Source organism: Sminthopsis crassicaudata, chromosome 5, assembly GCF_048593235.1.
Source record: "Sminthopsis crassicaudata isolate SCR6 chromosome 5, ASM4859323v1, whole genome shotgun sequence".
Classification (NCBI taxonomy): domain Eukaryota; kingdom Metazoa; phylum Chordata; class Mammalia; order Dasyuromorphia; family Dasyuridae; genus Sminthopsis; species Sminthopsis crassicaudata.
This window is the reverse complement of record NC_133621.1, coordinates 159659336-159802815: the sequence shown is the minus strand read 5'-3', so window position 1 is coordinate 159802815 and position 143480 is coordinate 159659336. Positions and strand designations below refer to the sequence as shown.

Below are 143480 nucleotides of genomic sequence, written 5' to 3'. Positions count from 1 at the left end.
AGTTGTTGTCAAAAAGATTAACAAAAGTCAGACAAAAGTCAGTCTGTCACTTAGCTGCACTTTCTGTGTATGCCCGAAGTGCATTGCTAAGGTAAAATGCAAAGAATTTAAAAATGTAAAACCAAAATAATTTAAAAGTGTAAAACCGAAATAGATTAAAAATATAAAACCAAAATAACTTTAAAATGTAAAATCAAAATACTTTGAAGATGTAAAATCAAAAGTGTTTAAAAATGTAAAATCAAAATTTAAAAATTGTAAGCAATCACATATCCCAAAATTCCCTTCTCTTGTTTAGAAGAGAAGATCTTGGGGATAGTCGGTGCAGTAATGACTTTACTAATAGGATTATAAGAAATGCCAATGGAATAGGCAAAGTCAAACTCAATGCAAAAATATTTGTAAGCCAATCCATAAACTGTCTTAAATGCATGTGAAATTTCTACAATAGAAAAATGGTTGATCACATGTCTAGCTGCTTCTCCAGATTGGAATGAAGCCATAATGTCCATTGGTCTTAAAACATCCACTCATACAGTTAATGAAAAAAGAACACTCGGCTATATCCCTGAATTCTTTTGCCTAAAAATCAAAGTTTGAGTTTCTGATACCGAATTGTACTCCAGGAGTGTGAATCAATAAATCTGATATTTTCCTCCTGGGTCAAAGATCACACACTGTCTATTTATTCTAGTGATTAAAACAGCAATTTTCCAACCCATTCTAGACATAAACACTGTTTTATAAGTACCCGTAGGGGGTTGGGAAATCAAGCTCACCTGTGGAAGTGGAAAATCCACGAGGTAAGAAAAGAGGAGTTTCAACTCTCCAAAGACGATCCTAGCAGTTTTACAAGTATAAAACTCTACTTTCTCTAACTGCAAGGTCTTGTCCCTGTAAGGTTTCTTAGAAATTAACTGAACTGTATTTTCAAAACTTTTCTGATTATACTCAATACCCCACAATTCCTTTTTGCCTTGGGGCATAAAGCCTACTCCTGTCCTTTGAAATGAAGACACAGGAGTTTTAAATGGATTAATGGGCAGTGCTGATGATATTATCGCCCTTCCTTTTCCTCCTCCCCCTTCTCCCTTGGCCCAAGAAGGTGAGGCAGAGGGAAGAAGAATTGGAAAATTCCCCAAAGGCTGATTTAAAATCAAACCTGAGCTTTGCACATAAAAAGAACTAAACTTCTTCTCAATGAAAGAGTAATCAATAAATTCCTTAAAACAACAATGCACAAGGTAAACCAACAAAACGCTAAGAATTTCTACAACTGAAGTCCATGTGATTCGTTTATTTCCTTCCTTAGTTTCAGCCACTGGTTTGAACTCTTCCTGTTCTATCTGTATTAACCTAGCTTTTTCTTCTTTCTCTATCTCCATCTGTAGTTTAACCTGCAATTCCATCAACTCTAGCTGTTGCATTTTGTACTCTATACTGTCATACATACGCACTAGCTCTAGGTTGCTCCCTCTCCGAGCTATATTTACTGGGTGTGGGGATAGCCTTCTGGGAGCTTGACTACAAGCTTCCTGCTGTTCTTCAGTGGTGATCTCTGTTAAAAGATCTTCCATCTGGCTCTTTAACCTCTTTATATAATAAGCATTATGTTCAGCTGTGTCCTTGAGTCTGATCCCAGATTTACCTGGGTCCATATTGCTTCTCTGTCTTCCCTCTTAAGTGGCGTTTCTACCGGATCTTTCAGAATCTTAATTCTGAATATTAAATATTTTCAAAACCTGATAATTCCTGATGCGTCCACGTTGAGCGCCATTTGTAACGTGCTCTCCTGGCAGTTACAATTACTAGTCTGTCCTGGACCCACCAGAGTACCTTTGACCACTGTCCTTTGCAGTGTGAGCTCTACCCGGCTCGCCTCCTCTGAGGCCTTCTAAGGTCTCTGGCCACAATCTCTTGAATCTATAGCTTAGTAACCGGTAGCGCACTCAAGAACAACCACGTGTAATCTTAAAAGCCTTTATTATACCTACTCACATAATGCCCTAACTGATGCCCTGACTTGTTGGTTCCCTGGTGAACACCTGGTCAGAAGACCCATGTGTTCACTACCAAAACCCTTACCTCTTTTGGCTACCCATCTTGGCTTGGCCACCCAGCTGGGGAGCCAGGGTGAACAGCAGGAGGTTAAAGAGGGCGGTTGCTGCCTGCAGTGGGCTTATATAGGGCCTGTGAGGTCACACACACAGCCAATCAGCGAGAGAGTCACCCATTACAAAACTATCTCAATATGGCCAGGATCCCGCCCAAGGGCAGTCCTAATATCCACAGAAATTACTTCTGGGCCTCAATCCCGATGCACTGTGTCCGCCCATTTAAAGGGCCCTTACACCTATACAAAGCCTTTTTTACTGAGAATATGTTTTGACTTATGCATTCCATGAGAGGGAGGTCTGAGAAAATAGTTAACTTCTTTTGCTATTCACTTCTTCAAATATAAGAACCATTCCATCTACTATTTCATAGATTCAAAACATTTCAGAGTTAGAAGGGATTTTGGAGGCCATTTGACTAATTCATCATACCTGATATATAACCAACCTTTGATTTAAAGAACTCTGGTGAGAAGAAACTTGAGACAATGCATTTCATTTTTAAATAGATCCATTAGGAAAGTTTTCCTGACATCAAGTCTAAATTCTCTCCTTTATCATTTCCCTATGCTTTATAATCCTGTCTTCTGTTGTTCATGCTGATGTTGTTCAATTGTTTCCAATTCTTCATAACACCATTTGAGGTTTTCTTGGCAAAAATACTGTAGTGCTTTGCCATTTCCTTCTCCAAATCATTTTACAGATGAGGAAGCTGAGGTCCACAGGGTTAAGTGCCTTGTCCAGGGTCACACAGGTAATAAGCATCTAAGTTCGATTTTAAACTCAGGTCTTCCTGACTCTAGGGCTGTCTCTCTATCTACTTTGCCACCTCTAGATACTCCATGTCTTCTGAAGATAAATAGAATAAATCTAAACTCTCTTCCACAATGAATATTTAAAGAACACTGTCATTATTGTTTATCCCTCCTCTATTTTCCCTTCCTCCTAAATCCTATCTTCAGTGTAAATATCCCCAGTTATTTCTGTTAGTCTTCATATAGCATAGATTCAAGGACATATACCATCCTGTCTTCCACTGGATGCTCTCTGGCTTATTAAACTAAATTGAAATGCCCAGAACTAAATATAATGTTCCCCAATATTTGTGGTCATATAAAGGCAGAGTATACCACAAGACTATCTTTTACTTATCTTTGGATTTTCACTAATGGTCATGGTCAGGGAATTAGAATACTTATTCTCCATTGTTGACAAAATTTCAGACTCTCTCACTATCACTATCACTCTATAATCTTTTTTCCTTTAAAGTTTTTTTCAATCCAAATTTACCATCAAAGCATCTTTTGCAAAGTGCTGCTAAGACCAAGATAACATTGTATACACTAACAACAAGATTATGTGATGATCAACTATGATGGACTTGGCATTTTTTCAACAATGAAGTGATACAAGGCATTACTAATAGACTTTGGATAGAAAGTGCCATCCATACCCAAAGAGAGAACGATGGAGAGTAAATGTGGAAACACCTTTGTTGTTGTTGTTTTAAAAATTCTTGTAGCCTTTTCCCCCTTTTGATCTGATTTTTCTTGTGCAGCATAACAAATATAGAAATATGTTTAGAAGATTTGTACAGGATTGCTTATCTTGAGGAGAATGGAGAGGAGAAGGAAAGAAAAAAAAAAAAAACTAGAGCACAAGGTTTTGCAAAGGTGTATGTTGAAAACTATTTTTGCATGTATTTGGAAAAAATAAATACTACTGAAAAAATTCTGCTATATTTTGGTGTAGGTGGAGCATTCTTTTTGTCAGTAATCTCTTTGAGGTATATCCCTTACAGTAGAAACTGTAGGTTGAAAGTCATTTCAGTCACTTTTATATGCATCATTCCAAATCATTTTCCAGAACAGCTGTACTAATACCCATATCTCCACCAATAATGCATTAGTGTGCCTATTTTAATGCAGTCCCACCAACATGCAGTATTCCCATATTCATCTTTTTTTTTTCCTTAGGTATTAATTTGCATATTGTTTTAATTTGAATATATTTTGTTACTAGTGATTTGGGTCATTCTTATGATTGTCAATAGTCTAAAAGTCTTTTGAGAACTTTACATGGACTTTGTCCACTTGTCTTCTGGGGATTGATTTTTGATCTTATCAGGTTATCTTATATACCTTGGATACCAAATTCTTATTAGATGTATTTGATATAAAGATCACTAACCTTTCCCCGCTTTGTTTTTATACTAAGGTACATCAATTTTGCTTGTGCAAAAAAAAAATTTTTTTAATTCACATAATCAGGATTATTTTTTCTTTTATGCTTCTATCCCTAATTTTAGGATTTTATATTCTACCCATAACTTTGAAATATATGATCTCCAGGCATTTCAGCTTTGCAGTCAAAGGAAATAATTTGTTCTTTGTAATTGTCACGGATCTTATTATACACTTGCAAAAAACCTAGCTAATTTCTATTAAAACACAGTCAAACCCTTAAAAAAATGCTGGAACCTTACTCTCATTGGGAATGGGTTAAAGAAGGAACAACAGACATATCTAGAAGGGTATAAAAGTTTTCTAAATTTAGAAAGAAATAAGAGCACAAAGGGATAAGGTGTGGCAAGGGGGAAAAGATAAGGGGGGGTCTCTTAGAGGTGCAGGTATGTTAATAAATAGGAAGACAAAGTAGTAGGTAGAAGTAAAAGAGAGGAGTGAGAAGGGATAGAAATAGGGTAAGAAGGATAGTGAGGAAAAAATAGGAAGGAGAAAAAAGGGAAAAAGCAGAGTATGAGAGGATTCAGTTAAAACAAGAAATTCCATGTCAAGAAAACCTATATAGTAAATACTATACATTGTTTTCAAAGCTGCCCAGTTTTCTTTGCTTCCCTCTAGATTTTTATTTTTGTTTTCTGCTGTGAATTTTTTACTTTATTTTTTCCCTTTCCCTCTGCCCCTTCTCTCTCAAGAAGGCTCCAATTAAATTTGGATAAAAATATATACATATATATGTGCATATATATATATATTCACACAGAGAGACATACATACATATATGCCCATATATGTAAAGCTGCACAGTGTTTATTTCTACTTGTCATCTATTTCCCTGATGCCTTTTTTCTTTATATGCCAAAGTCATGTTTTTCAACTCAATATTTCAACTCAATCACATCCTATCTGAGAGTAAGTTTCTCTCCAATTTTCTCCATTTCCTCTATTCTTGGTTGCATAGGTTTTGTATGTACAAGAAAATTTCAATTTAAACTAATTTAAAACATCCATTTTACACCAACAATGCTCTCACATTATGATATAGTTTAAGCTCTAATACTGCTTCCTATACATTTTCCACTCCTCCAGTTTCTTTGAAGTTCCTGATCTTTTGTTCTTCCAAATGAACTTTAGCATTTTCTCTAACTCAGTAAGACAATTAATTTTTGGCATTGAATAAACATATTGATTAGTCAACATTGTCACTTTTTTATGTTGGCCTTATCTAAACAATAACTGAATAAACATTTTTCCAGTTATTTAGATCTGACTTTATTTGTATAAAAAGTATTTTATGTTTCTGTTCATATAGTTCCTGTATCTGTTTTGTCAGTTATACTATATTGTCCAATTGTTTTAAATGGTCTAAAAATTTTGAGTAATATTGCTGACACATAGTGTAATTTCCCTATTCTTCTATTTTGATTAAATACATTTAGCTCCAACTTTGTCTGAAACCATGATTATCATCCCTGCTTTTTTTTTTTTTACACAATAAATTCTACTACAACCCTTTATTTCATTTTTATGTAAATCTCTAATTTCTATTTCATTTCCTAAAAGCAACATATTGTTGAATTCAAAATTTTAATCTGGTATCAGTTTTTGTTTAATGGATAAGTTCATCCTATTCACATTCTATGATATAATTACCTGTGTATTTTTCTCCTTCCTATTTTTCCTCACTATCCTTCTTACCATATTTCTATCCCTTCTCACTCCTCTCTTTTACTTCTACCTACTACTTTGTCTTCCTATTTGTGTGTAAAATATGTCATTGGAAAAACAATTGATAGAGGAGAGATAACCTAAGACTTATTGGACTTCCTGAAAATCTTGATGAAAAAAAAAGGAACTTAAAACATCATCTTTCAGGAAATCATCAAGGAAAACTGCTCTGATGTCCTAGAATCAGAGAGTAAAATAGCCATTGAAAGAATTCACAGAGGTCTAAGTGTACCTGATCTAAAGCTATATTATATAGCAGCAGTCACCAAAACCATTTGGCTAAGAAATAGACCAGTCGATCTGTGGAACAGATTAGGTACAAAGGACAAAAAAGGGTACATTTATAGCAATCTAGTGTTTGGCAAACCCAAAGATACCAACACATTTGGGATAAAAATTCATTATTTGAAAAAAACTGTTGGGAAAACTGGAAATTAGTATGGCAGAAATTAGATATGGATCCACACTTAACACCATATACCAAGATAAGATCAAAATGGGTCCAGGATTTAGGCATAAAGAATGAGATCATAAATACATTAGAGGAACAGAGAATAGTCTACCTCTCAGACCTGTGGAGGAGGAAGGAATTTATGACCAGAGGAGAACTAGAGATCATTATCAATCACAAAATAGAAAATTTTGATTACATCAAACTAAAAAGTTTCTGTACAAACAATACTAATGCAAACAAGATTAGAAGGGAAGTAACAAATTGGGAAAATATTTTTACAATTAAAGGTTCTGATATAGGTCTCATTTCCAAAATATATAGAGAACTGACCCTAATTTATAAGAAATCAAGCCATTCTCCAATTGATAAATGGTCAAAGGATATGAACAGACAATTCTCAGATGATGAAATTGAAATTATATCCACTCATATTAAAGTGTTCCAAATCACTACTGATCAGAGAAATGCAAATTAAGACAACTCTGAGATACCAGTACACACCTGTCAGATTGGCTAAGATGACAGGAACAAATAATGATCAATGTTGGAGGGGATGTGGGAAAACTGGGACACTAATATATTGTTGGTGGAGCTGTGAAAGAATCTGGCCATTCTGGAGAACAATTTGAAACTATGCCAAAAAAGTTATCAAACTGTGAATACCCTTTGACCCAGCATTGCTGTTATTGGGCTTATATCTCAAAGAAATATTGAAGAGGGGAAAGGGATCTGTATGTGCCAAAATGTTTGTGGCAGCCCTTTTCGTATTGGCTAGAAACTGGAAGATGAATGGAGGTCCATCAATTGGAGAATGGTTGAGTAAATTATGGTATATGCAGGTTATGGAATATTATTGCTCTGTAAGAAATGACCAGTAGGAGAAATACAGAGAGGTTTGGAGAGACTTACATCAACTGATGCTGAGTGAAATGAATAGAACCAGAAGATCTCTGTATACTTCAATGTTGTATGAAGATGTATTCTGATGGAAGTGGATATCTTCAACATAAAGATCCAACTCACTTCCAGTTGATCAATGATGGACAGAAATAACTACACCCAGAGAAAGAATACTGGGAAGTGAATGTAAATTGTTAGCACTACTGTCTATCTACCCAGGTTACTTATACATTCGGAATCTAATACTTAATGTGCAATAAGAAAATGGTATTTACACACATATATTGTATCTAGGTTATATTGTAACATATGTAAAATGTATGGGATTGCCTGTCATGGGGGGGGGGAGGGAGTAGAGGGAGGAGGGGGATAATTTGGAAAAATGAATACAAGGGATAATATTATAAAAAAAAATTACTCATGCATATATACTGGGGGGAAAAAAATTCTAAATAAATAAAAAAAAAAAAGAAAGAAAGAATTCACAGATCACCTAAAAGAGATTCCAAAATGAAAACTCCAAGGAATATCATAGCTAAATTTCAGAATTTCAAATCAAGGAGAAAATATTGCAGTCAGCCAGGAGAAACCAATTCAAATATTGAGGAGACATAATCAGGATTACCCAGGACCTAGCAGCTTCCACTTTAAAGGATCAAAGCACATGGAATCTGACAGAATCATCCAATTATACACAGCTCAGTGCAAAACTTTCTTTCAAACTACCCAAATAATGATGACAGTCATAACTGTACTCTTATTTTCACATAAGAAGTAAACAATTTGATTTGAGTCCCTTAGAATGATCTTTAATGTCTACCTTATATTTTTCCTGGATAGTATGCGTTGAGTTTTCCTTTAAGTTATGTTTTTTTGTCACAAATATCTGAAAGTTCATTAAATATCCAATTTTTTCATTCAGGATTATACTTTGCTGAGTAAATTACCCTTGATTGTAACCCCAGTTCTTTTACTCTACAAAACAGTATTCTAAGACCTATGATCCTTTAGTGTAATAGCTACTAGGTCTTGCCAAATCTTTATTTTTTTCCTTAAGTTTTTAGTGCTCTATTTCAAGTTGCTTAACTTTCTTTTCATAATTTTCTTGGATTGCCCCTAATGTTATAGGGTTGGGTGGATTCAATATTTTTCCTTCACTGAGGGGCAGAAATGGGGTCAGATTGGGTTTATTGGCTAAAATTCTGATTCCTCAACTAAAAGTCTCCAAGGCAATTAATTATAAGCCCTTCTCCAAGGTCATTAATCATTTCCTTATGACTACATTGGGGCAGGTAGGTGGCTCAGTAGACGAGAGCACTGCACCTGTAGTCAGGAAGACAGCCTTAAACAGTACTAGCTGTGTGACTCTGGACAATCAATGTAACCTTTGCCTGCCACTGTTTCCTCATCTGTTAAACAGGGATAAAAATAGCACCTATCCTCCAGGACTGTTGGAGGGATAAAATGGGATCATATTTGTAAAGTAATTAGCACATACTAAGCATTATGTTAATATTTATTACTATTATTACCAATTAATATCATGTGAATGTTTTCTGACCTTCATATTCTTAACCTCTGTGCTGCATTTGGCAATGTGACCTCCTTCCCTCTTCTTAGAATTATAAATTTATATCTAGAAGAGATTCTGGAGATCATGTAACCCAAATCCCTAGTTTCAATAAATATCTGGATATCAATAAATAAAGAAAATGAAATTGAGAAAAGTTAAGGGATTCATCCAAGATAACACAGTAACAGAGCTAGGATTCAAAACCAAAGCTGACTATAAATCTAATGGTTTTTTTTTCATTTCATCTGCTTTTCTACTTAATATTTTCTCCTTCCTTATTGTCTGTGATACTACTCTCTCATGCTACTCCTCCCTCTTCAAATACTGCTGTTTCTTTTGATATCTTTTCATTCCTCTCCCAGCTTCTCCTCTGTGAGTATTCCCTTAAGTTCTGTTATAGGCCTTTACTCTTCTCTATATACTCTATCCTTTTGTGATATCATATACTCTCATGGCTTTCATTATCATCTGAATGCAGATAAGTTGCAGATTATTATTCTTTCTTCCAATTTCTTCTCAGAGATCTAGGCATATATTTCCAATTATGTACTATCTATCTTTATCTGGAACAGGAAGGAAAGAGAAAATAGTATTATAAAGAGTGAGTGATTCATCTGAAATATCACCTTATTCATTTATTATCTTCTGTTCTTTGAAATATCTTAAAGTCAATCTCATTTCTTTCAGTAGTCTGTGTTTAGTCACTATTTCTGACTTTATCTTCTGGTACCATGGTACCATATCCTAGCTAGTGCAGTCTGGACAAATTAGGGTTTTCCTTAGAGTGAAAGGGAGAAGATAGAAAAACTATAACAGAGTTCATAAGTGCAGCCTTTGATACTAAAAGGAATTCTATCAGCACTTGTGAACATCCTATTAACTGTACTTAAGATACTTAGCATAGAATAAGGCTTTGCCACTAGAGAACTTGCTATCACAGCAAAGGATTTTGGAGGGTTATTGCATTATAACCTATGGAGGATCCTGGGAAAATTTCTTTCCCATGGGATACCTTGATGTAGAATAATGTCAAGTGCATGCTCAATACAATAAACTATACTAAATTATCTATTTAAATTTTAACCTTCTTAGAATATTTCTAAAAACTTAATAGGTTGCCAAGCCTGTAGCATTGTATTTCCTAACCAAATATACCTCCTTTTCCCACCTAATAGCACCATTTTCATTTGATTTTTCTCTATTCTCAAAAGAGTATAAATTATTTATCTTAAGAATCAAGACTTTGTGGTTCTGAACTACTTCAACAATTCTATCTGCTTAATCTAAACTAGTATGTTTTTTTAAAGGGGGGTGGAGCTCTTTGACCTTCTGACTACAAAACAGCACCTGTTTTAACTTCTAGGGCCCCTCAGAACCACCCTTCAACTTTCTTTGGTTTTTATTTCCTAGAACTACTGCTTATGCTGTTTTTGCATAGGAAAGAAGAACAGAAAAGACCTCTGAGGTTTTGGGTGTATGGCAAAGTAGATTAGTTGATGTTTCTTTTTATTCTTTATCTATGTGTATAACATCATGGTCTCTAAGTAATCAGTTTTCTTTGGGATTGTACCATTGCTTCATATGTTATCAACAAACTTAGTAATTAGCAATAGAGTTTGCAACAAAGTTTCAGTTCCTTGAGATTTAGAACCAGAATAACTTCCTCAATGATCATATCTAGTGGTAGAGAAAAGACTTTGAAGAAATGATAAAAACAAGAGGAATGACATTTTTGTAATGGCCTGTCACAGCAATGGATTCATATATAAATGCCTATGAAACACTCTTTAAAAAAAAATAAGTAAACCTTGTGCACATAACTTATTGTCAACCTCTTTAAATTCCACACCTAAGGATTCTGTTCTAGTTGAATTTATGTGACCGTCAGCATTTTGTCTTGCCTCTTGATGACATTTCCAGTCTCATTTCTTAACTCAGTACACTGATCCTGATCAGGCTTTGATCTTGTTATTACAATTTTATTTAGACTTATACTTGAAGTTCTTCCTTTACTTCTACATTGAAAACTCTCCCAGCTCCATGTTTTTGCTGTCAAACATTTGGGAATGCATAATTTTCAATCCTAGTCCTCCAAGGAATCATGGTTGTAATTCAGTCTATGTCTTATTTTTGTAACTTCCTAAAATAGGTTACTTTTAGACAGGGATTCTTAACCTGGGGTCTGTGAACATATTTTTTAAAATATCATTTGAAAACCATATCTAACAATTGGTTTTTATTGTATTCCTTTTTTATTTTATGCATTTAGAAACATTATTTTAAGAAAGAGTTCATAGGCTTTACTAGACAGCTCTGTTATGGTCCTTTGTCACATGAGCACAAACACACACACACACACACACACACACACACACACACACACGAGTTAAAAGCCATCAGCTGAAAAAACAACAATCTTCTCCAGAAAAGAGTAATCTTTGGGAGAATCTGAGGGATGATATATTTTGGAAAGTTATACTAGAGAATAGTGAAGTGAGCCAGCCATTCTGAAGAGAGAGAACTATGAAGATTGAATGTAAATCAAAGCACAGCATCGTCACCCTTAAAAAAAAAAAAAAAAGGATTACTCCATTTTTCCTCTTCTATGAGATGATATTCCTTATGTTTTCTGTCATTTTCCTCTTTAATGTCTTGCTAATGAGTTTATATTCTAATCCAGTGATACTTATCTTAGTGGTCATAACTCTCTGTATCAATAGTATGAAATTCAAAGAAAAACAAGGGTCAGGAATTTTTATAGAAGAATGTAATGTCTGGGCTAGCTTTCTGGAGGTCCTTTGGACAGGCCTTGGTCTCAGCAGGATAGACACCATGAGAATGGTCAGGAATAGAGTCTAGTCTTTATTCTGGCCCAGTCTTGATCTTAGTGCAGGAGGCATGAGAGCCATCAAGAACATGGTCAAAAATAGAATGTCTTTCTTCCAGTCCTTGTTAGCCCTTATATACCTTATTGTAATTATATCATTACAGCATACTGATTATGTGTGAACTTAGAAAACCATTATATCACCATGCTAAGTACTAAGTATATATGTAAACTGTAGAACTATCATTTCATCAATTCCACTGAGTTAACACCTTGTTTTTATAATACTTGTTTCAAGTATACTTCTTCAAAGTTCCACTCTCTACAGAGAATCCCAGTGGATACATATTGACTTAGAAAACTATATATTGAAGTTACCTATGTTTTATTGTATTTTTATTTATTTTATTAGACATTTCCCAATTAGTTTTGCAACCACAATCTGAGATATGTTTGACACCTTTATTTTGCATGACAAAAACAAAAGTTTTGCATATGGAAAGAGTTCACATTTCTGCTGGCTAAGATGGTTTCTAGATCTTTTGGCTTCCAAATGCTATCCTATTCCTTCAGGGAATGAAGATAAAAACTAACTTCCTGGTACATAAGATCTTATTTGACAAATCTGTTGATAATGCAGAGAAAGAATTCTACAAACAGATGAATGTTTCTCTGTCTGACTTCTCTTGACAGAATCGTGCTATTGTGCTTCTCTGTGATATTGCCAGAAGCAGAGAGATTATGCAAAAATTTCTGTCCAGAAGTAAACACCAGTACCTACAGAGGCCCTAAAGAAGAGCTTCCAGCTCAGGGAGGTAGTCACCAGAATTGCCAACCTAGAAGTAGAGGATCAGAGCCTTTGAAGTAAGATTTGACTTTCTATTCACCATCTCCAAGATGAAAATACAGCTATATATGCAGAAGTTCTTCCTCTGGCTCCTAAGTCCCAGCCTGTTTCCTCTATGCAAAAATCAAAACTGCTCACCTCATTCATTACCTGCTGTGAAGATGGCCACATCACAAGAAGATCATGATATTTATCATTTAGCAATGATAATAAGGCAAAAGAGAAGGAAATGGAAGGGTTTGGGGAAAAGTAGTTCTGGTGTTAGGTAGAGAAGTCCAAGAAGCCAAGGCTTATTGCTAAGTCTTTCATTCTCAAGGATGCCAAGTCTTGGAATCATGAAACAGACATAGCAAAATTGGAGAAGTGTTTCCACTCCATCTAGCTGGACATACTTCTCTGGGGAAACTGGTGTTTATCAGATATGGCATTCAGTTATATGGTAGAGGATGATAATAAGATGGGCACAGTTATCCTAGAGTCTAGCATTTTTTAAGATTCTGAATAGAGCTTTGATATCACTGATTTCAACAAGATCTAAGAGAAAACTGAATATATAGAAAAAAATTAATCTATAACAAAAATAAAGGCTGAGTTCTGGGGAAAACATCTGCTCTAAACTGTATTCACCTCCATATTTTAGACTTTTCCCCTTCAGAACTCTGCTTACCTTCTATTTGAAACCTTTGTTAATCCCTCTCCTCCCACAATTTCTAATGCTTTCTTCCCCAAATTTTACCCTTATATTTACTTTGAATAGCTTTTGTACTAATTTATGAATATGTTGTCTCTGTCAATAGAAAGTAAAATTTTAGAGCAGAGTCAATTTCATTTTTATTTTAAGAGACAACATCCTTCTATTATGTCTAGTAGGTTACTTAATAAATGCTTGCATGACTTATTATAGTCACTTTCTAGAGTCTCTAGATTTCTGAATGTATATTTTTATGACATATATAGATAGTCTACTCCTGGTTTCATCTTTAGGCTATAAACTTATTTGTAAATTATAACTAATGAATTATATATATTGTAAAACACACAAGAATAATTTGTATTTTATTTATTAAAGTTACAAAATATTATTTTGCTCTCACTGAAAAATGTTATCAATAACACTTTAGTGAAAGCAATGTGATTGAAAAGGATTCATTTTGAAATTTTTAATTCTCACAGTTTTTGATTATATTGAAAGTCACAAACATTGGTTCTCATAAACATTTCCATATATGAAAACACAAATCTCTATTACATACTTACTTCCTTTTTTTAACCTTGATTTAACATTTTGTAACAGAGATTTGAAGGCCTAAGTTGTTTTTTATATAGATTCTGGATTTTAATAGCTATTATTCAGTCAGTCAATAAGCATTTATTAAATTCTTAGTATGTGCTAGATAGTGTGCTAAGTGCTGGTCACACACACACACAGACACACACACACAAACACATGGGCTAAAACACAATTCCTGGCTTCAAGGAGCTGGGGAAAAGGGAATAATATTTAATATAATTGAAAATTCAAGAAATACAAAATATTAACCATGCTACGGTCAAGCCTAGGCATTTTGTATATACATTATTTATGTGTTTATGTATATACATTAGAATGCAGATAGAATACTAAGGTACCTGCAAAATGGATAAAGTTGGTTCCAAAGTTTCTTTGAGGAGAAAACACATGTGATTCCAGAGATTTTATAGATATCTATATCCATATCTATCTATCTATACTTACATCAGCTACATTTGAGGGCTATATTCTGAAATTTCTAAAGGCAACTATGAGTGGAAGCAATACAAAGACATAGGATGTTTGGGGTCGACCCCATTATTGGGCCAAATCTTTATAAGCACAGACTGGGGCTTCTGGACCACAGATTTTACATTCAATTTAGTTTCATTCACAATTAATCAAACTCCTCATTATGTGAAGAGCATTAGACTATGTATTTGAGATGCAAAGACAAAAAGAAAGAATTCCTTGCCTTCAAGAGAGTTTACAGTCTTCCCTCTACGGAGGGAAGAGAGAGCAGAGAATACAGAATATTAAAGATTAATATAGCATAAGGGAATTTGAGAGGGAAATAGCGCTAACAACAATGGAGATTTCATAGAGAAAATGCTATTTGAGGTGAACCTTGAAGGAAGATAAGCTTTCTGAAAGCAGAGTATCAATAAGTTGTAATAGAAGAAAGCATATTGTAGATATGCATATCTATTTGTACAAATAAAGAGAAGCAGGAGATGAACTATCAACTTTGTCAGCAATCCAGTTTGCTTAGAATGAAGTTAATGAAAGAGAATTGTATGAAACCAGGCTGAAAAGGTAGGTGGGACCCAAATTATGGACTGACTTAAATGTCGGGTTGAAGAGTTTATATTTTACAGAAGCCACTGTGAGAGCTCTAGGAGATAGTCACTAATAGAAACTGGGAGACAAAACAATCTGGCCAAGAAAACTGAAGAGTGGTCAAGCAGGAAGTCAAAAGAAGAGAGTATACAGTTAATAATGGTTAATAATGTCCAAATTTTATATATAAACCAAAGAAGACAAAGATATAAAAAAAAAAAGGCCATTGGATTTAGCAGTTAAGTGATTTTTTAAAGAAAGGGGTTGCAATTCAAGATTGGAAGACAGATTTTAAGAGATTGAGATATTAGTGAATACTGAGAAAGTGAAAATATTGAGGGTAGACAATTCAGTATAGCTGTATGAGAGTAAAAGGAAGGAGAGATATATAATAGGGGATTTTGTTTGTTTGTTGTTAAGGAAGAGTAAAGACCTGAATATGTTTGTAGGAGAAGAGAAAAAATCAATAGAGAGAGATTGGAGATGACAGCAAGAAGATGTTGGAAAGAATCAGGTTTAAAGTAAAGGTAGAAGAGCTAATGGTGCTGAGAAGACCACTAGAGACAGTTGGAAAGGAGGAAAAGAGAAGTGAAAATATAAAAGGGGTTTTTAGGTATGAAATCAGTAAGAAGAAATTAATGTAAATATACTTTGTTTCTTCAGTGGAGTAGGAGGTGAGAACATCTGCTAAGAAACAGCAGAGTGGAGGAATTGTTGGGGGTTTGAAGAGAGAAAATAACTTTGAGACAACTCTGAGTGGGAGTGAGAGTCAATTAAGGAAAAATAAATTTTATCGTGCAACAGTGAAGGCCCTATTGCCTTCATTTAAATTTTTCAGTTGATGCCCTTTGTCTTTATAATACATTCTTTGTAAAAAAAAATTAATAATAAAAAAGAAAAACAAGAACAACAATTCAGCAAAAACAACTAACATATCACACATCTAACAGTACCTGTAGTATTCTATATCTCTTCTCCTCTACTTCTTTAATGAAGAGAGATGCCTTTTCTCAATTCTTCCTTGGTAACTATTAAATTATTATAATAGGAAGCAGCTCATGATTATAAGTGGAGATAGCTAATGGTCAGGCTGATCCAAAGTTTGAGGACTGGAAGTTTATGAATGGTATTATGACAAGATGGAAAGGAAATCAGGGTTGAAAAATTATGTATCATCAATCATGGGTCAACACTGTGAAGAGAAAAGATAAAAAATCAGAGTAAGGGGTGACTGACTAGATGAATAGGAAGAAATATGTTAACTAGATGTTGTAGTGATGATTAAAAAATACTGATTTAGGAAAAGGAGAAATAAAACAGGAGATTTAATAAGATCTGCTTTCAAAACCAATGAAAGTGAAACAGTTTTGGGTGACTGTGAGATCTAAGTTATCCACTGGATACTTAAATACTAGACTAAATTCGAAAAAGAACAGGACTTCAGACACTAGGACTGAGGTGATCTAGAAATAATGAACCTAAGTAGAGTGAAGTTGAAGTGAGAGCAATGAAATTTGAGGGAGTATCAATAATATACTGAAGTCTCCAACAATAAGGGTAAAAGTTAGATTAGAACAACGGTTGGATTAGAAGCAGGGTTCTTAACCTAATATTTGTGATTTGTTTTTTTTTGTTTTTGTTTTTTTTTTCCTGAGCCTGGGGTTGAGTGACTTGCCCAGGTTCACACAGCTAGGAAGTGTTAAGTGTCTGAGACCTGATTTGAACTCGGGTCCTCCTGCATTCAGGGCTGGTGCTCTATCCACTGCGCCACCTAGCTGCCCCCTGTGATTTGGTTTTTAAAATAAATTTGTTTATAATTTAATATATTTTGGAGTACCCCATCTCAAAGCTTTTGGTATGGGACTTTTCCTCATTAGTGGCGATGAATGCCACATGCTGGATTAAAGAGGGTAGAAAGTTGTCCAGATAGGGAAAACTCCGGTCTTTTTCAGTCTTCTATCATCAAATAAGTTGAGGTGGGCTTCAAATGGGGTGTCTAACCCCACTTCAAGATACGGAAGGAAAAAATTCTGGGAAAAAATATTAGTAGCTGGCAGTTTTCATCATCTCCAGCTTGCTATCCTAGAAATGTTAAGGAATATCTCCTTGGTTAAATTTAGAAATTTAGGACTCTGACTCTTTCTCTCTCTCTCTCTCTCTCTCTCTCTCTCTCTCTCTCTCTCTCTCTCTCTCTCTCTCTCTCTCTCTCTCTTCTCTCTCTCTCTCTCTGTTACTTTGTTTTAAATGTGAGAGTTCTTTCATTCTGTATTATCTTATATATTCTCCTATGTATACTTCCTTTGATTCTGTCTAGTTATGTTTCAAATAAATTAATTTCTTTGCTATTCATTAGGTGGGTTTATGATGGAACTGATATTTGGATGGGAAGGGTTTAAGCCTTAGATATAAAACCTGAGGTCTATCTTCTCTCCAATAATGAGAAGTAGCAATCAGAAGTTAGATTGAACCTGAACTCGTAACCATAATGGAAGGGGGACCTTTCTCACAGTTTCAGGCCAGAAGAATGATTGTGATCATGCAAAGGCTAAGAGAGTAGTAAAATACCTATCTTTAGATCATATCACCTTGTAAAAATTGAAAAGTTATAGGTACCTAGAAATAAATCTGAAAATATCTGCATAAAACAGGGTACCCCCCATCCTGGAAATAGAACCCTACTTTAACAAAAAAAGATGAAGTGAAACAATTTTCCAGTCCAGAAAAACTTAAAAGGTCCATAGGAAAGGTCTATCATACCCAGGGTGAGGGGAAGCACAATCCAGTACAAACCTCACTAGCACAGCCCAAGCCCCAGAAAACTAAGAGCAGGCCTTGGGAGCCACTGAATTGAAAATAGCAATGGCAGCTTCCAGGGCTTAGCCTGATGGTAAGGGGTGTGTGTCCAAAAACTGGTCAGAAGGAGATTATCGGGGTCTCTTCTCTAGCACTGAGGCATGATTTTGTTTCTGTGTCCATATTCAAATCCAGATTACAATCTTAGGTAGCACCCCCAGGGCAAGGAAGATCACTAATACACCAGAGCTCTTAACCACAATGGAAGGGGGACCTTTCTCACAGTTTCAGGCAGAAGAGTGCTTGTGATCATGGAAAGGCTATGAGAGTAGTAAAATACCTATCTTTAGATCATATCACCTTGTAAAAATTGAAAAGTGACAGGTACCTAGAAGTATATCTGAAAATAGCTGCATAAAACAGGGTACCCCCATCCTGGAAATAGAACCCTACTTTAACAAAAAGTTAAATGACAAATAATAGGCTAGAAAATTGAGCAAACAATAGAAAAAGATTCTGACCATAGAAAGTCAAAATGGGGACAAGAAAGATCAAAATATATACTCAGAATATTAAAAAGTCAAAATTACTACATCCAAAGCCTCCCAAGAAAAATATGAATTAGTTTCAGGACATGAACAATTCCAAAAGGATTTTGAAATTTAAGTAAGAGAGGTAAAGGAAAAACTGAGAATAGAAATAAGATTGTTGCAAGAAAATCGTGAAAAAGGTCAGCAAGTTGGTAAGGGACATACGAAAAATACTGACCTGTTTAAAAAAAAAAAAAAAAAAAAAAAAAACCAGATCAGGCCAAATGGTAAAGGAAGCCAATGAAGAGAAGAATGCCTTAAAGAGCAGAATTGATCAAATGGAGAAGCACAAAAATTCATTGAAGAAAAAAACAATTCTTTAAGGAGTAGAATTGACTAAATGGAAGAAAAAATCCAATGAAGAAAACTTTAAAAATAGAATTATACAAATAGAAAAGAAGATACAAAAACTCACTGAAGAAAATAATTCCTTAAAAATTGGAATCAAGCAAATGGAAGCAAAATGACTACATATCTTTATGTCAAAAGAATGCAAAAAATAGAAGACAAAGTGAAATATCTCAGTGGAAAAAGAACTGACCTGGAGAGATAATTTTAAAATTATTGGACTACTTGAAAGCCAAGATGAAAAAAAAAAAAAAAAAAAAAAAAAGAGAGAGAGAGAGAGAGAGCCTAGACATCATCTGTCAAGGAAAACTTCCCTGCTACTCTAGGACTAGGAGATAAAAAATGAATGGAAAGAATCCACAAACCACCTCCTGAGAGAGATTTTAAAATGAAAATTCCCAGCCAAATATAGCCAAATTCCAGAGCTCCCACGTCAAGGAGAAAATATTGCAAGCAGCCAGAAACAATTCAAGTATAATGGAATCTTAGACAGGATAACATGAGATTTAATGGTTCTCACATTAAAGGATCAGAGGATTTGGAATATGATATTCCAGAGGGCAAAAGAGGGAGGGTTACAACCAAGAATAACCTATCCAGCAAAACCAATCATAGTCCTTCAGGGGAAAAATGGATATTCAATGAAATAAAGGACTTTCAACCATTTTTGATGAAAATACCAGAGCTGAATAAATAAAAAAAATCTGACTTTCAAAAATATGAATCTAGAGAAGCATAAAAAGGTAAATAGAAAAGGGAACTCATAAGGGACTTAATAAGGCTAAAATGTTTACATTCTTACATGGAAAGATGATACTAACTCATGAGAACTTTATCTATATTTATCTGAGGGCAGTTAAAAGGTGTTATCTATCTATATCTATCTATCTATCTATGTATCTATATAGACAGAGGACATAAAGGGTTAGTTGAATGTAAAGGGATAATATCTAAAAAATAATTAAGAAGTAAGAGAGGAATATACTGGGAGAAAGAGAAAGGGAGGGGTAGGATAGGGTAAATTTTCACATATAAAAGAGGAAAGAAAAAATTTTCACAGTAGAGAGGAAAAGAGGGGAAATAAAGGATAGTGAGTGAACTTTACTCTTATCAGAACTGACTCAAAAGGGAATAACATACACACTTAAAATCTATCTTACTAACAAGAAAGTAGGAGGGGAAGGGGTTAAGAGATAGGGTAGTGGTGGTGATAGAAGGGAAGATAAATTGGGGGAGATGGTAGTCAGAAGCAAAACATTTTTTTTTATTTAGAATTTTTTTTCCACAGTATATATGCATGAGTATTTTTTTTTATACCATTATCCCTTGTATTCATTTTTCCAAATTATCCCCCCCTCCCTCGACTCCCTCCCCCTGATGACAGGCAATCCCATACATTTTACATGTGTTACAATATAACCTAGATACAATGTGTGTAAATACCATTTTCTTGTTGCACATTAAGTATTAGATTCCGAATGTATAAGTAACCTGGGTAGATAGACAGTAGTGCTAACAATTTACATTCACTTCCCAGTATTCCTTCTCTGGGTGTAGTTGTTTCTGTCCATCATTGATCAACTGGAAGTGAGTTGGATCTTCTTTATGTTGAAGATTTCCACTTCCATCAGAATATATCTTCATACAACATTGAAGTATACAGCGATCTTCTGATTCTGTTCATTTCACGCAGCATCAGTTGATGTAAGTCTCTCTAAGCCTCTCTGTATTCCTCCTGCTGGTCATTTCTTACAGAGCAATAATATTCCATAACCTGCATATACCATAATTTATCCAACTATTCTCCAATTGATGGACATCCATTCATCTTCCGATTTCTAGCTACAACAAAAAGAGCTGCCACAAACATTTTGGCACATACAAGTCCCTTTCCACTCTTTAGTATTTCTTTGGGATATAATCCCAATAACAGCAATGCTGGGTCAAAGGGTATGCACAGTTTGATAACTTTTTGGGCATAGTTCCAAATAGAAGCAAAACATTTTTAAGGAGGGGCAAGGTAAAAGGAGAGAGAAAATAAAATAAACAAGAGAAAAATAAGTTAACAAGAAAAACTGAAAAAAAAAAAATTGGAGCATGTTGCTCTGATAAAGGCCTCATTTCTCAAACAAATAGGGAACTAAGTCAAATTTATAAAATTTATAAATGTATTATTTATACCTATATAACAAATTTATAAAAATAAGAAGAATTTACTGTTGATTAAAGAAATGCAATTAAAACAATTCTAAGACACTGCCTGTTAGATTGGCCAAAAGGACAGAAAAGGAAAATGATGGAGATGTGGAAAAAATAAGTTATTAATGTATTGTTGATGAGTAGTAAACTGATTCAACCATTCTTTTAAAAATTATTATTAAATTGGGGCAGCTAGGTGGTGCAGTGGATAGAGCACCAGCCTTGAATTCAGGAGGCCCCAAGTTCAAATTTGCTCTCAGACACTTAACACTTCCTAGCTGTGTGACCCTGGGCAAGCCACTTAACTCCAGCCTCAGGGGGGGAAATTATTATTAAATTTATTTTATTTGAAAAAATAGAGTAAGAAAAAAAAAGAAAAACAGAAAAGAAATACAAAACAAGATAAAGCAAAACAAAAGAGAACACTGTTATGTGCCCAGCAGAACATGAGGGAGGATGCAAAATATATCACAACAAATTGCCAGATCAAGAAAGTATATATATATTAGTAGAAAAAATTATATTCATGAATGTCCACTTTTTCTTTACTTCTGCTGTGCCACAGTTCCCTTTTATAGTCCTGATTCAATTTCCCTAATTGTCCTGCCTCAGTGTCCTAATTATTTAATCCTGCAACATCACCCCTCCCTCCTAATTATGATGATTCAGATAAGGAGAAAGACCTTCTATCTTAGACATCATCAGAATGTTGAGTGCCTTTCCCCATTCCAATTTATCAGAATGTCCCCTGCCTCCCTACACCTTGTCAGAACCAGATTGATAGTCCTGTTCTTGCTCTGAGTGCTCAGACTCCCTCTGTCTTTCCCTGTAGCTGAGCTGCGTGCGCGTACGTGCATGTGCGTGTGTGTGCGTGTGTGTGTGTGTGTGTGTGTGTGTGTGTGTGTATGTCATTGAGAACTCATACTGTTTTCTGGATTCTTGGAGACAATAGTCTCATTCAGCCCTGGGACCAAACCATGGATCCATTTGGTCCCAGTAAATCTCTCCCTTTCAAATAAAACATTAAAAACTTTCTAATCTCTATTTTGCTTCAGTTTCTCTGGCATTATACTTCCTAGTAAATTGTTCTTTAGAGAGCTAAAGACACACCTTATTTACTTTATTCTTTTTTCTCTGTTTCACCCCCCCCACTACATCCAAAGAAGCTACAGTTAAGAAAAGATATATTTATGTATACATATGTAGATATATACATCTATACACATACTCACCCCCACACATATACATACACACACATGTCTTTCCTATCTCTGCTGACTCTTTAATTAAATTCTGCTCCCTAACTTGCCTTACTATTACTTAACCTTCCCCCACCTAAGGATCCTATGTCATGTTGTGAAAGACAACATAGATTTAAAACCCTCAAGAAAAATTAAAAAGAAGGAAAAAAAGAAAGGTTTTTCTGAGAACACCTTTTTTTTTAATGGCTTCTTATTTTTCCAAATACATGCAAAGACAGTTTTCAACATTCACATTTCAACATTCAACATTTATCTCCCTCTTTGCCTCTACTCTTTCCCATAGGCAGCAAGCAATCCAATGTAGGTTAAACATGCAATTCTTCTAAATATATTTCCAAATTTGTCATGTTTCACAAGAAAAAATCAGATCAAAATCTTTTTTTTTTCAATCAAGATTTTTTTCTTTCATCTTTTTGATCTGATCTAAACATGATGGCATGAGTTAGCGGAAAAACATCAGGAGGCAGAGTAACAAGTATATGATTCCTCAGCTACAAGGAGGAGAATGCACATTTCCTTGTCTCTGAAATTCTATGTCTCCCTAGTTAGCGCATGAGTTAAAGTCCCATAGCACATAAGTTAAAGTCCCAGTTCTTCCATCTTCTTTCTTTTCTTTTTTTTCTTTTCTCAGATTTAGCATTTTATTTTTTCTACAGTTATTTATAAAAACAATTTTTAATATTTGTTTTTAAAACTTTGAATTCCAGGTTCTCTCCTTCCTCTGCTCCCTACTTTCCACCCCCCCCCCATTGAGAATATGGACAATTCAATATAGGTTATACATCTTTAGTCATGCAAAACATTTCCATATTGCCTAAAGTTGTCTTAATTTGCATTTTCCCATCAATAGTGATTTAGAGCATTTTTTCATATGACTAAAAATGGTTTTAATTCTTCATCTAAAAATTGTCTAGTCCCATCCTTTGACCATTTATCAATTGGAGAGTGGCTTGTATTTTTATAAATTTGAGGCTTCTATCAGAACCCATGGATGCAAAAATTTTTCCCCAGTTTCCTTCTAATCTTCTCTGCATTGGTTTTGTTTGTGCAAAACTTTTTAAACTTAATATAACCAAAATTATCCATTTTGAATTTCATAATGTACTCTAATTCTTTTTTGGCCACAACTTCCTTCTCCACAGATCTGAGAGGTGGACTACCCTTTATTTTTCTAATTTGTCTATAGTATCATTCTTTATGTCTAACTCATGAACCTATTTAAACCTTATCCTAGTATATGGTGTTATGTTTCTGGCGTACTGTTTTCCAATTTTCCCAGCAATTTTTGTCAAATAGTGAGTTCTTATCTCAGGGATACTTTAGGTTTATCAAACACTAGATTACTATAGTCATTGACTGTTGTATATGGTGAACTTAACCTATTCCACTGATCAACTACTCTATTTCCTAGTCAGTATCAAATGGTTTTGATGATTGCTGCTTTATAATATACTTTTTAAAACTGCCTCTTTAGAAACAAAGAAAAAATTTATCAAAAAAATTTCAATCCATTAGCTGGCTTCAGCCAGACAGTGTAAAAGGCAAAAAGTTGCATAATTTGTCTTGGTTTTTATTTAGATTTTCCTTCCCCGATTGTAGTGCTTTACTTAAAAAAAAAAAAAAAAAAAGTTCCCAAAAATGAATTCAAAGAACATTTGACCATAAGGATAAATGACTATTGGAAGTTCTAGATTTGATCAGCATCATTATTTAATTTGGGGCAGGAGTTGGGGAGGCAGTATTTTTCTTAGGAACCTAGATTTTTCAATTGTATTACCATGCAATCTTCCTTTTTTTTTTTTTTTTTTTTTTTTTTTTTTTTTTTTAAATTATTAAAGTGTTTTTAGGCAAAGAAAGGAAGCATGATTATCTTGTAGTTATATTTATTTGGAACACAATTGAATGAAATAGCTAACAAGGCTGTAGGTTTTTTTCTTTTTCAAATTGTGAGAAGAGTGGAGAATATGCTTGGAATACTGTGAAAATAAAATTTAAAATGTACAAGTTCATTTGGTAAATGAACTCATACCAAGTCCCATAAATGTATGTATATCCAATATATGTATACATAAATATATATATAAATATAAATATATATATATTTACACAGATACACAAATTATATCTAATATACTTTGGAGGAGAAGACACTGGCAACCTGGAAGGGAAAAATCAGAAAAACTTTATGTAGAAAGCTTCAGCTTAAGCTGAGACTGGAGCAAGCTAAAGATTCTAAGTGGTGAAAGTGTATATGTGAAGAAGTGAGATAGGAAATTGAATGTCAAGTGTGAGAAAAAACCAAGGAAGTCAGCTTGGCTAATTAAATGTTCTAGCTCATTGGTTTCTAATTAATTGAGGACCTTGAGACTGATCACAAACATTACTTATAAGAAAAGTAATTAGTATTATACCCATTTTATAGATTGGAAGACCTTGATGATTAGTAGTATAGCATACAAGAATACTTTATAACAAAGACTTACATGAACTGATGCTGAGTGAAGTAAGCAGAACTAGGAGAACATTGTAAATAGTAATAACAAAATTGTGTGATGATCAACTATGATAAACTTAGCTCTTCTCAACAATCCAAGACAATTACAATAGCTTTGGGATGGAAAATGTCATCATCTGCATCCAGAGGAAGAACTATGGAGATTGAATGAAAATTGAAACATACTATTTTTATCTTTTTCTCTCATATTTTTTCTCCCTTGATCTGATTTTTCTTTTACAACATGACAAATATGGAAATATGCTTACAATGCTTATATATGTATAACCTATATCAGATTGCTTGCTGTCTTGGGGAGGGAAAAGATATGGGAGGAGGAAGAAAAAATGTGGAACTCAAAATCTTACAAAAATGAATGTTGAAAACTATCTTTAGATGTAAAAATAAAATACTATTGAGGAGAGAAGAAGAATATTTCACAGCTGAGGTGTCAGATACAACCCACAACATTCTAGAGTGTGGCTGAATCAGATTAAAATATAGTTGGGAAATATTTAATAAAATAAATAAAATACGAACAAAATTTAACAAAATAAAAACAATGAAATACAGATAATATTACATTGTAAAACTAATATCCTTGTGGCTCCATTGGGTGTCTTTGTCCATATTTGAGTTTTACATCATTGTTTTGTGGCACATTTAATACTAGTTCATTCTTTGATCTTTAAGTCTCTCTGAAGGAAATTCTTCTTTTATTGTGATATTTGTGTGATGAGATTGATATAGACACCAAATAATGGGGTTCAAAAGCAAAGGTACATTTATTTATGAGAAGAGATTACAGATAAAATAAAGACTTAAAAAGAACATCAGGAGTGGTATATATGAAATAGATTTGGGAGAGCATATAGATAGCTAGGAAAGTGGTTTTAATAATTAGCAATGGAAAATAATTAGCAAGTTCCCCAGTGGAATTCACAATTAACCAGGAGAAAGGGAATATACTATAAGATGGCTATGTGCCATTGACTGGCAGGCTAAATCCAGAGTTTAGCACGCGAAGAGAAAATTAGTTAGAAAAATACCATCAGGTATGGGAAAGGATGGGATAAGGGGAAAGACACCATGAGGCTTGGGGGAGGAGGAGGGGAAGAATGCCATGGCCGACTAGACCAAAGGGGATTCGGCAAAGATGGGATAGACTATGGACAGATTTATAAGGGAAATTTAACCTTGGGGGTTTTATATCTTAACTTGGCTTTCTGATTGGATATAGCAAGATGTAGTAAAAACCTCTACAGGATGAGCTGATCCTTATCAGTGCCCTTCCCTGTTTGCCTCAAGAAGCAATCTCATTAGTACTTTAAGTTTTCAAAAATATGTAAAGAACATATGTACAATTTGTCTTAGAAACTAGAGGTGGAAAGGAAATTATATCATAAAAAAGTGTAAAGCGGTGGTACTACATCTGAGAGAAAGAAAGGAGGGAGATGAACATAGTGTGTATCAATAGACATATTCGATTTATGGTGAAACTTCTTCCACTTCATTGAAAAGTGAAAGGGAAGGAGTAAGCTAAGTGGAAGGGAATACAGAAATTGTGAAGAAAAGGGGTAAAATAAGGGGAGGAACTTTAAGGTGGGGGAGGGATCCTAAAAAGGGAGGGCTGTGAAAAGCAAGTGGTGTTCACAAGTTTAATACTGTGTAGGGGAGTAAGAGGGAAGGAAAGGGGAAAAGCATAAGCAGGGGTTAATAGGATGGCAAGCAATATAGAATTAGTCATTCTAACCATAAATGTGAATGGGGCAAACTGCCTCATAAAGAGGAAGCAGTTAGCAGACTGAATTAAAAGTCAGAATCCTACTATATGTTGTTTACAGGAAACACACCTGAAACTGGGTGATACATTCAAACTAAAAGTAAAAGGGTGGAGCAGAATCTATTATGCTTCAGGCAAAACCAAAAAAGCAGGAGTAGCCATCCTCATCTCAGATCAAACAAAAACAAAAATTGACCTAATTAAAAGAGATAAGGAAGGGCATTATATCCTGCTAAAGGGTAGCATCAATAATGAAGCAGTATCAATATTAAACATATATGTACCAAGTGGTGCAGCATCTAAATTCTTAAAAGAGAAATTAAGAGAGTACTTTAGGTTTTCTCTGCCAATATCCCACTAGTTGTCCAGGACCTCATGTATTGGGAATGTTGCAGGAATATATTGTTTGTAAAACATTTTACTATAAAAAAGAAATAAACTCTGAATGTGCTACTTTTTCCAATGTTAAAAAAAAAAATTAGAAATTAAGATTTAAGGATAGCATAGATATTAAAAACATAGACAATCCAAAAATCCCCAACAATCAATCAACATTTGTGTTCTTTCAGAACCTTAATATTTTTCTATCAAACCATTGGTTCAATATGATAATTAGAAACAAACAAAAAAACCCAATAAATTAAGTTTAAGAATATCTCACCACCTTCTTCAGGAAGCTTTTAATCATTTAAAGGAATTTCTTAGAAAACTGATATAAAAAATAAAGTTATATTTCATTAACTATCTCAGTAAAACTGTTTTTCTTTGTAATCTTATATATTTTGCTGTATTCAATAATATTGAATATTAATATAATAAATGTAATAAAAATATTATACTAAAAAGTGGTCCATAGATTTTCCCAGATTGTCAAGGGAGTCCATGATTTAAAAAAAAAAAAAAAAAGTCTACCCATCTTATCTTAGAAGAAGAGAGTGAGCATTTTATCTTAAGTATGTCAAAGTTGACTTTTTTAAGAAGAAATATGCTCCAATAGCAAATATTTGTCATTAAAATTTGAATTTTAGTATTAAAAGCAAATATGTAGTTTCAAACTGACCGGAAAGCTTTCAAACCCTTAAAAAGTTAAAAATAATTATACCACATAGAGAAACAAACCATTAATTTCATTTCCTCTTAGCTATTTAGCAATGGTGTGATATTATGGCTGAGGGGGCAGGACTCTGCTTTGCCCCTATTTTTTTTTTTTTTTTTGTAGGTCTGGCTACTCCCCCAGGAATACTTCACTTTTGGAGACATGTTTTACTGTAAAAAGAATTCTGAATCTTTCACTTATTCAAATATAAAACACTCTAGAAATAATAACCAAGAATAAAATACTAGGATACTAGTTGAGCACATGCTCCTTGAAGTGGCTCTCTACTTTCTCTTTATACCTCTGCTTAATTTCAACTCCAGGAGATATCCCTCCTCAGGGGACACTCTGGTGTCCTCCTCCCTTTCCAGCCCTACCCTTTTTACTAGCTTTGGTTTGCATATAGTCTTTCCCTACCAGATTGTAAACATGAAGGCAGGAACCATTTTTCTTTTTTACATCTCAAGAGCTTGGCTTGGTGCTAGCTGGAGGTAAAAACTTTGGAGACCATTAGTACAAAAGATACATGTTCTTCATCCCCTTCGGTTTTTCTTATGTGGATTAATAGGCAGAACTATTCAAAGTAGTTATGGATCTCTTAAGAATCTCTGTTATCTTGCAATCTGGGTACCTAGAGGACCCCACCCTTTATCTTTCTAGAAGAGATTCTGGGTTGCTGATCCTTGTTAATGGCAAAAATCCTTGGATTAGCATACCTCTCCATTTCCTTGATTGGTAATGATAATCAAGGATCACATCACAAAGTAATTTTTTATTGCTCCATGAAGCAATCTGACATGTTATAAACATAACCTGAGAGAGAGGCTTTTTTCATTTAGAGGTGAGCTTACTTACTAAAATATTTTTGTCAGATAGTGAGTTTATATCCCAAAAGCTGGGGTTTTTGGGTTTGTCAAACACTAGATTACTAGAGTCATGGACTAGTTTGTCCTGAGACCTTAATCTATTCCACTGATGGACTATTCTGTTTCTTAGCCAGTACAAATGGTTTTGATGACTGCTCCTTTATAATATAGTTTACTAAAAATATATATATTATATATTATTATATAATACATATATACACACACACACACACACACACACACACACACACACACACACACATATATATATATATATATATATATATATATATATATATATATATTATATATATTAAGTGTCTGAGGTCTAATTTGAACCAGGTCCTCCTAAATTCAGGGCTGCTGCTCTATCCACTGCACCAACTAGCTGCCCCTAAAATATTTGTTTAAAGAATTCAATAATCAATAAGTAGATAGCATGACATAAAGGACAGAGGTAGCCTCTAAATCAGAAAAAGTCCTGTGACAAAAACTGGCAAATTATTTAACTTCTCAGCCCCAGTTGAAATTTCATTTGAAGAACAAAGGTTGAACTGCATTGGTATTGAGAGAGTTTGCTCACTTGAAGAAATGAATCCAATGGAATGGGCTCCAAGAAATCAAAGGTGTGGCCCAATTAATAAACAACAAACTACAAAAATTGGGTTCTTTCCAAATCCTTCAGCTAATTTGTGATTTAGAATATATGTTCTGACAGATTATAATTTGCAAAAGCTCTCCTGTTCTCCTTATTATCATCGAATAACCTTGGCATATATGTAGATTATTCTTTTTTTTTTTTTAATTTTATTTAGAATTTTTTTCCACAGTATATATGCATGAGTAATTTTTTTTTATAATATTATCCCTTGTATTCATTTTTCCAAATTATCCCCCCCCTCCCTCCCTCCACTCCCTTCCCCCAATGACAGGCAATCCCATACATCTTATATGTAGATTATTCTTATAAATATTTTAAAAGAGATGAGAAAAAAAGGCTTATGGATTACATTAATTGTTAGTAAATGTGAATGTCTTTTTCCTTCTACGCAGCTAGGTGGCTTCCATATAATGGATAGAGTGATGTACCTGGAGTCATGAAGACTCATTTTCATGAGTTCAAATCAGATGTAGCAGTGTGAGAAGATAAAAACCAAGATGAAAACTGAAACAATTCTGTCTGCATTTCTGTAGTAATTTCTTAAGAGATCCCTAACTACTTTGAACAGTCCTGCTTATTAATCCACATAAGATTTCTTAGTAACAATGGAACCATTACATTTGTAGACCAAGTTAGCCCTCTAAGTGGTATATGAGGAAGTGAAAAAGGCACTAAAAAGAACAAAAACAGGAAAAGGATCTGGACCAGACTAAGTATATATAAAGGAAATGGGTACTTGAGGGCACATAATTTTAAGATCACTGAGGGACTGATTTTCATGATAACCAAAAGAAGGAACAATTTTTGGTCGTTGTTTAGTTGTATTCAACTTTTCATGACTTCTTTTGGAGTTTTCTTACAAAGAGACTACAGTGATTTGCCATTTTCTTTTTCAGCTCATTTGACAGATGAGGAAACTGAGGCAAACAGAGTTAAATGACTAGCTCAGGGTCACACAACTAGTGTCTGAGGCCATATTTGAACTCAGGAAGTTGAGTCTTCCTGACTCTGTCTACTCATTCTTCCACCCAAGTGCTCAGGGAGCCAGCAAAGATCCTGCTAAATGAAACTTCCCTCTTGTCCTTTTAGTATTATAAATAAATGAATAAATATTAGCTTTGTTAAAAAGTATTGAATGTATTATAGTACCTTACATTTTTATTTGCCTTTCCTCATACCTCTTGTTTGGGCCTTTATTTTCTCTCTCAATAATTTTCTTAAAAAAAAAAAAATTATCAGGGAATGTAAATAAATATAAAAGCAAGAACAAAAATTGCTTATACAACAAAAAGCAATTATAAATTATTATATATAAAACTGTAATGTGTTCATTTCTTGTCTATAACTTTAAATTGTGAATGTTAATTTTGATAAAGTAATAAGACTACTCTGAGAGATATTGTGCAGATAAAATTGACAATATTTGGTAAATGATTAGATGTAGGAATGAGAAAATGAGTTAAGGATGACACTGTGGTTGTGAATCAAGAACCATAACTATTTTAGAAACTGAAATAAGTAAATTTAGAATATTTTTTACAAAAATAATAAATTAATATTGGAAATCCCTTCCTTCAGATAAAACTCAAAGGTAAGTTCCTTTCCTTTCAATTCTCCTCTGTCTGTAAACTGGTCTTACTTATTATATTTCTTCTGGGTAAGCTCTTCTCTTTCTGTCAACTAAATGTACTTTAAAAATTTCATTTGAGTTTTTCATGCTATTTGCCTTGGGTTTCTGTGAAGTGGAAAAAACAAAACAAAACTAAACACTTCACATTTTAGTATGACTTTGAAGCTGTGTTCTCTACCCAAGTATAGTCCAACCTCATTTAAGAAAATGTTCTTTATTTCTCTTAATACACTTGTAAATTGGACTGGGACTCTTAAGAGTTTAATAGTTAAATTTTAAGCCAACGTAATTAAAGTTCAAAGGGTTTGTTCATTTCTTTAAAAAAATAATGTTTTGCTTTTTCCAATTACATGTAAAGACAAATACATTCACTTTTTTAAAAATTTGAGTTTTAAATTGTCTCCATCCCTCTCTTACCTCTCTATTCCTTATGATGGTAAGCAACTTGATATATTATAAATTTCAGTCATGTAAAACACATTTCCCTATTCAGTCATGTTGTGAAAGAAGTAAAAGATAAAAAGAAAAAAAAAGAAAAAAATTGAAAAAGACATTTTTTGATCTGCATTCAGACTTAATTCTTTTTCTGAATGTGAATAGAATTTTCTGTTATGAGTCCTTTGAAATTGTCTTGGATTATTGCATCTTTGAGATCTAAGTCTATCATAGTTGATCATCACATAATCTTGTGTTTTCTGTGTATGTTGTTCTCCTGGTTTTCACTCACTTTGCATCAGTTCATGTAAGTCTTTCCAGGTTTTTCTGAAACATATTGCTCATCATTTATTTTAACACAATGGTATTTTGTAACATTTATATACCACAACTTGTTCAGTGATTCCCCAATTGATGGGCATCCCCTTAGCTTCTAACTCTTAGCCACCACAAAAAGAGATGCTCTAAATATTTTTATACAAGTAGGTCCTTCCCAACCCCACTCCCACCATTTCTTTGGGATAAAAACCTACTAATGGTGGTTTTGCTGAGACAAAAGGGCTGCATAGTTCCAAATTGCTCTCTAAAATGGTTGGATCAGTTTGGTTTATCTATTTCATAAAAAGACATAATAATAATAACAAGCCATCTCACAAGCCTATAACTCTTTACTAGAAACAAAGCATTTTCTCACAACACTGAGATTTTTTTATGTGATCCATTTTGTAGGTGAAGAAATCAAAGTGTATGTAATGACTAGCCCAATTGTTACAGAACTAATTGGAAGAAATATACCCCAGATCTCCTAATTCCCAGTCTAGGGTACTTTTTTTTAGCCTTTCCTCTATACTGTTCCCATACTATTTCTTATTTTCCTTAAAGAACACGAGACATTATTTTGTGCACATGGAACTGTGCAATGGAGACAGCTCTGGCTAAAACAGAGTTGTATTTGTCTTACATTTGTGGTTTCTGAATCTGGAGAGCTGTTGCTATGATAATTCCTTATATTTGTATGGCTTAAAAACTTTTAAAAAATGATAAATGGCAAGTGCTTAGGGGTGCTTTATACATATAAATAGAGTAAATATATTGTGTTTCCTTTGCAGTGAATATTATTTTACCTTAAAAACACAGTAAGATTTACCCTAGGGAATTTTATAATAGAAAAACTTCCTTCTTTGTCTGTCTAAATATTGCTTTTGCTATTTACTTACTGTAAGCAGAACCTAGAACCTTTTTAGGCCTCAGGGTATAAAAACAAATTAGAGAAAAAGCAACCCTTACTACCTGCTGCAATACCTTAATAATAGAAATTGTTTTTGTAAAAGAGATTACAAATCATGTTTCCCCAGAGTAACATTGTTATAATAGGGTTTAGCATCTCTAATCAAGGATTCAGCATTAAATAAATCACAGATATATGTAACTACAATTTACCATAAGGCAAAGATATAACAATATACCTCTATAATTTTAAATAATAAAACTATGCCCCACGTAATTTAAAATGTGAATAAAGGCACTAACTTATCTCTTATACAAGTGCTCAGTATACTTTTAAATTACTTGAGTCTCAGAGATACTTTAAAGGTATTTAAGCACAAGGTATTTAAGTACCATGGACTTGTGATATTAATAATAGAAATAATAATGATAGCTGACATTTATGTGGTTCTTTAGAGTTTGCAAAACACTTTACATACTTTCTGCCTTCTCAACCTCGACATGTAGGTGCTATAAATAACAATTTATTATTCCCATTTTCCAGATGTAGAAAGTGAAGCTGAAAGCAAGTACATTCATAGTTCAAAGATTGAAAGAAACTCAAAGGCCACATAATTCAACTTTTGTTTGCAGTTTGTTTTGTATGCATAGGGGCTAGGGTACTGGATGTAGAGTTGGAATGATCCAGTTTCAAATTTTGCCTCAGATACTTACTCAATTTTCTCATCTATAAAATGAAGGGATTGTATTTGGTGACTTCAAAGGTTTATTCCAGGGAATAATAGCCTCCAGGGAAGCTATGTGACTTTGTTGATATTAACTTGCCTTTAGCTAGACACATGTCAGAGATAGGGTTTGGACACAGTAAACTGAGATGTTGACAAGTCACCAACAACACAAGGGGCAACCTGAACATGCCTTCTAATTCTGTGCAATTCTTGACCAGTTTGTCACAAAGGTCCTCTACCAGGGTTCACCTTATGTTCCAGGAATCTTGTAAGAGTTCTTGCCATTGCATGGATACTAATGGAGTGCAAAGGCTGTCATGTGATACTTTTTTTTCCTCTCACTTCATGACTGATTAACCTTGTACATTTTTTTAATAATAACTCTCCATTTCTACTATATTACAACCTACTAATGCTCCTTGGGCATCTCTTTATTGCATGAGGGATCACCACAACTTTAATTTTTTGAAGAGTGTACTATTCAATGACTTTTACTCATATACCATCAAGAGAACAACACTTTAGTTAGAAATATGGACCTTTTTTTCAGGGAGAGACTAGGAGTTGTTAAAAACATGACCATTTCTTAAAGGTAATCAAGCATATTCTCCTCTTTCTGTTTAATTCTGGGTCATGTTTAGTATTTGGCCAAGATTTATCTATTAATGGACCGATTATTGGAGTTGTCTAAACAACAGCAGATCAAAATCTGGGCAATAGATATTTCTCTTCAACTTGATTTTTCCCAGTGTGATAAGCTAAATTCGTTTAGGTCATTATGAGTCTCATTAAAGAGACCTCAAAACATTGTGGGGATGAATAAGAAGTATTCCAACAAGAGGGGCAACAGTAGAATTTCTTCACCTGTAGGGAGTACCTTCATCCATTTGGAAGCTGCACTATGGGTTCTCCATAACAACTACAGCATCATGTATATGACCTAAAACTAACATGATGATGTGATATATTTGAACTAAATATATTAATAAAACTTCTTTAGAATTCAAATGAATGATTTATCTTTTTAGAATTCAGAAGAATTTCTTTGGGAAAATTTGGATGACATAGAATTCTTCAAAAAAGCTGTCCATGAAAGCTTTTTAAAAATTGTTTTTTTCTCTCAATTACCTGCAAAAAATATTTTAAATCTTTTTTTTTAATTTTGATTTACAATTCTATTCTTCTCTCCCTTTTTTCACTCTCCCTAATATGTTAAGCAATAATAGGTAATACTTATGCAATAGTGTAAAATATTTCTATATTAGTCATTTTATTCAACATGACTCAAAGAAACTACAAGAAACAAAAAGAAATATAGCATGCTTCAGTCTGTAGTCAGACATAAGTTCTTTCTCTGGAAAAGCATTTTCTCGTGAGTCTTTTGGAATTATCTTGGATTATTTTTTTGCTGAAAATAACTAAATTCTTCATTGTCCAAGATTGCTATTACTGGATACAGTGTTCTCTTGGTTCAGCTCACTTCATTTTGTATTAGTTTATATAAGTCTTTCCAAATCATCCTGCTTGTCATTTCTTATAGCACAATAATATTCCATTGCAATCAGAGACCACAACTTGATCAGTCATTCCCCAACTAATGGGTATCCTCTCAATTTCTAATATATCAGCCACCACCAAGAAAGACATTATAAATATTTTTGTATAAATAAGTTCTCCCTTCCCCCAGTCCCTTTTAATTTTGGGGGGATATAGATCTAAAAGTTATTCAAAGAAGTTTGAATCAATACTTTCTCTTCCTAGCTACAAATATCCCAGGGGCAAATAGAGGAGTTTAAAACCTTCCAGTGATCTTAACTAAGCTTCAATTAGTAGCTATTCAATATGCTTGGTATTGTTCCTTTTATTTATTTATTTATTTTGATCCACATCTGATTTTACTAATGAGAAAACTCTTTCTATCAATGTAGATCCTTACTTGCAATTTAACAGTACTCCTTGATTTAGGTCTTCAGATAGTGAGAGGTTGACTATTCATCTATTTCATTGTAAAGGGGATTAATAGTTAGCTTTTTCTTTTAGATTACATAATTTATAAGGTCCCTTAAAAATCTTCATCTAATCAGTTCCAATGATTTTGTGATGAAGAGAGCCATCTATACACAGAGAGGACTGTGGGAACTGAGTGTGATTCACAACATAGCATTTTCACTCTTGTTGTTTGCTTGCATTTTATTTCCTTTCTCATTTTTTTCTGGTTTGATTTTATTTTTCTTGTGCAGCAAAATAATTGTATAAATATGTATACATATATTGGATTTAATATATATTTCTATCATGTTTAACATATATTGGATTACTTGCCATCTAAGAGAGAGAGTAGGGGAAGGAGGGAAAAATTAGAACACAAGGTTTTTCAAGGGTCAATGTCGAAGAATTATCCATGCATATGTTTTGAAAAATAAAAAGATTTAATAAAAAAAAAATCTGAGTCTAACTCTGTGACTCTACTAGACACCTAAGTCCAGAAGACTTGATCCTTCTTTCCCCATTTCTTTTATATGATAAAGATAAGTAGCACAGATAGTTTGATTGAGTAAAAAAGATACTAGTCAGGCTGTCAGGATAACTGGGTTCCAATCCTGGGGTCCATTGTTCTTTCAGATAATTATCTAAGATTTCCCTAGCGTTCATTTTTTTTTTATTATTTGTAAAATATGGGGATTTAATTTTTTTTCTTTTGTTCAATTAACAAACACCAAATTATATGGACATTTCCATATACATAATATAAAAGGAGAAAAGAATCTCTTTTATATATAACTTAGTTTCTTTTAAAATATGATTTAATTTAACTAGTTTAACTACATGATTGAATATATTTGCAAACATTACCTTTTCTATGAACTTGTTATATTTCACTGATTCCTAATCATGTATCCTTGGTATAATGGAATTACTTCCTCATAGAAATGGACAGGCAAGTTTCAATACTGTAGATAGCCACTTAAAGTATAGAATCAATAAAATGATATATGTTTCCCATCCGAATCAAGAGAGATGAGTGACTCAGAGTGCCGAGTAAGGCACATTTCTTTTTTGGACATAGCCCATGCAGGAATTTGTTTTGCTTGACTATACATATTTGTTACAGATTTTTCTTCTTGGGATGAGGGGTAGGAGATATGGAATTTGGACCTGAGATTAAAATTTAAATGAATTTTTAAAAGCAATGCAAAGTAAAATATTCACATGAAGCTGTATACATTTAGACCTAGACCTAGGCAGCCTCTGAGACTTGGGTAGGCCTGGGAGAGGCCATTGGAACATACAAAGACTATTGAAAAATATACAGGCCATTTGGAACCTAGGTTTCTAGGAACTACACAATTCAGTTTACTTAGCCCCCATGATTTATCCTTCTGCAGCAGGTGAAAGAGTGGGCAATAAACACCATTCACAGCTCATGCTGGACTCACACATCCAGTAGGATCAGTCATTAGATGGAGATTTAGGAATGCTGGATCTAAGACCACTTAAGCATAAAGAGGGAAATAATGCATATTGGAACCAAGCTCCCTTCCATTACTTTTTGTAATGGTTAGCTCATCCACATGGAGCAAGGGAGGGATAAAGAAGGGATTTAGCAGCAGAACCAGCCAGGAACTTGCCATTCTCTTCTAGTGTCCTTCTCACCTTTTCCTTGACACTCCTCTCCTGTTTCTATATTAATCACTTCTTTTGCACACTTTACAGATCGTAGTATGTTGGAACTAAAGAGACTCTAGAGATAGATCTTCTAGGTTATCTCCTTTCATTTAGCAGAAGAATGGACTGAGTTTCAAACATAGCAACTAATAAGCCTAAAATTGGCAGGGTCAAGATTAGAAACCTCCTGATTTTTAGTCCAGTACTCCTTTTTGCTGTATCACATTGCCTCTCCATTTTTTTTTTTTCTGAAGGAACAATGTAGTTTGTTTTTGAAGCAGTCTAGTCTTTACATTCAGTATAAGTATGAATAAATCAAACATGCATTTATTAATGTGCCAAACACTGTATTAAGTGCCTAGAAATCAAGGAATTGTTTTCCTTGGATTTCAATTCAAATATAGGAAATCAAGACAATCTCTACTCTCCAGTTACACAAATTCTGCCTGGAAGAGAGAGAGAACCCATTGATGAGAGTTCAGCAGTGGATAGGGAAGATGTGGATAACAGCAAAACTGAAATTCAGGAGTTAGTAGGTTTTTTTCAGTAGGTCAGATGACAGTCCCCAGGAATATGGAAGGTATAAGTGCAGGTCAGATGGTAAATCGTGGTGCTCATGCACCTTACTGAAAGGAATAGAGCTGTTCAGTTAAAGTACATTTATTAAGTGCCTAATACACCTCAGGCATTGTCCTAAGCTCTAGATATAAAACAGTGACTGCTCTTAAGAAAACCACGGTTTAATGGGGGAGATAACAATCATGTGCAGGACAATTTGGAAATAATCAATGGAGGGAAGGTATTAGAATTAAGAGTGATGAGGAATTAGTGATTCATATTTAATTTTAATTAGCTAATCAGTTAATCAATTTAATAATTAAATATTTAATTATATTAGTGAATTTATCCTAAAAGGTGGATCAGTGAGTAGAGCATAGGCTTGGAATTAGGAAGACATCTTCCTGAGTTTAAATCTGGCCTTAGATACTACTAGCTGTGTGGCTCTGGGCAAATTAATTTTTTTTCAATTATATTTTATTTTCCAAACATATGTAAAGATAGTTTTCATCATTCATTTTTGCAAGACTTTTTACTTCAGAGTTTTTTCCTCCTTCCTTTACCTGCCTCCTCCCGAAGAGAGCAATCTGCTACAGAATTCTTTTAAACATATTTTCATATTTGTCATGTTGTGCAAGAAAAATCAGAACAAAAGGGAAAAAAACAAACAAAAAAAAGGTGAAGATACTGATCCACATTCAATCTCCAGAGTTCTCTCTCTGGATGTGGATGGATCTGGATGCAGCATTTTCCATCCCTATTCTATTGGAATTGCTAAGAGTTAGTTAACCCTGTTTGCCTCAGTTTCCTTATCAGCAAAATGAGCTGGAGAAGGAAATGGTTAACCACTCCAGTATCTTTGCCAAGAAAACCCCAAAACAAGATCATGAAGAGTCTGAAATGACAAAACAACAACTCCCTTCATGGGATCTTGGTGGCGGAGACTGGCAAAGGGCACAAAGGGGAATCAAGGGCATAAGGTTCATCCTATATAGACAGACCACAAATTCTCAAACTGCCAACACCCAGGAAGAAGAATTAATGTGAGTGGAATGATCAGAAAATTCTGTGGGAGGAGTGAAAATGGTTCTTGAGAGAATTTTGTTGCCTAGGTGACCAAAGGAGGCTAAGAGTCGCTAAATGAAACAGACAACTCTTAACGTGGGTAGGTAGCAGTTTTTTGAGGCATACCCTTGGGTATGTAAGTGTAAATGCTATGTTCCCATGATTAAAGATAGAAAGATGGAGGCCAATTTTCGCCCATTGGCAGTTTTTTAGCATTGTTTCAGATTCCTACCTCTGTCCCTATGTCTAAGTATCCCCTTCTTTGCCTTTCCTTTCCCTTTTTGCCCATCTCCAGAAATGTCCAAATTCTATGAACTTTTTTTCTGTTTTTAAAACCACATAGTTCTCATAAAACACTTTACACAAATAATTTTCTTGGTTCATATTTTATTTCAATAAAATAATTTATTACAATTGTAAAAGCAAATAAAATTAAAAATTCAATAAAATAAGGTGATATTTATTGATAAAATATTTCATTTCAATGTTCAAATTTATACATTATTAGATTAATAATCTTGATAATGCTATTGTTAACTGATAGACTTGTTTGGGGCATAAAGTTTCTTAATTTGTGGTGTCATTGAAGATATTAAGGCTTATATATCTTTTTCAACCACTATTTGAAGCAGATATTTTATTTTTATAACAGCTTCAGAAGAAAATGATATTATCCTTAAATACACTTACAAGTAGTAATAAAATTTGTGTTGCTTTGTTTGATTTCCTAATTAAGTCTTAGCCAAAATTTAGGATTTTTCAGTTCATAAGCTTTTTTTTCTACAATCTTTCATCATATGAACCTACGAACTCTAATTAAGATGCTGTAAGATCAAATTTGTCATTTGACTGTGACAAATGGATTTCATATTTAATTATATTTAAAGTATCTAGGTCTCTACAATGAGATAAGAATTGCTTCCTTAAGTAAACTAAGTCCCTTGAACCAACTGGGTATGTTGGAGCTATCTCAAATTCAACACATTCAAAACAACTCATTGTCTTTCACTGGTAACTTTCCTCTTATATTAGCTTCTGTATACTTGAAAACATACATACTATTTCCCCCTATAGAATGTAAGCTCTTTGAGGGCAAAAATTTTAATTTTTGTCTTTTCATTCCCAATGATTAGTACATAATAGGCTCTTAATAAACATTTATTGATTGATTTCAATAACATTTCTTTTGGTCTATTCACTTGCCATAGATGATAGGATGGTTTTAGTTTCTAACAGTACCATTCCTTGGCACATAGTCAGTGAATATTTAATAAATTAACTATTGATTAATCTTTATTAGTCTCACTGAGAAAATAATTCTTTTAGTTCAACTATTTTCCTAAATATATTAGCATAGGAAAGTCTGAATGTTTCACAATATGGAAGTGTTTTATGAGCTGCCTTCAAACTGGCACACAATTTTACAAACGTTTCTTTTAATGGATCGTTTCTTAAAAGATGAAGTTGATTACTCTTATAACAACTTGAAAAATTGTATGTAGCTCCTCTCTAGTGATTATAAAGCATATGATATGGCCAAATGCGCAAAAGGCCAATTTTTTTTTTTTTTTAACAGAACGTATCATTAAGAAATGTTATTTAAGGCAATTAATTTTTAATTGTTCTAGAGTAATTTCAGCTTTTAAAACTTAGTTTTTTGTAAAATATTGAGAAATAACAGATATTATATTAGTTTTAACTTCTATATCAAGATTATTTAACACCCTTTGTGTTTACATAAATACTTCATGTTCAAATGTAGTAAGGAATGTAAAATTCATCTGTGTTATGAGCCCATCTTGATTGATGGTGATACATAATGACTCAACTTTGGCCTCATTTGTAATTTTTTGTTGTTCAGTTATTTTAATTGTGTCCAATTTATTATGATCCCATTTGGTTTTCTTTGGCAAAGATACTGGAGTGATTTGTCATTTCCTTCTCTGGCTCATTTTACAAATGAGGAACTGAGGCAAATAGGGTTAAATGACTCATCTAAGGTAACTCAGCTAATGTCAAAAGTCAGATATTTAACTGCTGACTACAGGTCCAGTACTCCCTCCACTACATCACCTAGCTGCCCCCATTTGTAATACAGTATTATATAATTGTGCCATATGCAATGTCTGCATTTTCTATGTGCCAGACACTGTGCTAAGAGCTGAGTATTTTACAAAGAAAGGCCAAAACCCAGTTTTTGCTCTTGAGGCATTCATAGTTTAATAAAGGAGACAATATGCAAACATCTATGTACAAAAAAGATACAGACAGGATAAATAAAAAGATAATGAACAGAGGAAAGGTACTAGCATTAAGGCTTCTTGCAGAAGATAGATCTTGCAGATATCCAGGATAGCCAAGAGACAGAGGTGAAGAAGGAGAACATTTCAGGTATGGAGACTAGCCAGTGCAAATGCCTGTAGTTGAAGAGCATCAAGGATGTTAGTGTTACTTCCTGGTGGAAGTTGCAAATGTAGAATGCACAGTCTTTGGCCACAGACTGTATATGGGGATTAGAAGTGTGAGGGAAACTAAGAAAAGGAAACTGTGAGCCTGACTAGGACAATGATTCCACCCAGACAGTAATATTGAAATTTGGAAGTGGAGTGAGTTTTTGGGAAAAGATAGTGATTTTATTTTTAGACATGTAGAATTTAAGATGTCTCTAGCAGAGACATTCATTGAATTTATGGGATTCTGGAAGAGGAGTGGATAGGATTACCAAAAGAAATTATAGCATATAAAAAGAAGAAAGCACAGTACAAAGCTTTGGGGGACATCCTAGTGGATATGACCTGGATAAAAGTCCAGCAAAGGAGACAACAGGTGTGATCAGAGAGGTAGGGGGAAAAAAAAACAGGAGAGAGTCATTTTATGAAAACCTAAAAGAGAAGAGGATGATCAAGGAGAAGAGACTGATAGAGAATATCAAAGGAGAGAAGGCAAGGATGAGGACTGAGAAAAGATTATAAGATTTTTCAATTAAGAGAACATTCAGAACTCTGGAGAGAACAGTTTCAGATTAGAAATCTGATTATAGTGAGTTAAAAAGAGAGTAAGAGGAAAAAAAGTAGAGGCACTTATAACAGTCCAGAACTCTGTACTTGAAATAAGGATTCTTACAAGGTGCTACCTCAGTGGAATTGATGAAACAATGGTTATCTAGTTTAGCATGGTGCTTAATAGTTCTTTAGTTCAGTACATGTACTGAATTACATGTACTTAGTACTTAATATAGTTCTACAAGATTCACACCTATGATGATGTAATTATAATTGAGTATATAAGTTGGGACAAACTCAGTCAGAGACATTCATTCCATCTCCCACTTTTGTGGTGGCTGGAGGCTGGAGGCTGGAGCACAACCTCCTGGATTCAGGGAGACTTCAAGACAGAACCTGTTGTGGTGGTCCTCCTGCCTCCTCCACAGAAACCAAGACACATTGGGGAGGACCTCCAGAAAGCTAGCCCAGGCCCCAGGCACTGTGAAGGAGATAATAAAGATTTTTGGACTTTATCTCTGGCTATTCTTGTGGTGATTACTCTGCTGAAATGAAGGCTGCTCCAAAGACCTCCTGAAAACCAACAAGAACACTACAGCCACTCTTTGTGGTTAGCCGCAGAAAGGAAGAGGAATAAAGGAAGATAATTTTCATCATTGTTTCATCAAGAGGGAACAGATAGCAGTTCCACCTAATTTCCACTTCCTAGGCTCTGGTTTTAGACTGCCATATTATGCTAATTTCTTATTTTAACCTTATTTGGGGTGGGGGGAGGGACAATGCAATTCAAATTCTACCCCCTACTCAGGACACCTAAGCTCATGTTTATTCAGCCTTCATTTAAATTTTTTTTATTCAGCCTAGTTTTGGCAACACTAAGTACTCTGCCAAAGAGAACATCTGAAACACTGAAACCCTATTCCGAAGTTCATGGAAATTAAGTTTTATTTTTTTTATTTTATTTTATTTTTTTTTAATGAGAACAGAACTTGAGTATTTTTGGCCAAAAAGCAAATTGTAAAAACTTGCAGACCTAGTGAATAGGTACAATATGGTCTTGAAAACAAGCTATAAACATAACAACAGGACACAGAGTACATTTTTTTCTTTTAAAAAGATTTATTAGTTTTAGACATTTACTTTTATAACATTTTTATTTTTACTTTTCCCTCCTATTATCTCTCCCCAAGATGGTAATTAATCTGATATAGGTTATACATGTATATTCATATTAAATATATTTCCACATTAGTCATGTTGTGAAAGAAGAATCAGAACAAAAGGAAAAAATCCTAAGAATGAAAACAACAAAAAAAAAGTGAAAATAATATGTTTCCATATGCATTCAGACTTCATAGTTCTTTCTCTGGATGTGGCTAACATTTTCCATTATGAGTCTTAGAATTCTCTTGGATCATTGAATTGCTGCAAAGAGCAAAGTTTATCAAGGTTGATCACATCCACAATCTTGCTTTTACTGTGTATAATGTTCTGGTTCTGCTCACTTCACTCAAGTTCATGTCAGTTTTATCAGGTTTTTCTGAAATCCATCTGCTTTTCGTTTCTTACAGAATAGTATTCCATTCATTCATATATCACAACTTGTTCAGCATTTCTCCATATAATGGGCATCCTCTTGATTTCTAATTTTTTGTCATCACTAAACATTTTTGTACATAAGGGTTCTTTTCCATTTTTTTTATGATCCCAAAGAGTACATTTTCATATATAACAATAAGTAATAGTTTCACCATGTAGATAAATATATCATCTTAATGATATGAGCTCTTTATTTTTGTCTTTTGATTTGATTTATGAAGTAATGTAAAGATCTTAACTATATTAAAATCTGTTTTGGTTGTTTAAAAATATGCTTGATATTTCTCAATACTCTGAGCAAATTAATTGAGTAATAAACTGACACATTGATCATGTCTGATAGATATAATCTTTATTCTTCACCTGTGAACTTTTTACCTTTTTTACCTTGGTGAGAGATATAACCTGTGATTTCATTGGCATAGGGAACTCCTGAGTGAGAAAAATTCTTTCTACCTATAATACAAGTTAGCACTTTATTTCTAGCTCAAAGTGTTAGAACATTTCCTAGAATACAGAGAAGTGAATGATCCCGTATCCAGGTTCATGGTTCAATATGGCGAAACTCACCTTGAACCCAGAATCTTTATGACTGAAAGGGCAGCTCTCTATTCAACTAGGTCACAATGTCTACCTTTTTACAATACTATTGTAATTTTGAAATCTGGACACCATATCATGTTGTAAACTTTTAGATTTCAGGATAATTTTTATGTAAGAAAAATCTTAAAACGTATTTGACAGTTCAGAAACTTAATATGAAAAGCACCAAGATAAGGGTAGCAAGATGGCAGTCAGTCCTGAAATCAGGAGGACCGGGGTTCAAGTGCAAGTCACTTAACCCCAGTTACCTCACTCCCCATCACAAAAAGTATTTAAAAAAAAAAAAAAAAAAGGGAAAAAAAGCACCAAGATATAAAAGTATAATAATTATTGTGGGACAGGTCCCTAACTGAGCTGATCTTTTCCTCCACTGAGACTGCTTTCTGCTCTGCAGAGGTTTATAGTTGTGAAAAGCTGAGAGTAGCTTAGTTTGAGTTTTAGCAGGACTTGGTAGCAACTTAAGGATGAATAACTAACATACATACTTCTTAGAGACATTCACTGGGAGAGATTGTGTTGCAATGCAGCAAGAGAGCTTCAGAGGTCATCAACTCTAACTCCTTCACTTTACTTCTGGGAAAGAACTTGGAACAAGATTGAATAGAAATAGGTATAAGATATGTATCCACAAGGGAAGTATTAAATGAAAAAATAGTTTTAGTGATCTGCAAATTATACTCGTTCAATTAATAAATAAGCTGCAGTAAGCACTGGGGATGTATGGACAAAAATGCAACTGTTACCTGCCCTCATTGGGACAGTTAAAAAAAATGCAGCATCTATCCCCAATTCTTTTGGTCTGTCATTCTCTAAAATGCCTTCCATCCACAATCTGGCCATTCACTCAACCATAGTTTATTGATCTCCCACGCTGCGGGGGATGCACAGACGCCGTAAGACAGGTCCTTTTTTGGAGGTGTTTACAGTCTATCGAGAGATACGGAATGCAGATGCCCAAGGCAGCGTTTAGCGCGGTGTCTAGTGAAAGTACGAATTAGGAGCTGGCTGGTTAATTCCCGCCGGGGCTGGGAGGGAGGCCAAGAATTCACTTGGCCTAAAGGGGTTAGGGGAGGGAGCTGCTCCCTGCTTGAGTGTTTGGGTTTCCAGCTGCGCCCACCCTCGGAGAGCGAGGTCCCACTCCTCCGAAGAGGAGCAGCCACAAATATGGTTTTTCCGGCCCTGCGGTCCGTGGTCAGTCTGACCCGGTCAGAGAAATCACTTTGCATTTCTGGAGCTGCCTGCAGGAAACTAGTTGCAACAAGCAAACTTTTCCAAGCCCCACCCCCTCAGCCTCAGGCCCTGGGACCGGCGAGTTCGGGTTTTAAAGGTTCATTTTAATCACGACGGTGGCGGGGGAGGGGGAGAAAGCGTTCGTAGTCTAAATGGGTCTAAGGGTCCCAAGCCGTGTGGAAACGCCTCCACGCCGGGAGCTCGCCTTCCATTTCGGAATAATCTCCGCAGCTCTAGAAATAAAGCTCTGCCGCTCGCGCTCCTCCCCCCGCTCTGCCAGATTGGTGCGCCCTGGCCGTGACGCGCGGGCCGGCTGCAAGCCGACGGGAGGGGAGGCTCGGTTTGCGACAGTGGCGGGGGGGGGGTTAGCCAGGAAGGCGCGGGTGTCGGGCCGGGAGGTTGGCCCACTGTACCTGCTTCTCCTGGACGCGGGTTGAGCACCCCAGAATCCGCAGCGGCGATGGAACGCCTGCTCCGGCAGAGTTCTATCTCCTAACGTTTGCTGGCTTTTCCTTACGGACGCCACGCACGGACGAGAGCGGGATTCAGCGAACCAGGGACTTTGCCTTGGGCGTTGGGGCTGCGGGGGGTGGGGTGGGGGGGAGGTACCTTCCTTCCCTTCGTCCCTCCTCCGCTCCTCTGGTCAGGATGCTCACCCGGAGGACCGCCCCGGCGAGCGAGCGGGAGAAAGTGGCCAGGTTCGGGCTCCGGACTCAGGGGGTCGAGCTACGTTGCAGCCCGGTGGTGTGTGTTTCCCCTTAAAAGACGAGGCAATCTCTGCAGGACCGAAGAAGGGGCCGATTCCTCCCCCTTCCCCAGGCCGCGGGTCCCGCCGCAGAGCTGTGCTTGAGAAGATCCCACACTGGCTCGGAAACGCCCCCGCTGCCAAACAAGCCAGGGGAGGGGAAGAGCAACAATTGAGAGAAGGAAAGTGTGTTATTAAGCACGGCTGCGGCTTTGATTTAAGTGCCCGCGTTGAAAGCGCCGCAGAACGGGGGTTCCGTGCAGTGTGGACGCCTCGTTTGCTCTGGCTCCCGTTTGGAAAAAGAGGGAGGGGGAAGGGCACTCTTGCAGCTTTCTAGCGACGCGGCCGCGGTCGGACGGTTTTTAGAAAGTACCAGAGGTTACTGTTTTCGGAAGGCTGAATCCACGACGGGGCCCAGTTGGGGACATCTTCCTGCGCCCCCTCATCCCCGTCTTCCATCTGACTCGGTTGCAGAGCCTCAGGTTTCCTGTGGGACGGCGGGACAGCGGGAGAAAGTAACTTGTTTTTAGGGCGCCGGGAAGAAGCCCTTGGGGAGAAGGGAGGGGGAACTACCACTTCTCACGTTTGGGGGGTAGGATTATCGGAAGGGGAGGCCAGCCCTGCCGTACGAGTTTCCCCGGAGAACCTGTTGGCCGGATGGCTGTGGTACCTTTGCACCCCCCCTGCAGCGGCGTCTCACCATGAAGGAGGAATTCGAAGTTGGAGAAGGAGGGCTCCGAACCCGGCACTGAGCGTCCCCCTTAGAGCCATTTCCAATCGATAGTTCCCCCGCAATGAGCACCTTAAACAGCGGGCCCGGTGTGTCGTGGGAGTAAAGGCCACCGGAGCCGGAGATGGCTCTGTCGTGAGAGACGATTGGCGAGAACAAACTACTGCTCTTTGAAAGGGACAAAACAGGGGAGTATGGAGGACTTTACCACTAGGACCTATGGCACCAGTGGCCTGGACAACAGACCCCTGTTCGGAGAAACGTCGGCAAGGGTGAGCCAGGCTTTAGCTTTCGGGTATTTGTGGCCCCTCTTGACATCCTTCTCTGCGGCCTGACTCGGTGCCGGCCGGCTTGTGGGGCTGGGACTGGAAGGAGTTTGCTCACCTGGAGTTCCCCAAACTAACGAAATCAGTTAGGCCTTAACTTTTTTTTTTTCCTCCCTGGGGGTGGGGGCACGAGGGCCGCTGGGCTTCCAAAAAGGCCGTCCTATTATTACTCTGAAGAGTTTCCTGAAGACCACTTCAGGTCTCCGAGACGTAGAGGGAAGGTTGGCTGAGACCTTTGAAGATGGGGACCTAATGGGAGGGGGAGGGGGAATAGAGAAACTTCTCAGTTCGCACCTGCACTGGAGTGGAGAGCTAGTCCATTAGAGGAGGGGGTAAAGCTCTTCTTGCACTTCTTCCTCCTCTTAAGCCGGGGCGGGGGGAAGGGTCCTTCTTCTCCGGGAAGGACTTCTGGGACCCAGCTCCCCTTCCCAGGTGTACTTTACCCCCAGGGTGGGGGAGGCGCAAAGAAAGGCCGAAGAGGTTTGTTTGGTTTTGGTTCCTCTTTCCGGAGAGTTTGCCTGAAGGGTACTTTTGGAAACTTATGGTCTTCTGAAGTACTCTCACTCGCCTAACCCAACCCCCTCAAGAGGACGTGGTAATTCTCCACTTTGGGATGAAAGAATGGAATGAAGTTGTTAGTAAAAGAAATATTTCCTTAACTTGGGGGTCAACATTTTGGAAGTAAAATGAAAGAATGTGGGGGTGGCTCAGTTGGGTGAGGATTGAGAGAAGATAGTCAGGAAATCATCTAATGGAAGGAGCACCTTCCTCTGAGGCTGTCCCACTTTGTGTGTTCTTGGGGAGGCAGTTCCTTCACCTGGGAGGTGGGTATGATAAGACGTATCACTGGAGGTTGTTAATCGTAAGGTAATTGCTTTATCTAATTTGAATAAATGTGCTGAAGGAGAGATAGTGTGCATGCATTAATTTGATGGAATTATCTCTTACCCTTAGTATTAAATTGCTGAGTAATGGCAAGTTACTGGCCTGTTTCCTTTATATTTCTACTCGCCTATAAAGGGACATTGATTATCCTTGCCACTAGCAATTGGTTCTGAGGTGCTTTGGGTTACTGCAGAAGAAGGTGGTCGCTATATACAATTTATTTCTAGTAAGTTACCTTCTACATCTAAGTCTTGCACTATCAAGATACAACTGCTTCATAGATAAGATCTAGTCTTCTGACCTATTTTTTAGCCTTTTGTTTTATGCTTATATCACACAATATGTATGGGACCATAGAGAACTGTCAGAAGCAGAACACTTGGAAAAACTCCCCCACTTTGTGATGATTTGGAAATGGTCTTGGTTACTTTGGGTTAAACTTCTGAGGAAGTAGATTACATCTCTAAATTCACCAGCCAGTAAGCATCGATGAAATGCTGTGCCAGGCACTGTGCTAAGGTTTGGGGGTACAAAGAAAGAGACAAAGCAGTCACTGCTCTCAAAGAAGTCCCAGACTAACGGGGTGCTCACAAACAAACAGCTGTGCCTGTATACAAGATAAACTCGAGATGGTTAATAGAGGGAAGGCACTGATGCTAAGGGGACTGGAAAACTTGCAAGTGGGATTGTAGCTGGACTTGGAGAACAGGGGGGAGGTTAGGAGAGAGGGAGTGGAAGACAACCCAAGCGTTCATTCTGTAAATGAAAATACCTGATGACATTTCTTGTTCAAGGTACAGTAAGGAGTTTTGGGTGAGATCTGGAATAATGAGGGACTGGGAAAATGAGGGGCATCAAATTAGGAAGGACTGTGGGACAAGGAACTTTGATCCTGGGGTTTTTTGAGTAGGTGATGACATGTTCAGACTTGCAATTTAAGATCACTTGGACAGCTAAGTGAAGGATGAACTGGAGTGGGGGAAAAGCTGGGAATAGATTGGATGGGGCATATCTGAAAGAGCTCCGAGGATCAAGCATAACAGCTTCATTTTGAGTCTGGGTGCCGGGGAGGGTAGTAGGAATCTAGAGTGACAGCAAAGTTCAGAAAAGAATAGAGTTTGGAGGAAAGATATTGAGTTCACTTTAAAATGCCCATTGGACATTTAGTTCATGACATCTGGTAGGCAACAGGAGATGTAAATTGAGAGATTAGAAAAGAAGTTAGGAACTGGATAAATAGGGCTGAGAATTGCTTGGAGATAATTGAATCCATAACAGCTGAGTGACAGAACCTGGATTGGGGGGGAGGGGTCCCCATTTAGCTGGTGTGACTTGGAGGAAGATTTCGGCAAAGGAGCCTCAGAAGTTGCCGGAGATCTGCTGTAGAGAGTATTGTCATGGAAACCTTGAGTAAGGAGAAAATTTAGGGGAAGAGAACAATTGAGATTATGGAAAGGTAAAAGAGAAAAGAGGGTTGTAATTAGGAAGTCCTTTGTAACTTAAAAGAGAACGGTTTTAGTTGAATGAACTCTGGGGACCGGAAGTTGAGACTTAAGAGAATGAAAGAAAGTAAATTCAGACTGCCTCTAAAGATGTTTAGTCAAAAAAGGAAGGGAGTTAGGGGATGGAAGATCAAATTAGGGTCTTTTGAGATTGGAAGAAGTAAGAGCATGCTTGTAGGTAACCGGGAGATTGGGAGAGACTGAAGATAGGTGAGAATGGGAGTGAAAAGGGGCATTTTGCTGGAGGATATATAAGATGGAATGGAATCACTCATAGGGTGAGAGATTTACCTTGTTAAGAAGGGCCGCTTTTCCAAGTGAGACAGGAATGGAGGAGGAGATAGGGGAAAAGGGGAAGTCTGATGAATGGCCTGAAATTTCGAGTGAAGTGAGACAAAATTCTTGTCTGAAACGGTTTGAAGAAGAGAAACCATGAAAAGATTAGAAAAGGATGAAAAGGTTTGGAAGAGCTCCTGTGATGAGTGGGATAGTGACTCGGGGAGGTGTAAAAAGTAATGCCTTGCCACAGTGAGAGGGTCCATTTTATTTTATTTACTTTTTTGTGAGGCTTGGGGTTAAGTGACTTGCCAAGGATCACATAGCAGCTAGTTATTGAGAGTTAAGTGTTTGAGGCCATATTTGAACTCAGGTTCCCCTGACTTCAAGGCCAATGGTCAGTCCACTGTGCCATACTGCTGCCCCCATCATTTTGAAGAATATAATATAAATTTGTAGTGTTTTTGTGATTTTTCTCCAGCTACATTTAGCAGGTGGGAATTAATCATTGAAAAATGAGTTCAGGTAGGTTATCAACACTCCTAGGGGGTTTGGCCACAGGTCCTCAGAGGGCCTCAAGCAACTGAGGAAGGGGGGGAGACAAGGTGAGAAAATGAAGGAAATGGACATTTTCCCCTTCCTCAAAGGAGATTGGAGTGTAAGGGAATGGGGTTTCTCTATTTCCCAAGAAAGGCAAGAAACATAGCTTTAGGTGATGAATCTATACAGAAAATTCTTTTGTTTTTTATTCTCGTGCTTGCATTTGTGTCTAGAATGGGAAAACAAAAATAAAATGATCATTCTCTGTTGGCTCTTGACCTGCATTTCTGGGGAGGGAAGATGGTACGGAGCAAAAGAGTCCTGTGAAATTATCTACATAGGGATCTTCTGGTGTGCAACCTTTCTTCCACTGGGATCTGTAATGTACAGTTGTGAAAGTTACTTGGGGCATGAGAGGTCAGGCTTGCCCAAGAACTCACTACCCAGTACTGTCAAAGGCAGAGCCAGTTCTCTCTCCATTATGCCACATTGTGTCTTTTTAAAAACATTTCTATTCTTTATTTTCCTGTGCCCTCACTCCTTTATCTGCTTCTGCCCCAGTGCTGGAAATGGGGATGGCAGGGAGGTGGACCAACAAGTTTTCTTGCCCTTGGAATTAGATCCTGAGGAAAGAGACATTAGAAATCATTTAGTCCAACTCCCTCGAAGCTTCTACAAATAAACTGAGACCCAGGGAAGTAAAATGATTTGCCTTCGGACATTATTGTGCTGGTTATGATGCCTTCCATAAACTTGGCATTTAATTGCTTTGGAAATATTGAAGGTAAATAATTTAAAACATTGGTGTCAAACTTGCAGTGCCCCTAAAGTTTATAAAAGGATCCCTGATGACTGCATGTTGACTTAGGAAACCACATATTAACTGTATCTGTGTTCTATTTTTATTTATTTTGTTAAATATTTCCCCTTGACATTTTCATCTGGTAGAGGCCACACTTGGGAGTTTAAGCCTATGCCTTAAGGTAAAAAGCCACATGTTACCTTACCAACTTTGTGACTGAGTTGAGAAAATGGCAAATGTCAAATCCCTCAAGTTTGCCACATTTTTTAAACTTTTCATTAGCAGGCATACGAAAACATTTTGCTGGTGCTCAGAGAGAATTCCTGGTGTGGGAGATAAGGTGAGAAAATAGGTTTGCAGAGTTTTGCTTATTTTGGTTCCTAGAACTGCAACAAAAAGTTAAATAACAATACAAGAAGAAAGATGCTTTGAAATTGTCTAAAACATTGAGACAGTGAAATTGGGATGGATGGGGAAAGTCTCTAAAGAACCTGATCTTTCTTCAGTGCTATTTTGTTTACTTCATTTTTTTCTAATCTTTGTTTCTGATACCAAGACATAATAGTCACTCTTCAGATTGTCTAATTTTTTTTTTTTTTTTTTAAAGATGGTCACCTCTAAGGAGCAACTTGAGGAGAAAATGTAGGTGGTAGAGGCACATGAACAAACCCATCTGCATGGGTAATTTTTCAGCATTAACCCTTGCAAAACCTTCTGTTTCAACTTTTTCCCTCCTTCCCCCCATCCCCTCCCCTTAGCTTACAGGTAATCCAATACATGTTAAATATATTAAAATATATGTTAAATCTAGTATATGTATACATATTTATTTTGCTGCACAAGAAAAATTGGATCAAGAAGAAAAAAAAAAAAACAACCCTGAGAAATACTAAGCACTTATTATGCATCAGGAATAATGTTCAGTGCTGGGATAAAAGAATGGCAAAAATTGTACATTGTTTTTAAAGAGCTCCTAGTCTAATGGAAGGGACCACATGTAAACAATTAGGTAGCAGGAAAATAGATACAGGATGAATTGGAGATAGTGTCTGAGGTAGGCTTTAAAGGGACCCTTCTCTCCAGGGGAGCTCTTTCTAAAAAAATCAAATTTATTGATGTCTTTTGCTTTTCAGGATAGTAATTTCTGTATACTATTCTGACTACCACATGAGCCTTCTCATGTAACAAAAACAAGAAAAGCCACACAATACAAGAATTTCATCTGATATATAGGCTTCATTCTCCAACCCTTGTCTTTATTTCCAAAAAGGAAGGAACACTTTTCCTCATCTGTTCTATGACTTAACACAGCATTTTGCTTCATTTTAGTATTCTTTTTTGTTTCATGGATTATAGTAATTTTACATGTTGTTTCCTGGTTCTGTTTCCTCTGAGTATATATTACATATAAATATAAATATATATATATATAAACCTATATATATGTATGTATGTATTTATCTGAATTGCCCGTAATTTTTGTGTCTTAATGAAGTTTTTTAGTGCAATGATATTTCTTTATATTAACAAGTCATAACTTTTTAGCCATTTCCAAAATGGATACCTATGGTTTTTTCCTTCCATTGTTCCTCTCTTCCCCCCATTAAAAAATGCTTAGAGCTTTTTTGTTTAACTGTTAACAGTCAAATGCTCCTTAGCCAACTAAATCCTTTTGAAGGATTAAAAATTTTTTTTAAATTTTTGATCTTAGAGTACTCAAAATTTTGTTTGATTGTGAAACCTCCAAACCCCTATCATCTATAACATTTAGGATAAACTCCTTGCTATTATTTTTAATGGGAATATAGGATGTGGTACCACCTGCTTTTTATTTGTAAAAATGTTTTATGTTTCTTTTTGAAAATATCTGTGTCATTTCTCTCAGATCCTTCTCTCTTCTGTACTACCACCCATCTCTTCCCAACCCTAAACAAATCAACTCAGTCCATATTTGAAAATGTGTGTCTTTTGACTCTTTTATCTACCGATTGTCTTCTGGAAGGTGGGAGGTATTATTCATCTGTCTTCTGAATTGATGATTGGTCTCTGAATTGGTTATAGTTTGGAATACTTTAATGTTTTTCTTTACTTTTTTTTTTTTTGGTGGTCATCATGTACCTTGTACATGTACATCCTGCTTATTTTGTTCTATATCAGTTAGTACTATTTTCTCCAAGTGGCCTTGAAGAATTGTTTCTTCTAACATTGTAACAATCCATTGCATTCATAGTTTGTTAAGCTAACCAACACACATTCATTTTGTTTTCCAGTTCTTGGCTTCTAAGAAAAGTTTTTCCCCCAATATTTTTTTCATATGAATGTTGTTTTTTTAAAAACTCCTCACCAGTTTATTAGTGAAAGTAGTTCTAGTTGTTTTCAGTAATGTCTGACTCTTCTCTACCTTATTTGGGATTTCGGTGAAAATGATATTGGAGTGATTTGCCATTGCCTTTTCCAGCCCATTTTACAGATGAGGAAACTAAAAGGGTTAAGTGACTTGTCCAGAATTTCATAGCTAGTAAGTGGCTGAGGTCAATTTGAACTCATAAAGATGAGTTCGACCATCCACACCCCCTGTGTCTAGAGAAGGTAGTACAATCTAAACAAAAGAACAATGGAACTGGACTTGAAAAACGATTTGAGTGGGCCTTGGCTCTGCCATTATTAGCTGGATCACTTCTTTCTCACCCATTAATCAAACTGAGCCTCACTTTCCCCAGTTGTAGTGATCATAATACTTCTCTGAGTGATAGTTTGAAATGTAAAATGTTTTGTTTGGTGAAACTATTCAATGTTATGTGGGATGTATTTATGTTAGATAACTTAAAGTTGAAAACATCTGTAACTTCCCTGGTTCCTGATTAGGATCATTAACCATAATAAAACTCCTTTCCTCATATCCATGTCTTAATAGCTAGCATTTATATAGTACTTTTAAGGTTTGCAAATATTTTTATAAATACCTCATTTGATATAACTATTCTGGGAGGTAGGTGGTATATTATCCCCATTTTATAGATAGGGCCACATAGCTAGTAAGTATCCATGGCTGGATTTGAACTCTTTAAAAAAAAAAAAAATATTATTCGTTGCAGTGCTTATTGTTTATTTAGGTGTATTTATTATTTTTTTAGCAAACTACAGAAGTTTTCAGGTTTGTCAAAATATCTGAGGTCCCCTTCCCAATTTAGATCTCTGAGATATCTTTTATTGTACTTATAAACCTACCATTTCCATACTGTAAAATGCCTTTTTTTCTGTTTGGGAAAATGAGACCAAAAAAAGGCTCAGAAGTATTTCAGATTGTGGAATAAAAAAATCAAAAGATATCTTCAACTCTGGAAAGTGACTGGGATTTTTTTTACTTTATCTCGATGCTATATCTTCTCCTTTCTTTTAATGTTGTGAATCTTGACTTGTAGAATAATGCTAAATTCAATTGTTATTCTGACTAGATTTTGGTTGTGTTGAAACTAATCAGGGGAATGGTAAGGTAGGACCTTAAGGGAGGAGAAGTAAATGAACTTACCATGTAGAGTCAATGGGGAAGAGTACAGCTTTCAGTAAGACGGTATCTGAGAGTCATGTTTTCCATTGTTTGGAGTATCTTGGGAATCCCTTACCCAGGGTTTTCCCCTAAAAAAGGAGGTTGTCATTCCTTTTTGTTGAAAGAACCAAAAGGCAAATGAGAAAACTTACTAGACATCAACCCTAAATTTTTCCCCTCCTCTTTTCTTAAGGTACTTTAATTAGTGATATTTTAAATTTTTTTTTGGTGGCCCATTGCCTGGTTCTCTCCCATTAATTCTCTCTCACTTGTGCCTTTGGTAAATGATGGTGTACAGATGACAGTGCTATAATTAATGCAGAGGGTATTAGGGTGTGTGTGCTAAACCCATGGTTTATTTGACGACACAGCTGTATTTAAGATGCTCTTTGTTTGGCAGGCCTTTTCTCTGCCTGCTTATAAAAAAAGAACATTGTACTTGGCGCAGGTCATTGTCTTCTTTCTTCAGACTAGATTTCTACCCAGGACCTTTCTGTGGGCATGATATTCCTGGTGCTACACCCAAGTTAAGGCCTCCGAATGGCAATCAGGCCCTGGGTGCTACGGCCAGTTACTTACTCTTTTAAGCAGAAGTATATGGTGGTCTAGATGTCAAGTTTCAGGTGTGCCTTTGGCATTGACTACCTGTGAGAAAGTCGTTCAAGCCATCTGGGCCTCAGTTACTTCATCCTTAAATTGAGAACATTTGATTAGAGGATCAGCTCCCAAATTCTATGATACATATGTTTTATTTTGTTCTTTCCCTCTGCCATTGTTCTGTTCTGAATCTTCTCTAATCTTTTGACTTCCTAACTCCTCCCCTCTTCTTACTCTTCCTAATTTTCCTCATAGTTTATTAAGTCTAAATGCAGCCAGTCTAAACCAGGTTGGAGTAGGGATTCCCCATAGCGTTAAGAAAGTATTTACTAAATGTCAGGTAGTTGGGTCTTTTGAGCTTCCTTTTATATGTTTCAGAGGTTAAATGGTCACAAAACTGTTCAAACCACAAACTGGTATTTGAGACCTTGTAAAATTTGGCCCCGGGGCATAAGAGCACCAGTCCTGAAGTGAGGAGGATCTGCATTCAAATGTGGCCTCAGACACTTAACACTTCCTAGCTGTGTGACCCTGGGCAAGTCACTTAACCCTAATTGCCTCAGCAAAGGAAAAGAAAAGGCCCCAGCCTCTTTCCCCAACTTGTAGTTTCAACTGTTTTTCCTAATGGGACCCAATCAATCTGCCTGGTCTATTGAAGGCAATAGAGTCCTCTCTTCTGTTACTAAGCAGTGAAGTCCTGCTACCTGTAGGAAGCCTTATCCTCTAGGCCATGATGAGGTTTTCCTTCTCTGAAATCATGTGGTACTTTCATGTGGTTCTTGTAATTTAAAATACACAAGTTTTGGCAGCTTTTTTATGTCATAAGCAACTTGAGGGCAAGGACCACTGTACATCACTTCACACTTGGCAGGCATTCATAATTGCTTCTTGATCAAGTTTGTCATCCCTTGCCATTTGACTTGTAACTCAATTGTGCAGCCTCATGTTTGTGACTATATGGGTACACTCTTTAAGTTCCTATTACCTAATTTTTCTGTATGCTTTTGAATTTATTCCAGAATCTAAACAAGATGGACTAAATGTCCCAGATCTTTACAAAGTAGTCTAATGATTTCTAAAGGCTAAGCTGTGTGAATGGCAGTCTAAAAAAAATTGCTATCAGTGGAGCTGCAGAGCAGAGTTATAACTATTATCTTCATAATAGTTACTGATTGAGGCTTTTTCTCAAGGAGTTGCTTTCTTACTCAAACCTATACTTGGCAGATCTCTTGGAGCCTGCTTTCTCCCACCACTGTATCCAGACTTCAGCCTCCCCCAGTCTTTTTGTGGTGTTGCAATTTGGGGATAGACCACCACCTTCCCTGGGATAAGTGTATCTGTTCTGGGTCTTGGGTCCTGTTCCCACTGGGTCTAGAGACTCATGCCATGCTTTTCCAGGGGATTCCCACGATTTAGGTGATAACACAGTGCAATCTCAGGACATTTGGTAGTGATGGATTTGGAAAGATTTGAGTTCAAGTTCACCCTTCCCTTAGGTGAGACCCTGGACAAGTCACTTTACCTCTGTCAAGTAGCTTCATTTTGCTCAACTGTAAAATAATATTCACTATTGAATACTGAATTCAATAATGCTTTCTTCCCAAGGTTGGTGTGAGGATCAAAGGAGATATTTGTAAAAGTGGGTAGCATAATGCCTGGTACATACCTTATTCTCTTCCTTTCCTTCCTAAGGACTGCTTGTCTAATGAGTCAACTTCCTTTATTCCCAAACAAATGAATTTGACAGTCACCAGAATGTCAAGTTATAGATTTGAACATAGAGTCAGTTACAAAGTATTGACGAGGTAATAAAGGTCTTTTTGCCTTTTAAACAAAAGCCACAGGTGAACTTGTGGGGGAGAGGTATTGTGTAGCATCAGTACTTCTTGGAAAGGTAGTAATTTATTTCCTCTTGACTAGATGAGATTTTCCCACCATGCTTTCCAACTTTTTCCTCTACTTTGAATGAAAATGTCCCATCCCAACAATGCTAACTCTTAATCTAGGAGTTAGGCTTCCCCATCTGCCTTTTTCCTTTTCCTCAAATCAAGACTTTATCATAGAGTTGTATAATGTATAATCACTGAATATTTATTAAGCATCTACTATGTGTCAGGTACCACACATTTGGTGGGGATACAAAAGAGGCAAAAGACAATCCTTGTTCTTAAGGAGCTTCTACTGTAACAGGACATGCAAACAAACATTTAGAAGATAAACTATATACAACATTTAGAAAATAAACTATATACAAGATAAACTTGGGTAGATCATGTTAATATAGGTGATTCCCTGTTGGAATGAAATTAGGTACTTGTAGGTTCTTTAACAGTTAGCCATAGCATAGAAAGAGCATTGAACAAGGATATTCAAAACACTTGGAGTAGAAGGGTTTCTCTCTTTATCTGGTTAGCTGTGGAAGGTATTGGAATAGATGGGGCCTTTTATGGCTTGAAATGACCTGCAAACCAGTTAGTATGGCCAGAAGCCACTAAAAGAGAGATAATCTGTAAAAGAGTTGAGCATAGAGCCTAACACATAGTAGGTACTATATAAATGCTTATTCCTTCCTTTCCTACTGGGAAGCTATATGAAGGAAGGTAGCAGCTTGAGCCTTAGCCTTGGTACCTCTTGATCAGTTTTCAGTAAAAACAAACATTAGCCTGATTAAATGACTAGGGAATGGCTAGCAGTCCTGTCAAAAGTTGGAATCAGAATAATTCCCATCACTTAATCCTTTGGGATTACTTTGGGATGAACCAGCCTTGGGCTCTTAAATTTAATTTGGGTGGTGTAAAAACTCAGCTGAATGGAGGACTTGGGGGTCCTCCCAAGGACTTTGTCTTGGGAATCCTGAATTGAGGCATGTTAAGTCTGGAGAAGACTTAGGGGAAACTTGATAGTTGGTCTCAGATATTCAAATAGCCAATTTAATGTGGAGGAAGGTTCTTGGAGGAACAAAAACTTTAGGGCTGGTGCTCCATTCACTGCCCCCCTTCCTTTTTTTCTAAATGGGAGGTATTCCAGAATTGCTGATTAGATGAATGATATGGGATCTGGGAAGGATGTGACTAAGGTAAGAGAAATTTCTTGTAGGGAATGGCTGTTATGGATTGGAGAAGGGTTGCACTACAACTTTGGCTTCTTTCAAATCCCAACTAAAATCTTATTTTCTACAGGAAGCTTTTCCCTATCTCTCTTAATTTTAGTGTTTTCCCCATAAATTATTTTATAATTTGTACATATTTGCTTGTCTTTCCCATTAGATTGTGAGCTCTGTGTGGGCAGGGACTATCTCAGGCACTTAATAAATGTTTATTGACGGATTGACTTTAGGAACAGTGAGGTCTTGTGTCTATTGGCTTCCTTGGGTGAATTGTTTTTTGTTTCCTCAAGACTTAGCACAATATCTTGCACATAATAGGTCCTTAATATTTACTGACAGTCTGACTTCAGGGATCTTGAAGTCTTAGGGCTTTGCCTTGTTTGAAGGTGTTGGTGCTTTTTAAAGGATTGTGATTTTTCCAGACTTTGTACTTTAGCTTTGTGGAAAGGACTCAGGAAAGGGATGGCAGAAGATTTGGAGGAATGCTTGTGCTGGTATTCTCCTTGCAACTCTGCTCCTGATCTCCAGATAAGTAATTCTAGGAGAAAATTCAGATTGTATGTATGCTTTCTTTATTTCTTTATACTGAATATGATATACTTCTGTCTGGAGAGAGCATATTTATAGATTCTAAAAAATTCTGCAGCTTCATACACACAGATTTTAAAATGTAAATCTTCTGGTAATGCATAATTTATATAGATGCATCTTTTCTACTTGCCTGTCTCAATATGTACAAGCATTCTAAATCTCTTATGAGAAGGTTATTTTATTTATTTATTTTGCTGGGGGTGGGGTGTAGGTGATTGGCCTTAAAAAAAACAAAAAAACGAGATAATAAGATAGGAAATAATTAATGCACTTAAATTGTCTTTCTAGCCACAGAGTTGACTGGGTTCTCAAAGGTTATACCAATGGAATGTAAGCTCTGGTCTAAAACTAGAATGGCTTCAGGCATGGGCAGCCATGCATGAATTAAGCATGTGTCTGTCATCTGAGAATCAGCCCCAGCTAAGTGTGGACTGGTGGTTATCAGAAGCTTATCAGAAATCAGTTTTTTTTTTTTTTTTTTGGTAAAATGTGATAGAGAAAATACAAGAAAACAAACTAAAGTATGGAGGGGTTGCAGTGTACATCAATAGAAGAGCTCCTCATGAATAAAAGAAGTTTTTTCTGGAGGGGGGTGGTGGAGGCAGGAGCAGGACCTGTGATTTCATTGGTATAGGGAACCCCCAGTGAGGAAATGGCCTCTATCTACTAAAGTGGATGAACCTGTCTGGGACAGTCTGAGAAAGTGGCCTTCAGAACCCAGAGGCTAAGTGGGAAGACCTAAGCTTTATATTAACACTTGAAAGTTTGAAAAATACTTTGCATCCGTTATTTGACCTTCAAAACAGTCCTATTATTGTCCCCATTTTAACAATGAGGAGACTGAATCTGAGAAAGGTAAAGTGACTTGCCCAAGGTAGCAAGTATCTGAAGCAAGATTCAAACTTTGGGGTTGTTGACTCCCAAGTCCAACTTTATTTACTGGGCCACGTAGGTGCCGACAAATTAAGCACTTAGCCCATCTGTGTCAGCCGTGGGACTTGAATCTGGTCCTTTCTCACTCCAAGGCTAGCTCTCTATTTGCTATTCCATATTGCTGCTATGAGATCCCGGGTCCTGTAGAAAAGAGGCACTTCAGTTTTTTCAGTTTGGTATGAAGTTCAATTCAGTAAATATTTATTGAGTGCTTACTATGTGCCAGATAAGCTTTAGGGATATATAGAGAGGCAAAAGACAATCCCTGTCCTTAAGGATTTTATAATTTAAAAATGGAGTCAATTCTGTCCTGGGATAAAAGTCCCTTAACTGTGAGTCTTGTTACTAAGGGAAGCCCTCCAGGCTTGGTGGAAACTGAATTGACCACTTGAGGGCTCCAATCTTCAGTTGTCTCCCTTTCTATTACCCTTCCCTCCTTCCTTCCTTCCTTTCCCCAATGCCTCTCCCTCCCCTTACACACACATTGGGGTTTAATCAAAATCTCAAGAAACAGAAAAGTTCACTGAAATTTAAATTAACTTCTAAAAGAGAGGGATTTGGTACTGTGTAACTTGTTTTACAGACAGCACATAATGAGCTGGGTTCAAGCCCTGCTTCTGGAAAACACTGGACATGTGTCTCTTTGATGAGGTTAGTAGCAGTGCAGAGAGTGGAAGTCGGAGAATCCCCCCTGGTTGGCACCTGTCCCCCGTGAAAGAATTAACTAACTGCAAATATTAGACTGGCAAAAAAGGAAGTTTTTTGGCCCTGCAGAGATCAGCTTTGCTAGGAGACTGACTTGCTCAGAAATAACAAAAGGTTTTTCTCTGAGAAGAGAATTTCTTCACGGAGGGCAGGAGGTCCTGACAGGCAGCTGTACCAAGGGACATTCTGCAAGAATCAGGAGTTCAGAAATATACTTTATAGACATCTGAGGCTCAGGTTTCAGGCTGAAAAGAAAGCAAATATCCCTAGGCCCAGATCTCCAATTGAATAAGGCTTCCTGAATGAGGATCTGGCTACCACTGGAGTGGGGGGTGATTTGCCTTAGAAATGGCCCAGTTGGATGACGTCACTTAACTTATTTGGGGAGATATGCTTCCTAGGAGGGCCTGAGACTCAAGTCAGATCAAAGAGTACACAACTTCAAAGTGTTAATTTTAAGATCAACAGGGCACAGTTTTTTAGTTTACTCGCATCATCTTGATCTGTCTGTACCCCAGACAACACTGTTAAGATTATCAATTGCTGGAAAGAGGTCAATCTGCTTTGGAAGAGGAAGTTCCTCACCCATATGGATACTCAAGAAATCACAGGTCCAGGACCAAAAAAAAAGATTCTTCCACTCTCATGTCTCCCCCCCCCCCACTTTTTTTTTTTTTTTTTTTTAAGTGCCATGGATTAAGTTTCTAAAGCCTTTATTTTGATGACCATTTTAATACGTCTTTCTGCAGAGACTTGGCGGGCAGGGAGGTAGAAATGGACTTTGTTTTCTAGAAAGTTGATTTATCTGCTTTTTCAAAATTTTAGATTCACAAAGAGAACAGCATTTTCTCTTCTGCACAACTAGTTTTTCTTATCACTTAGAAGACCTGAAGGATCCTGGTTCCTTTTTCTTTAATCAATCCTCATTTCTCATAAGAAGGATTGAGAAGATAAAAACAGGAATGGCAGTGCTTCTCATTTGGTTCCTCTTTCTCCCTTCCTCCCTTAGCACCTTTTTTCTCTGTAGAAGGGGATTTCTTTCTGTGGATGGACTCTGATCAGGGCTACATTTTTGCTGCAAAGGAAATTTTCTCTTTATTTTGTGACTCCTCCCTTTAATTGCTGAATTGTAGCATTGTAGAAGAGGCTTCCTCATCTGGAATTGTTGCAGTCATTCATAAACTGGCAATTGTCTTTAATAAATCGATGCCTGAAGTCGAGAGATTTTGTAGCTGCCCCTACTTTTGTAGAGACCATCTGAGCCCCAAGCCATCAGTCCCCTGTACTGATGGTATTGCTTTTAAGAGCAACAGAATCTAAAAATCCAATGTCATCTGGCCAGAAGCTGGCAGGAGCAGCCACTTGTCAGACTGCAGAACTGAGCTGACTTGGGTACTACTAGTACCTACCTACATAATGCAGTAAATATGCTGGTCAGGGCAGCTGAGATACCTGTTTCACTTTCTGGATTATTTCACTACAGGGGAAACATTTTTTAAATCTAATTGTGAAACAGAAACTGAGGAAAATGCTATCAGATATAGAAACATTCTCTAAACTTTCTTGCAGAGTGATATCAGAGATATTCTTGGCTCTTCCCTTACAGCTTCCTTTCTCCAAATATTTAATAGCCCAATGACAATTATCTTGCCTCATTACTAGATTCTAGATTGATAACCATAAAGAAATCTTGGAGGCCATCTAGGCTAACATTTTATAGATGAGGCAACTGAGACCCAGAAAACGAAAATGGCTCACCCACAATTATAGCCCCGACCCAAATCCAGTTCTTCTGAGCCTGGAGCCAGAATTTTTTCATATGTTAATTAAATCATGTATTTTAGAAGTTCTGGTAAAAGTTAGGACTAGGGATCCAGACTTGGATCAATCACTGTAGTCTTGCAGGTTTTTCTGAGACCCTTCTATTGTTTTTTCTCTCCCTTAAAAAAAAAAAAGTTTTGATGACTTTTTGCTTTAATTTTGGCCATTTGCAAACATACCCATTCTTCCCTCACTTTGCACAAAGAAGGAAAAAAAAAAGTTTATGAAAATCAACCCATATGTGACATTGGATGAAATCCAAATCCAAAGGAAGGAGCATTTCTGCTGTTCTGCCAGACTAGCCCAGGAAATCCCAGTGCTTTTGGGTTCTACCTTCCATTGTTGCTAAATATCTCACTTGATCTCTTGCCCAACATATATCTGACATGGTATATACTGTGTTGATTAAATGAGATCATGCACTCGAGAAAGCACTTTTGGAAGATGAGTTATTATATCCTATTCTTGCCATAGCTCTTCCTTTTCTCATCCCCCATGGAGTTCTAAGTGTAGTGTCATGAGGTAGTTCTTTTTTTAGAGGGAAGATGATTTCAGGGAACCCAGGGGCAGGTGGCTGTCTAGAATTCCTTTCCTGGATGCTGTATCTGAGGCTCTTTATGATGCTCTGCTGACTTGTGACACTCTTTCCAATCATATCTGAAGCCAGAAGCTGGAACTTGGAGGACCTTCTGCTTAGGACTTGTGAAAGAAAAACTTTCCGAAATGGCTTCACCACTCTACCTAAAGACAGGGATAGATGAGGTAATAGAATCAGGATTCTGGAGCTAGAAGAGTCAGACTCCCTTCTTGGAAAGATGAGGAAAAACAAGGTCCAAAATCTCATTTAACAAGCACCAGAACTGATGACCAGGCTAGGGCTCTTCTCTCCACACCTGACTCCTCTGAATTTGAGGCTCTTACATTATCTGGGAGCTCCTTGCTGTAGTGAAAAATTCACACTGGCATTAAGAAAATCTGATTTTGAGTCTTCAGCTCCTAGAATATGGAGGGATTAAGTAGATTAATCTTTGAGTGAGCATTTATCTTATCTGTAAAATGGAGGTATAGCACTTGCACTGTGGACTTTCCAGAATGGTAGAACAAAGTACTTTGTCAACCTTCTAGCATAGAAATAGGAATAAAAATTGTTGTAATAATGTTGTTAATATGTTCAGGCTCTGGAACCAAGGGGTTGAATGTTTAATTCTGTATGGGCTAGAGGTAGGTAGGGGGATTGTGATGTCCTTGACTTAGCTTCTTGTAGGTAGGGATCCAAACAGATTCTGATTAACTTACATGGTTCTTAGGAGCAAAAACTGAGTTTCCAGAAAGAATAGTAAATAGTAAAGCAAGGGATAGTTGTCTGAATTGTCAACAGTATAGTAGGAGAAAATGGCATGTGTTGCGCTCTGGGAACTGCCTAAAGGTGGATGGCTGTACCTGAGAAAGGTTTTGGGGACAACCTTGGACATGGCTCACACAGGCCTCTTAACTCTTTTTCCGCATTATGCCAGTCCTTGCTGAAAAGGAAAATTCCCCACTTGGTTAATCCTGAACCTTGCCTTCAATGCTCTGACTAGATTGGCTGCTAGACATGACTCATGCCTGGAACTCAGCAGTGCCAAGGAAGTTTTTTCCCTCCAATGGATGGAATTTTTCTATTATGATATAACATTGTTATAACTTTGTCTCTCTTTTACCTTTTACAGAAAATTTTTATAATCAAGAAATTTTAGAAGTACAATACTAAATCTATTAGACAATTGCTACTAGATCATCTCTTGAGTTTATAGGATTCTAATATGAACATCTTAATTTTAATCTATATTTGTGGTCAAATTATAAGGATAATTTGCTTTGGAGGTAAATGATTAGACAAAGTAATAAGGCAATGACCTAATATAAAAGTTTTCTAAATAAGTAAAATTTTGAGAAAAGCAACAGAATTGCTTTCTCTAAGAACTATATACATACATTGATGAATGGCTTCCAAATTTATTTAGCATGGAAATTCAGGTTTTAAGTATGTTTGGTAATTAGTTCTAAAGTTTTATTAAGGATTAATTGGATTTTACAGGCAAATTGTATTGATAATGGTACAGAAAATGAAATTATTTTCCCATTTTTAATCTGCTTGATAATTTAAAAGGCAGAAAATGTTTATTTTACAGCTGGATCCCTCATAAATTTTAAAAGATTCTTAGGTATATATAGGATTTAGGTAAGGATAGAAATAACAAATGATATGTAAACTGAAATTCTCTGATGTTTAAAAATTGGAGAATCAAATTTAAGTGATTGTTTTAGATTAAGTTAGAGCCTATAGATTTGGAACTGAAATTAAAGTTGTCCCAAAAATAAAGCATATTGTCCAAGAAAAGGTGTCTAGGGACCAGAAGACTGCATGAAATATCTGGGACTGTCTTTTTTGCATGTTCCCTTAGCCTACTGTTCTTGTCTGCTCTGTTTGACTCTGGCCAGGAGGCTCTTACTTGCTCGGTTTCTCCCCTCACCTACCTCTCAAGTGTTGGGGCAGTTCTATGCCTCTATTCCCGGGGTTCTCAAACTACAGCCCTCGGGCCAGATGCGGGCAGCTGAGGACGGTTATACTGCCCTAGGGGTTATGGCAAATGGGTTGAGGGGCGGAGACAGTGTGAGTTTTTGTTTTTACTATAGTCCGGCCCTCCCACAGTCTGAGGGACAGTGAACTGGCCCCCTATTTAAAAAGTTTGAGGACCACTGCATTCCATGGGACTTGATGTAAATGTTTTTCGGTTACAATGGTGACACATAAATCTCATTGGCCTCTTACTTTTCTGCTTGCAGGTGAACAATGACTAGCAATAACACCTGGGACAGACTTCCTTGATAGGTCCCTCCCATGACATCTTGGCTTATACCTGCCTCTCTTATATTGGCTAGAAGGGAAAAGATAATTTCAGACTACCCCATCCCCTTTGGCCAAAAGGGGGAAATATCAAAATATTTTGGAGATGCCCTGTTTTCCAGAGTTAAGAGCAAGTGAGCAGGCTGGGCCTGACTTTGGCACAACAACAATCCTTTGCACTCTGGATGATCTCACCCTTGACAGTTTAATGCTTTGACCAGGACCAGGTGTTCTCTGGGGGATTTATGATTTTAGTTCCCACTATTTCCTAGGGACATGAGAGGCAACATGTATCATATCTCTTGTCACGCTCCCAGTCCCTGTTCCTTGGACCTGCCAGGTACCGCTTTCCTGTTCCCACTGATTCTGTACCCTGCTTGGAGACAATCAGCTTGGAAATTGTTCACACAGGTCCCAGGAAGGCCTGCACTGTCCATGTGTGAACCTGCCAAGGGAAATGCCACCGAAGACCAGAGAATGATTGACATGGTCCAGCCCACTTGTGATTTTTATGTATATAAACTCTGTCTTCTCCAGCAAGAAAAGCCCTCCCCCTCAGAGGAGGTCTTCAGCTTGCAAATGTAGCCTTCCTCATTGAAATGAATGAAAACTTCTGTTTGATCCCTGACTCCCTCATCCCTAGCCTGCTCCGTTCAGCTCTACCCCAGCACAGGTTAGAGGCAGGTTCCAGTTCAGTTGACAATGTGTGACTCCTCACAACTCAAATAAAATTATTATTCCCATTTCACAAGTGAGGAAAGGAGAAACTCAAAGGTTAACCCATGTTTTTCATATTCAAGACCAGCATTATATCTCTGGGTGCTTTCTACTTCTTAATGCTCTGATAATGATAACTCTTTTTTTTTTTTTTTTTTTTTTTTTTTAAGGAAAACATAAGTATTGTCCAATAAATATTCAAAATCTTATTAGGAAAAATTTAGTATTAAATGATTTTTCTTTGCTTCTCCTGACCAACATTTATAATCTTCAAGTTCCTTCTGTCTCTTCTTGGGACCCAATTCAAAGCACTAGACATGAGATACTTAAGGATATGGGATGGTATGTCCCTATTTGAGTCTTTATTATCATGATTTTATACCACCTTATGATCTCCAAAATGCTTTACAATATTTTTTTTTTCCTCACAACATCCCTGGGTAGTAGGTGCCAAGAGTCCATTTTCCAAAGGAGAAAATTGAAAGTGAGAATAAAATGGCTTGCCCAGAGTCACACAACTATGAGCTATCTGAAGAAGTATTTAAACTTTGGTCTTCCTGACCTCAGACCTAGGGCTCTACTTACTGTGCTGTATTGTATTGTACTGTACTGTACTGTACTGTAAGCAGTCTAGACTATTTCTCTGGGTTAGCCTCCTCTCAATTGAACTGTTTGGATTAAAAGATCTCTTAAGGTCTTAAAGGCTCCACTTTCAAATATTGGGTGAAAAGAATGAGGCAGTAAGCTAAGGGTAGTTTAAACAAACACCTGAAGATGCCAGGAGAAGGCATTTCCCTTGGACTCTGGCAGTTTTAGGAACTGGAAATCTGGGAAAGAGGTGGCTGGGGAAGCAGAATTGCAATGTTTTCTCTTACAAAGGGCCAGGATTCCTAAAAGGGATGTGCTGAGACCTCCTAAATCTGGCTTTCACAGTTCCCTATAACCTGACTGAACCCACTTCTCCCCAACTTCCTCAATAACCTTCCTCACCAAGCACTGGCTTGCAGCATTCTATCTTCTCCAAGTTGTCATCCTTTGAGATGTCTCCCAGATGCTATTCCTCTGGGACCAACCTGGATAAAATTAAGGTATCTCAAACATCTCCTTCCTTTCTTTCCAGGATCGTGTCATTAACTTAGTGGTTGGCAGCTTGACATCCTTGCTGCTTCTGGTAAGTGTGGCTTTTTTTTTTTTTTTTTTTTTTTAATCGTGATGTTGACTTGAGTGTCCCATTCAGTTCTGTACTTGCCAGAAAGCTGAGCGAATTAACTTCCTCATTTAAGACACAGGGATCTAGCTCCTAGGCAGCAGAGCCAGTCTCCTATCAATTTAGGTGGTCATATTAAGCTGGGTTACATTTGATTTCCTGGAAACCACAGAATGATCAAGGACCTGAGGCAAAATGTGTCCTTGGACAATTTATGTTCTCTAGTTAATTTACAAAAGGAATATTTTTTCCTTCCTTATATCCCAGATTACAGCTTTAGGAGGTATCTTTATATTGGCAAATGAAGAGTATGTGGGGGAGGGTACACTAGAATAGCACAATGTCTTTATAAACACTGAAGGAATTTCTCAAATCATCAAAGGGGAAAAATTAGGAAGCGCCACTTCAGCTTAGCCAAAGGAAATTAAAAGACCTTTAAAGCTTTAGGCCTCTGAGCCTTTATTGGGATCTTCTCTGGTCTTTATGCCTGACTTTGCTGTTTAAGTGTGGAATGAATGGCAAGGGGCTGTTACATTTCTTTGGTGAGTGGACTCTGTTCTTCCTCCACAGGCAAAGATGAATCTGAATAGGTGTTAACAATGAAATCAAAATGGGTTTTTTTGAGGGTAGGAGTGAGAAATGGAGTTTGTTTGGGGCTGAAGTATAGAAGAGGATACATTATGTTAGGGTTGATTCTTTTTTCAGAACTCCCAAAAAGTGTTTAGCAAATATATATGAAAATGACTTATGGCAAGTCATTACCTCTGTTTATTTTCCTTGATAAAAGCATTTACGACAAAGAAAAATAAATAGACATTAATTTCAAGCTTCTTTGGATCCAGTCCCACTAAGACTGCAGAGAGGAGAGAATATTTGTGGGGTTTTTGTTTGTTTGTTTTTATACTGCTATAAACCTTTAACATTTAGCCTTACAGTCTCTGTTGGTTAAAGAGAGCAAGGATTCGAACAATTATGGCTTTCATGGTTTTTAATTCCCTGAATTTTAATGTAACCAAGTCTTTGAGAACTATTTCAAAATACTGTGATTTTTTTTCCCCCCACATAGGTAACTTTGATCAGTGCTTTTGTGTTCCCTCAACTACCTCCAAAACCACTGAATATATTTTTTGCTGTTTGTATCTCTTTGAGTTGCATTACTGCCTGCATACTTGTAAGTATGATTCGGAATTTTAAATAATCCCTAACAAATATTGTTTGATTTTACTAGGCTTAGTGCTGTTAGCACATAAAAAACAGTGTTTCCTAATTGTGATTTGGAAACTGGAGATGTCATGTATTTCTGTTAACATTCCATTTCTGTTAAATATCATATATCACAATTCTCAAAATCAATGTCAGTTTAAAAAAAAAAATCTTTAAAGGAAGCTCCCACAGTTATTTGAATTGAATCCCTGCTTTAGTACTGTACTATTGCCTAGGAATTTAAGGCAACATTGCAGTTGGACCCCAATGTACAGAATTGATTACATAGTCAGTAAATTAGAATATAATACTCCTTACCGAGTCTGTGTTTTAAATTGAGTGAAGGCCAAATGAATGGGCTATGTCCTTTTGAGGAAAAGATGATGCATTATGGGTAGAGTGAATTTTGTCTGTCATAAGTCTTTTGCCCTTCTTTTTCCTGGTTTGAAATTTCAAACACCATTATTTTATTCAAGATCAGTGAACAGGCCTCCCAAAAGGGAAACTGCTAATGCTTAAAGTTTCTGGCTAGTTTTAGCTACCAGTTATGCCATATTGAACCATGAAAAGCCCTTCCTACTCAGACATATATATGTGGTTAAGTGTTCTTTCAAGAAAGGTCATATAAAATGATTCTATCACTTGTCACTTCTCTCTTACATAGAGTTAGAAATACTGAGATACAAAGATCATTGGCTTCTAGAACTTGGGAGAGATAAATAAGACATAGTTTTAAGGAATACTTTACTCCCTTTCTGACTTTAAAATCTCTTGAAATGTGACATATAGATGGAAAAAAGAAGTTATCAGTAATAAGGTATGTTAGTATAAATGCATACTCTATGGACACTTTTTGTTTTCTTATAGCTTAGTGTCCCAAGTTAATCAAATGATAAATATGGGGTCTATTTTCTGGGATTTGATTTCTGCTTTCATTTAGAGCCCTCCCTCCCAAACTGGAATGATGCTTTAACTGGTTAGGATATTTTAAATGTTTCTAGGAATTATGAATTTCTATTTTCTAGAATACACCCTCAATGAGCTGAAAAATATGCTTGGTTTAAACTCTGGAAAATTGGTAATTTGAGTAGGTGTAGATATCTTAAAAGTATGCTGTCTTCATATTTACAGTATATGAGTTATGAAAAGTAGAAGCACATTGGCTCTAGAAGCACAAGGTTTAAAATACTTCTATGACTATAAGGTAGAGAGAATAAGAGAGTGGAAGCAAAAATCCTATGCTGAAAAATCAGAATAAAACAGTATTTTTTCTGATCCATGTGGGTAAAAGTAGGGGAAGGAGAATTAGTTGCATTATGAATCATAGTACTGAAAAATATTTAAATGCTGGTCTTTCACCTAATTTGATCTCTTCCTCCTTTCCCAATTCCTTTTCTTTAGATCTACTGGTATCGACAAGGCGATTTGGAACCGAAATTTAGAAATCTAATTTACTATATCTTATTTTCTATCATCATGTTATGTATATGTGCCAACCTGTACTTCCACGATGTGGGAAAGTGATGCTGCCAATGAATAAAACTAAGACTGTTCTCGGCTACAAATTAGGACTCTGAATAGGAATTCTATTGGTAAAGTAAACCGAAGATGAAGCAAGATTGTGCAGGAATTCAATACATGATTTTCATGTTAATTGCAAATCTAAATTCCCTCTTGTTTGGGAGCTACGATGTGACATTGTGCTTTTCTTTTTTATAGAGCTAATGTTGCACTTATGATATTCCACACATGGATTCAGAATGGCACAAGTTATTTTCACTTGAAATTTTAGTTTGTTGTTGTTGTTGTTGTTTTTTTTTTTTTTACAATGTACTATCACACTGGGAGGGGGTTACATAACAAACATCTTAGAGCTCTAAGACAAATATTCTTTTATTTCTGTTTAAACTGAATATACAATTATTTTGTTCCCTATGCAACCAACCATTGCTTGTAACTACAATTTAATTTCACATTAACAAAAAAAAGCACATTAGACAAAACTCTGATTGTGAAAATCTAATTACAATAATAAATAAAATAATTTATACAATTTTTTTTTGACTCTTCTATAGGGATCATATTCATCAAAGCCTTATAGGTCAGTCAGTTTTGTCTTGGCTAAAATGCTTCTGATATAGGAATGATTTCTTGATTTCTTTGTTTCCTTCTTCCATTCCACAAGCCAATTTAAAAACAAACCCCTGAGTAGGAGAGGCTACTACTCTGTACTTCCTCTTCACCACTGTCTTCCAAACACCACCAATGGTTCTGGGTTGGCTTTAGTGTAACAAATCCACTAAGCAGTAGCTGCCTAGTATTTCTGGGGACATTATTATTAGATAAGGGGCCATCTTTATTTTAGTCAGAGCAGTAGCTTCTTGAATGGTTGGAGTGTGAGAGACTACTCTCATCCATCCAGATAGTCTCCTTTTAAAACCAATTGCATTGTAGCTGAGTTTTCTTCAATATATTAATGTTTTTAATGACCAAACCCAAATCTCATCACTAGTGGTGGGCCAGCCGGAAGCCTTCATGAGAAGATATAAATCTTTTAAAAAAAATTTTAGAGAAGAAATGTCCCAACTAGATGTCAAACATTAGTAAAATAGGTAGAAATACCTTGTATTTCTGTATGAGGCCTGTATGAGGCTATTAGTACCCTTTAAACCATACAGATATGCAACCTTTTTCCTCTGAAATTTAGCCAAATACAAACTTGGAAACTGAAAAGAAATCTCCTCTGACTGTTCTCATAGTTAAGCACCTTTGCTCATTTAAAGAGTAAACAGGTTGTGGTGGTTCTAATTCGTCAGGACACGAAGTAAGCAAAATCCCTTGCTGATGGCTTAACTGGCAACGTTAAATGTAACACATCTTCACAACCAAGAACCCTCGTACTGCAAGTTAAAGTGGGCCTCAGACAGTTGTGTACCAGTAAATGAGGTAAAAAGTCTCAATAGCAACAACAGTGTACATAGCTTAAGCACTGTAGCTATTTTAAATGAGAAGAATGGTAATTAAGCCTTTGACTGTAGGGTTCTCTTTTTCTGGAAGTGGTACCAGCACAGGGTTTTGAGAGCAGCTTCCTTGTTCAAACTGCCTTGTTACTAAGCAGGTAATATTAATGGCAGCTGACCAAATCTTCAACATCCTTTGAGTCTTCTGAAATTGGACTGTCCAGAGATGATCCAATAATATGTGACTCTTCTTGGTGATGATGTAGTATGGGATCTGTAATGAGTTATATATTATGAGTCTAAATGGTAATTAAATCCTTGTAAAGAAAGCACACTTTTCCACTAAAATTTTAGCAAGTGCCTTTAAGTCATCATGAATTAAATATTGTGTTATGGCCACAACCTACCCATAATATTTATAGTTTTGGGAGGTTTAAAAAACAAATTATAAAGCAGAAAAGTATACATACATAATGAGAATTCTAGATGCTGTGATGACTCTTTAGACTGGGAAGAAAATGCCTACAAACTCTAGCAACATCTCTAATGAGGTAAGGAGGCTGTGGGTTTTTGGTATTGTCAGGTTATCTAACTCATTAGAGGTCAGTTATATAAAGGGGTCATGCCAAGTTACCCGTTAGTGTTGTCAGAGGCAAGACAGATTCGTTATCTATATCATCTGCTGTCTGGATGAAACCATGTGGTGAAGGAACGATGAGTATTGTTTCATCATCAATTGTGGACTGATCAACTTGTTCCTCTATAGTAGGAGACTCCAGGTCCTATACAATTTAACAAGAGAAAAAGTGACAAAAGAAATCTGCTTTTAACTGCTTATAGTATTTCTTCTTTCCTACCACCTCCCCTTCTCAAATCCTTACTTAGCATTTTTAGAATTTTAGGCAAGTGTTGCTAACTTCAGTTCAACTTTTTAGATTCCCAACTACTATTTCTACATGGGGATTACTGGATTAATATTTTTTAGTAGAAACTATAATTAAGCTGAACAAGTTCTAATCATGCTTAATAATGAGCTAATTTTATGTGTTTGATTATAAGAACAGTCTATTTTAAAAAATCTTATGACAGAAATTGTAATGGATTCGAAACTGGAACTACTTTAGATGAAAAATTAAACATGACGGCCTTTTTATTTTGAGTAAAGATTGTTTTTAAGCCTTAAAAATTGTAATTTACCAGATTGGATAAAATTTAAACATTTTGTGGGGGTAAAATGGTGTTTTAATAATCTAACATTATTGTGATCCCCAAGGACTACCGGACTCATTGAAGTAAAAACATTAATGCAAATTAAGTCTTAAGTCTTAACACAATGAAATAAATGATACTTTACAACCCAAGAAGTATTTTAATGTAGGGGAATTAACATTAACATTCATTAACAAAATGAATGAATGAATGAAAGGCCATTTTCAAGTTAAAAAATGTTTTCAGGGCAGCGAGGTGGCACAGTGAATAGAACACCAGTCCTGACATCAGGAGGACCCAAATTCAAATATGATCTCAGACACTTAACATGTGTGACCCTGAGCAAGTCACTTAACCCCAATTGTCTCAGCAAAAAAACCGTTTTCAATTACATAAGTATGTGGTTTTAATTACTTCCCCATGAGAAACAAGTTAATGGCCAATAACTACTACAGAATCTAGTCAACCTTATACATTCTTTTAAAAGGAAATATATTCCGAGTTTCTGCCTGAGGCAGGCCTCCACCAAGTTGGATGGGATGGGTAAACAAAGCTGTTACTCCTTATTATCTTTTATCTCCAGCTCCTCCAGAAAAATCTGTTTCAAAGTACTCTTGATATCTCATGTGCTGGTTTTACTGAAAGGACATAAGCACTGGAAGACTTGACAAGGCTAAAGGCTTTCAGTATGCCTGTCAGTTTGCAGTTAGAAGAATACCATGGCCAATTCAAAGGAAGCATAATTAGTAGGCTGATCAAGAGGTCAATAATTCTTTGGTCATGGCAAGGTAGCCTCAATTCTGTGTGTAAAGTTGTTTAATGTTAGCTTCCACAGTGAAAGTTTTAGATAGAAAGGGACAAAGGATACTAAAAATGTTTCTAGACTTTTTATAATATTACTACTGTCATGTAACAAGTTGACACCAGGGCAGAAGAAAGTGAACCATACCAATGTTAACTTCCCTGCAATAAATGAGGTCAGGAAACAGGGAAGAAGCTGCAGGCAAACGGAAGCTCAAAATTTATCCTTGGAAAGACAAAGGAATTGAGAGTTGCTTTCAATGACATATCCAGATGGAACAGGAAATAAGATTTCACAGGACATTTTAGTCATCCTACCATGTGTAGGGCTCATTATAGGCTAAAGAATGAAAAAGCACCACTTTAAAATTACAACAGTTTATGCACTAAAGGTTTGTGCAATCCAACTTCAATATTTGATATGGGGCTATTCTCAAGAGCATTTCTAAGAAGGCATCAATGAGGACTGTACAGGATGAAAAGACAAGAATAGGTGTCTGATCTGCACGGCTGGAAGGATCCCAACTCCCTTCAAGTATCTCCTCAGTGCAAACCACTTGATAAATGTTGAATCCGAAGAATAGGATTCAAACTACTGGGGAGTGAAGGAAAGTTAAATGAAGGCAGCAGAGGAAATTATGAAGACAAACTTCTTATTTTCTGGTAAGACAGTGCTAGGATTCAAGGATCTGCAGTTAGAGGCAATTAAAAAGATGAGAATAAACTTTGTCAATAAAGGCTAGTAGGGTGGAAGAGACTCTTCCTCACCTTCCCTGTTGCCCAGTGACTTGACTAATATTGGGATAAGATGAGAAATGGATACTACGTGTAATGGGGGGTGGGGTGGGGAAAGGAAGTTTTGAGGGCATAAACTTGGCAGCAGCTTAAATGCTCATATTCCCAGCAAAGAGCTGTCATAAGAAAATCTCAATTTCTTATTCAGCAAAACTTTTAATTGAACAGTCAAGCATACATGTAAGGAATTTTAATCACTATGAATAACAGTCTGCTAATTTTGTTTTCATATAATAGGTAGCATTTATATAGCATCTACAGTATACTGAGCACTTTACAAATATTAGCAGTTCCTTTTTATAGCTGAGAAAACCAAGACAAAAAGAAGCTGAAAAGATTTGTCCAGGATCACACAGTATATGTTTGACTGAATGGGTCTTCCTCATTGTGTCACCAGCTGCCTAGGAATAGTAAATTATAAGTATAAAATCTTGAATATTGTTTCTATAGCATTGGAGGTTCTAATAGGAATGACTTTTTTCTGTATGCATATATTTAAAAAAAATGTTCTTTTTTTTTTTTTTTAAACATTACATTCATTTTTGGATATGGTACCCCAGCTTCATGAACCCCACTTGCTGCCAACACAAAAGAAGCAGAACTGAATTATGCTAAACAGATACAGAATATCTATAGTTAACCTAAAGATTCCCAAATGTAAAGATTTAGCTTTTGAAGTCAACTGGGAAAGTTGAACTTATCACAGCCGTAAGCCAACAATTTTCAAGCTACAAGGCACAAGGCAAGAGAAGCAATCTACGATATGCTTTTCCATCCTGGAAAGAGAAGTGACATTTAATGGTGTCCAGGCAGCCCAGGCATATAAATCCATTTCAAGATTTTCCTTAGAAAAATATTAAGAGTTGGCAAATGAAATTGCTGGACATACCATTAAACTACACTAGAAATCAGCCCTGAAATCATATATCCTTAAAAAGCTATTTCAGAAAAGGACAGGCATCTTTTAAGCTACCTCTGATATTCCCTATTTAATAGCTTCATACATGAACAGATTTTTTTTTCCTAATTAGCAAATATAAGAAACAAAAGCTTGCTTTCAAGCCATTCAGAATAAATGGTAATGTCACATTACCATTACCACTGGTTGGACAAAACTCGTGACAACTATGACATATAACAGGAACACAACCATCTTAAAGACTTGTATGATCCTCTCTTATACTTAGGCAGTGAGTGATGAAGTGGATACAGTGCTGGGACCAGGGGCAGAAAGACCAGAGTTCAAACCAAGCCAGACACTAACTAGTAACATGATCTTGGGACAGTTACTTAATCATTTTGCCTCAGTTTCTTCATCTGTAAAATGATCATAATAGCACTTACCTCAGGGTTGTTTTGAGGATCACATATAAAAATATCTTTAAAGTGCCCAGCATAATGCCTGGCATATAGGAGTACCCTATAAATGTTACTATTATCAATTTAGGGAGCAAAAGTATACATCATATGCCACTATAATCACCATTTCTGAAAGTAGAAAGGATTAGGAAAGATAGATAAGGTTAAAAAAAAAAATAATTTAAAAATAAAATGTACCAGCAATACCCCAAACTGGGAAATGTTAATATTTTGATGAAAGTTATCATTTAGCAAATGGTTTTTGGACAGCAATTACTTCTAATTATTTCCAGCCCAAGAGTCTGCCACTTTGGGGTATTAATCAAGCACTCACTATCGGGATTTTTACTCCTAAAGTGCTTTCTCACCTCAGTGACATAAGCACTGGCTAAAGCAGAAGGAGAATCCTCTTCTTGCTTGAGGTCTGACACAGAGATTTCTTCTGTTCTGACCATCATACTGTCTATTAGTTCAGTGCTATTCTGGTCACTAAACTTGGAGTCACAAGGGTCACTGAATGATGGAGTTTCACTGGTCAGTTTAGAGTGATGGATTTCATCTGGAAAAGTATCTGCAGGATCAGCTAAATCAGCCGACTGAATGTCAGTATCTACTGTTAATTCTGCCTGGGATATAGAAGAAGTGATGTCCTCCGTGGCAACAGTCCGAATGATGACACTTGGCGTGTGGCACTGTACGGTGACATTGTCATTTGTGTTGAGCAAATGTTCTGGCTATATTAATAAAAACACAACAAAAAAGGTCAGGAACAAAATGTGAATAATTGTTACACTCTGCTACAACTTAACAAATTTCATTTATAAGTAGTTCTTTACTTATAAACATTCGATATAGCAATGATCCATACTTGATAAACCATAGATACATGGGCATCCAAAATGTAATGCCTGAGGGAATTGAGGCCTTCTAAAGTGCACTTCTCTCTGGTGATCTTTCCATTGGCTCTCCTTACCCCAGTGTAAGTCCTTATAATTGCTAGGCATTCAAGTGTTCTTCCTGCCTCTAGTTGAAATAAAAAAGGTTGTTGGCTCTTTTCAGACCCTTTCTCTAGCTATTTCATATATTCAGCTTGGACCAAGATGACTCTCAAATCTGTATACCAAGCTCTTATGTTCCTTAGGAACACCAATATTATGGGTCCAACTAATTGCTCAACAATTTTACTTGAAAAATCCTGCAACTAACTCAAATTCAAAATATCTAAAGTTGAAGTCAAAATCTTCCCTCCAAAACTAGTCTAGTCCCTCCTCTCTATCTTGGTCAATGGTACCATCAGCCTCCTAATTTCAAAATCTTGGAATCATCTTTTACTCTACCTCCCATCTTCTTGGCCTCATTTCCAAATGATCACCAGATCCTAGTTTCTTCCTCACAATAGTTCTCCCATGTTTCTTCCTCTTCTGCCCACAACTAGGTCCTACCTTATGTCCTTTTCACATCCTATCTATGCTTTTTCCTTGCTTCAAGTCTCTTCTATTTTATACATCAATGCCCTATTAATCTTCCTTAAAAACAAAAAACCCACCTCTAACAGCTCACATCGTTATAACTCTAAACTCTTTAGATCTGATGTTCAAGATCTTTAAAAATTTGATTGATCTGAAACACTTCCTGTACTTCACCCATCCAAATACTATTTGAGCTTGAAGAGCCAACTCAAGCCCTTTTTCTATAAACCTTTTCTGATTACTAAAGCTCAGTGATTTCTTCCTCCTCTGAATTCTAAGAGAACCTAGTTTTGAAAGATCATTGCCAATTAATTGTGTAAAGTCTAATGATATATTTTCTCTTATTTTAATACTTTATTGCTATTTAAATTTCCACATTTATCATTTAGCTCCCTTAAGATATCTGTGGGGTTCAATGTATTGAAATGAATGCATTTTCCCAAAAACTACTATCAAAGTTGACTGTATAAGAAGGCAGACTACCTAAGATGAAGTGTACACTATGTTAGCTGTAAAAGACATAAAGGACAGGAATGATCTTTAGTAAAAGTAAGATATTAGAGAGATAACTTAAATGTGTAGGTGTTATTATGAAATATTCAAAAATTGAAGATAAGGTCTTCAGGATATTGGCTAGATCTTATATGAAGAATTTTTATTAGGACATGGACAAAAACAGTGTAGGATTGTGATCTGCTTGAATGGAAAGAATACTCAGTGATGTGCTCTGGGATTTACTGAAGCATGTTCTATGACAGGTGTCAAACTTAAGGTTTGTGGACCACATGTGGCCCTCAACATTCTGTAATGTGGCTAGAATCAGACTAACATGTAATCAGGAAATGCTTAACGAAATAAAAATACAATAAAACATAATGTTAATTTGTGGTTTTCTAAGTTAGTGCAGCCTACAGGGGAATCTTTCTATTTTGAGTTTGACATCACACTTTTCTTTGGTACTATTAACATTTTAGTTGAACTTTTATTATAGGTTAAATAGAGTTTTTGTAACATAGCCACCATGGAGAAATTTTTTTTATGGAAAAATTTATCTTGAATTACAAATAGCTAATTTTAGAACAAGCTTTGGAAATGTAACCTGTTTACAAGATGTGAACTATCTGTGCTAACCTTAGAACTCAGTGAGTTCTATTGATTTGAAATTTGAAACTAAAATTAAATTTAAAATTTAAAATATGAAAACTCAAGGTGTCTGCCTTCTTACAAGTTTTATGAACACTACATACAGATAAGGCATGTACAATAATCTGCTCTGGTGAAGCAGGTGCAGCAGTGGTTGTCAAAGTCACAGTGGGACTGGCAGTCAGTGTTAAAGGAAGGCCTTGGCTTGAGCTTGTCTGAAGCAAGTAGGTGCCTGGAGTTCCAGTAGGTTGTAAATGGAAAGACTAAAGGAAGAAGAAAAATACAAGTAAGCACAAAATTGTCCATTTACTGATTAATTCAACCTTGACAAACTAGCCAGGACTGAAAAAAATGTAGTTTACCAAGAACACAGTCATTTTCCTCCCAGTATAAGTTAAAGATTAATGGTATTCTTACTGAGAAATGTCATTATTCATGTTGATATCTATTTTCTATATCTGCCTTTTAGGTGCAGCATACTACCGAATTGTTGGACTTAGTCTTGCTTGATTCCTCTTCTGGGTCACAGTAGTATTGGCGTTGTGATGTCAATACTGAGTCACTGAAATCTGCGTATCTTCAAACATCTACTGACCCCTGTTACAAACAAAATTCTGTTCCTTGGTTTAGCAGCATAAAAGACTGGATCAAATCAACTTTTTTTAATCTAAGAATTTTAATTTAATTTAATTCATGTCTTGAGGACATGAATTTCTTTTAGCACCATTTCTATTGGTGAGAAAAATGAGATACATAGACTAAGCTAATCCACACAGATAATTAGTTGCTTTGTCCAAGGAATTGTACTGTCTTTCTGCTAAGATCCTATCTATTTTTGATCTCACAATAAAGGAAATAAAAATTTAGTCTTGTGTACTTATCTAAAATTTTCCTTTCTTACATTTTCTCTGTAATGGCTACAGTAAAGAAGCTAACATGGGATACATAAGTTTTGAAAGTTCTATTTCTGGTATCAAACTGAATTATTTCCCCTGAATAATTATGTTATGCTTCACATAGAGACAAGGGATGACACTGTTAACGATTAAGTAACATAAATTAATACTTTCTTTCAAATATAAGATATAGACATAGACAAAGCAGTATTTTATTAAATAAAATGTTACCTTCCAACCAGTTTATTACTCATTTACCCATAAATGGGGCAACATAGATAATGGGAAAGGAAAATTTTGGGAGATAGTCCTCATCAGTTGATGATGCTTGTCCTACATCATACTTCTACCTTCATCACAACTAATAATTTTTTCCCTTTTTTGGCAAGGCAATAGGGGTTAAGTGACTTACCCAGGTTTGAATAGCTAATAACTATTAAGTATCTGAGGCTGAATTTAAACTTGGACCTCTTGCCTTCAGTATTGGTGTTCTATGTATTTTACCATCTGAGTACACCCTTCCCCCCAATAACTAACAAATTGTTAGATAAAACTAGGGTACATCTTTTACTTAAGGAAACAGATTCATAAATCAGTAATGAATTCCTATTGGAATATTTTGCATTAAACCAGATCTACATATTGAAAAGTGAGGTTTCTCCCTGGTTCATCCACAGAAAATAAAATTAGCCAAGAACCCAGCTATGCTAAGCTCTAGTGCTTTGTTTTCTTACACTACTTTACTTGATTCCAGCTTTCGTGGAAAAATATTTGTGAGTTGGAGAAATGGACCGATATGGTAAATGTAGTTACTGTTCCCAGAAAAGCTATAATTTTTGCCCAAGTTCACACAATTAATTATAACAACTGGGACTGAAACCCAGGTCTCCTAATCAAGTGCTTTCTACAACACCATACTCTTAATTATTTTTTAAGAGAAAAAATATGCAATGCAAAGTTATTTACTCAGGGGGACATGACTAAAAAAGAGTACTGTTGAAGGAAAAAAAATCAACAGTAAGTACAGGAGATAGTGTAGCTCCTGCCCCTTAACCTTACAAAGTTTCTTTTAGAGAAATCAAGATAGTTTGTACACATACCCCTGAAAATACATTAATATTTTGGTTGTACCAATTTGTTCTTATTTCTCACCCTGTATCAGATGGTAGAAAAAAGTGGTCTGGGGTTTCTACCCTTCTCCCAACAACTAACTATAACTCCTTTTCTGTAAAATGAAGGTATTCAATTTAATAAGCTCTTTCAGTTCTAGAATACTCTGAAAGTAGTATTCTCCTTTATTGCTAAAAAAAAAAAAAAAAAACAAAAAAAAAAAAACAAAAGAGAGAGAGAGAGAGGGAGAGGCATTTTATGTTATTACTTTATTATTCTTACAAGTTAATGTTTTGAATTTCCCACTGAAGAGTGACTTGATGAGTCACAGTAAATTTTATTTTCAATAAGGAGTTGTTAAAAACAAAGACTAAAGAATAGATATTACTTACTGGAAGAATCTCAAACGCCTGTAGTGTGCCACTGTTTAGTGTTATGGTTTCAGAGTCGACAGAAGCAGCAGGGGATTCTGTTGAAGCTATAATAAAAGCAAAAAGAAGGGGAAAAACTCACTTGTAGGTAGCCAAGTACTAGGATTATTCAACGAAGAAGAACACAAAATAAAATACCTCTGACAATGATAGACATAGAAGAAAGCTATAATAAAGGGATTTTATAGAATCTCAAAATTGGGAAAAAACCTTAGAAGTCAACTAGTTCAACTAAAATTTAATTGAGAATATCTTCTAAAACATAATATATACAAATGGTCACAAAGTATTTATATATAGACATTCACTGGGGGAAGGAGGGATGAAGACAGGGATGTAAGAAAGATAAGTCACTGCTTTCTAAAGCAACCTAGACCATATATGGATAGCTCTGTTTTGAAGTGTACCCTTTAAAACTGTAACAACGATAAACTAACATTTATATGGCATTTCAAGGTCTGTAAAGTGCTTCACATCATTTAACAAGCATTTATCAAGTGCTTTTCTCATGTGATCTTCACAGCAACCCTATGAAGTAGCCTGTATTACCATCCCATTTTAGAGATGAGAAAACCAAGGCTTAGAGAAATTCAGTGACTTCCTTAGGATCTCACAGCTAATGTCTGAAATAGGATTCCAAGCTCAGATTTTCCTTATTCCTGATTCCACTGTGCCACTCAACTGCTCATGAAAACTTAATTTGGCCCTTTGGAAGCAAAGCAAAATAAATCTTCACATGAAACTCTATCATATACTTAAGACAGTGATCTCCTACTCCCCCCCCCCAATCTTCTCTTCTCTATGTTAAACATCCCCAGTTCTTTTCAACTGAGTTATCCAGCTTAGACAATGTTCCAGTATTTCTTAAGGTAAAGATAAACAAGTAGTGAGGAAAGAGCATTAAGGCTATCCTAAAAGTGACAGAAAGGTTCCATAATCAATGTTTTTATCCTAGACATTGCAAAACCCACAAAAGACATGGTATAATTTCAGAAGGAGACAACATGCAGTCCAGATTCAGATGCAATTAAAAACTGGTTTGAAATGGACTTTTCCTATATATCATTTTGTTTGGTATAATTCTACTACATTTTATCTCTACTATGGGTCAGGTCATAAGAGAGGAATAGGATCTATTTATATATTTTATATAAACTGCAAATTACATATATAAACATGTATACAAAATAAAAGAAAAAAAATTATATGTAGTATATGTATGAGTATACACATATGTACAACAGAAATCTACTGGAGTTAAATGATATGTCTTGAGATCACATTTTATTCATCTGAATTGTACCAACCCCAGGAGAACCATCTCAAGGTATAAGTGAAAGCTTTTAGTCAGTCAATATGGTTTTATTTTATTTACTTACCTACCATGTGCCAGACACTTTGCAAAGGATTGATGATACAAAGAAAGGCAAAAAGACAGGCCCAGATCTCAAGGAGTTAAACAACATGCAAACCACTATATATAGATAAGATATACAGAGGATAAACTGAGGATAACCGAGGGAAGATATATGCAATCAGGAAAGGCTGACATTTTGAAGGATATCAATTATTTCCAGCAATTCTATCCAGCAAAATAGAGATTAATTCAGATAATGGAAAGCCTTAGGCAAGAATTCACTATATATGTTTATAATCTTAAAATGCTTCTCTTATCAAGCTAAATTACTGATTTTATCTCTGACTCCTCTAGAGAACAACTACCTATAAATATTTTGAGTAGTATAAAAAACTGTAAAAAAAAGATCAGGAGGTATTATTAGCTTCTCGTGCTATACAATATTTATTATGATATCCTACAACCAAAGAACTCTGCTTCTGAGACACAGGGTATTTAGACAGTATTTATAAAAATCCCTAATATCTTCTTTAGTGTTCATTCTGGTCTTTCAGTAGCCTACTTGCAACTAAAAGTAATCCTCAGTTTTTTGGGCAGCAGTTCTAATTGCTTCACAATTTTTCTTAGGTTTGGGGCAGATGACCAGAAGTTAAACAGAGGAATACTTAATGCTGTTCCTACTGATGCTCAGTCAGAAGCAAATAACACCAATTCAAAATTGCTTTGGGACTGACAACAGGACCTGTGATTTCACTGGGACTGGGAAGTTTTGGGTCAAGAAACTCCTATCAGTGCAGATTAGCATCTTTTCTCTTGAGAGGTGCCTAGAGCATCACTAGTTGAAGTGGTTTATCTACAGTTATGCAGACAGTATTCCAGAAGTGGCACTTGAACTCAGGTCTTCCTGGCTTTAAAACTGGCTCTCTTTCCATTATGCCACAGTGTCTCTTTAGTAACATGTGTAAGACTAAAGAACCCTAATGTATTCTGTTGGACACATGTTTATTCCTCTCATGCCATTAATGGTACCAACAGGTTCAATTTTATGGAGATATGGTGTAATTAGAATACATTTTAAGATGCAGCTCAAGCATCACCTCCTCTATAAGCTTCTTCCTGATCTCCTCAGTTGCCAGTACTTCACCTACCAAATTACTTTGAATTTATTTTGTAAATGCACTTTGTGTATATATTCATTTTATATATTACATGCATATTGTCTCTTCTAAGAGAATGTAAACTCTTTAAAGTCAGGAGCTCATTCTCCTACATGCCCGGCATATGCCAAGTGCTTAATCAATTGTTATTAACTGGTTGGTATGAGGGGAAAGATACTGCTTATGCCCATGGAAGGGTAGGATCAGCCAACATAGGTCATGACTCTGGTTGCCATGATTTTTAACCCAGTGACTGAAGACCAGTACCTTTATTATTTTATGCTTTAGGTGCCCTCATTTGTCAAAAAAGATTGAGTAACAATTCATGAGACTAAGAAATACAAAATTCTTTGTAAAAATAAAAAGAACTGTGCATTTAACAGCATTATTATTTACTTTTTTTTGCTATATAAAAAAGGCAGATAGAAAATATCAGTGCCAACTTTCTCATTTTTATTAGAATGACTTGTATGTATAAGTATATCCTTAAAATAGAAATAGTCAGGTTCCTCTTAACAATTTACTATATCCCATCATAATTTAAAAGACACAAAATTGATGGAAAGGAGCACAAGAACCTGTTGTGCTTATTTTCTATTGATTATATATATATATATATGAAAGACACTCCCACCTTGCCTCTGCCTCTGAAATCCCTAGTATCCTTTTAAAGCTTAGCTGAAATGCTGCCTCCTAGGAAACATGACTCCTGACTGTTCTGAATGCTTCCTCCTCCAAACTTATCTTTTCAAAATTTTGTACATATGTACTTTATGTGTTGTTTCCCTGAATAGTATGTAAGATTTAATGTTTCATTTTTGGCTTTGAATCCTCAAGACGTAGTACAAGACTGGAGAAATAGCTGGCACTTAATAAATGCTAGTTGAATAAATGCTAGAGGGGGAAAAAAAAAGCTCTCTTCCAACAAACAGGTTCTTCTGCATATATAGAGGTCATAACAATATTCTGATAAACATAATCACAGAAGAGATGGCATTTAGTACACTAAAGATATTGTCCAGTGTTACAGGGAATGTTATATGCAAGGTCCAAATAGAAGAGTGATTCCTTATAGATGGTAAGATCTTTCAGATAACGGCATCAAATCTCAGGGGGTACTTTAAAAATATCCAGAGTCACTCAAAAGAAGCCAGCACAACAGTTTATAAAGGAAAAACCAGGTGGATAAAAACATACCTATCATTCAACCTAAGAGAAGCAGTTAGATGGGCAGCTTATTGCATTAGTCCATAAAAACATAATAACAATAATAGCAGCTAACATTTTCATGGCACTTATTATGTGCCAGGCACTATGCTAAGTGCTTTACAAGTATTATCTCATTTGATCCTCATAACAATCATGGAAGAAAGGTGTCGTTATGATTCCTTTTACAGATGAGAAAATCAAGGCAAACAAAGGTTAAGTAACTTGTCCAGGGTTATATTGCTATAAGTGTCTGAGGTAGGATTGGAATTCAGGTTTTTCTGTCTCCAAGGCCAACGTTTAACACTGCACCACCTGTCTCAATCCAAGATACATTTATCTTGGAAAGGTTTAGCTGACTAACTGAAAACACATAGGCCCTAGAACTGAAGACTAAGAATAGAATGGGTTAGATAGTATTTCACTGTATAGAAATTGGGCAGCCCTTTCAATGATCCTGAACCAATCCCATCTTTTTGATGTCAATACTCTCTCATTCTATATTGTTAAAAATCTTGGAACTGAAAGGGCTATAGAAATACGTGATGGGCATAAGAAAAATGAAGCACATTTCTAATGATGACCCTACCTATTGTGCAAGAGGAGGCACGAGAGATCTGTATCATCTAAGAAATGCATGATTGGAATAGCAAGTACAATAGTAATGGAGTCAAAGTAGGAAATAACAGGACAATTCAAATCCAATGCAGAGAATGCTAACAGGTTTAAAAGAAGTTCACCAGCCCTTTGGAAAGGATTTGTGGAGAACATGGAAGAAATCCTCATCCAGGATGAGAAGGCCTGGGAGGTTATGATTTGCATTGATGGAAAGAATACTCATTTAATGAGATTGCATCCAAAATATTATTTTATTCCCAGAAAGCAGTTTACTAGTTCAGCATTAATTCTATCTTCACTTATATAGATCACAACTCCTACATATTTTAGTAAATAATTTAATGAATTACTATAGGTGAAAACAATTATCACCTCTTAGCCAATCTTTTGTGGTGCTTAGCTAGGCTGGTCCTTGTTAGCTTGATACTTGAAACGTTTAATTATTTGAGCCCTGTTGTGAGTTTGTGCTCTACTGGCATAGACTTTATAAGAAATATTTTTTAGCAAATGAGAAGTTTAATAAATGCCAAAAAGTCCATGTAATCCACTTTTATGCTAAATTGCTGAACTTTTTACCCTGATATGCTCATGCCAATTTCTTCACCTCTTAAAATCCTATCTTGTATATTTATCTCACAGACCAAGCTTCTTTTTTAAACCTTTCCTGATTTACCCTAATTGATATGCTTTTTTCTGTCTTTTGAACCTATTTTATAAGCACTTTCTAACTATCTTTTCTGATCTTGTTACATTTTTTGTACTATGGCGACTTAGTGTTATAAAATATAATGTTCTTGAATGAAGGAACTGAGTCTTAAGTGTTTTGATTCCATACAGTGCCTTGTACGTGTTTTGTGTAGAAAAAGTGTTCAACTAATATTTGGTGAATTGTATTAAAGAAATTCTTCAGTTCCGAATTATATAAAATCATAGTTGAGTAGTGGAGATGCCAAGGGCACAGATGACTCCAGTATCTACCATTCTGTTATCTGGATAAACATTTTCTTAAGTACTTTCAAACATGTAATTTCATTTCATCTTTATTGACCTATAGTATGAATTCCATTGAACAGAGATAGAAATTGAACTTACAGAGTAATTAAGTGATTTCTTTGATGTTACAACTAGCTAGTGACAGAATAAGAAAGAGAACATAGATCTTCTAAGTTGGAGCCTACTAGTATTCTGCTTTTATTTAATATCTAAAAAAAAAAAAAAAAATCCCACCAGTAACACATAAGCAAAACTAAGTAACAAGATCTCTTAAAAAAAAAAAAAAAAAAAAAAAAAAAAAAAGATTCTGATGATGGAAAGATACTAAGTTGTGTACAGCACAGCACACCCTAGGAATTGACCAAAAATCCCCATCTATACAAGTATTGCTCACTTCCCATAAGTTTTAAAAGATCAGAGAATGAAGGGTTTTTATAGAGGCCACATAATTCCTTGAAAAGGAATTTCCTCTAGAATATCCCTAAGAACTCATAAAGAAACTTTACCTGAGGATCTCTTGGTGAGGGAGAATCATACTATTCCCTAAGAAGCCCACTTCTCTTTTGAACTTCACTAAATATTGTCTACAAAAGAAGCTAAGGACCACACAGAAACACTAATATATAAAAGCATAACAATTGGTTTCTTGGCATAAAAGAATGCCCTAACATGATCTCTGGATGAATGTTTACTCCCCTCTTTCAACTTACTTCTTAAGCTCATTCTCAATTTGTGATTCTTTGTTGAGTTCTACCCAAAGGAATGCTAATGCTAATACTAACTGTACTTCCTTGCCAGATTTGATGGCACAAAATCATTTATTAATTAAAGTAAATCTGGAGTTCTACAGAATGCATATCTGGGCTTCAGGGAAGTGTTCTGTTATGAGGGCAATTGGTATGAGACTGCCTCATGCTTCACTGAAAAAGTTAGGGTCGGCCTTAGGGAACTCCCTCTCCTCTCCAAATCTACACTTTAAACCAACCTCAGCTTTTGCCCTTTACCCTAGCTTCAGGGAATAAGATGGCCTTTCTTGTCAATGATACCTCTTCTTGTACCATTAATTACAGCTCTTCCCATCTCCAGAAGCCTGAAATTATCTTCTCTCTCTCTATAATTTTCAACTTGTCTTTATCTGCTAGCTCTTTTCCTGCTGCCTACTTACATGCCCATCCTTTAAAAAAACAAAAAAACAAACAAAAAAAAACCCCATACATGACTTGATCCATCAGACCCGCATGTTTATATATCCTATATATGTTTATATATTTCTCTTCCCTTGCAAAACCAAATTCCTAGAAAAGCTAATCAACACTTGCCATCTACATTTTCTTTCATTGTTTCTCAAACTTTTGCAAACTAGGTTACATTCTCTCTACCTGATTAAGTCTTTCTTCCCCAGAGTCACCAATGGCTTCTGTACTAACATATTCCAGTCTTTTTTTAGTTCTCATTTTTCCTAATCTAATCCTTTCCTCTTCTCTCTGGGTGTTCATGTCAAGGCTCTGTCTGCATAGCTCAGTGAGCTTTCTTGGATCCTTTTCCTCTCTCTCCCCACACCATCTCCCCATTCTCTCTCTAGGTGATCACATCAGCTCCCTTGCATTTACTCATCATTTTTATGCAAACACTTCCCAAATCTATGTAATTAGCTGTCTACTTTCTCCTGAGCTTTTCTGCATTTCCTATTTTCTGTTTGATATCTTGGGGACATCGCATTGACATTATGATACAACATGTTCAGAAGAAAATTATTTTCCTTCCTAAACTGTCCCCCTTTATATTACCAGCGTCTAGCACAATGTCTAACACACAGCAGACACTTAATAAATGCTCCCTGGTCAAGTGCTATTAAATTCCTAGTTTCCTGTCATAAGAAAACCTTCCTGCTATCTAGATCCTTCTTAGTGTCCTTTTAAGCAATTACTGACTAACTAACTGATTTTTAAAATCCCGCCCTCTCCAAATGCTTTTAAATGATGAACTTCTGAAAATGACTATAAATTTCCTAAAAGTTTGCAGGATCATTTTTTTGACTCATTTAGACTTTGATAACTCAAGAAGTAGCATAGAGTGCCAGATCTAGCTGGAATCTGGAGAGGAATAGACTTGAAAACTGCCTCCAACACTTCCCAGTTGTGTGAACATGGGAGATTCACTTAACTTCTCTAAGCTCCAGTTTCTTTAACTATAAAATGGGGATAAAAATACCTACTATCATTACCTATCTTTCAGAATTGCTGTGAAGATCAAATGGAAAAATGTATATAAAGGTCTTTATAGACCTCAAAGCACTACATTAGCTATTATTATTATTATTATTGTTATTAACAGTACAAGTCAGTCACAAAGTGAAGACACTTACAAACATGGGTGATCTGGACAGGAATCTGCAAAGCTGTCATGGGACTTGGAGAGATGCCCGTATTCTCCTCCAAGCGGGCAACTCGGATCTGAACATGCTGAACACTTGAATTGGTATTAGTGTTTGGAACTCCGGGGCCTGATTTGTTCTCCGAAAGTGTTGGATTGTTTTTTTGGTTCTCGTGCAACTGTTTAAGACCTTTTATCAAGACTGAAGGGAGATGGGTAGACAAAAAGAACATTGATTCGCCGACATCACCATCTATGTAGCAAGGGAGGTGGGAGGAAGGGATGAAGTGAGGAGGGAAAGTATTTGGAATAAATAGTTTGTTCAATAGATATCAAATTTTATATATATATATATATATATACACACACACACAGTAATGAAACATTTGAAAAAAATCACATTTGCTAATGTTTCTTAGCTAAGTAAATTTTTATTAATGAAATATCAATGTTGTCTTTATCATTTAACACTTAAATATTAGAAACAGATATTGTGAAATTTATGAACCAAGCTGTCTGGGGCATTTCATTACTAGTAAAATGATTTTTTTGGGGACAGCATTCTTTGAGAAGGATACTACACATTTCAGATGATATTTTTATCATAAAATTAATGAACTTAGTATGGTTAGATACTTTAGGATATCTGACCTAGCTTTCTGGTTGATCACATCCCCTCATGGTAGCTGGTAATGTAACCTTGGCATTAGAAGAAGAAAATGGCAAATTCTTTCCATTCATGGAATCGCAGTTATAAAGGGCTTGTACAAAAGGTTATCTTCTCTTATTTATGACAAGCTGTCTTGTTTCCTTTCCCTTTCTTCTACTAAGGGTACATATTTCGCTTAGTTTCATGTTATATAATTACCATGAATCATTTTGCATTAACTCCTGATTTTATTTTCTTTTTTCTTTTTTTTTTTTTCCTGAGGCTGGGGTTAAGTGACTTGCCCAGGATCACACAGCTAGGAAGCGTAGAGTGTCTGAGACCAGATTTGAACTCGGGTCCTCCTGAATTCAAGGCTAGTGCTCTATCCACTGAGCCACCTAGCTGCCCCAACTCCTGAGTTTGAAAAGCTACAGTTAAATGGTTCATCAGTGAACCATTTATTATTTCATTTCTTTTTTTTTTTTTTTTTTTGCAGGGGGGGGGATCGGCAAGATGTTAAAAAGGGGGTAATAACTTTAATCAGCATTCAAAACGAACAGATTATAGTTCAATTTACCAATGAAAATCTGAGTCTAACAGATCAGTTTGTGAATGGGGAAAAAAAAAATGTTGTTATGGGGGCAGGGGCATAGAAAGTTGAACATATTGGTATAACTGACTTTAATCATAATCTCATATGAAAACCTGGAATTTACACAAGAGAAACTAAGGTGTAAAAATTTCTTTTTAAAATGTTCTAGAAAATTAATTTATTTTCTATAAAATGAGTAAAATTAGGACTTTAAATAGCAAGCTTCCTCAGGTTATCTTTAGTGATACAGCTGACTAAAGACTGATTTAACACTGATTTTTAAATATGTGAAATTTAATTTATCTTTACAAACAAATGCCATGAACTTCTAATTTTAGAAGCTTTAGGTAATTTCAAAAACATATTAAACCCTTTTTTTGAAGAAAATGAAAAATATTATTTATAGCTCAGAACTATAGATTAAATAAAAGATGGGAACATTGAAAGTTCCAATTCTAACACAAGTTGAATGACTGCAGCTCCTGCATTGACTCAATCATTTCTGAGCACATGATTAATTAGGCACGACAGAATTATTATCATTATATTTCAGGAAAAAAATGGTAAAAGAAATAGGTTTCCTTTCAGTATTAACCAGTTGAATTAAGAATTAAAGTTATGCTTCTCTTAAATGAGATGCCCTTCCATCCAGCAACAGAAAATTAGAATAAACTTTCTATTTTCAGCCCTAGTGATAAGCATTTTATGAACATACAGGATCCTTAATGACAACAATGTGTCTACTATGACAACAGAATGAAAGGGTAGGCACAACTAATTAATACATTACCGGGGAATGAAACATCCTTGTGATTTGCTATCTGCCTTTTGATGGTCCACCATTTACTTCGGAGCCATTGTGGTGAACGAACACTGCTCCATCCCTCGGCTAGTAGATCCCAGTTTATATCATTTTCATCAGCCACATCAAGCTCTGCTATCCTGATGGGTTACAAAAATGGGTGTCTGTTAGGTGCTGCCCTTTGGAACTAATGGAAACCCTACCCATATTTGTGTTTTCTATAATTGCCCAGAAGTAGTATGGCATTGGAGATCATGGGAAATGTAAGATGTTAACAAGATGGTACTGCCAAATTGTTGGGGAAAGGATTCCAGATGTAGGCCAGATGTTCCAGAGCTATAATTAATGATTTTAACTGTAAATGAATACAAAGTTTTATGAGTTCAAATGTATCACTGTGCAGGTAATTTAGAGTTATTTAGAATTTAGAGTACTACCAGAGCCAAATTTTAATTGTGCTCTGTACTTGGTTCATAGTATGACTCTGAACAAGAACTTTTTCTAGATCTCAGTCCTTCCAACTAGTGATTTATAATGGAGAAACATTGTAAAATGAGTTATTTGTAAAAAAAAAAAATCAACCAGACAGACAAAAAAATCTCAACATAAAAAGCATTATATAAAGAGGTATGACTATATTTTGAGATTAGGATGAAGTAAGAAGCATAATTAGACTGAATGTCAGTATTGAATGAATAATATGGCACTAAATTCTTCAAAGCCTTGTCCTTGCCTACAAGTTTCATAAACCACTCAAGTCATTCAGTTTTAAAGTTAAGTGGTTTAAAAAAAATCTTTAAATTAAGAAAAACATTTTACTATCTAAAGAACTAATATAGTAATCAAAAGTCTTGTCTCTACAGGTATCCAGTTCACATATAGGCCAGGATAGCCGAATTGTCTAAATAAGGTTCTCTATATTTTAAAGCTATATACATCTTGGATGAAATGGAGGCTTTTTTTTTTTTTTTTCAGTCTAGTTTTTCATGACTAGGACTCCTTTCTTGGCAGCATCAGCAGAGCAGCCAAGGATTGAAGGGCGTGGAGACTGAACAACCCTCTTCCCCCTAACCATGGTCCCTCCAGGCCAGGGCTGAGGCACAATAATTAATGGGACAGTGGAAAAGCTTACACTGCCGCTGCCTGTGCCGTACCTGTTCTGTGGATAGAGAGGACTTCAGTCTCCAGGCCTTCAATCTGGTACCTTGCACGGGCACTAAATTCACTAAAAAGGAACAGAACACAAAACAAAAAATAGCTCAATATGAAATATTTAGGAACTCAAAATGAATCAGGTCACTGTGGGAAGGATGATTTTCCGACTTTAAATATCCAAGGAAGTAGAAAAAAAAGATGGCCAATCAAGACTTTATAAGTCACAATAAATGGTAGGAAACAAACCTCAAGATGAGATTGATTTCATCCTCTTTGGTCCACTCTGTTCCCCCACTCTGTTTCCAGTTCAGGTAGTTGAGCCACTTTGAGCGACACTGCTTTTCTGAGCGGGTCCCGACTCGTTCAGCCACAGCTGCCCAGGACACTCCCTGTGTGACGATGTCACCTGGCTCCGTACTTGTCAGTTCGTGAACTACTTCTGCCAGCCTTTTCTCCTCCTCTTCTGTCCACTTACCTGAAAAAAGGAAATCATCTAGACTATCATCACTATTTTGCCTCCTGGTTGGTGTTTTTTTGCAAAGCAGAGATTCTTCACTACACATGCAAGGTTTGAAATAAGCACAATAATACTTCCTGGACAATCCAATTAGAGGTTGCCAGATATACCTATATCAATGGTAACATTTGCCCCAATGTGTTAAATGTATTAACAAACATTAACATTCCCAAGGACAGCAATCAAAATGAGCCCAGCTAAATCTGAAGACAGAAAAGCTGACAAAATGCACAATTACTGTTTGTTGTACACTTTCCATGCAATTCTATGTACCTCCTATATAAAAACCTACTCAGAAACTTCCTTCAATTTAAAATTATATAATGTACAATGTAAAGAACCCAAGAAGGGGTTAAAAAGGAATGTATAATACTGGCTATAGATAAGGGTCTCTGTATAGTTCTGGTTAAGATCAATGATTTCCAGTCTGTCAAAATGGAATAGGATGACTAGACATTGAGAACAACTGGGTAATTAAGTTTGTCATAATACTATTCATGACAGTCTTGTAATTTCTTTTGAGCTATTCTGTACCTCATTTTGTATCAATAGGATATTGCATATTTTACGAGACCAAAAGTAAGTTATGCCTATATGCTGCCTACTTGAAATTAGGACACTAAGGCTGGACAGCTCCTTTTTGGTCTAGTCTAATAAACAGAAGTGATCAGAAGCACAGAATTTCAGAACTATAATGGATTCCCCCCCCACCCCCCGAGGCACTTGGGGTTAAGTGACTTGCCCAGGGTCACACAGCTAGGAAGTGTTTAAGTGTCTGAGGCCAAATTTGAACTCAAGTCCTCCTGATTTCATGGCTGGTGCTCTAATCACTGCATTATATAAATTATATAAAAGATCCATTACATAATGGATCTTTGAGACTACCCTGTGCAGCCCAAATGTTTCATTCTTAGATAGTATCTTTCGACTCTATAGTTGTACTACAATTGCACTCCAGGGCCTGTTTTCCCTATCCAAACTTGCAAAATTTTGTTCACTTGTTCCTACTTAAAATTTCTTATTCCCTTTCCATTTATTAAATTCCTACTCATTCTTTAAAGTTCAACTCAAAATACAACATACTCCAGGATTTCCTTTATCTTTCCTAACTGGTAATGTACTTCCTTTTAAATCTTATATAAATATTTTCATATGCCTTTTCTCTACCCTTACTGTCTTGTACCAATGTTAACTATACATATATCATATTTCACTCTAGAAAATAAGCTGCATAAAGGCAGACATGTCTTATCTAATTTGTGTAAAACAGTGGTCTGCATATAGAATTTATTAAGTGGCTGGTGAATCAGATGTAATGGGGTATCAGATTCCCAAGAAGAAAGTATTTTCATATCCATTTTTCAAGTTGGGAAGGAAAGGTAAAATATAGACAGTGGTTGAAGTTGTCTATGTGCAGCTCAGAAAATATGTAAAACTGATAGGAGGAGAAATGAAGTAATAATGAAAGAGAACAGGGCTAAGCAAAGGGAGAGACTGAAGGCTAATAAGGGTATTATTCTTCACTCCCATCCCAATCTGGTATGGAGAAATGACCTATTTTAAACAAAAACCAAGAATGAATTTGGTGGAAATCACTGAGTAGATAAAAGAAGTTTCCCAGCAGGAAATACACCAAAGTTTTCTCAAATACAAAATGGCTTCCCTGCTTCAAGGAAAATCCAAGTCATTTTGAAAATAAGGAAATACTACACTATTTGGGATGATTTTAATTTATACAGAAAAAAAAAAAAAACACACTCCAACAACTCCTATAAACTGACCAACAAGAAAACGTCCTCTTGATTTTTCTAAAGAAGCCAAAAATGCAGTTGGTACAGGGAAGGGAAATTAGCCTCTGAGCTTGCTACTGAAGGAGGATGGAGATACCACCACAGAATGGATCTGACATTTCTACAAAACAAAATACAAAGTTTAAAATTCACACCCTGCAGTGCTGCAGGACTGAAACAGTACCTGTATTACAGGTATCCTTCATCAGTCGGCATCGATCTTTGACGGAGGATGCGCTTCTTCCAAGTGCCGCCCCTATTGTTGCCCAGTCATTGCCGTGCTTTATCCGGAGCCTAAAACAAGAGTCTGCCAATCAGCATTTGGTTCAACTGTTTTCTCCCTTTTTATTTCATCATTTATTCTTCATTCTTCTTCTTCCCATATGACTGGTTTGGAAGTTGTGGGCAGCAATACTTTGAGAGCCAAAGTTTGAAAGTGTGGCCTTTTTTGGGGGGTCCACAGTTGTCTGTGGGTGAAAAAACAGGCAGCAATTGCCTTTTTCCTGGGTCAGAGAAGAAATAAGTAACTTGGATATGTCTTCAAAAAAGAAAAAAATTCCCCCTTAGCCCACAACTATTATATTGATACGATCTCCCAGGTATCTCTAAATAATTTTCTTTTTAAGTTATCTTATTTTTCCATTTGTATTCTTATCTTTCTGTTCCCACTATTTTATAACAGAATTTAGCCTCAATATTTCTTATTTCTTCTAATGCCATAAGATCACTTCTCCAGTAAGCCAAAGCATTGTAGTGGAAAGAGAACTGGACTGCAAGTCAGAATCCCCAAATAGACAATCTTTCTTGGCTCTACTCTTTACCAGCTATATGAACTTAAATCACTACATCTCTGGTTTTCAGTTAAGAGGGAAGAAGACTAGAAGACTGATCTCTAAGGTCCTTTCCTGCTTAATCTATAAGATATTGCCCTAACACATAACGATATCTTGTTGACTTGAAACTAACATAGAATCTTGCTGGGAAACAGCCCACAGATCAGCAATGTTTGTCAAGCCATCATTATACATCAAATTACAAGGCATAAACTTGGCTTTCATCTCAATGCTGGAACTCCAAAAGTCATGCTTATGACTGGACTTTTAGGGAAGTAGAGTAAAGTAAGCACTCAAGTCAAAAGTTGATCTACTTCTAAAGAAACAAAAAAATGAGATTAGGGAAGAAAATGACTAGGACTGAAAAGACTTGAATTCTCTTGTCCTGGGTCTGTCATGACAAGTCACACCCAAATCACTTAACTTTTAACTTAAAAAACTTAACTTTAAGTTAACTTTAAAAGTTAAAGTTAAGTTAATTTTAACTTAAGTTTTTTAGTTTATTCTTTTGTAAAATGGGTATTAGAATACCTACTATAATAAACTTGATAGGCTGTTGTGAGGACCAACTGTGCACAGTATTTGTAAGTGCTTTGAAAGCTACAAAATAATTAAGAACAATTTAATATCATTTTCAGTCATTTCTTTGACACTTAGCAAAATGTGACATTCAATTCTTAAACTCTCTTCCAGGACCAATAAATTAACAGTCACAGAACTACAAAAATCTCTTAAAATGTTCAAAGCAAAAGCTTTTCAAAACAAGAGATACAAAAAAAGTCAGACTTTATTAATTAGGGGGGAAAAAAACCCAAACTTACTCCTTAAGTTTTTCAATTTCTTCAGGAGTATACCTAGAGAATGCCAAGAGAGAAATTTAGAGAATTAGTTAGTGTGGAATAATGGAAAATTAAGAACCTTAATAAAAATCAGTCTCATTCATGTAAGAAAAACAATTTGCAAACACTAAAAATGTTCAGATAAAAATTGAAAAACAATTTTCATAAAGACAAAAATCTACTTTTGTTAACAATCATAATTTTTTAAGGAAGTAGAAAAATTTAAAAATATATGTAAATGTTACTTTTTCCTTTCCTTTTTTTTTAAACTCTACAAGAAAATATAAGCTTTGATTGAACATGGTCAAGGAATAAGCATGTCTCCTTTTAAAAAAGATGCCAGGGCATATACTGTGCATATAAAGTACTTTTTTATTTAGAATACAAACTTTTAGGTCTGACATAGGATACCATATGTTTGATAGTCTTCAGGAAGTTCTTTGTCTAACATGCCTTTCTAACTTTAAGCCATTGCTTTTACCCACAATTTTTCCTCACTTTAATTAAATTAAATTAAATTTAGACTTTCTGAAATCACGATTATTCCCGAAAGGATAATAGAAAATCTCTAGTACCAAATTCCTTAATTGGCCCCCAAAAGAAAAATTCCTAGCATCATCTTGATATTTGGACATGATATCCTTTTGCTCTAATTTGAAGGTTGTCTCTTAGTAACTAATTATGAAACTACTTAGAATTATAATGTGGGATTGCATTCAAAATGCTTATTTGCTAATAATCTGCTCATTCTAAAAATATTAAGTCAATCAAATTATATACCATTCTTTATTCTTCTTTCTCAAATACCATGGAAACATAATTTCTTTCCTTGCATATATATTTAACTTTTTAAATGTGCTCACTTCATGGAGTTGAATACCTGGAGAAAAAGTTGCATAAGCCAAACTGGCAAACATGCTTAGAGTTCAAGATCTAAATAATATTCATGAAAATAATTTTAAAAATTTCCTTGTAGCAAGTAGTAATGTTTTAACAAGCACATATCTTTTGTAGTTTTTCTGAACAACATATTTTCTAACTCTATGCTTGCTTTTGTTCACAAAGTTATTTCTTGCCACTTTAATTTTGCAAAAAACCAAAACAAAACAAAACAAAAAAACAACAAAAATCTTGACATCAAAATGGATTTTAGAAAACATTTGGCTCTTGAATTATAAAAATTCATTCTCATATTTAACAAATGACTGCACTTAGAAGCTTGTCATCTTTGGCAACAAAACAAAATTCAATGAGACAGGTTAAGATTAGACCTTGGGCAGGGGGATCTTGTTATTAAACTAATAAAATGGGCTTTTTAAAAAGGTACTTTGTCTCACAACACAAGCAATGAATGCAAGATTCATTTTAGGTAAGACTCTAGAATAAATTCAGATTGGCCTCTTATCTGAACCTTGGTTATACCTCTTACCACCATTTTAAAGAAACTAAATTTCCAAATGAATTTGTTCTACTCATTAGTCACAACATGTAGTATTAAAGGTTTCCATTTTCATACTTTCCCACATGGTTCCTGTCATCGTACATGCGAAGGACTCTTCTATACACTGCAAACAAAGGCCGGTTCAGACCCCATGCTATAGTCCTGTAGAAATCTTTTCTTTCATCTTTTGACATCTCAAAGATGATTTCTGTGGCATCTTTTATTCCACGTGCCTAAATGGATTACATTTGTTTGATTTAGGGATTTTGGATACAAATGCATGCAACCATACTAAATTTCCTAAGTTTGTCATTTGTAATTTCAATTATGCCACATATAAACATCATGTTATTAGAAAAGCCACCAGACAAACTGAAAAATGGTCCAAAAATGAAATCTAAAAATATGAAAAATGATAATTTCATTTTGCAAATGAAAGGTGTCAAATTGCTTTTAAAATTATGAAGAATTTAAAACATTTCCTAGACAGATGGTCTTCCACAAAGTTGTATCTGCCTCTTAATTCAATGATCATTTATTAAGATCCTGTTGGCTGTTTCTGCAGATAGAACTGGGACATAAAATGAACACCAAGAACCTATTTCCATAAAGAAGCTACTCCTGGCTTACTGTAATTACGTTTAACCTTTCATTTTTACTGATAACATGAAACATAGTAGCAGCAAAAGATTTTGTGCTATAAGGGATCTCAGAGGTATAACCACCTTATTTTAGTCCAGAGAGAGTAAGTGAAGTGCCCAGGCATACTGACAGCAATTAGCAAAACTGGTACTGGCAATCTGATCTGGAGTTCTTTTCGACTATGCCAGGTACCAACTAGGTACTAACTGAATTAACAGGGTTCTTCTGGGAAATAAATCTCTATAAAGCAGCCTAGAAAAAGTACTATGCATGTAGTAACAAGTGTTTAAAAATCAGGCTCCTTCTTTCCCCACAAACCACTTCCAGCTGCACAGTGTTGTCAATCATTTTTTCAAGAACCCAGGCAGGAAAACTTGGGAGTCACTCATGGCTACTCTTTCTCTTTATATTCAAGTCAATTATTGCTCACTTCTTTCCCAATGCTTCTTTTCCATTTTCACAGGTACCAATTAAGTCCAAGTCCTTATTATTTCCAGTCTGGATAACTGCAGGTGTCTCTCAGCTGGTTCAGCAGTCTGAATTTCTCCCTCAATCAAGAAGCTGGACATGGTCATTTCAGAGGCGAGAACACTGGAGTCCAAGGAATCAATGACTTGACTGAGGCCAAAAAATTGAGTCTAGACAATATATTTCTCTTTCCTCTACATAGTGTTGCTTACCCTAAATGTATAGTCCCCTTTTAAATATTACTACTGTTATTCACAGGGAAGTTGTCAGTGGTCTCTTGATAACACTTTAGTACTCTTCAATTTTATAACTTAACTTTTTTTTTTTTTCCTCTGTAGTTTTGGGTAAATGTAATTTCCTCATTATCCTTGTTAAATACTGATCATTTAAAACCTAAGCTCCCACCTAAAAGGAGATATTCTTTATATTTACATTGAGAATTATTTCTGCAGATTGAGTACTGAAGTTCGACACAAGTTTCATTTTATTTAGAGTTTAGGCTGAAGATATCAGTGCTCCCTTCTATACATGGAAAGAATAAAAACTACAAAGCAGATGTCCGAGTTCAGTTATACTGATAATTTGATGGAAGGAAACTTGCATCATCATCTTCCTCCTCAGAGCTCCTAAAGCACTTGTAATCCTGGTTCACTCATTTGGCACTTCCTGTTATAAACTTACTTATAATGTCCACTAAAGTTTATTCTAATGGAATATTGAAAGCTATGACAGCCAACTGCCAAGTCCTTTCAAGCTAGCTTCAAGTATAGGCCCAATGATGGTGTCTGTTGTCCAAGGATCAATGTAACTAAATTTGCAGAGGCTCATTACCAAGTTGCCTGTAGGGTGAAGAATTTTGTGGCCAAAAGAGCTCTGGAAAACTATTAGTATACTGTGGAGTTGTTATCTGCATGGGTGGAGGAAATATCCACGCTGATAAAATCACAGATCACTGAAGTTGAAGTAGTATACATCTTATCTCTATAGCTATTCCATAAGATCCTTGAAGACAGGGAATATACTTTTGTATCTGCTACAGCTTCTAGCCAGTACCTTGGACATAGCAAGTACTCAATTAATATCTGTTAATTGACTAAGCTACAGGATAAAGGCTAGAATTATCCTCTTTACAATTCCATGGTATCTCCCTTCTCTTCCCTCAAACTTCAAATTCTCTTGATATACTGGATTTTGGACCTAAGAGCATTGGCCAACCATTATTTCTGAGGTAATAATCCAGCAGGTGATAGCTGTGCCTTCATGTGAGAAGTAATCACAACTTTTCTAAGCAAGTCAGATCTAATTTAAGTTCAAAGAAGAAAATTAAATTCTTGGTCTTAAGACCATATAAGCTGAATTGATTTCATAAAATATAGATTCCTCACACAATCTTTAAAACATAATAATGTGCTTTAAAGTCCTGAGAAGATATAAAGATTTATAAACCTACTCTTAAGTGTGATAGAAATACTTTAGTAAGACAAGCTCAGACTTGAAATTTGAAGTAAAGTTTTTAGGTAGTTCAAAATCATGATCCTGTACATTAGAATTATTAAAACATATTTTGCTGGAGAATTCTAATATTGCAATTCCTATGTATGTTAAAAATAGATGTTTTTTTTAACCAAATAGAAAATATGATTGAAGTAATATAAAAATATCATAACAATTAAATATTATATCAAGAAAAGTAAAATTTGAGGGAAAGTGATGTAGCTGAAAAACCAGTATCAAAATAAGAAAAAATCATTAACAATGTCTCTAAAATAAAAAAATAATAACAGCAACAAAATTTAGAAAAAGCATACCAAAGAAAAAGGGATGAAGAAGGAGAAATGAAAGCAAACAGAATATTTTTTTATTATTATTTTGTTAAAGCTAAATAAGCAATAATTGATTTAGAGTTTATAGTTTTATGCTTAATCATTTTTTATTTTATTTGAATGTTTTGTTGAATTAAATGAATTAAACATAAAAATACATTATAATAGATACCTTTAGATAACGTTCAATATTACTCATTAAAATGTCAATTTCTTCCTTTGACCACATTCCCTGCTTCCATTTATGCCCTAAAAAAAACAATAAGCAATGTCATGGAAACTGTTATTGCTTGCTATCAAAATTAACAAAATTATGATTGATTACATTTGTAAAGCAGATAAATAAACATAGGAAAATATTCTCAACTTCTTAAGTAAATTTGCTTTCATATTACCTGGTTTTATATTATTCACCCTTAAAATTTTTCTCTATGAAAAACTTTATGAAAAGAGAGACAGACAGACAGAAACAGAGAGATAGAGACAGAGAGAAAGTCAGTATTAACTATACCAATTGATATGGTCACACTGGCTTTTAAAATCTTAAACCTGTAATAAGAACACATATTATATCTTAAGACAGGCAAAAGGAAACATTTAAATATAATTTAATGGGAAGTATTTCTTTTCATTAGGTAGTTTGCTTTTCTTTGTGATCTCTATTCCAATTTTCAAATAGATCTGTGATCTCATTAATTTGGGTATTCCTCCCAATGAATGATGCAGATGACAACCCATTTATGCTTGCCCATCCTAAAAGATTCTTGTTTATATCTTCCTGTAAGACTGCCACAAGGATTCTGTTCAATGAACTGAGCTTTCTTCAGACTGTGCCAATGGAACAAATGATGATTTATCTCATTTCTCAATCAAATATTTGACATCATTTATAGTGCTTTTCCTGTATAATTTTGCTTTTGCAACATGTTGCTTCCTGCTTATTCCTACCATTCATTCACCTCTTTTTTGTCCTTTGGATGATTCACCAATTTCATTTCTTGTAACTTAGACTAGTATTCTGTGACTCAGTCACACATTATCAGAAGAATTTTTGTTTTTGTAGTTTTAGACACGGAATTTCATCAGTGCGAGAGAATTCCTAATATGGAAACTCTCTCCATTAAAGAAGCTATCTTTTCCATGTTTTGTCTAGTTTCATCCTTAAAAGGTCTTGTGATGATTTTTGCTTAGTTGAATCTTTGAACAATCTTTCTTCCAAACTATTTTTTTCTTTCAGTTTCTTGCTGTTTTACAAGGTGATATTCCTCATAATTTTGCATCCTCCTTTTTCATATTTTATAAATGAACTCATATTCTAAACTATTATTGTCCTTGGCTGACATATCTCACTGGTAAACAAGAAGATTAAGTGTGTGGCGATTAATTTTTCTGTTTTGTTTTTAATCACTTTTAGTCTCTTTGTGATAGCAATTGGTCATGTTGGTTAAACTTTTATAAGAAATTGTCATACTCTTAAGTGTCCTTTCCTCTATTCATTTCCTATTATTTAACATAAATTACTAATTTAAATAAGTCAGGATAAAGTTTTAAAAATTACATATATTAGAACTTTTGTAATTTTAATTTTTTTCTGTATAAATCTTAATATTTGATCTAACAAACTAGTGACTATAAACAGAAAGATGACTAAAGAGATTTCTGTATCAATAACTAGTTGTTTCTTATGTATTAAAATATAATCAGTTGTATTTGATGTTCACAATAGTCTGCATTTCCCAGTTCTATTCTCAAATAAAGGCTTAATCTATGGGCATTGTCTACTCTAATGCCTTACTTCTTAATTATAGTTTTTGCCATTTTTATCTATGCCTACTTTTGCATTGTATCAAAACCTGTACTAACTTAATTTAAAAGATCTTATGAGTTTTCTTCATCGATTCTCCATTCTTTGTAGCAGACATTAGTGTATAAGATGCAAATATTTTTTATCATGGCCTTTTTTAAAAATAAGAGTAACAGTCAATATTTATAGTGTTTTAAGATTTGTAAAATACTTCACAATATGTTATCATAATGAGTACTAAATAAGATAAATACAAACCATTTTCCCACTCCTTTCTTTTGATTTTATACATAGAAAAGAAAACAAGATTGATATTACTTTCTCCAGGATAATATCTACTTATTGGTCATCGGACATGGACTTACATTTGTAGTATCAACAACTCAGGATATATCTATAGAAAATCTAAAAACTGCCATTTGTATTTCACTATTACTGAAGAAAAGGGAGGTGGCTACTCAGAATTGAAAGCAATTGCTATTGTTTTATATAAAATAACATCCTAGAGATACAAATAAAATAAAGTTTTTGCTTTCAAGTTTATATATAAATGGAGGAAGTATTAGAAGTTTCAGTGCAAATGAAAGGTTCGGCGACAAAGCAGATGGTGATTCATCTTCTTTAGTGTCATTTCCATTAAGAATGCCATATTTATTTCTAATGTTGAGCCACCTAATAGTGCCAGGACCTTTGGTGAGATTTTCCTATTCTGGTTTGCCAGAATGCTTATCTACAAAGATTGTTCTTGGGCAACATGGCTTATAGGGGGCTAGGCTGGAAGGTGGCTTATTTGATACTTATTAATATTGAAATTTACTTTAATTTTTAAAATAATTATTAAAATCAACAAGCATATCCCAAAGATATCTTTTTGTTAAAGATCAACTAACTAAATAACTAACTTTGTAGTTAGTTATTATTATTCTTCCAACATAATATTTAGTTAATTCCTATCTAAAGATAGATATGGCATACATACATTCAAACGTTATTTAGTACACAGAAAGCACTAACATCCTAGTGGCACAATGTTCAACAATAGCCTTAACATTTGAGTCACTGATACTTAATGCTTTATTAGTTTCCTCTTTTCCCTTTCTACACACTTCATCAACTCAAGCTATATTAATTATAATACTGACTTTCTATTTCATCTCTTAGCAATTTCCAGATCTACCTTCATCACCAAACCAATAGTACAAACAGTATGTACAAAAATGACCAAATAAGCACTGAAGTAGGGCTAAGTACTCATGAAACAACAACTTGACCTTAATTCATGTCTCCATAGCAGCAAACTGGCAACTACATTGTTCAGCCCTGTTACATCTCTGTGCATAAAAGAAAAAAAGAGTATATAAGAAAAGATTTCATTCACCATTTAGTGAAGGGAAAATAAATGCTAGATTTTGTTTTTGTTTTTTTCACTCAAGACCTTATTTAATATAATTTGGGATAGATAAAGGTCTGTTTCAGAGAATCCTAGACTTTGTTCATTCCACATGTGATGAGAGTCAACCTTCCAGGTTCCCCAAGTAGTAGGACCAAAGATACTGAATATCTTACCTTTATTAGTTAATGAATCCTTATCCTCTTTAGTGGTAAACCAAGCTTGGCTAACAGCTGAAACTTCTTCATTGCCTAAGGGAGACACATCATCCAACTGTTCATTCTGTAGAATCTTTAAAGGGAAATATGAAGAAAAGATCATTAACTCAATAGATATCTTATAAGTCTTCTGTGTTCCAAAATATACTTATGGTTATGAAGGATAAAAAAAAAATTTGCTCTAAAGGAGTAATAAAAATATTACCTAATACTTCTGTGGTGTTTTACGATTTGGAAATACTTAATAAATATACATCTTTTAATTTCATCTTTATAATAACTAATTTGGTAGACTCTTGATAAAACTGAGCCTCAGAGTGACTTGATTTAGGTCACATAATGAGGAAGTGACTGAGGCAAGATCTGAATCCAGTCTATCTTGATTTCATGTGCAGCATCATAGCTACCCTAAGCTACTGTCTTCTAATTGGGAGTATAGGAAATGATTTAGTGAAGCAAACATTTTGTTGTTTTTATTTAGTGTGAACTTTATTTAGTGTGACATTTTACTGTATGCAAGAATTCATTTTTCAAGTTAGTGAGAAGTTTTTGAACTGAAGTTGTAGGTTCAAATCTTGGTTATTCTATTCATAACTTCTATGATCATGGGCACCTGTGAACCTCTGGTTCCCTTTCTATAAAATTAGGGGATGGGCTGGATGATCTCTAAGTCTGTGATCATAAGTAATAAATTAGAAATGCTAGATTCAATGAAGTAAATTCTACTTAAAAGAATTGAACAGTAGATTCAGCCTGTGTCTGAATTTGAATTACAATTAAAAAACCAAACTCATCTGGATATTATTATGGTGTCCCCAGTATAGTGCCTGTATATATAGCAGACATTTAATAAATGTTTGCTGATTAACCAATACAAGAATGGCCTGCATGATAATCCTGTGTCTGGTATGAGATAACCAGAAATGGTGGATTGAAGTGGGAGATTAAGATATGTTCACAATATGTTCACAGCTATTTTCTGTAACTAATTTGCATGCATAACCATAGACCTGGTTGACATCTTTTGCAATTAACCTTTAGTAAATTTCTAACATCAGTGGGATTCATCTGCTGAGAGTACTAATACTTCCAGGTTCTCCGAAGAGACTCACAAGATCCCATAATTAAATCAGTAAGGCACTTTAAAGATCTTTTAGTCCAAAGCCCCTCACCCCCTCATTTTATAGAAAACATAATTTGAAAAGCTTTGAAAAACTAAACAGAGGATTTTATGGAAACAGCAAATCACGTTAGTATTTCTACAAAGAAAACATCATGATCAAAAAGTCCATGGGGTCACGTAGAGTTGGATAAGACTGAAGTACTGAACAACAAAAAACAAGTCCAATCTCCTCATTTTATAGAAGAAGTTATGAAGAGGTCTGAATGTCAAACAGAGGATTTTATATTTGATCCTGAAGACAACAATTGAGTACAGGAGAGGAGTGTGGAGGGAGAAAGGAAAGTGGGAGAAGGGCTGTCAGATGGCTAGACTTCAACTATAGGAATCATTTTGGTGTCTGGAATGAAGGATGGACTGGAGTGGGGAGGGAATGACCTGAGAAAGACAGATCTATCCAGAAAGGTGTAACAGGACAAGTGTGAGGTGATAAGAACCTACTCTAGAGTGGTAGTATCAGAGAAAAAGAACGGGCACATTCGAAAGATGTTGTTTGAAAAATGTTAAATATGTTGAGTGAGAGACTATCTAGAACGAGAGCCTGAAAAATGGAGGATTATGCTGCGCTTGACAGTAATAGAAAAGTGAGGAGGGGAGGAGAGTTTGAGTGAGAGATCATAAGTTCAGTTTTGGAAAGGATAATCTAATGGGGAAAAGTTCAAGATAGATTTAAGATGTCTACAGGACATCGAGATCTGAAAGGCTGCTGGAGTGAGACTGGAGATCAGCAGAGAGGTCAGGACAGGATAAACATATTTGAGAATCATCACCATAGAGAAGATAATTAAATTCATAAGGGCTGATGAAATCACCAAATGAAGTAGTATAGTTGGAGAAGAGAAGAGGGCCAGGACAGAATATCTTCAGCTAGAGGATATGATCTGGATAAAGAGACAATGAATACTCAGAGAAAATTAGGGGAGAGAGGGCCATGCAAGGTATACAAATATGCTGAGGAAAGTTGGATAGCAAGTTCATAAGGGAGGTGTAGAAGAGATGTACAGGGGCAATGAGGGCCCATATGAGGCTGTAAGACATAAATATGTAAAGGACTCAGTTGAAGAGTTGCATGATTTTTTCCACTTATGTTCAGCAGCATATGCATAGGAATAAATGTGTTAAATGGTGAGAATAATCCTTGAATGGTGAGCATAATCAGAGATATGATTGGTGAAGGGTGGAAAGAGGATGACAGGATTTGAAGAGAAGCTGTCAGAGTTGGGCTGAACTGGTTCAGAGATCAAGATGGGGAAAGGATAACAGAGAGGAAAGTGCAGAGGAGATGGCCTAGAAAAGAACTAAAGAGTTGAAGTATTGGAGGTCAAGGGGTGGACAAAGAATAAGGTATGGTAAGAGAAAACAGAGAAAGAGCTGGAGAGCCAACAGAATACAGTCAGATAAAAAGATTTTGGAATTTCTGAACATAGAGGTATTGTATCTGTGGGTGTTGGCAAAATTAAGAGTATGAGCATCTTTGTGTGTGGCTGAGGTAGCATGGAGCGATAGCTCAAAAGAGTAAAGTTTGTTAAGGAACTGAGTAGTTAAGAGTGTTTGGAGGAGAATCAGTGTATATGTTCAAATCCCCTAATATGAGGGCAGGAGTTGAAGAGGAGAAAAAAATTGCATCCTTTGTCTAAATGGGGGAGAAGGGAGACCTAGAGTAAACAGAGAAAGCAGCTGAAGTCTACAATCACACCCAATCTAAAGAAAGAATGTACCTTGAAATACAACCTGATGTCCATCAAAGTTCTGTCTTTGTTAAACAGGGTTTCTACTAATGGAATTTGTAGCTGGAATTCAATTTCTCTACTGAAATATTACTGTAAAATCAAAAAGGAGTTTTATTTTGAGATTTTTGTTTGGGATTTTTATAATCTCTTAAGACAACAGGGGCTATAAAAATATGATACATGATTATAAAAATATATTTTCTGTATCATTTCAAATGACAATTATGAAGAATCCAAATAAGCATGGCAAGAGTATATATGAAATGATGTAGAGGAAAATAAGCAGAACCAGAGAGGAAATGATATGCACAACTATAATGTAAATGAAAGAATAAAAGAATTCAATTCTGGATATTATAATGATCCATGGGGCCTAAAAGGAAAGTTGAGAACATGTGTCTCCCTTCCTCTACTTTGCAAAGAGACTACGTGTACAGAATGAGAACTATACACTCAGATATGACTGATATGTTCAATGGCACTGTTCAATTGCTTGCTTGTTTATTTAAATTTGTTATATGGGATGTTTGCTGGGCAGAGGAAGCAGGGAGGGATACATTTAGAAATGAAGATGAAATAAAACCAAAAATTATCAATAAAAAAAATTTTTTTTAAAGCTAGCATGGGAAAAACCAGGTTAAAAACATTAATTCTCATTTGTGGCAGCCCCCTTTGTAGTGGCCAGAGACTGGAAACTGAATGGATGCCCATCAACTGGAGAATGGCTGAATAAATTGTGGTGTATGAATGTTATGGAATATTATTGTTCTGTAAAAAATGACCGACAGGATGATTTCAGAAAGGGTTGGAGAGAATTACATGAACTGACGTTGAGTGAAATGAGTTGGACCAGGAGATCATTATATACTTCAACAACAATACTATATGATGATCAATTCTGATGGACGAGGCCCTCTCCAACAATGAGATGAGCCAAATCAGTTCCAAGAGAGCAGTAATGAACTGAAACCAGCTACACCCAGCAAAAGAACTCTGGGAGTTGACTATGAACCACTACACAGAATTCCCAACCCCTCTATTTTTGTCTGCCTACATTTTTGACTTCCTTCACAGGCTAACTGTACACGGTTTCAAAGTCTGATTCTTTCCGTTCAGCAAAATAACTGTTTGGACATGTATACATATATTGTATTTAATTTATACTTTTACATATTTAACATGTATTGGATAACCTGCCATCTGGAGGAAGGGATGGGGGGAGGGAAGGGAAAAGTTGAAACAAAAGGTTTTGCAATTGTCAATGCTGGAAAATTACCTATGAATAAAATTTTTGTAAAAACAAAAAAAATTAAATTAAAAAAAATATTAACACACACACATGCACACACACAAAAAACATTCTCTTAAACTCTCCCAAACATTACATTCAAGTAAAATATTTATTTCAGCTTTGATATTTATAGACTCAAAGCCACTTCAGGTAATTCAGGAATTGAATGCTATAAAGTTCTAGTTTTGTTAATATAACATAGAAAATTATCAATGATTTTTACTTCTTCCTACCCCCCAGGGGTGTGTGTGTGTAAAACCCCTATTAATTTAAATTCACCAATTACAATCCATGACAATTACCATTGTGTTATATTTCCATCACATTATCATATTTCTATTAAAAAAACAGCAAAAGTTAAGTTTTGAATCTTACAGAGATTAAAGTCTTCAATTGCGAATTCCAACATCTTTTCTCTTGCATCTCTCAACTCTTGTTTCTTCAGAAGGCCCTCAATTCTTCCACTAGGTCTCAGAGAATGAGGTGAACTTTTAAGGACACCTTGGTAACCCCTCCATTGTCCCCAAGATCCCACCCCCTTTGGGGCTTTGCTCCATTAATCATTCCTACATTCTTTTATTTTGAGCAATAGATCTACAATCACAGGATAAGTATTTGAATTCTGGCTTGGGCAAGTCATGTAAGCTCTCTGAGCCTCAATTTTCTTATCTTAAATTGAGAGAGCTGGACTTTTGAGGAACCTTCCAGACCCACATTCTAAGATCTTTAATTTGTATCTCCCCGTTTGCTTCCAAATACGCACAGATTGTGTTGTCCTTAAAAAACTTTCTCCTGACTCTATTATTTCCTCAAACGATCGTTTCTTTTTTCCTCCTCTTTTATTGTTCAAATTACAGAAGGAAGAGTCTATGCTAAGCTATTTTAATTTCCTCAGCCCTTTGCCAATTTGTTCTTATTTTCTGACGTTCCTTCAAAGTCTCTTTAGCTGGTTTCTTTTCAAAACTCTTTCCACCAAATGTATTTCACCCCAGTAGTTAAAATAAAAATTTTGTTCTATTCCAAGTAAAAGATGTTAATATTGAAAGATAGATCAATATTATCAAAAGCAGCTGGCTAATCCAATTGTGAACCAACTTTTAAAATTTACCATACCTGGATCTGTGTCACTGTTCCTTCAGTAATCTCATCTTCTGCCACCTCCGTGGTAGCGGTCATAGTCACCTCAAAGCTCTGATCATTTTCTGAAACTTCAAGAGATATAAAGTTAAAATAATAACCAATCTCCAGAACTTCAGAAATACCTTTTCATTATTGTTTTCATAGCAGCTATAATTGGCCATTATTATTGTGCCCATCCACAATAATAATGGCCAATTATAGCTGCTATGAAAACAATAATGAAAAGGTATTTCAACATTTATTTTCTATCTTTATCTACTCTTGGATACTCCCCCATGTGGTTAAGACATACATATCTATAACACTAGGCTTATGTGGCAATTTTAAAAAGCATATTTCATAAGTTCCAAGTGAATGTGATCAGTGTAATATAAAAAATATTTTTTGTATTTTAATACATTCAGAATTATTGTTATATTTTTGTCTATAGATGTATTTCATGGCATTTTTTTCAGAGACAGAGATGGATTTGCTATCATTCATTCTCATTATCTCAGCTAAGTCTCATTTGTAAGGATGAACACACATGATCAGGATTAGAGTTCAGCCTGTTACCAAGAAATTAAGCAAACTAGTCAACAAACTACAGTTTGAATCCATAAACCTGGCCCTGATAGCAGTTTACTCTGGTCAAATTATTTCAGAGAAGTTAACTACAGAATGCTGGATCACTTCCAATATTTTAAAAATTTCATAAAATTTTAAGTCAGATTTCCTATCCATGGCTTTTTGATTTCCTGTATCTATTTGTGCAGTGAACCAAGTCAAATTCTTCAATCAACTCACACACAGCAAGTGATTAAAGGAAGGACACATCATGAAGAGGAAAGAATACTCACTCCAAAATCTCTTTGATTGCCTTTCTATACAGTTTCATGACAAAAACTAAAAAGCTAATTCTTCTTTCTTATTATTACTAATAACTAAATAAATCTATATGCAAAGTGTATATCTATTCATGTTAAGTACTTAGTTTCATAACTATACTTAAAAGATTGATACGTTTTTTCTGAGTCAGAGACATTTTGACTTAAATGATCTTAAAATATAACCATGGCGAGAACTTTTAACTTCTTATTTAACATTAACTAAGTAAAAATTACTATCTAATTGCCTTGTAACAAAAAAATCATATAAATTAGCTTAATAACCTTGTAGGATAAGTAAAAATAAACCCAGCTTAGACTTTACATAGAAATGCTGGTTCTAGTGTATACATAAATTCTTAAAGTTTATATTTTTATATTCATATAAATGAAAGTACTTACGTGGAACTGCAACAACTGATATGCAGGGTGTAGAATCCTCAATACTCTGGTCATCCTCAGAGGATAAACACAGTCTCTTATTTGGAGGTTCAATACTATCTTCTGAGTCTATTTCATCAGTCTCTAATAATGAAAAGGATCCAGTGCTCTATTAAGATGCAAAAAAACTCAGGAAAAAATAAAAAAATCCAGGATCAAAAATGAAAAGATTCAAGTCAAAGAAGATTAGAAAGCATCTTTTCTATCCATGTGCTTAATGCTCCCTAAAGCAGGGTAAATGAAGAGAGTAGCTAGAAGGCATCTTTTCTAAGCTATTGATGTCACCTCGGCTTACAAAAGATGCCTTCTAGCTACTGTCTTCATTGGTGTTACCTTGCCTTTGGTTTATTGCTTTGCTGACCAATGGAAATATATTAGCAAAAATGCTACTTTAAAAGATTCCAATTTGGAACATGCTGGCATATGCTGGCCTTAGATTTTAAAGACAACAGTGGAAATGGCTTTATCTAGTTAAAAAAAATTAGATTTTATTGTATATTATAAATGAACAGATTAAATGTTACTATCCTTCTAAAATTCCTTCAAAGGTTTAAAAAGGAAGTCTATTTGTCTATTTAAGTTGTAATTTAGAAATTGGGGAGAATCTCACTTTACCTCTTTAATTTCCAATATAGGAAAGTGTCAGTGCAGTTTTAAGCTTTAAGAGTGCACTGAGACTTTTGGGATATTCTATATACAACTGGCAATGTGATGCATGACAACAAAAGGTATTGATGTTTGTTTAGTCATCACGATTAAATGACCAATTTCTGAGAACAGTAGTTAAAGTGGTAGGGTAAAAGTCACAAATATACAAAGAAACAAAAATCAAGGTTAATCATGTGAAGGCCTTTGTTCCTATTGCGTTAACTTTAAATTTCTGCCTGGATAACTCAGTACATCAAGGTGACATGGACCTCACAAATTTAGAGATTAATTAGTTAGAAATACTAAATATCAGTGAATTCTCCATACCATTCTGAGGGCAATGAAGAATAAGGTTCCCTTCTGTGTCCTGGGTCAAAGTCACAGAGTTCACAGTTTCTACTGTCACTGTGTCAGACTCCTCTTCAACTGTGCTCATACTCAAATCTGCACAAGAATAGGCACCAGATTAATAAAACTTTTTAGGGTAAGCTCTAGATAAAAACATGAAAAAACAAAAATGTGTCTTATGGTTAAGATATTTTGTTAACTGTTTATGTCTTTTCAGAAAAAAAAAAGTTTACATCTGATTGTATCTGGTTAGCATTTATTCTCCTAAGTACTGAAAGATGGACCACTATCAGCACCTAGCTGGCCAGGGCTAAAAATAGAAGGCTTTCCTTTAAAATGAAAGATCCTTGCATTTTATTCCATGGTCATCTTTTATTTCACATATTATATTTGGCAGCATTTTTGCAGACTCTAGAAGACAAAAAGAGATCTTAAAAGAAGTCTAAATGTCTAGACTTCTCAAACTACGGCCCGTGGGCCAGATGCAGCCTGCTAGTTTATGTCAAATAGGCTGAGGGGCACAGAGTGTGAGGTTTTGTTTTTACTATAGTTCAGCCTTCCAACAGTCTGAAGGACAGTGAACTGGCCCCCTTATTTAAAAAGTTTGAGGACCACTGGTGTAATCTAACTTGTATGTGAATAGAAATCTTTTCTATAATAATTCTTAACAATCGGTTTCTAGCCTCTTAAAGACTCCAAGTGAAGGGGAGCCCACTACCTCCTAACAATTCATTTCACTTTTGTAAAGCTCCAAATGTTAGAAAAATTTCCCCCTACAATGATCTAAAATTTGCTTCTCTTTAACTTTCACCCATTATTTTCACTTTTGCTAAACAAAACAATTCTAATCTTCTTAGTCAAATATCCCAAGGCAACTATAATGTTTTCCTTAAGTCTTCTCTTCTTTAAGCTAAATATTTTAGTCTTCAAATAATCCTTGAACACTAAGTCTTAGGTCTTCTTAACAACTTGACCATCCTTTTCTTGACATAGTCCAGTTTGTCAATATCCTTGTGAAATCCTAAAATGAAAACTTCAAAAAGGACTGGACTAGGATAGAATATAGCAGAATTGTAGAACACTATACTTCTATTAATTTATGCTAAGGTTGCATCAGAGAGGCAAAAGTAGCAGCATAGCAAAATTGAGAGCTGGTCTAAGTAATAAAGACCTGAACTTGAGTGTTGCCTCTAACCAGACAGATTATGTGAACATGGTCAAATTACTTGACTTCTTGGTATTTTAGGTCAGTGACCGTCAAACTCACTTATCCATGATAAGGATCCCTGTAAATGGCAAATTGACTTAGCTTTAAAATGTATTATTATCTATTTTTTCTTACTGTATTTTTATTTATTGGATAAATCTGGATTACATTTTATTCTGCTTAGGGACAGATTTGAAAGCGTTGAGGAACTGCTAGGGCTGTTATCCTTGTGTCTGACTGATGCCTCTGGCAACTATTCTGGAATTTAATGCCTAGAACAATCTGCAAAAGTATAGGGAGCTTCTTGCTAGGAGTCCCCAAGACAGAAGAAATTACAGGTCAAGGCAAAAGAAAAAAAAGAAAATTCTTTTTAGTTGCCATGTCATATTATTGTTTTATAATGAGTTTATAATCTATTAAAAATAAACAAAACCCTTGATTTTTACTTTAATTCCTAAAGAAGCTTACTTATTAATGTGGTAACATTTAGCATGAGGTGGAAGGCAGAGGTTGAACTGGAATTTGTCTGAATACAGTCTGAAGATTTTCCTATTTTAGAAGGTCTTACTTAAGCTTAGAATTCATTAGCAATAACATCTGAGAATCCACAGCCACTTCTATACAATCAGGTATCACAGCTGGATTTCAGAAGACAACAAAAAATACAAGAAATATTTAAAAAATCTCTTTCATGGTCATTTTATATCTCCCTAGAGGGAAGTATTAAGAACAAAAAGAAAAAAAAAAAGAAAAAGGGAGAGGCAATGGATATAGTAGGAAGGAAGCCTGAATGTAGAGTCAACAGACCTGGATTCTCAGTTCTGCCACTTATGAGATAAGTGATCTCTGATATGTCATTACATCTATCTCCATCCTCAGCATCCTCATCTCTTAAAGATGAAAAATGCTAAGACTAAATAATGATGATCACTTCCAACTCTACTACTATCGTTTTTTGAGGAAGAAATAAAGTATCTGAAAAAGAAAAATTAACAAAGAAAACTAAGCCATTTTTAAGGGTTAATATTTTATGGGATTTGAACTTTTTTTTTTTTTGCTGTTACCTGGTTAATCTGTCTTTATAATTCTTTATCCCTTATACACAGAGTGCTACAAAAGGGGGTATACCTACAAATTACTATGAGTTATTTATAATCAAGAGATTTTTTTTTTGATCAAAGGTTCACCTTTTCTCTAACTTCTAAATCTTTAAGATTTTATATGAAGTTAGTGTGCTGAATGATACTATTGATCCTATGAAATCTTGAATTAATAATGCAATATTAATTATGTTTATTATGTTAATACTAAAGTCATTAAGTGCTATACATTTAAAAGGACTAAATAAGAGGAGTTAAAAGAAAAAAGGATAAGCTTAATCTTCAAATATTGAGACAACTGGAGTAATTATAACACACTCTAATGATTTAGTTAATATTTTGCTGTAAAAATTACCATTATACAAAGAGATAGTTCCTTACTTAGCATGGGCACTGTACACACTTGGTGCCTAATATACATCTGTGGAAAAATGAATGTGGTGGTGTCTATAGTCATCTACAAATCCCATATTAACAGTAGATGACATGCATGATTGTATTGTGACTAAAACCACAGAAGGCATAGGAATAGGAGAGGTTCTTGTCACATCCTTATACCAAACTTACCTAGTCAAAAGGTGAAGCAGTTATTGCCCTTGCCAAGGATTCAAGGTGCTTTCCTTCTGCCAGTAGCATTACCTTCATGTTAACCAGATTTAGTTTCCTCCATGTTTCTATTTCTGGACCATTCTAGGAGTGATAAGATCACACAATCAGAATCAATTATGTTCAAGTTTAATAATTTATCAGGTTCAATGAGAAAGACATGTAAATCTGAATATTAGTTATCTGATAACAGTCCAATATTAACTATTTCACTTTCTTTGGGAGCCTCTTCAATATGTTAACCACATAAGAAAGCTAAAGGTATATAAAATGGAATTTATTTAAATCGGCTATTAAAATTAATCTCTAAAAGAGAAAGAATAGAAATTAGGAGTGATTCTATACATGTTAGGGTAGGAGCTTTCCTGTCTGAATTTATCTATCTTTGGGAAAGTAAGCATTCTATAGTGAAGGTATTCTTTGAAGGAAAAAAAAAAATTTGTTAAACAGCCTTTGAACTTCAAATCACATTGAATAAAATCAGAAGGGAACACGTATTTATTTTCCTTAAATTTTTTTGTCATCCCACTCATCTACTCTCATCTTAATAAATCTGTTTATTTTCAATCATAATATTCAATCAACATTATTTATTAAGTGCCTCCTTATGTGTCAGTTATGCTGCTTACCTAGACAAAAGACAATTCTTGCCTCAAGCTCATAACTGAAGGAAGAAAACAAATTGTACAAAACATACATATTCTAATGCCTATCTATGCTATTTGTGATTTTTAATTCTCAAATCACAGTGTTTCACAAGATAGGGATTAGACCTATCATCAGTATATGGATCTCCTGAATTTTTAAAATGCCTACTAACTCTACCAACACAGGTAAGCACTTTCCCAGAAGTTTGGAATTTTAGACATTTCTGTTCAGCCATAACATCATGGAAAGCTCACAAAACAAACAAACAAACAAAAAAATTAAAAACTTTGTTGTAAGATGACAAAATTAACTAAAAGTTGAACTTAAGCTTCATGAAAGCAAGAGATGCCACCTATGACTTTTTTTTAATAGCATAGTATCCTTTTATGTAATAAATGTTTAAAATGAATAATCCTAAATATTAGTACAGAATAAAAATTATAACCCTATATAATTTCTTTTAAAAATACAATGGGAGAAAACCACAAACGTGACATGTTTAGCTGTCCAACTGAGAAATGTAATTTTATACAGTAAAGTATATTTAAAAATACAGGTAGACAATATATACAACAATATATATACATTGGCAAGCCCAAAGAATTTCAGTAAGGAAAGAGCATGAACTAGAACTATGAAAGGTTCTATAGAGATTTCTGGGTAGAGACCTGAACAAAATGAGAGGTAGGAGTGAAGAAGGGTGCTGAAATGATAAGTTTAGCAAACAGCTAGTTGACCAGGTTGGCTCAAACAGATTATAGTCAGCTTTAAGTTCCAGGTTCAGAAGTTAATATTTGGTCATAAAAGCAATTGGATATTGATCTTTTTTGGGGGAGGGGGAGAGCAAGGGAAGGGACACATGCAAGCATCAAACTAGCACTTTAGGAAGGCTACTGTAGCAGCTGTACAAAAAGAGGTGGGGAGAAATGAGGGCTTGAACTATCACAGCAGTTTCCCTGTGAGGATAGAAGTTCAATCTCTATAACAATTTCTTTTTCAGGGTTGATTGCTCATTTTTTTAAATTCATAAAATACTTATCAATTACTTATTTTAGATTACTGCCCTACAAAACTACTCAGTTCTTTCATGCTTCATCTATTTGAGGTCTTCTAGTTCAAATCCTTTAACCTGACTAGATTTTTGATAAGTTCTTATTAAAATCATTCTGTCCCTTTGTTCTTATAAGGCAGGTAGAACCTTAAGTCAATAAGGCACATTCCCTCAGATAGCAAAGTCACAATGTTCAGAGAAATATAAAACAGTAAAGTTAAAGTTTGAGTTAGAGGAAAAGTTAGGTAATCCTCGTAAAAATAAGTCACATTAACAAGACTGCAGTAGAATCACTAATCCATCATGGAGTTAGAAAGGATACTAGAAAAAGAGAGGGGAAAACTTTTGAACAAGAATTTATATAACACCTACTATATACCAGGTACTACAAGTATTATACAAATAAGATCTGATTTTTTCCTCACAAGAACACTGCAAAGTATAGCTAAAGAAATGGAGGCAAACAAGTTTTAAGTGACTTGAAAGTCACTCATCTAAGTGTTGGAGGTTAAATCTGAAGTCTTCCCAAACTTCAGGCTAAATACTGACAAAAGAAGACAACATTTGTGGGAAGAGTAACAATAGGGACACGACTTGAGATTTCACTAGAATAGAGAACTCAGCTCAGGGTGAGGGCTTCTACAAAACCAGTGTCACTTGAGTGCAGATATATCAAATTCCAGTTCAATGAACCAGATAAAAAGATAACAGGGAAAAGTTAAACAAAACTATAATCAGAATAATGCCAATATGGCTTTTCTAAGGCAACATGTGGCCCTGAAGGTATTCTTTTTTGTGTCTGCCACCACTGGCTTATTGCACAGAGAAGTTAATTTGCCCCAGATCAGAATTAGGGGAGGGAAATCATCACAAACAACACTATTACGATGTGTGGTAATTTTGTATAACTTGGATAAACAAAAAGCAAAAGACAGGTCATTATGTTTTTATATATATATATAAATAAATAAAAGATTTTGGCACATTGGTGTTCCCTACTTTGGGTGATTCAACTCAAAAGCAATTAAATATAATTTATGCCTATTTGATATATTTTTCTTCAGATTTAACACATCATTTTATTATAAATATATTTACATCATTCAAGCATGTAACAACTGGGAATTATGGGAAGTAAGATATCCTAATACTCAATATTTTATAATGGTAAATGTTTATGTTTTAAAAAACAAGCACAGGGGAATGGAGTGATAGTCAAATATAGCAAGCATGGAAAACATTTAAAAACATTTCATTATAATAAAATACTGACACTTTAATAACTAACAATGAAGTATATAATAAAGTGAACATAAAACAATCTTTTTTTTTTTGGTAGGGAGGAGTCTAAATTAGAATCAAGAAAAATAGCTTTAGTCACATTTTGTTTTTATTAATTTGAAAACTAAGTTATGTTTCTAAAGTTCAATTTACCACATACCACTTATATAATTTAAAAGTTGTGGAATCTGTACTCATGTAATGAACTTCAAGTGTATATGACAATGCTAAATTGCAAGATCTTTGCCCCAGAATAAAATTACTCTTCCAACTGGCTTACTTTATGTGCCAAAGACAATACTGTTGTTGTACAAGACCCATAATCTGACTATGGGGAGGAGTTAGCATACACAATCAAATGTTGCCATGCATTGTCATTGAGGTGAAAGGATTAATGGTAGGCTCCGTAGTTTGACTAGTATTTATAATCTATTTAGTTCTAGACACTATCTTCAGTGTTGGTGATAAAAGGACCAAAATGAAAATTCCTGCCCCTTACATACTTAATTCTCCTGGGGAGAGCCAACACACAGGTAATATAGTATGTAGTATTGTGTGATTGTGTGTGATTGTGTGATTGTGTGTGTATGTGTGTGTGTGTGTGTGTGTGTAGGCTGGGGAGAATGAATCAGAAAAGACAGACTTGTAGGAAGGGTAACCGGATCTGAGATGTGAAATATGTGAGATTTTAAGGGTAGCAGTGAAATTACATTGAAGGTATAGAAAACAGCTAGAAAAGCATGTATAAAGTACAGAAAGGGGAATAGAATAGAGAAGTTGTTGGGAGAAATGCAAATAGTAATGAATGAAGGGAAATAATACATAATAAGCCTGAGGTAATGGAGCTATTGAAGTTTACAGAACAAGAGAGTAACAACTTTAGCCCTGTACCTTAGGAATGTTATTTTTAGCAGTCGTATGCAAGTGAAGAGCAACTTGAGCTGAAGGAGATTAAGAGGCCATTCTAGTAGTTCAGGAAAGAGGGGAAAAATAAAACAATTTCTGAGATTGAGATTTTAAAAGTGGATTGTATCTGGAAAGTTTCTTTGGGCTTTGAAGGATTTAGAGACTATGAAGGGAAAGGAAAAATTATTCCAGGCAGAATATAAAAGCTTAGAAATTATCAACTAGGTATAAAGTTGAGCAACAGTTGTTAGGTTCTAAAGGTGATTACCACAATTACTGACTTAAAAAAAACCTTATAGATTTGCAAAATATGGCTTATTTAAAGGAGATAGTTGGCAGATGTTGTGAGAGAGAAGGATGAGTAAGATGAGGCAATACTTTTGAGAACCTTGAATTTCACACTGAAGAATCTGAGTGTTATAATATGGAGCCAACTGGAGGTTTTGGAATTGATCAAGAAAGCAACCTTTAACTTTAGCCCCGTAGTTTATCAAGAATCTCTCCAACAATTTTTAACAATCTGGCCTATATTTGGAGACTTACAGTGAGGAGTAAACTCACTACTTCAGAGGTAATTTATTTCACTTTTGAATAGTTTTAATGACTTAAAAACTTAAAAGTCTAAATCTGTCTCTGCAACTTTCATCCATTGCCTTAGTTCTATGCTATCAGATGAAGTGAAACAAATTTGGCTCTTTCATATGAAAACTTTTCTAATGTTCTGAAAAGTGATATTTGTGAAGTCTTCTCTTTCCTGAAATAAACATTTAGTTATTTTATTTAGATCTTCCCAAAGTGTATAATGATGAGGCATCTCATGATCCAGCTCACACTCTTCTGAAAGCACTCCAGCTAGTTGCTATCTACTAGATGTAAAATGTAGAACTTATAGATTTGCATATAGAACTTATAGAACTGCATATAGTTCAGATTGGTGGTGGTTGGAGCAAGACTGAAATAGCAGGTTCATTAAGAAATATTTTTGCGTTACTTGATCTTGCCATTTCCTGTATCTTTCCATATATAAATTATCTTATGGTATTATAGGCTCATTGTTAATATAGTCACTGATCAATGACAACTGTAGGCAAATGAACTTCCAGTTTTTACTTTTATAATTATTCCACATAAAAAAGTTATTAGTCATATTGAAATGTCAGCACTGTTGACTTGAAATAATTTGCTACATAAAGCACTTGAATAAGACCCAAGAAAATGGGCTTTTTAGCGTTAAGAAAGTTGGTCTGCCTTGTTATCCAAATATCTGACAAATCTAAAATCCCTTAGAGCTGTAAGGGACTGTAGAGAGGCACTTGCGTTCCAATCCCCTGCTGTATAGATGAGGAAACTGAAGGTGCTGATATCTCAACCAAAGTTCTCTATCAGACCTTTGCAAAAACTCCTATTTCACAATATTAATTTTAGACAATATTAAGTAGCATAGTATACACATTCACAATCTAATCTTTTTTCTTTAAGTGCTTTGTGTAATGTAAAACTATACTGCTCTGGTGCTTACAAACAGAAGACATATGATACCATCTATTATTTAAAAGTTAGGTTAGCCTCCAATCTAACCAAGATTTTGCTTGAATCATTACACTGTTTTTGTAAGACTTGGCAATTGTAAAGCTACTATAATTTCAGGATTTAAAGAGATCTCAGGTTCTAGATTATCATCCAAACTGCTAATTTTACATAGGATGCAAAACCTTACAACCTTACACAAAAGTTCCAAAAAAATTCCAAATAGGGCTACCATTATCTGTAAGTAAAACAAGACACATTACAATCAAAATTCTCTGCCAGATCTTTTGGAAGTACCTTAGTAATTAGTTTTTCCTATAGAAAAGAAATTAACATGCTTTCCTGTAATAGTTTGACCAACTGGAGGAGGCAAAATTTCAAATTCTGCCAAATTGGCAATACAATTGGTCAATAAAATTATTTTAAAAAATCTTTTCTCCACTATTTTTGAATTTTTAAATCCAATGCCATCCTGATTCAAATACCTCTAAAGGTACATCGTATTATATTTTATTTAAAATGATATTCAAACATTTATCAAGTGCCTATTTTCAAGCCACTATTCAAGGGCACCTTAAATATACCATCAATGACCACTATAACCTATTAAGGATTGCTAGAAAATTGCACTTCTTTTATAAATATATTTCTTAGGCAAAGAAACTGTTTTATCATCCTTTAGCAGATACAAAGACTTGGATGTGGACAGAATGAAAACAATTAAAATTTCTATCACTTAATATACACAAAGATGAGATAAAGTTGTGAATTTCATAAAGAGGTAATATATCTCAAGACAATGACATTAGAACAGGAATGTTATGCTAGGATGTTAAACAATGAATTTAGTAATGAAATATCGAGTCTGGTCAGATTTTGATGTTTCATTCAGTTGTGGCATATCATCACTTTTCTAAGGGTGAAAAAAACAAAAGCCAACAAAAATAGTAAACAGATTTTTTTTTTATTAGCCATTTAAAAATTAATCTACTTTACCAAAAACCCCTAAACCAAACCAAAACAAAAATCCCAACCCCAATTTTTCACTTCTTACTCCTCTAATCCAAGGTAATTGGGGGTTCTCCCTTAAAAGATTTTTTAAAAGATCTACTTAATATATCCGTGGTGGTTGGTTTTTTAAGTATGAAAGTATTTAAATAAAATTTCTGTCAAACTTTTCTTTCTTTAAAGCAGAAATCCAATGCATTAGGAGGTCCAGGTCCTAGTGCCAGTCAATTGATCCTGGGAAAATCACTTAATTTCACTAAAATTCAGTTTCTTATCCTCAAAGGAGACAGTCCTTGCACCTGCCTAACTTGCAACGGCCCAAAAGATAATTTTGAGGTCAAAAGAGATTAATTTCTCAAAAGTGCTCTGGAAAACATATTGCTAGGCAAATGTAAGGTAGGAGAGTCAATTCTCTCCTTAAGTTAGTATTAGCTGACAATTATAAACAACTTTTAAGGCTTACGAAAACTTTACATACATTATCTGATCCTCTCAGAGGTTCAGACTTCAGATGTTGAGTATTTTTAATGGTATGTCACTCTCAATGACCCAATTTGGGGTTTTCTTAGCAAAGATATTGGAGTAGTTTGCGATTTCTTTCTCCAGATCATTTTAAAGAAAAGTAACTGAGGCCAATAGAGTTCAGTCACTTGCCCAGATCACACAGCTTTTAAGTATCAGAGGTTGGATTTGAACTCTTATCTTGACTCCAGGACCAGCACTCTATCCATTTTGCAACCTAGCTGCCCTTTTCAAATACTATCCTTATTTTACAGATGAGAAAACTGAGGATCAGAGAACTGATTTAATAATGGTCACATGGCTATTAAGTACAAAGGTGAGAAGATACCCAGGTATTTTCTGTACCCAATTCTTCACTCCATCAACCATGCCCACTTATTTTCTTTAAGAATTGTATTTTAAAATTAAAACTCCCATTCTAAGGCACCCAGCAATTAAGTTAAATACTCCAATATCTTTGCCAAGAAAACTCAAATGTGAACCCACAGAATGGGATAGGATGGAAAAATAACTCAACAAAAGGCACCCAGAAAAATCCTGTTTAATCACATGATTATCAGGATACTCTTCCTAAAGGTAGGGCTTTAATCTTTTTCAAATTTATAGTACTTAACACAACTTTAATGGTTATTGAATAGAATAATTTTTTCACAAATGTCTATATTAGGAATCTAGATCATTATTAACTATGCAAGTAGTCAAATACATATAATTCTCAGAATTTGAAGACTAGTCAAACATTTGTTTTTATAAATTTCTGGCTCATTGTAGTCAGAACAAAGAAACACCAACAACGAAATGTCATGTTATATATCAATGCTTATCCTTATCTGTAATGTTTTCCATAGACTGTCAAAAAGTTCATCTTTGGAACATAGAATTTTAAAAAAATTCTTTACTTGAATTTCTCAATTAAATCTTATTAAAATTTTAATACTTAAAGGGCAGGAAGCAAGTCTACAAGTTTTAGAAACTCACAATGGAGTACTTTTGTGGCCTGTCATATTTAAATAGTCTTACCATTTTAATGACCAAAGCAATTTTGAATCATCAAAGTGAACTATATGGGAGTATGATTTTGATTTACCACTTTTTACCAAAAAACAGTACTCAAGTTATTTTAAGAATGAGATTGCTCATAATATCTGAAAATTATCCCTTTAAATTATTTATGTGAAAATTCTGAATTAGTATAGTGAAATATTAACTTCTAATTTTAGGTTTTTGACTTTGATTTTTTTTTTTTAAACTTTTTGCAACAACTTCATCAGTTTTTGACCTTAAAAGTTGGAGCTATCTGAAAAACTCAGAAATCTTTAACTGCTATGATTCAATGGGAGAAGAGAAAGGAGAGAAGAGAGATGGGGAAAAAAAAATGATTATGTTTAATTTGAGTTCTAACCCCTATCCTGGGCAATGTTATAAGGAAGGAATTGGCTGGAATCCTATTTTATTTGACTGTATGCCATACTACAAGCAAGTCACCTCATATTTCTGGGCTTTGGATCCTTGTTTGTAAAATATAGTTAACAACTGCAATACTCTTATGAAGGAGATGTGAAGCTCAAATACAATCTATAGAATACATTTTAACTGCATAATGGCATGCCTTTTGAGGGGTAAGAGAGAAAGTGAAGGAACTTTTCACAGATTAAGTGTCAGACTTTTATAAAAGAAGTTTAACAAAGACAAGAGGGACTATATAGCACAGTCAGGTTGAGAGGCAGTGCAGAGGTATCTTGGAGCAGATGAAAAAGAATGAGCAGAGCAGTCCACTTTTAGCTGGGGCACCAGGCAGAATTTATCGAAAGTAACATGAAATAAACAGCAAAGTTGTACCAGATTACAGAGGGATCTGAAAGCCAGGAAAAGAAATGAAAGAATTTTAACTTTATTTGGAAGGCAATATGCAGCCAGTGAAGCTCTTTGAATAGTAAAATGATTTGTAAGTTAACAAAACATTAAATTTAATGTTCACCAAACTAGCCCAGGGAAAGTAGGTGGTGCACAACCCCAAGCCTGAAGTCAGCAAGCCAAGAGTTCAGATCCAGCTTCAGACACTTAATTCGTGATCCTGGGCAAATCACAACTTTGCTTCGTTTCCTCATCTGTTAAATGAGCTGGAGAAAGAAATGCAAAATATTTCTTTATCTTTGTCAAAAAAAATCCTCAAAATGGGATCATGGAAAGTCAGATTCAACTTTAACAATTAAAAACCAAAAACCTAGCTCAAATGAAAAGACATCTCCTTTCAACATATCATGTTAGCATTTCTAAAGATAGCAAAAGCTAAACTATAGGCACCATGGATAGTGACTGATTTATTCTATGCCAAATATAGTTATGTTGAATATATTTAGTTAAATTTCCAAAACATAAACACCACGGTTAAAAGAAAAATAATTCAACAAATCTTGGATGGTAATTACCATAAACTTGGTCAACATTTCTGTCCTGAGTAGATTAGAATATAAAGTAAAATTTCCCCATTACCTGACAGTGACTTTCAATGATATCAAAAAGGTGTTCTATAATAGTTAAAGATCCAAACACAGCAATATCTTTTGTTTCATGTGCAGACGTTTTGGAAAACTGCCTCATTATAGACTTGGAGCTAGACGGGCCTTACAGGTCATTTGGTCCTTCCAATTTACAGAGACAACACTGAGCCCCCAGAAGTTAGAAGCCATTCCTGGGACGATTCTGGGTCTATTAAAAATCAGTGAAGGATCCAAATCCAAACCAGGTTTTCCAGTTGCAGATCCATTCAGTTCTCCTTCCACTTTACCACGGCCTGCCACTCCCAGCAAGGGGCAACCCTAACAGATTTTTATTTGCCCCAAAATCCCATGCTATAACTAAAATGCTATTTCATCAAATTATGTATTTGATTTTAATGGGCTACAAACAGCTCTTTCTTGAAATAATGTATTGATTTCTGATGAAATACATACACACACACGTAGTACCAACAAGTGGCATCCTCAATTCTCAGAAATGAAGTTAAATAAAAAAAGTCAGAAAGGAAGGAGAATAGTTCATTTTTCTCAACACAATAGGAGTCTGGACTACATTCTCCAAAACCTCTAATCTAAGCAACAAAGTGGGGGGTGGGGGTGGGTAGGGGAGAACAGCAGATGCCTGGATGATCAGATCGAGGAAGGGTCGTTTCTACCCCCATTTCTCATTTAACAGGAATCAAAGGTCCCGATTCTCTCGAGTTAACTCAAAGACAGCAGCGGCTCGAAGTTCAGAGAACTACAGGGGATCCGAGAAAGGATGATTAGAGTTAAGGGTGAGGGAGGCCCCCTGCCCCAGCAAAGTATAAATCAACGAGGCCCGGGCCTCTTCCCTGTTTGGGGCGGCCCCCAGGTGTTACCGGCTCAGTAGCCAAGGTCCCGGGCGGACAGCTCCTTGTCCTGAGGACAGCGGCGCGATCAACTCAGCGTAGTGTGTGTGTCTGTGTGTGTGTGTGTGTGTGAGGGCCCCCCCCCCAGTTAAACGGACATTGGAGGCCTCCTTCCGATGGGAAAAGCAGTGGGGGAAGAAACAAGACGTGGAAGTGGTGGTAAAATAGGGGACATCAGCACCCCCCGCCCCCAATTCTCTCCCTTCTACAAAACGCACCGCTAAAGGGAATCTAGAGAATTCGATTTCCCAGACCCCAGACCCTCCCCTGCGCGCCCCCCTCCCCCCCAGGGGTCCCGGCGCCATTTGGACTCCATCGAAGCGAGCCGCCGCCATTTTCCGCCTCCGTCAGTAACGCAACGGCTTCTCCGCCTCTGCGGCCGCCCGCTTCCCATCCCCGCAGCCCCAGCCCGGGAGGGAGGAACTGGTCCTGGCCGGCGGGGAGAGGGGAGGGATGTGGAGAGGAGGGGAGGAGCAGGGTGGGTGGAGAAGAGCGTCCTCCAGCCTGCCCGGCTCGGGGCTCCCCCCGCCCTCGCCCTCCGCACCCCCCTTCCCACCCCCTCCCCCCGGCCGCAGGTCCAAGGGCCTCGGAGGGCTGAGGATAGGGGAAAGGGGCAGGGGCAGGCGGCCAGGGGGCCGGGCGGACTGAGCTGCGCTGCGCGGGGCGGAGCAGAGAGGCCCCGGCAGCGGTTGGGACCTGAAGGTTCCATTGCACTTACTTCCTGTTTTGGGTCCGGGCACTTTGGAAGAACCAGGATGGAGGCTCCGAAAAATACCAGGATGGAGGAAGCGGCTGTGGGCTAGAGCTGCCGCGGCCGGAGAGAGAGAGCGCGACAACCCGCCGGAAACCGGGCCACAGCTCCGCCCCGCCCCCAGACGCGCTCCCCTCCTTCCCCTCCCGCCTTTCTCCCCTGTTGCAGCAGTCACTTTCCCTTCCCCCTTTGGCTGTCGTCATTTCCGTCTGGCCAGAACCCGGAGGAAGCGCCTCTACTTTTCGGATCCCGTGGGTCCGAAAAGGGCAGGGGCTTCTTGGTCTTTTCCCATCCTTAGAATCCGGGATCCCCCACTGGGAAAAGCTTCTTTTAGGCCAGTGGCTAGTGCTCCCACGGGCAAGTTGTTTAGACTGAAGTGCTGCGGTGTTCCGGGGCTCGGGGGCTCGGGCGAAGTGTGCGGGATGTGATGGAGCATCCTCGGAGTGGGGCAAGAAGGGGAAGGAAAGTCCGGGGCTCCGAGGATCGGGAGGTGGGGGGCCTGAGAGATCATCCAGGGGAGGAACTGTGTCCGGGGAAATCTAACGTTGCTTTTCCCCCTCTCTTCTCAGTAAGTTCTTAAATGCATAAAACTCACAGGAAACTACTTAAGGGGAAGTAAAAAGTGTCATTGTATTGTCCCCATTTGAGTCCCGGGCCCCTGGACATCTATTCAAGAACCAGGTCAATAACAGCGCTCCTCTCCTCCCCTCCCTTCCCAACAAAGAATAGATCTGAGAACAGAGTCCAGTTTTACCGAACCGGATCTGCTCGTGTCCGGAAGGTTTACCCTTGTCCAACCCTGATAAATACCGTGACAGAAGTCTGATACGAATTCCTAAATGCAAGCAAACAAAAAACTAGAATGGGCAACTACTATGGGAAAAAATGACCAACCATGAAATACAAGTTTGAGAAGACAGACTCCTATTAGGACTTGTGATCGCTAATTCTCATGTCTATTCTGTGTAGGTAGAAGTAACCATTGAATGGAACCCAATTTTCTTTGGAAAACTACTGAGATAAAAATACAGATTTTGACCTAGTTGATTTTGAGTCCCATTTCTCCCATTTGGCCATGGACAAAATCACTTTTCTGTCTACACAGTCTACCACATTGAGTTGTATTAAGTAGTTTATGAACCTTTGTAAACAATATAAATGAGTGATCATTCAAACATACTAGTTATATTAAATATGCTTTTTACGGAATATTTTGGAAATGACAGTATAAAGTGTAATGGAACTTAATTACATTCTCAGTAATCAAATTAGGATATCATGAGATGTAAAGAAGCAGCTGATATTCCAATGGAATAGCAATACCTTCAGCATGATATAATGAAAGCCAAATTTACTTAATCGGAAAGATAGGAGTCTTAATGAAATAACCTGGTTAAAAACTTAAAACTTTTAGAAATTATATTTTATGGAATTCAATTTTTCATCACATTGATCAATCCTCTCCACGGTCTTACTCTGATTTCTTAAAGTGCTCTGTCTTATCAAAGGTTATCTTAATGGAATTTAAATTCTTACAGCTACTGTCATGTTGAAAAGGCTTCTAGAATGATATCCACAAAATATAGTTTGCTGTCTAAAGTTCAATCTGAATACACAAAAGAATGATTAGGTAATGTTAGGTAATTTAATGGCATAAAGTGGAAAAAGGGATAGTAGAATTCTTCATCTCTTTTATCTCCACCTCTTAGTTTCCTTGGTCCTTCAAGATTCATTTCAAAACTAAATACTCCTGGAGACCTTTTGGAATCTTTCCATTTGCCAATGCACCCCCTCCTCTGCTTAGTGTCCCATCTCTATTCTGTATATCCCTCTATCTAGCTGTTTAAATATTGATCCTTCTTTAGGATGTAAACTACTTGAGTTTGAGGATTTTTGTTTTTACCCTTTTTTGAATCCTCAATCTATGGCACTATTTCTGGCACATGATAAGTGCTTAAATATTTGTTGACTGGTGATATGGAGCATTCATATAGGAGATAAGATGATAGATATACGAATTAAGGGCACCATTGATACTAAAAAAAGGTTAAAAAAAACCTTTTGGAAAACAATTTCAGATATTTATGGGCAATCTTTAGGAGACATTGGATAAGCATTCCATGGTGTGGGTGGTGTGTGGGTTACTTCAATGGAGAGAATCCTCAAATTGATTTCAGTCCGTTGAATTATTTCTAACTCCTCTCAAGACAAATGTTTAACAGGTGGAGTCAAAGGGACATGCCTCCAATTTGACTAGTCTTTGAAAGAAATTTGAAAACTCAAATTCTCTAAATAGGTTTTTTAAAAAGAGATTTACACTTGTATATTTTTGTTCAAATTTTCCCAAAAGTGTAGAATTTTTTATCCCTACCTTTTAAATTTTTATTTACCCTTTAAAACCTAATTCAAATGTCACTCTTCCAAGTTTTTTTTTTTTGGGGGGGGTGGAGGAGGGAGAGGGTAAGGCAATTGGGATTAAGTGACTTGTCCAAGGTCACACACAGCTAGTCTGGGATTGGAGTTGCACTCAGGTCTTCTTGACTCCAGGGCTGATGCTCTATTCACTTTGCCATGTAGCTTCTCCAAGAATGCCTTTTTTTTTTTTTTTTTTTTTTTTTTTTTTTTTTTTTTTTTTTTAATTCTATCCCTGTCCCTCAGCCTGCTCTGAGGTGGTAAGTAGATAAAACCACTATATGCATGATGTAGTTCTAGCACTCATCAACACAGCTGATTGGCTACAATTGTCAGTGAGTTAATTGGCTATTCTCATCTTTCTAAGAGCTTGTAGAAATAGAAAGTGAACTTTGGGAACTGGAGTGTTATCTAATGTAAGTTATACTCTGACACACAGTTATTGACTTGATCTGATATTAGTACAGTTACTTCCCCCCAGGCGCTTGGGTTAAGTGACTTGCCCAGGGTCACACAGCTAGGAAGTGTTAAGTGTCTGAGACCAGATTTGAACTCGGGTCCTCATGACTTCAGGGCTGGTGCTTTATCCATTGCGACACCTAGCTGCCCCCAAAGTATGAGGAGTTAATCATTTTTTATGTTTTATGTCAAGCATCTCTGATGGTAAGATAAAACCTCCAGATCTTTCAGAATAATATATTTAAATGAATAAAATAGAAAAGATTGAATTAGAAAAAAACTTCATAAAATGTATAGAGTGATGGGCCTTGAGTCAGAAAGTTGAATCTTTTGAGTTGAAATATGGCCTCAGATTCTCCTAAGTGTGTGATCTTGGGCTAGTCACTGTTTGCCTCAGTATCTTCATCTGTAAAATGAACTGGAAAATGAAATGGCAAGTCACTTAGTATTTTTGCCAAGAAAACCCTAAATGGAATCATTGAAAAGTTGGAGGCTATGACTGAACAACAACAACATATATTGTCTCCAATTAGTGTGTGAGCTTTTTGAAGGCAGGGACTATCTTTTTGGACAAAGAATGGTAAACCATTGCAGTATCTTTGCCAAGAAAATCCAAAATAGGGTTATGAAGGACTGAAAAATGACTGAACCACATGTTGAAATAAAGATTTTTTTCCCCTGTCCAAAAATAGAAATAATTTGATCAAACACCTTGGATAATAATGATGAGGTGCAAATGATGAGGCTAGTGGTAGTGAAGAGATGTGAGAATTGAGGTGAGGGATCCCCTCTGGTTGGACCAGGTCCAATACTAAAGAATTCTGAAATCTGAGTGGCAGAAAAGTTTATTATTCATTAAGAAGCAATTAGCTCTCTTAGTGGTCAAAACTCCTCTTTAGGAATTTGGCAAAGTTGTGTTAACAGACCCCTGTTTACATGGGTAAATGTTGGCCTGGGGCTGGGAACTCTCTGGGCTAATCAATAGAGAACCATCAGACAGAGATCTCTAATTGAATAAAATCGATTAACTGAGAGTTTGAAGATTTTTCCCCAGAGTCTGATAATTCCTTGAAGAGGATCCAGGGCACCCCCAAAAGGGCTCAGTTTCAGTGGAGGGTGATTTGACCCAGATCTCAGATTGAATGAAGCCACTTAACTTGATGAGGAGGGTCTTGTCTGGAAAAAGTATGCTTTTCCCTGGGGAGAGCTTGAGACTCCAGTCACCCTTCTTTTACGGATTAAAGGGGACACAGTTTCAGTGTTCACTCCCATCAACGAAAAAAGGCTATGGCTTTCTGTATGGGAAAAAGTCAAGGTATTTGATTCATAGATTTTTAAACAAGTGGAAAAAAAAGAATAGATAATATAATTCTTTGGAAGTAGAAATGATGGGATTTGGCAAGTGATTGGATATGTGGAATGAGGGAGAATGAGAAGTTGAAGATGTCACTAACATTATGAGGGGGTAAAGAGAAGATTTTCCCAAAGCTGTGTGAGTGTGGAGGTAGTGGTTAGGTTTTTAATAACCCTGAGAGGCCCACACCTGGTTTAAAAGGGCAGGGTGGGGGTAGGGAAGTGCCAAAACTTTCAATAGTGAAGATGCTAACAGAATTGGGAGAGAGTTCCAAGATAAGAGTAGGTGTGATTGTATTGGAGACAAGCAACATTGTTGATTTTTGTGGCAAGAATGGGTATTTGACTTATACATATAACCCTTTCTTCAAAAACCATAGGCCCGGGTTCTACTTTAAAGACTAATATATTAGAATCCAGGTAACTTGATATAGGATGTAAATACTACCTGTCTTTAGTCCTAACTGAGATCAAATAGACTGGCTGATACCCAGAATTGTATTTCTGGTGGTTTCATATGGAGGTTTTTTTTTTTTTTTTTTTTAATGTTGCTGCTTCTGAAGGTTCAGGCAAGGTGTTAGACATTACTTTTGCCTTTCCCATCTCCCTCATCTGATGCATGTGTGTGCATCAATGTAATTCTGTTTCTTCTATACTGCTTAATTTCCCCAAAGGGAAAGAGTATCACTTGGTTGTTAAAGTCTCAATAAATCTAAACAATCGGAAGGGAACATATTGGGGATGATTCATTTCTACCATGCTCCCTTTTTTCATTCATTTTTCTTCCCTCTTCTTCTCTTTCCCCCTCCCTCTAGGTCTCTGTACTAGATCTCCTTTATCACAGTAACAAATACTTTTAGCAAGCATTCATTTCTTGTTTTATGCCTGATCTGGTGGTTATTATCAAAAGGTCATTGAACATGGTTACTTCTATTATGTCTTTCAAGGAATATCGAATGAGACTGATAAACCAATAGGAAAATGAATTCTAAGGCTATGTAGGCATTATTCTAATGAGTTGAATGTTTTTTTTTTTTTTCTAATCAACAAACAATGGAATATTTTATTTTCAGTGGTCTTCCAGACAACTATGATAGGATAAAGATGTGGTCCACTCTTGAATGTAGTTTGTGAAAGCCTGTTTGTTTCCTAATAATATCCTCATTGATAATATTTTTGGTTTGTGAATAGGTGATTCCTAAATCTTTTGCACAGTAGTAACAATAACTGATGTAAAATGGCTAGAAGCTTGAATTTGCCAGTGACATTTTTCATCTAGATTAAGGACAAGTTGCAATCATAAATCTTTTTATTTAACAGCACCAACAAAAGGATGAAGTGCTTTGAAAATCAGGAGTAAAAGGTTCTATAAGTTCTGAAAATCCTGGCATGAATTCATTCCCCTTTTCCTTCTCTGAGGTTGTGTGATCAATGAGATGGAGCAAAGGTGGGTAGTATCTTATTCTCAATAGCCAATCATGATGTTTATCTCCAACACAACCACACTTATACTTTTTACATCTCCAACCCTACTTCATCCCATCGCTATATAAGCTTCCAGCTTTCTGACTTGTAAGACAGGAGTCAGATTCTCAGGGCAGTTATAACCTAACTGATACTGGATACTCACAGTAGCAACTATGCAGGTGCCCTCGGGAAAATTCCCTCTCCTCTTACTGCTTCTCTCTAGCATTTCATGCTCTCTCACCCAGATAGCCTTATTTTAGTAACAGGTACCCAGTGGAGGCTCTATTCTCCCTCCCCTCCATTGACTTCTGCCTCTTCCTTCTCCATCTCTATTGGATGGGGCATGAGAATGAGGATGAGTAGACATGAATGGGTTGTGATATGCGTGGCTGATCACCTTATACTTCCTTTTTCTTTTTCATAAACTCATCCCTCTTTCACATTTCTTTATTCCTGTAGAGGGCACCACCATCCTTCTAGTAACCCAGGTTGACAACTTCAATGCCATCTACAACTGCTCACTCTACATTATCCAATCAGCAACAATTTTTAAAATAAGAAATTTGTTTAATTTTTTCAGCTGTCAAATCTTTTCATTTCTACCTCCACAGTATCTCATCTCTATTTCCTCTCTAATTACCTTCTACTTCAGGCCCTCATCACTTCTCACCTGGACAAATTCAAAAGGTCTCTAATTGATCTCCCTTGCTTAAATTTCTTCCCTCAGTAATTTTATCTTCCACACAGCTTCCAGATGATTTGCTTCTTAAAAGAGTCAACAAATAGAAAATGTTATTCTATACCAACTTTAATTCAGAATTCCTTTTACTTAGGAAAGAAAACTTAATAATAGGCAATTTAGATAGTATTCATTTCATTTAGTCCTCATGATGGCACTAGGAGGTTAATACTATTATTATGCACTTAATAGATATGGACATTGTGGTCCAGAGTCATATAAGCTAGTAAGTATCTGAGTCAAAATTTGAACTAAGGTTGTTCTGACTCTTAAATCACCACCCCATCTAGTTATATTCTGGGGATTAAACCCCATTAGAGAGTTCAACCTACATTAAATAATAAATATATCTAATCCTACATAGGATCTTGACCTATCAGTTAGCTTTACTTCTATAGGAATAAATTCATATAATATATCTCAAATTGTGAGATAGGGTACAATAGTAACATACATTTTAAAAATTATTTATTTCGGGTTATACATGTACATTAATTAAAAAAAACACATTTCCTTATGAATCATATAGGGAGAGAAAAATCAGAACAAAAGGGAAAACCACAAGAGAAAAAAAACAGGAGAAAAAGAAAAAAAAATAAATGAACAAAGAACGTGCTGATTTATATTCAGTCTCCATAGTTCTCTCTCTGGATGCAGGTGGAATTTTCTGTCCAAAGTTTATTGGAATTACCGTAGATCACTGCACTGCTGAGAAGAATCAAGTCTTTCATAGCTGATCACTGCATAATGTTGCTGTTACTATGTATGATGTATTCCTGGTTATGCTTGTTTCGCTTAGCATCAGTTCATATAAATTTTTTCCAAATCTTTCTAAAATCAGCTTATTCATAATTTTTTATGGAACAATAATATTCTATTACTTTCATGTACCATAATTTATTCAGCCATTTTCCAATTGATGGACATCTCTTCACTTTCTAATTTTTTTTACCACCGTAAAAAGAGCTACTACAAATATTTTTGCATATGTGGATCTGTTTCCCTCCCTCCTTTTATGATTTCCTTGGGATACAGACCCAGTGAGGGCAGTACTGAGATCAATGAGTGTGCACAGTTTTATAGTTCTTTGGGCATAGCTCCAAATTGCTTTCTAGAATGGTTGGATCATTTCACAACTCCATCAGCAATGCATTAGTATCCCAGTATCTCCTACATTTATCACTGTCTTTTCCTGTCATCTTAGCCAATCTGAGAGGTGGTACCTTAGAGTTTTAATTTGCATTTCTCTAATAGTAAATTAGGGCATTTTTTTCATATGACTATAGATGGCTTTAATTCCTTCATCCAATAGTGACAAAAATTACTGGCTAAGACAAAGGCTATCCATAACATGATGAATTAAATGACTGTTTTCTTAGGACAAGACTATGTTGGGAGAAGTTCACCATCCGGTTAGTTTTATGATAATAGAATTTTCTGTTGAAGCAACTCTTGAAGATCATCTCCCAAATAATAGTAGAGTTGTAAATTGTTTCAATAGAAGGAGTATTAGACTTTGAAGTTGCTGGCAAAGAGAGAAAAGCAGTATACTTGAACTTATAGGGGCAATGAACTGTTGTTAATGTTAATAGCATAAAATAGCCTCAGGGTTGTTGGTTACAGATTGGTAGGAAAATGATCTAATAGGATGAAGAGGGGATATGAACAAGGAACTATTGTTTGTATTGAGTTGTTGGGAACTCATAAATTCTTGTGGCTTAACAATGGTAGCATATAAAGAAAGGTTTTTTCAAGAGAGTTCAGAAAAAGTAGAAGGTAGGAAGAAGAGAGGGGGTAGATTCAGTGAGAATATACAGGAACAAAAGAATAATTGAGAGGGTAAGTGCTAGTATAAGTGTAGATTATATATCTCCTAGCTGAACAATGAATTCTGATATGAAGATTATATGCAGGAGCATGGGTGTTAGTGTCCCTCAATATAACTCTAGTCTCTTTTCTATAAACCTTGGCCCTATTGTGGCTTAATGTTCTCTAAGAAAGATCTCTCCCTCTTGAGACTCTGGTTCTGAATTATCTTTTGTGGACTTAAAGATTTAAATTGGCAAATAGCAGCTGGTTGGTGACATCTTTCTGTCTTAAACTTGTACTCTGAAGGAAGCTGCACTGACATATTCCAGTGACAGGAAGAAGCTTCTGCACCGCTGGGTCTTCTGCCTATCTCCCTTTGGTAAGGCGTTGCTGCCTTGCCAGATGCACTTGAAACAGATTCAGCAGGAAAGACTAGTTTGTAGGGCCATGTGGTACAGCTGATGGAGGAAAATGAGTTCTTTTGACAGTAGGCTAAGGGTTCCTTTTCTTGGCCAGTCTGTTAATCCCACCTAACTGATGTCCAGGAAGCCCCCAAGAGCTGAAGGGATACCAGTATACTTAAACTACATTTGCAGAGATGTACCTCAGATCAAGACAGAGGGGTATTAGTGATTTTTAGGTTAACTGGTCAGCAGCTGACTTATACTATTTGTGACCACGGATAATCTCTTCCTGAAAAACTATTCAAATGGAACCATAAAGAATATTTGACCATTTACACTGGACAATGAGATGTCAATGATCAAATGTACTTTTCACTTTTGACTCCTATTTTACTTTATTTCTCTGTTGATGTGAATTTCCTTTGCCTGCCTTGACTTTTGAATTTTCTTTTATGGAGTTTGATAATTAAATTAATAAATGGATGGAGAAATAGTTACAACAGGAGTGATTACATACAAATCAGTAATAAATTTGATTTGGTATGGTATGACTTTGGTATGGATTATGGTATCCATAATCCAGCTACAGAGAGGCTAAGACTGGCAGATCTCTTAAACCCTGGAGTTCTAAGCTGCAAGTGGGCTATATCAATTACATTTCTGTATTAAGTTTAGCTTTTATATAGTAAGGTCTTAGAATTAGGAGATTATCACATTATTTAAGGATGCTCAAATGGAAAACAGAATGGGTCAAAGCTCCTCTGCTGCTTATTAATAAAATTATACTAGTAAGTAGCCCTGCACTTCCTGCCTGGGAAAGATGAGGAAACCTAGACTTTAAAAACCAGAATGCACTAAATTTAAGCAAAACCCAAAAAGGGTAAGCAGTGATCTAAAATACAGTCTGCATAATGAGGAGGCATAATGAAAAGCATTTTTTTAAGTATTGTGGACAGAATATTATTACTGGGATCAACAGACTTCAAGTAGGATTAGGTTTAGGATTGGAATTGGGGTTAGAAGTAAATTTAGAATTAGAAATTACTTTAGGATGAGAAAGGTAGAATTGATAAGATTTGGCAACTTTTATTATAAGGGAGTGAGCACAAAAAGAATGAATTAGAAGTCTAGTTTAGAAGAAAGATGAATTCTGTTCTGGAGAAGTTGTTTGAGATATCTATGGGACATCCATTGTGAAACATGTAATAGACAGGTTATGTGGAATTGGAATTTGACCAGCTAAGCCTGGATGTATAAGTTTGGAAGGCTCAATTAGAAATAATTGAATGCATGGGAATTACAGAGGTTACCCAGAGAAAGAGAATGCAGAGAGTTCTTCTCTTTATCACTTTTTTACCCACAATTAGTGGGGCAGGACATGGCAAAAAGACTCAGGAGTCAACAAACCAGCAGTGACCACTGTTTAAAAAACCCAGACAAGACAGAGTATCCAGGAGGAAAGAGTGGTAAACAATGTTAAATACTGCAGAGAAGTCGTCAAGTAATTAGAATTGAAGCAAATTCATTAGATTATAAATCTAATATTTATTAATAATATTTATTATATATGTCATAAACATAATATTTATTAATAATATTATAAATCTAATATTTTATCTAATAATTTCAATTGATGCAATTGAAATTTAAGTTTTGAGTTTTACCCATTATTGTAAGTACCCAATATTAATCATAAAAATAACATTTTTCTTATATCTTGGCTTATGTCTATTGAAATTAATAATTTCAGAATTTCCAAATTTGTTGCCATGTCTTTTTATTAGAGTATTGTTAAATGTTTTTAATACAGTTCAAACATTTATTGAACTTCTACTATGTGTCAGTCTCTGTGGAAGGTTCTGGTGAAGCCATTTCCATAAGACTTTCTTTTGGCTTTATTTCCAAAATATACAGAGAACTGAGTCAAATTTATAAGAATACAAGTCATTCTCCATTTGTTAAATAGTCAAAAGATATGAATAGGCAATTTTCAGATGAAGAAATTAAATCTATCTATTGTCATATTAAAATGCTAGAAATCATTAGTGATTAGATAAATGCATTTTTCAAATTTAATTTGTTTTAATTTTTCTTGGTTATACATGTATATTAACTTTTTAAAATACACATTTCTTTATGAATCACGTTGGGAGGGAAAAATTAGAATAAAAGGGAAAAACCAAGAGACGGGGAAAAAAAAAAACTCCACTAAAAGAAGTAAACATAGCATGTGTTGATTTACATTAAATCTCCATAGTTCTTTTTCTGGATACAGATGGCATTTTCTATTTAAAGTTTACAGGAATTGCCTTGAATCACTGAAGTACTGAAAAGAACTAAGTCTTTCATTGTTGATCATTGCACAGTCTTACTGTTACTGTGTACAATGTATTCCTGGTTCTGCTTGTTTCACTCAACATTAGTTCATCATGTAAACCTTTTCAGATCTTTCTAAAATCAGTGTGTTCATTTTTTACAAAACAATAATATTACATTACTTTTATATGCCACAACTTATTCAGCCATTCCCCAATTGATGGGCATTTACTCGTTTTCCAATTCTTTGCTACTACACAAAGAACTTACAAACATTTTTGCACATTTGGGTCCTTTATCCTCCTTTATAATTTCCTTGGGATACAGACCCAGTAGTGGCACTGCTGGTTAAAGATATGCACCTTTTATAGTTTTATAGCCTTTTGAGATAAATGCATTTTAAATATTTTTTTTTCTCCTGAGGCAATTGGAGTTAAGTGATTTGTTTAGGGTCACACAGCTAGGACGTGTTAAATGTCTGAGGTCAAATTTGAACTCAGGTCCTCCTGACTTCAGGGCTGATGCTCTATGCACTGCTCCACCTAGCTGCCCCTGATAAATGCATTTTAAAACAATTCTGAGGTATTGGCCTCATACCTCTCAGATTGGCTAAGATGACAGGAAAAGATAATGATTCATACTATAAGAGATGTGGCAAAACTGGGACACTAATGCATTGTTGGTGAAATTGTGAATTGATCCAGCCATTCTGGAGAGCAATATGGAACTGTACCCAAAAGACTATAGAACTATGTATATCCTAGCTATTAGATCTGTATCCCAAAGAGCTCATAAAAGAGGGAAAAGGACTCCCATGTACAAAAATAATTGTAGGAGCTCTTTTTATGGTAGCAAAGAATTGAATGCCCATCAGTTGGGGAGTTGCTGAATAAATTGTGGTAAATAAAGGTAATATAATATTATTTTATAAGAAATGATAAATAGGCTGATTTCAGAAATCCTGGAAAGAGTTATATGAACTGATGCTAAGTGAAGTGAGCAGAACCAGGGGAAAATTGTAGATAGTAACAGCAAGATTGTGTGATGATCAACTATGATAGATTTAGTTCTTAGCAATACAATTATCCAAGACAATTCCAACAGATTTGAGATGGAAAATGCCATATGCATTTAGAAAATGAACTATGAAGACAATGCAAATTGAAATCCTATTTTCACCTTATTTTGTTTATTTTTTTTCTTTCTCATAGTTTTTCCCTTTTTTATTTTTCTTTCCCAACACAACTAATATAGAAATATGTTAAAAATGATTGTACATGTATAATCTACATCAGATTTCTTGCTATCTTGGGGAGAGGGGAGGAAAGGGAGAAAAAATTTGAAACTCAAAATCTTTTTTTTTTTTCATTTTTATGGTATTTTATTTTTTCCAAATATATGCAAAGATAGTTTTCAGCATTCAGGTTTGCAAAATCTTGTGTTCCAGATTTTTCTTCCTTTCCTCCTCCCCCTCCTCCTCAAGACAGCAAGAAATCTGATATAAGTTAAATATGTGCAATTCTTCTAAACATATTTCTATATATTGTCATGTTGAAAAAAAATCAGATCAAAAGGGAAAAAACACAAGAAAGGAAAAACAAACAAACAAACAACATTCATATTCAATCTTCATAGTTCTCTCTCTTTGGATGCAGGGGGTATTTTCCATTACAAGTCTGTTGGAATTGCCTTGAATAACCTCATTATTGAAAAGTCAGGTCCCATCACAGTTGAACATCACATTATCTTGTTACTGTGTACAATGTTCTCTTGATTCTACTCTCTTCATTTAGCATGAGTAGAACTCAAAATCATACAAAAATGAACTATCTTTACATGTAATTGGAAAAATAAAATATTATTAAAATAAAAAAATTAGACTTTCTTCTTTTGTGGAGATTGATTAATCAGAGACCGAGTTTCTACTGAGTATTTCTACTGAGGGACAGAGTCATTGAGGGCATGAGAGAAGAGAGGTCCTAGTCTTCTGAAGAAAGAATCCGGGAAGAATCTTACTTACAAAAGAGATTGCACCTCAATCATGTTTTTATTCCCACCTTGTTACAGTACAGATAGAGCTTCTCTGAAGAGACTCTGGAATCAAGTGTTTTCATTCTTGAAACTATAAGCCAGAAGACCAGGATAACTCTTCTGGGAGTTTTGAGTAATCATCATTCCCTATTGAGAAGAATCATATGTAATCTTTAAAAAATTGTATGATCTTTGGGGTGTTATAGGCCTGGGAGGGGGTGAGGTAGGGGAGAATGTTTGATGCTATTGTCCCACAAGGTGAGAGTAGAAGTTTTATTAGAGTCCTATTTAGTGAATTTGATAAGGACACCAAAAATGTTTTATTGTATTTAAAGAAAGGAACTGGACATTATATTTAGATTCCATCTAAAAGAAGACTTAGTATTATGGTATATTAGGCTTAGCTACATGTCATTAAAAATCAATTTGTTTCCACCGAGCCTCAGCTTAGGACCCGATTTTATTTTCGGTTCTTTTCCCAGGTGGCTAACCATTTGACTGTCCACCCAGCCATTTGTCCTGATTCAGAAATTGCTCCATTTTCAATTCTTTCCCCTAGAATTTCAGCGTTTGAGTCTTCAGAGAAAAGCATGTTGTCAAATTCTCCTTTTCTCATCTAAAGCTCCCCATGCATCAATACAATCTTGGTAAAGCAAAGAACATAAAGATAAAGGCTATTTCAATATAATTTTAACTAGTTTAATAGTCCAAATGATATTATATTTATAGAGATTTTGTTCTATGTAGACTGGGATTAATGAAGACAAATCAACAAAACTCTGCGTCATAGGCTATTTCTTGGGATATGAGAATAGCTTCATCTTACATAATCACATCTTATGATTATATACATTAAGTCTGCATTATTTCTGGTTGCAGAGTCAGGAAAATTTGGTATCTCAATGTCATGATCAATGACATTTTTTTTGGTGTGTTTCTACTGAGCATTGATTGCCTTGTTAAATTTGTCCTGTGTTGATTTCATCATATAGATGAGTCAGTCAGTTTCTTAAATCAAGCTAAATCTCAATTTCTTTGTAATTAGTTAAGTTGTATTGTTGAATATGAGTTTGCCTTTGCATGGCAATTCAATTTTTCATCAAGAATTTAGTTGACAGAGAAATATCTTCTATTAATGCAACTCTTATGTTCAAGGTTCTTATAGAATGAAGGATGAGTATTTATTTTGGGAATTTCTTACTTCTTTGGCCTATAGTCCTTATTTGGGCAATCATTACCTGATTCTGTTGTGCAGTTTGAAAACAATATACCATTGTGAAAACACAGTTCCCAAAATTAAAAGAAAGCTTTATTAGAAAATCAAAGAAAACACTATTTAATGAACAGCTCTCTCCCAAAAATTTTTATATAGACTCTATCACTTATGATCCCAAATGGGAATGTTCAAGTAGTTTCTCTCAGCAGGCTCATTCTTTAATTCTTGGTCAGTTTATACTGTACTTCTGAAAATGGCACTAGGCATTTTCCCCTGTAGACTTTGATTTTTATAGAGAGAAGACTTCCAGAATTTTCCTTAAATGAAAAAAAATTATGTCCATAATAATGTCCATAAGCCACCAGGCTTCCCTCTGCTATTCAGTTTCTGGCTGATAATCTTCAGGTCCACATGCTTGTTCCTGCTTTCTAAGCAGGAAGTTGTCCTCTCATATGGACAGGATGACAACCAAAGTACTCAGCTAGGGAGTTGCCACACAAAAACCAGATGGAATGCCCTCATTCATTTATTCAATAAGTATTAAGTACTTTGTGCCAGGAACTATGCTAGATTTTGGGAACATAAAGACAAACATGAAATGGTTTCTCTGATATTAATTTTTTATTATAGCTTTTTATTTACAAGATCTATGCATGGGTAATTTTCCAGCATTGACAGTTGCAAAACTTTTTGTTCCAACTTTTCCCCTCCTTCCCCACATCCCTTCCCCCAGATGGCAGGTTGACCAATACATGTTAAATATATTAAAGTATAAGTTAAATACAATATATGTATACATGTCCATACAGTTATTTTGCTGTGCAAAAAGAATCGGATTTTGAAATAGTATACAATTAACAAAAATAGAGGGATTAGGAATTCTATGTAGTGGTTCATGGTCATCTTCCCAGAGTTCTTTCTCTGGATGTGGTTGGTTCAATTCATTACTTCTCTATTGGAACTGATTTGTTTCATCTCATTGCTGAAGAGGCTACGTCCATCAGAATTGATCATCATATAGTATTGTTGTTGAAGTATAAAATGATCTCCTGGTCCTGCTCATTTCACTCAGCATCTAATAGTAATGTTAATTAATTTATATTAAGTAAGTCTCTTTAGAAGTTGTCTGGAACCGAATTAAAATCTGTTGCCCAAAATGAATACCTGATTTAGGAATAAAAATTCCCAAGGTTGTTAAATTGTAATATATATGAAATTGAGTCAGAAGAAGGCACACCCATTCCTCTCCACTCTCTAGGTCCATATTTGTTTTATCTTTATTATGTATGTATCAGCAACAAATTCCTTGCCTTTGAGGCTGCATTTTGGTAAATAAAAATTTGTCTCTCTTTGTATATGAGGGGGAAATAATGTGAGCATGAGCTACCTTGAAAATAGTCTTATGATTTTGATTCTGTGATGATTTTTTAAAATTTGCAATTTTATAGCATTTAATATTTCCAGAGTGTTCCTGTCATAACAACCCTGCAAAGACGGTGTTGTAAGTTTTAATTCAAGAAACTGAGACTCATAGATATGTAATTTACCTAGTGTCACATGGCTAGTAAGTATTGGAGTCTGGATGTGGAGCCCAATCCTCTGATTTCCTTTTTTTTTTTTTTTTTTTTAATATACTACAATATTAATCATGTTGTAAAAGATGAATCAGAACAAAAGGGAAAAATCAGGAGAAATAAACAAAAAACAACAAAAAAGTGAATATAGTATGCTTCCATCTTCATTCAGAGTCAATAGTTCTTTCTCTGAAAGTGGATAGCATTTTTACTGTGATGGATTTTCACTAGCTTCTTAAGATTTATTTCTAAGCAGTTACTTGGGATGTTGTTACTGCATTAATGCTACATATAGCTCATTTCTTCCAGGATCTGTGAATTCATGTGTGTGAGATTACAAGACATCTGAGTTGTGCTCCCCAACCCCTTCCAAACCACCATCAATTCTCTCTGTGAAGATAAATCTTTTTATAATCTAGATTGGTCTTTGTATGGCTGACAGACAATTGACTGTCTTGCCAGCACTCAAGCTCTTTCCAGCTCTTTATCTCTGGAGCTTATGCTTTGTTTGCTCCATCTTCAGGAATGCAGAGCTATCTGTAAGTCAAGATGAAACATTGGGACAGGACTTTGGTGAAGGAATGCTCTCCCTCCTCCTCTCTCCTTCTTCCTCCCCTCCCTCTTCCTCTCCTCCTCCCATTCCACTCTCTTTTCCCCTCCCCTCCTCTTTTCTCTCCCTCTCTCCCTGTCCCTCTTCCCCTCAACCTCCCATCCCCCTCTTCCATTTCCTTTTTTCCCCCTTTCCCTTTCCCCTCTCCCTCTCCTCTTCTCCTTTTCCCTCTCCCTCTCTCCCTTTCCCTCTCTGTCTCTCCTTCTATCTCTGTCTCTGTCTGTCTCTCTATTCACTCTCCTTTCTCTCAGCGCTATTTTTAAAATGTCACTAAATTATAGTATTGTATATTTATAAATAAGCTACATCCCACGTTTGCTAAAGGAAAGTATAATTCAAGTCTTTTATTTATGGATTTTTTTCCCTCCTCCTGACTTTTTTTATAATATGGTAGGGTGAGTTAAAAGGATAAAAATGATATTTACCCAGAGTAGGCAACAAGAGCTGTTGGTAGGATACAAGTATTATGTATCTGATACATTCTAAGACTTTCCTATTATTTCCATGTTCACTTTGATACTGCATTCTGATATCTGTATAAAAAAAGAAAAACATTGACTTTGCAACCCTTTTACTAGAAAAGTCTAGTAAAATATTAATGTTTTTTAAAAAATGGACTTTTGAGAAGAAATTTGAATTATTGAAAGAGCAGATTTTTCCTGGATGCTATATGTCTGCCAAACATTTGTTGTCATTCAGTCTTTTCAGTCATGTCCAACTCTTTGTGTCCCCTTTTTAGGGTTTTCTTGGCAAAGATATTGTGGTACTTGTCTTTTCCTTCTCATTTTTAGAGATGAGGAAACTGAGACAAACAGGATCACATAACTATGGCACATAAAAACTTTGGTGTCTACTTTATCTGCCTAACTCTCACCTATGGCTCCAAGGACCTGTAGAATGCATAATGGCCATGCCCCCCACTAAACAAGGTGGAAGGTAACCAAGGGTCTCAAACCCATCAATGACTTAAGAGGGTGTCTACCTTAAGTATGTAGAAATTTCCCCTGATGCAATGAATGGAGAACAATTTGTTCCAATGGCTTTGAAGGAAGCTGAAGTGAACTCTATAGAGGCCTTAGAGCTTGATCAGACATTGGGCTATCCACTGTATTTTGGGCCATTACCACTAGGTTTGACTCGGTCCTGCCACTGTACTGTGATGACTCTGGAAGAGAGATTGAAGCCAGCTACTTCGTGCAACTCTCCAAATTATACATGATTCAAAAGACATCACCCATGGATATAGTGGGAGTTGTAGTCATAATCCTGACGGTCCTAGGATCATCTCACTAGAAGCAGCGGTGAGATTTGATCTGAGCAGCCATGCTTACCTCCTGGTACAGGGAAGGGATTAGAAAAGGTCTCCTAAAAATTGTCTGCTTATCTAATCTTGACCTGATTACTCTGGCAAATGGAGATCCCATCTGGCAGTCAAAACACCAAAACATGTACAAAGACTCTGTAAAGATCATTCTATAAGTGTGCACACCTACAGACAAAATCCAATAGACCTGAAAGATCAACAGCTCTTGTGAGAGAACTCAGCAGGTATGACATCCAAATAGCAGTCCTCAGTGAAAGGAGGCTGGCAAATAAAGGCCAGCTGATTGACGTCAGAGCTGAACACACATTTTTCTGGAGTGGCTGCAGTGCAAGGGAACACCATGAAGCTGCTGTAGGTTTTGTGATCCACACCAATCTAGTCAACAAGCTTATATGCCTCCAAAAGGAGTGATTGACAGGCTCACAACAATGTAACTGCCACTGGGAGGAAAACCGCTTCCCTCCACCATCTTCAATAAACCATGACTCCTAATGAAGTCAAAGAAAACAAACAAATAAAAACAAATAAAAGAATTAATGAATTAACATTTGTATAATCATTGTTATATTGATATCTTATTTATCTATATAAGTATATAATGTACTTATTAAGTAAATTAAATTGTTTGTTTCCTAGTCCTATCTATTGTGTGGTCAAGTTTGTATACAGAATTTCCCTATATGTCTATGACATAATTCCTTACCTTTTAGGAACTGGGTTTTGCTTTTTACAAGTGTGGCAATATTTTTTCATTCCTGTTTTCTTTTCCCATGTCCTTTGATGAAGCTGTGATTTCATCTGTTATTTCATATAATGAATTTTTATCCCTAATGTTGGTATCTTTGGGTTTATCAAACACTAGATTGCTATAGTTGTACCCTATCATCTGTTATTTCATGTTAGAACATAATCTTGTTCATATTCTTCATAGGAGATCTACCAGATGGAAGCCTTCATCTAGGTCTCTTACTGTTTCATTACATGGAACTGATACAGCACCTAGATTATCCATCAATAGCACTCCACTCTTTCAACATGACCATTCTATCTTAATCTTATAAGGCTCTTTTTGTATGTAATGGTACACTCTATTTATCCCTACTAAAGTCTTTTGACCTCTGGTAGATTTGTGGTTTTTATCCCTCAAAGGTTATTGCATCTTCTGTTTTGCAGAGGACCACGGGGTAATATATTACATAGAGTGCTGGACCTGGAGTCAGGAGGATCTGAGTTCAAATCCATCCTCAGATACTTGGTTAGTTGTCCTTCATTCTTGAA

The 143480-nt window shown here is 35.6% G+C and overlaps 2 protein-coding genes across 8 annotated transcripts; one reads left to right on the top strand and one right to left on the bottom strand.

The window, feature by feature from the left end:
* The first annotated feature begins 45148 nt into the window (after positions 1 to 45148).
* On the top strand, positions 45149 to 70041 carry TMEM243 (transmembrane protein 243). The gene is made up of 4 exons (XM_074268551.1): positions 45149 to 46615; positions 66699 to 66749; positions 67852 to 67956; positions 69390 to 70041. The coding sequence occupies exons 1-4, from the start codon at positions 46538 to 46540 to the stop codon at positions 69510 to 69512; spliced, it is 357 nt and encodes a 118-aa protein (XP_074124652.1). The 5' UTR covers positions 45149 to 46537; the 3' UTR covers positions 69513 to 70041.
* Positions 69864 to 124613, bottom strand: DMTF1 (cyclin D binding myb like transcription factor 1). 7 transcript variants are annotated; one of them, XM_074268544.1, is made up of 19 exons: positions 124456 to 124600; positions 122307 to 122448; positions 113347 to 113469; positions 110452 to 110568; positions 109438 to 109560; positions 108143 to 108237; positions 102787 to 102901; positions 99589 to 99665; positions 96559 to 96716; positions 95025 to 95057; positions 93555 to 93664; positions 91310 to 91538; positions 89897 to 90048; positions 87858 to 88118; positions 80123 to 80208; positions 77829 to 77987; positions 75481 to 75846; positions 71583 to 71730; positions 69864 to 71222 (listed from the first exon to the last, which is right to left on the bottom strand). In XM_074268544.1, exons 4-19 carry the CDS (start codon positions 110558 to 110560, stop codon positions 71113 to 71115), a joined length of 2331 nt encoding a protein of 776 aa, XP_074124645.1. In that variant the 5' UTR covers positions 110561 to 110568; positions 113347 to 113469; positions 122307 to 122448; positions 124456 to 124600; the 3' UTR covers positions 69864 to 71112. The 7 variants fall into 7 exon arrangements, with proteins under 7 accessions (XP_074124645.1, XP_074124644.1, XP_074124646.1 ...); XM_074268543.1 differs by lacking the exon at positions 122307 to 122448 and having other exon boundaries at positions 124456 to 124613; XM_074268545.1 differs by lacking the exon at positions 122307 to 122448 and having other exon boundaries at positions 77844 to 77987; positions 124456 to 124613.
* Positions 124614 to 143480: the final 18867 nt, after the last annotated feature.

Coding starts and splice junctions, on each gene's coding strand:
- TMEM243 (XM_074268551.1), top strand. CDS start 46,538: ATGGAGGACTTTACCACTAGGACCTATGGCACCAGTGGCCTGGACAAC. Junction 66,750..67,851: donor TGACATCCTTGCTGCTTCTG/GTAAGTGTGGCT, acceptor CCCCCCACATAG/GTAACTTTGATCAGTGCTTT. Junction 67,957..69,389: donor GCATTACTGCCTGCATACTT/GTAAGTATGATT, acceptor CCTTTTCTTTAG/ATCTACTGGTATCGACAAGG.
- DMTF1 (XM_074268543.1), bottom strand. CDS start 110,560: ATGAGCACAGTTGAAGAGGAGTCTGACACAGTGACAGTAGAAACTGTG. Junction 91,539..93,554: donor GAAGGATACCTGTAATACAG/GTACTGTTTCAG, acceptor TCCTTTTTTCAG/GTAAGTGGACAGAAGAGGAG. Junction 90,049..91,309: donor GAAATCAATCTCATCTTGAG/GTTTGTTTCCTA, acceptor GTAACCCATCAG/GATAGCAGAGCTTGATGTGG.